The sequence below is a fragment of the Rhododendron vialii genome, chromosome 9a, assembly GCF_030253575.1.
Source record: "Rhododendron vialii isolate Sample 1 chromosome 9a, ASM3025357v1".
In the NCBI taxonomy this organism is placed as follows: Eukaryota; Viridiplantae; Streptophyta; class Magnoliopsida; order Ericales; family Ericaceae; genus Rhododendron; species Rhododendron vialii.
The window spans coordinates 16,633,481-16,777,659 of record NC_080565.1 but is presented as its reverse complement, the minus strand read 5'-3'; the positions used below and the strand labels follow the sequence as shown (position 1 = coordinate 16,777,659).

Sequence of the window (144,179 nt, the reverse complement as noted above, 5' to 3'; positions counted from 1 at the left end):
TTCCTCTAGGTTTACCTCATATTTATAGATTTGCGTATACTTGCTGTCCAAGCATCCCGTTTGCCCTAGAATTCCTTTCTCGTATAGGAAACCCTGGATATCAAGGATTCTCATTTTCCTTATCAATTCATTAGAAATGAGTCCTTTTGTAACGCCCCTGAATTTTGGTCAGTAAAAATTTCGTTAAATATTTGAATTTTATTTGAAATACTTATTTTCTCTCGAGTGGCTATATGATTTCTTATTAATTTCCATCGTAATTAGATTCTAGTCCTTTGAGGCCAATCGAATTAGATTCCAACCGACTACTTGGAGGAACCAAGCAACTGAGTTACCTAGTTACTCGATGAACCTTTTGGACCTTTTAAAACTTTTGAACCTTTTAAAACTTTTGAACCTTTTGCTTTTATCCATTGGTCCATAATGGTTAGAGTAATCTTTGCCCATTGGACAATAGGCCCCCATTAAAATATTTTGGTAAAGTACTAGATATAGTATTTTAATGGTGTATGTTCACATGTGCTAAGTACATTTATTCTTGTTTATTGGGAATTCTCCCACCCCTCCATTATCCATTGGTTAATAACCACAAGGGTAATTTTTGTCCATTGGATAATAAACTTTTTATTATAAAAGTACATGTAGTCTTTTTAAAAAAAATCTTATTTTAATAAAAGGTACTTGTACTCCTTTTATCCATTGGTTATTAACTGCAAGGGGAATTATTATCCATTGGGTAATAACCGCTAGGGAAGTTAGTAACCCTTGGGTAATAAAGTCTTTTGACCAAATAAAGTACCGATGTGACTAGGGAACCTTCCAATAAAGTTGATTTAACTAGTCAACCTTTTCAATCCTAGAAATTACTTATTTATTTCCTTTTATTAATTTGGTTTTATTCTTTGTCCATTGGACAATAAATGTTAGGAGAACTATTATCCATTGGATAATAGAAACCCAATTCTTTATATTAAAAAGGTTTAATGAAAGATTTGAATGAAGTACTATTATGGACTTTTATAAAAATTCTTTGAAGTACTTTTTGATTATTTTACTATAAAAGTTTCCTAGTAGCTATTATCCATTGGACAATAAATGTTAGGGGATTTATTATCCATTGGATAATGGCCTTATTCTTTCAAACTAGTACATGGGCTTATTAATCTAGTCTTTTTCCTAAATTGCCCATGTGATAAAGTACATGTTATTTTTTTTTTGTAAAAGTACTTAGTAGCCCTTAAGACCTAAGTTTTCCTAAGTACCCTTTTATTATTTTGTATTGGAGTTTTGTACCCAATTGGATTAATTTATTGAGGAGTTGATCTTCCTAGAGTACATTAGTACACTAGTTTATTTATTTAAAGGGGCATGTGCCTAATTGGAATTCTTTAATGAGTATTTGATTTTGAAAATCTTGCACTTTGTACCTTTCTTATTCTTTCTTGCATTTGTGTATATATATATATATATATATATATATATATATATATATATATATATATATATGTGTGTGTGTGTGTGTGTGTGTGTGTGTGTGTGTGTGTGTGTGTGTGTACTAGAGAGAGAGAGAGAGAGAGAGAGAGAGAAAGAAGGAGATGGGATTGTACTATCTTGATCTTCCATATCCTTTCAAATCCTTGGGTAATATTCTTCCTAGCCTAGACTTAACTCCCTTTTGTAGTTCTAGGATTGATTAGTACCCAAATCTTGTACCATTGTCTCCTTTCCTTCCAACAAATCTCCCATAGTCCAATCCAAGGACTAAACCTAGCCTTGCAAGCTACCTAATTAGGCCTAAGTCTATTTTGCCTAATGACAACCTATGATGGACCTTTATGACACAAACCTAGCCTTTATTAGCCTTAGACCTTGACTACAAGCTAAACCTAGATTATAATTACCTAGATTCACCTAAAAAGCCTAAGATCTTAGTTGATTACATAGCCTTACACCTAAGATTTGGATTGGACAAGGCATGGCTTGACATGTGAGGTGATTTGATGACTTAATGGAGCAAATCCATGGGAGATATAGAGAGAGAGAGGGCCGGCCATAGAGAGAGGGGAAGAGCCAAGAATTTTGCCTATAAATAGCACCCCATGTTTGCCATTCAACACACACCTTCTCATTGCTCCAACTTCTCTCTAGAAATTCTTGTTCTTTCTTTCGTTCTTACTTTGTTCTTGAGTGTTCTTGAGTTCTTCAAGAAACTCAACCTAAGCCGCCACTAAACCGCCACCCGACCACCCTTCGATCCATAAAGTAGAGTAGTGTTAGTCAAGTAGAAGTTTCGAGAGAAACCTTTCTCTTTCGAAGCTACCGGAGACCACCGTAGGAAGTTACTCCGCCCGACCACCGACGTACTTTCTGTAGCTGACTAACCTTCTGTAAGCCGTTGCTACCGCCTAGAAGAACGGTAAGGAAATCCTTACTTACTTCCCATTTACTTACTTCCTATTTACTTACTCAAATATAAAGTAGGTTATCTTTATTTACGTACTTATCGTTTGTTTAGAAGTATTCATATTTTGATCTTTACGATAGTTATGAGTAGGCATGTATGAATTGCTTGTATTACTTGTGGTGTGATTAAGCATAAGTGATTTCACTCCAAAGACGTCCGTACATGTGGCGTTGTGCTTTGAATAAAGCATAAGTGATACACTCCAAGGGCGTCCGTACATGTGGCGTTATGCTATAAGTAGTAATTGAGCGTGATAAGTAATATAGAAATGGATGATCTTGTCAGGATGATTCTTGCTTACGTTTGTCCTACCGCGGAGTCTTTGTATGTAAACGAGACACGAGAACCGAGAAAGTAGAAACATGACACTTAGGGTGTGGTTAATTAAAGGAAATGTTTTTCGAGGAGAAAATATTTTGAAACTACATAATGATCGGTTTTTGGTTGCATTATGTGAGTTGTGTGTGTGCGTGTATAAAAGAAATATTTGAAAAGAGTGAAAAGTTTTGGAATCCGCAATGTGGCCGGACTTGCCCATTGTGTGAGGTGTGTGTGTGTTCCAATGGGAATCCGAAAAAAGCGGAACCATTGTGAGGTTGTGTGTGTTCCAATGGGAATCCGGGAAAAGCGGAACCATTGTGAGGTTGTGTGTGTTCCAATGGAGATCCGGAATAGCGGAACCATTGTGAGGTTGTGTGCGTTCGCATGGGAACCCGGACTGGCGGAACCATGGTGAGGTATGGCTTGGTTATCCGCGGAGAGGAGCCAATGCAATTGTGTGCCAATGGGAACCCGGCGCGGCGGAACCATTGTGACGATACTCGGGAGACCGGCGCGGCGGAATCGAGGTTGGGTGTGTTTGTAATGCCCCGAATTTTGGATACGTTAAGAAGACAATTTATTGATAAAATCTGTAACGTCCTGAATTTTGGGTACGTTAAAAGGACATTTTATTCATAAAATCAAATGGAGTCTGGCTCGTTATTACAACAAAACTCTCTCAAGAGTTCAATATTTACATAAACGGAGGGGGATTCTAGGGTTCCTAACTACAGCTCCTCAGCTCCTCCATTCTTGCCAGCTCCTCAGCTCCAAAGCCTCCACGGTGATTTGCTTACCCTGATCATCTACAAAGTCTGACACATTATACCAGCGTCGCCACCGATATAATATGTCAGGGTCACCAAAAGGCAACACCGTGAGCTACAAAGTTCAGCAGAGTAATCCCATACCCGCTAACCCATAACTTTAAAACAATAGGAAATAATAACACATCGATTTCCACATGATACATATATACGTAGCTTAACAATGACACATCCACATTCGTTAATCAACTATCGTTGGTGTCCAAGATTTCAGAGTTTTCTCCTACGCGACTCATCGTAGACCGTGTCAACATTTTTACTTACAAAACAATCTTTCAAAAATCATTTGTTTAACTCACACAATAGTGCATTGGCTCCGTACCGCGGATAACCAAGCTACATACCCAACCTCACAATGGTTTCGTTTTTCCCGGATCCCATTGGAACACACACAAAACACACTCCACACAATGGGCTACCACGTCCGGCCACATTGCGGTTTCCAAAACATTTCCTTTCAAACCAAAATTTGTTTTTAACACACCCAACCTCGGTTCCGCCGCGCCGGTCTCCCGAGTATCCTCACAATGGTTCCACCGCGCCGGGTTCCCATTGGCACACAATTGCATTGGCTCCTCTCCGCGGATAACCAAGCCATACCTCACCATGGTTCCGCCGGTCCGGGTTCCCATGGGAATGCACACAACCTCACAATGGTTCCGCTATTTCGGATCTCCATTGGAACACACACAACCTCACAATGGTTTCGCTTTTCCCGGAATCCCATTGGAACACACACAACCTCACAATGGTTCCGCCATTCCGGATCTCCATTGGAACACACACAACCTCGCAATGGTTCCGCTATTCCGGATTCCCATTGGAACACACACAACCTCACAATGGTTTCGCTTTTCCCGGATTCCCATTGGAACACACACAACCTCACAATGGTTCCGCTTTTCCCGGATTCCCATTGGAACGCACACAACCTCACAATGGTTCCGCTATTCCGGATCTCCATTGGAACACACAAAACCTCACAATGGTTCCGCTATTCCGGATCTCCATTGGAACACACACACACCTCACACAATGGGCAAGTCCGGCCACATTGCGGATTCCAAAACTTTTCACTCTTTTCAAATATTTCTTTTATACACGCACACACACAACTCACATAGTGCCACTCAAAAACTGGTCATTATGTAGTTTCAAAATATTTTCTCCTCGAAAAACATTTCCTTTCATTAACCACACCCTAGGTGTCATGTTTTCTACTTTCTCGGTTCTTTGTGTCTCGTTTACATACAAAGACTCCGCGGTCGGACAAACGTAAGCAAGAATCATCCTAACAAGATCATCCAATTCTATATTACTCATCACGCTCAATTACTACTTATAGCATAACGCCACATGTACGGACGCCTTTGGAGTGTATCACTTATGCTTTATTCAAAGCACAACGCCACATGTACGGACGTCTTTGGAGTGAAATCACTTATGCTTTATCACATACCACAAGTAATACAAGCAATTCATATACGCATACTCATAACTATCTTAAAGATCAAAATACGAATACTTCTAATCAAACGATAAGTACGTAAGGATGAACTACATATAATTAGCGGTTCAAAATAACAACGTTATACTTGAGACAGAAAGTAAATAAAGATAACCTACTTTATATCATACGGTTCTATACATAGAGTTAGGGTCAAGGGGTTCTACCTTACGTCTTGGCGGTAGTCGGCTACGGAAAGTACGTCGGTGGTCGGACGGAGTAACTTCCTACGATGGTCTCCGGTAGCTTCGAAAGAGAAAGGTTTCTCTCGAAACTTCTACTTGACTAAACTACTACTACTTTTGGATCAAGAGGGTGGTCGAGTGGCGGTCTAGTGGCGGCTTAGGTTGAGTTTCTTGAAGAACTCAAGAACAACTCAAGATCAAAGAAAGAACTAACAAGAACAAAGAAAGAACAAGATTTTTCTAGAGAGAGAAGTTGCTAGGTGAAGGTGTGAGTTCAATGAGAAGCATGGGGTGCTATTTATAGGCAAAACTCTTGGCTCTCCCCCTCTCTCTATGGCCGGCCCTCTCTCTCTCTATATCTCCCATGGATTTTGCTCCATTAAGTCATCAAATCAACCTTTCAACCAAGTCATAGCTTGTCCAATCTAAATCTTAGGTGTAAGGCTATGTAATCAACTAAGATCTTAGGCTTTTTAGGTAGTCATAACCTAGGTTTAGCTTGTAGTCAAGGTCTAAGGCTAATAAAGGCTAGGATTATGTCATAATAGTCCATCATAGGTTGTCATTAGGCATAAAAAGACTAAGGCCTAATATGGTAGCTTGCAAGGCTAGTTTAGTCCTTGGATTGGACTATAGGAGATTTGTTGGAAGGATAGGAGACAAGGGGTACAAGATTTGGTTTTAAACAATCCTAGAAGTACAATGGGGGAGTTAAGTTTGGTTAGGGGAAAGATTCTACCATGGACTTGAAAGATGTAGAAAGATCAAGAAAGTACAATCCCATCTCCCTCTTTCTTTCCTCCTCCTCTCTCTCTCTCTCTCTCTCTCTCTCTCTCTCTCTCTCTCTCTCTCTCTCTCTCTCTTTCTCCTAGTACTCTACACACTCACACACACACATATATATATAATTGCAAGAAAGAATAAGAAAGGTACAAAGGTACAAGATTCACAAAATCAAATACCCATTAAAGAAATCTAATTGGGTACAAAACCCCAATACAAAATAATAAAGGAGTACTTTGAAAATCTTTAGGCCTTAAAGGCTACTAAGGCTAATAAATACTTTCAAATTAAAATATGGGTACTTCATCACATGGGTTTTTAAGAAAAAGACTAGTTAAAAGAATAACTCTTTTACCCAATGGATAATAAATACCCTAACTTTTATTATCCAATGGACAATAATAACTAGGGAACTTTTATAGTAAAATACTCAAGGAGTACTTTTAAGCATGTGACAAAAGCCCTATATTAAATATAGGTGTGGTACCAAGTACCCCAATTAAATAAAAAGGCTAGGATTCTTCCCATTTAAATAATAATAAAGTACAAGTCAAATCAACTTTATTGGAAGGTTCCCTTGTCACATCGGTACTTTATTTGGTCAAAAGACTTTATTACCCAATGGTTACTAACTTCCCTAACGGTTATTACCCAATGAATAATAGTTTCCCTTGCGGTTAATAACCATTGGACAAAAGAGTACAAGTACCTTTTATTAAAATAAAATTTTGAAAAGACTACATGTACTTTTTATAATAAAAAGTTTATTATCCAATGGACAAAAATTACCCTTGTTATTATCCAACGGATAATGGAGGGGTGGGAGAATCCCCAATAAACAAAGAATAAATGTACTTTGCACAAGTTTTTATAAATCATTAAAATACTATATCTTGTACTTACCAAAATATTTTAATAGGAAGCCTATTGTCCAATGGATAAAGATTACCCTAACCATTATGGACCAATGGGTAAAGGCAAAGGTTCAAGAGTTTCAAAAGGTCCAAAAGGTTCATCTAGTAACTAGGTAAGTTGGTTGCTCGGTTCCTCCAAGCAGTCGGTTGGAATTTAGCTAAATTGGTCACATAGGGTTTCTAGTCGAGACCAAAATCTAACTACAACGAAATTTACAAGAAAACATATACCCACTCAAAAGAAAATAAGTAAATTAAATAAAATTCAAATACTTAACGAAATTTTTACTGACCAAAATTCAGGGTCGTTACAGTGTTAAAAAACAAATTTTGGTTTGAAAGGAAATGTTTTGGAAACCGCAATGTGGCCGGACGTGGTAGCCCATTGTGTGGAGTGTGTTTTGTGTGTGTTCCAATGGGATTCGGGAAAAACGGAACCATTGTGAGGTTGGGGGTGTGTAGCTTGGTTATCCGCGGTACGGAGCCAATGCAAAATTGTGTGAGTTAAACAAATGATTTTTGAAAGATGAATTGGTATGTGAAAATGTTGACACGGTCTACGATGAGTCGCGTAGGAGAAACCTGGAAATCTTGGACACCAACGATAGATGATTAATGAATGTGGATGTGTCAATGATTAACTGCGTATATATGTATCATGTGGAAATCGATGTGTTATTATTTCCTGTTGTTTTAAGTTATGGGTTAGTGGGTAAGGATTTTTCTATTGAGCTTTCGTAGCTCACGGTGTTGCCTTTTGATGACCCTGACATATTATATCGGTGGCGACGCTGGTATAATGTGTCAGGCTTTGTAGTTGAACAAGGTAAGCTGTACACCTTGGAGGCCTTTGGAGCTGAAGAGCTGGCTCAGATGGAGGAGCAGGCGAAGATGTAGTTAGGAACCTTAGTTCCCTTCCCTTGTGTAATAAAAGTACTTCTTTTAAGTTTTGTTGTAATAAAGAGCCAGACTCAGTTTATTTTCAATAAAATTGTCTTTTTAACGTACCCAAAATTCGGGGCATTACACCTTTTAGGATTCTCTTCCATTAAAAGCCGAACATCCCATTCTCGTTGGATATCTTTCTCAGATCCTATATTCTTGGGATCTCATTCCTTTACGGAACATGACTTCTCTGGAATCTTCTTGAGTATTCCCTCTGCTCTCACTCTTTAATTGGAGCTCTTTCTTTGTTCGGCTATCTCGTTGCCGAACAGTCTGTCTGGACCAGCTACTTCACATGTAACTTGGTCCAATGTAATCAGAATATCTCTATCTGCCGAACAGTCAGTTTACACCAATGACTTCTCATGTTATTTGCCCTTTACTTTCATTCAATGCACTGTTCGGCGATCAGCCCTGTCCAAACTTTCACGTGTTTTTATACATCACGTGTTCTTTTACACATCACGTGTTCGACAGCTAGATGTATCTGTTCGGGAACACCTCCCTACAGTAAGCCCAGAGCTGCATGATTATCGAACGAATCAAGTTATCAGTTTATGCAATGATACAGTTAAGCTGGTTATGCGATCAAATGGATACAAGTGTAATTTGGAATTGTGCTTTACTCTGTTGAAATCATACCTCTCAGATCCTCCAATACCCAGCAGTACTTTGCTCTGTTCCCAACGAGTCGCCCAGGAAGCTGTAGGCTGCGCCAAGTGCTGTTCCGCCCCAGTCAAAGTGTGAGGCCGTCCTTAAATCCCTCAGTGCAGGAAAATATGACAGGTGAACCTTGCTACGTCTATTTGGGTACAAGGACGCTCCAAAGAGGTATAATTGGTACACTCGGGCCATTTGCTCTGCTTCTTGTTCAGTTGTCACCTTTTTCTTAAGGTACCTTGTGAATTGCCCGTACTTCGCCATCCCCTCCTCAATCTTGGGCAACTCTCCCAAGAACCACTCTAGTGCCGTCAGATCCTCCTGAATGCCCGAATCAAACGGAATGGGCTCTCCTCCAACTCTTAGACCTGTGATCGCCGCGAAGTTTGTGGGCGTCACTGTCATCTCCCCAGGGGGTAGGTGAAAGGTATTGGTAGTATCTCTCCACCTCTTTACAAGTGCTACTAGGATGGCATGGCCATTTCTGACCGGAGTAAGCGTCTGTATGAACTCGCCAAAGCCCGCCTCATCCACTAATTGCCTCACCCTTACTGGCAGACTCTTGTAGAACTCCAAGGAACTGCATGCGCCTCCGAAGCCGCGAATATCCCTTTGCCTCGCTCTCGCCTGTTTCAAACACGAAAACAAGCAACAAAGGGATGTGTTAGCATGCAAGGCTTTTCATTCTCAAGTTCTAGGTAATCAATGCAGTCTAGCGACAGATGGTTGGTTCAAGTTATTGTGTTGCATGCATGGTGTTCGATATGAGAATTATGGTATCACAACTTGGTTTATTTCAAGGGTTATGGCATATTTCTCAAAGTTCAAATAAATGTAAACAAATTTGAATTTGGAATTACAAAGCGGGTTTTCTAGGAGTGTACCTCTGTCCAGCTGCTCGAAATATGAGTCTCGAGGTCTCTCAATACAAGTTCGGCGTCGTACTCCGTTTGCCGTGGTTTGTATGCCGCAAAGCCTGACGGCACAAACAAGTGTGGCGCAGGAGGCACATATGCCTCAACTGAAAAATAAGGGCATATCGCTCTCCCAGCCTCCTCCAACGCGGTCACCCTAGGCCTTTGTGCCTCCGCTCTAGCCCTTTCCTTGGCCTCCATGCCTCTCAAAGCCTCATGCTCCTCGGTTCTCTCCCTCTCAGCCCTTGCCGCGGCCTCTGAAGCCATTATCTCCCTCTCTCGCTCCTTCTGAGCCTCCAAAACTATAGCCCTGATTGCAGGATTCTCCTCTAGGAGCTGGGTTAGCCTCTCGTCACTTAGAAATTCCGCGACATCCTGTTTCGTGATCAGCCTATGGCTGGACGATGTTGTTGCTGGCCGAAATAGTAGATCCTCCTCTCTATACACAAAAGGGGCCTCTGTGGTCTCTTCTTCCTCAGTCACGGCACCCTTGCCTTTCGCTGGATCCCTCAGCGGAGACCCGCTCGGCCTAATGCCATCACCATTGGCACCACTGCCGCCAGCGTTTCCAGGACCACCACCAGTCACCACCGAGCTGCTCACAGCCATATTCGAGTCCAATGGCCGGACAACGGGCTCCTCTCTCGCTTGAGGACCTCCTCTACCGCGTGATGCTTGTCGCCGCCACCGACCTCTTGCTCACGGCTTTGTTCGCCATCGCCGCCGCTCGTAGCCTCTGCACTTACGCCTATGACGATCTCTGTCGGTTGTTGATCTTTTATTTTGACTTCCATTGGGCCTCCCGCGTTCTCTGGCCGATCAACCACTTCTCCTCCACCACTGTTGCCACCATGGTCCGCCATGGATGTTCGTGTATTTGGGTTTTGGTTCGATTTCATAAGCAAAACTAGGGTTTTGATTGGAGTGTGAGAGAGTAAGAGAGTTTGAGAGGGGTGTTTTGTTTCGAAACTGCCTTTGAGCGGTTTCTAAAGGTCCCCATCGATATATGGGATGAAAACAGGTGTGGGCCGGGTTTGGGTCTTTTCCAGACCCAAGCCCTTACAAGCCTCCCGCGCGCGAGGGAGTGGCTCGTTCATGTGATGAACCAATTGGGCCTCAGGCCCAATACAGCTTCTGGTCGGGCCCAATCATGTTTGTCTCTCTTACAAAGGCCCATGAATCCTTGTTATGGCATCACAACGTTCTTAGGGGTCGTTTTGAATTAATTCTCTCAATTTGGAGCATTTTATTTCCCCAGCAGTGGTTTGCCCGCACATGATCCAATTTCGAATCAAGGACAATCCATGCGTCCAATTTCAAATCAGCGACGATCCATCCGTCCAATTTCAATTCAGCGACGATCCATCCGTCCAATTTCAAGTCAGCGACGATCCATTCGTCCAATTTCAAATCAAGGACGATCCATCCGTCCAATTTCAAATCAAGGATGATCCATCCGTCCAATTTAAAATCAGCGACGATCTATCCGTTCAACTCATTTGCTCCCTAGGAGAGTTCACATCATCGATTGATCCGCTCTCCGATCCATTGGTGCACTGTATTTTTATATACTTGTTTGCATTTTCCATTTAATTGGCTTTTGGGCTGGATTGATGGGTGTCTAGAAATTTTTGACGTTACCTGTACCAGTCAATAGTGCTCCGCGTGCCGTTAAAGAGGGACTACTGTAGACACCCCAATCTGGTTTCCCAATTGATTTACTACGTTTTTCAGTTTCTTGTTTCCCCAATGATGAATCAAATAAAAAACAGTCTTGAGAGTGAAATGGTTTGAGTTTGGAATGAGTGGAACCTATCCTTAACCCTGAAACCCCAAGTCAAAACCCTGACCTCAGGTTTTACCGTCGCGCGTTGAACGGGAACTCACGCGTGATGCTCCATCTGCCAGGTGTTGGTCAAAGTGAAAGCCTTAACTGTTGACCAGCGGATGGGTTGGTGGGACAGTCGCGCGATTATTTAACTCTCTCGCGCGATGGTTAACACCTATCATTTTCACCTTTTTTTAGCTGAATTTTGTGATGATCAGGGGGCTACTGACCTGTGGAACCCCGTTTTTGTCAACTGAACAACGTTTTGCAGGTGCATGGGTTGCACCACCGTCACAACCACTCCTATCACCTTGTTGGCCTCTTTCTCTACCAAGGGAAGCTGGCCAGCCTTGTTGGCTGGTTGCTAAGCCAAGTTCTCCACCAACCTAGCACTCTCCCACCTCCTATAAATACCCTATTGGTCTTCCATTATAAGGGTTACAAAAAAATTCAAGCAAGAAAGGCTATACAATCCCTAATACACTTGGTCTTCCATTATCCTTGCCACTTTCATACACTCATTTCACAAGCTCAAACACCTTGTTCAAGCCATTTCCATATCACTCAAGCAAAGGTATACATTTACTACCTGTTTACTGTTTTGATCCCTGAGGGGGGCTGGCAGGGTCAAGGCTAGTTATCAATACCAGTTCTGGTCCTAAAGTCAACAGGGTTACACGAGCCGTGTAACTAGTACACCTACGCGTGATGGAGCCATTCACGCGTGCAACTGTCCCAGTCAGCACGCGACGGTCCTCGTGGGGATAGGATGCTAGTTATTTTCTGTTTTCTGTAGTATTATAAATCACTGTGAAACATAATTAAAATTAATCCACTGAGTTGCATGCTAAAACTCATAGCTTAGCTTTAGGTTGCCTATTTAATTGCTTTGGAATGCCCTTGGGTTGCCTCTGAATATGTCTCAGAGTCCAGACATACAAGAGCAATTCCTGGAAGTCCAGTCAAGATCCACACGCGATGATCTCACCCCATCGCGCGATGGTCAGCTTATTTTCAGAAATTGCCTTTGTATGGGCAACTTGGTCCACGACCTTTGTTTTAATACCCCCACTGTTTGGGGGTTGCATGTTATTCCTGTTCATCCTGTTTGTAATAATTATTTACTTTCAGTACATATAAACTGCTTGGTTTGACCCTGGGTGTGCACTGGTCCTTCTAGAGCCCAGAAGGGGATAAAACTTAACCTGTTGATAAGATATCAACAATCGCGCGATGGTATGGGTGAGACGCGCGATGGTGGACTTGCATGCACGTAGATCCATGCATGCAAGTTGGTCACTGCTAGTATCAAATTCATACCAACGCACTGTTTTGATATCCAGTCATAGTGTTTGAATTTTATCTTATTTATTTTCTAACATATCATATCATATCGCATCCTGCAAACTGTTACAGCTTTAAATTCCCGATTAACTGTTCCCCCGCCCTAATTGGCTAAAAATTGATTAATAAAAGAAGAATCGCAAATATTTTCACAAAATGCTTAAGTAGAGACCGATCTCCGGATTGGGCGAGAGGGGTGCCTTAAAACCCTTCCCCTCTCATAACCTGGCTCCCGAACCCAGATATGGTTATGACAGACTGGTGCTTTTACTTTTTCAAATCAAAAAGCGTGGCAGGTATTTCGAAATACGGTTCCTTGGGTGTTGGACCTTCAAAACCCGAGTGGCGACTCTGTATTTTTGAGCGCTTGCCATCCGCGCTCGCTCTCCCTCGATTCCGGGCCCTTGCATTTTGGAAATCCAGAAATTTCCGAGGGCATGCTGCCCACACAATATGCAATGGTTGGGCATTCAAACGTAGAGCTTAAGCATTCAAGTGTAGAACTTGAGCATCCAGTACACAGTGGTTGGGCATTCGAAGAGCTTCGAGCATTCAAAGTGTTGGACTTTGAGCATTCAAGCGTAGAGCTTTAGAGCAGATGATATCTTGTTGATTGGTTACGGCGTAGAGCCAGTTGAGATAATGGGCATAGAGCCGCTGAGTTTGTGGGTGTGGAGCCGCTGAGTTGGTGGGCTAGAGCCGCTGAATTTGCTTGATGATATTGAGCACATGGTATTGCTGAGTTGTTGAGATGGTTACAGGCATAGAGCCACTAAGTGACTTGGGCACAAGGCTGTTGAATGAACACAGAGCTACTGAGTGATCATGATGGTGAGTACAGGGTTGTTGAGTGAGCTTAGAGCTGTTGAGTGAGCTTAGAGCTGTTGATGGTGAGCTTAAAGCTGCTAAGTGAGCTTGGAGTTACTGATGGTGAGCATGGAGCTTTTTGCATAGGACGTGACGACTGTCGTACTTTCAGAGTATAGTAATCTGGGAGTAAAGCCTGAACTTGATGCATCAAGGCTCCTTTGTGAGCGAGAGCTCAAGGTTGACAGTTCTCAATGGTCAAGTGACCAGTAATTGTGAGCCTGCTGCTACGGATTGTGAGACTGCTGCTACGGAGAGAGAGCTTCGGAGAATTTCAAAATGGGTTTTACACCGGTGTTTGATCATTCCTTATGCTCGGGGATGTCCACATGCTCGAGATGTTCTCAAGGCTAGATTTCAAATGTTCCCTAGTGAATTCCACATGCTTGGGATACTTCCAAGGCTAGACTGAATGTATGCATTTGGTAGCACTTGCAAGGCTTTGATTGATACTTGATCCTTCTTAAGCTTGGGAATGCTCCCAAGGCTAATTTCCTCATGCTTGGAATGATCGTGAGGCTAGACTGAGTGCTTCTGGCAGACATTTAACAACCCATGCAAGGCTTTTGATTCATTCTGACGCTAGTGCTTGATATCATGCATGCTTGGAAATGCTCCCAAGGCTAGATTTGATTATAAATTCTATTGGTCGCGGGACCAGAATACCATGAATGCTTTGTTGGTGCCTAGATTCAAATCGATTGCCTTTGAAAGGGGAGCTTTTGCAGAAGGATGCAGCAACTAAGAGGTTGATTTATCGGTCGCGGGAACACCAGGAGTCAGAGGATCGATTCCACATGCTTGGGGTGTCCCTAAGGCTAATTTCCACATGCTTGGGATTGCCACCACGGCTAGATTCAGCCACATTCCGCTTGCTAGATTTAGCTACATTCCACATGCTAGGAAGTGTCCCCAAGGCTAGACTCCTCATGCTTGGGATGCCTCTCAAGGCTAATCTAACTATAATCATATGTTGACTTCGTCGACTTGTTGACCCAAAATGCCGTAAGGCTCGTTAAATGCTTTTGGGTGAAACCTGTCGACCATTATTGCTTTCAGAGATTTTTATTGCCTTCAGAGATTTTTATTGCCTTCTTCAACTTAGTGTCAAGGAAAGTTTCATTACCTTGACTAATGGCACTACAAGAAAAGTTAGATTCTATAGCGTTCGAAAAACGCTATTAAATGATATAGACAGCATTTTTTCGAACGTTGTATTAGCCGATGTTGTTAAAAGTCTTGGACCTTAGACAGCGTTTTTAAAAAGCTATAATATGGTAGACTTTAGACAGCATTTTTAAAACGCTATAGAATGGTATACTTTCTACAACATTTTAAGAACGCTATAGATTGTATAACTTCTACAGCATTTTGAGAACGCTATAGATTGTAAAATTTCTATAGTAGTTTTAAAACGCTATAGAATGTAAAGTTTCTATAACATTTTAAGAACGCTATTGTAACGACCCTGAATTTTGGTCAATAAAAAAATTTCGTTAAAAATTTGAATTTTATTTAATTTACTTATTTTCTTTTGAGTGGCTATATGTTTTCTTGTAAATTTCGTTGTAGTTAGATTTTGGTCTCGACTAGAAACCCTACTTGACCAATTTAGTTAAATTTCCAACCGACTGCTTGGAGGAACCGAGCAACCGACTCACCAAGTTACTAGTTGAACCTTTTGAACCTTTTGGATCTTTTGAACCTTTGCCTTTACCCATTGGTCCATAATGGTTAGGGTAATCTTTATCCATTGGACAATAGGCTTCCTATTAAAATATTTTGGTAAGTACAAGATATAGTATTTTAATGGTTTATAAAAAACTTGTGCAAAGTACATTTATTCTTTGTTTATTGGGGATTCTCCCACCCCTCCATTATCCATTGGATAATAACAAGGGTAATTTTTGTCCATTGGATAATAAACTTTTTATTATAAAAAGAACATGTAGTCTTTTCAAAAGTTTATTTTAATAAAAGGTACTTGTACTCTTTTGTCCAATGGTTATTAACCGCAAGGGAAACTATTATCCATTGGGTAATAACCGTTAGGGAAGTTAGTAACCATTGGGTAATAAAGTCTTTTGACCAAATAAAGTACCAATGTGACAAAGGAACCTTCCAATAAAATTGATTTGACTTGTACTTTATTATTATTTTAATGGAGAGAATCCTAGTCTTTTTATTTAATTAGGGTACTTGGTACCACACCTATATTTAATATAGGGCTTTTGTCACATGCTTAAAAGTACTCCTTGATTATTTTACTATAAAAGTTCCCTAGTTATTATTGTCCATTGGATAATAAAAGTTAGGGTATTTATTATCCATTGGGTAAAAGAGTTATTCTTTTAACTAGTCATTTTTCCTTATTGCCCATGTGATGAAGTACCCATATTTTGTTATTAAAAGTACTTATTAGCCTTAGTAGCCTTTAAAGACTAAATTTTCCAAAGTACCCTTAATATTATTTTGTATTGGGGTTTTGTACCCAATTGGATTTCTTTAATGGGTATTTGATTTTGGAAATCTTGTACTTGTACCTTACTTATTCTTGCATTTATATATATATATATATATATATATATATATATATATATATATATATATATATATATATATATATATATATATATATATGTACCTTTGCAAGAGAGAGAGAGAGAGAGAGAGAGAGAGAGAGAGGAGAGAGAAGCCGAGAGAGGGAGAGAGGAGAGAGAGGCCGAGAGAGAGGGAGAGGAGAGAGAGATAGGGGAGAGAGAGAGATCTTGATGTGTACCTTGATTCCCTTAATCTTTCAATTGATCTTTCAAAATCCTTGGTGAATCTTCCTTCCTAGCTAAGAAACTAGCCCTCCACTAACTCTCCATTGTACATCTTTCAATTGATTAGTACCCAAATCTTGTACTCTTGTCTCCTTCTTTCCAAACAAATCTTCCATAAATCCCATCCTTGGTACAAACTAGCCTTGCAAGCTACCTATATAGGCCTAAGTCTTTTTATGCCTAATGACAACCTATGATGGACCATTATGACATAATCCTAGCCATGCAAGCCTACCATTTAGCCATGCAAGCCTAGGTTTAGACTTTGACCTTCCATGAGTGCATGCCATGTGTCAAAATTTGAGGTAGAGAGAGAGGGGGGGGGGGGCCGGCCATGAGAGGGAGGGAGAGCCCAAGAGTTTTGCCTATAAATAGCAAGCCATCCCATGCCATTGAACTCACACCTTCACCTAGCAACTTCTCTCTCTAGAAAATTAGTGTTCTTTCTTTGTTCTTGCTTTTGTTCTTCTTGTTCTTGAGTTGTTCTTGAGTTCTTCAAGAAACTCAACCTAGGCCGCCACTAAACCGCCACTCGACCACCCTCTCGATCCAAAAGTAGTAGTAGTAATAGTCAAGTAGAAGTTTCGAGAGAAACCTTTCTCTTTCGAAGCTACCGGAAACTACCGTAGGAAGTTACTCCGCCCGACTACCGACGTACTTTCCGTAGCCGACTACCGCCAAGAAGTAAGGTAGAACCCCTTGACCCTAACTCCACGTATAGAACCGTATGATATTAAGTAGGTTATCTTTATTTACGTACTTATCGTTTGTTTAGAAGTATTCATATTTTGATCTTTAAGATAGTTATGAGTATGCGTATATGAGTTGCTTGTATTACTTGTGGTATGTGATAAAGCATAAGTGATTTCACTCCAAAGACGTCCGTACATGTGGCGTTGTGCTTTGAATAAAGCATAAGTGATACACTCCAAAGGCGTCCGTATATGTGGCGTTATGCTATAAGTAGTGATTGAGCGTGTTAAAGTAATATAGAATTTGATGATCTTGTTAGAAAGATTCATGTCCTACCGCGGAGTCTTTGAATGTAAAACGAGACACGAGAACCGAGAAAATAGAAACATGACACCTAGGGTGTGGTTAAAAGAAATGTTTTCCGAGGAAGAAAATATTTTGAAACTACATAATGACCGGTTTTGGGTAGCATTATGTGAGTTGTGTGCGTGTGTGAAAGAAACATTTAAAAAGGTTGAAATGTTTTAGAAACCGCAATGTGGCCGGACATGGTAGCCCATTGTGTGGGGTGTGTTTTGTGTATGTTCCAATGGGATCCGGGAAAAACGGAACCATTGTGAGGTTGTGTGCCAATGGGAACCCGGCGCGGCGGAACCATTGTGAGGATACTTGGGAACCCGGCGCGGCGGAACCAAGGTTGGGTGTGTATGCTTGGTTATCCGTGGTACGGAGCCAATGCAAATATTTTTGTGTGCCAATGGGAACCCGGCGCGGCGGAACCATTGTGAGGATACTTGGGAACCCGGCGCGGCGGAACCAAGGTTGGGTGTGTATGCTTGGTTATCCGCGGTACGGAGCCAATGCAAATATTTTTGTGTGCCAATGGGAACCTGGCGCGGCGGAACCATTGTGAGGATACTTGGGAACCCGGCGCGGCGGAACCAAGGTTGGGTGTGTATGCTTGGTTATCCGCGGTACGGAGCCAATGCAAATGATTTTAAAAGATTGTGTAGCTTGGTTATCCGCGGTACGGAGCCAATGCAAATGATTTCGAAAGTGTGTGGCTTGGTTATCCGCAGTACGGAGCCAATGCAAATGTTTTTGTGTTAAACAATGGTTTTTTTTAAAGGTTGTTTTGTAAATGAAAATGTTGACATGGTCTACGATGAGTCGCGTAGGAGAAACTCTGAAATCTTGGACACCAACGATAGTTGATTAACGAATGTGGATGTGTCATTGTTAAGCTGCGTATATATGTATCATGTGGAAATCGATGTATCATTTTTTTCTTGTTGTTTTAAGTTATGGGTTAGCGGGTATGGGATTACTCTGCTGAGCTTTGTAGCTCACGGTGTTGCCTTTTGGTAACCCTGACATATTATATCGGTGGCGACGCTGGTATAATGTGTCAGACTTTGTAGATGATCAGAGTAAGCAGATCACCGTGGAGGCTTTGAAGCTGGCAAGAATAGAGGAGCTGAGGAGCTGTAGTTAGGAACCCTAGAATTCCCCTCCGTTTATGTAAAATATTGAACTCTTGTGAAAAATATTTATTGTAGTAAGAGCCAGACTCCATTTGATTTTATGAATAAAATGTCCTTTTAACGTACCCAAAATTCAGGGGCGTTACAGATTTTATCAATAAATTGTCTTCTTAACGTACCCAAAATTCGGGGCGTTACAACTTGGTATCAGAGCTTTAGGTTCAAAACCTCGGCCATGGGTAGAATGGGTAGAACCACGAGATAGTTTGACCGTTGCACAAACGTAAATTGAGTTTAAGTTTACCGTCCCAAATTGGGTGGAATTCTGTCAAAACAATCTTCGGATTGAAGCAAGGCACGGAAATTGGCAGTACGGCTGAGCTGGGAATTCCCGAACAATTGGATGATTACTTAAATCAAGAGTCGAATGTGGAACTTAGAAACTCAAAAGTTTTCTTAGTATTAGCAAAACCCTGTCCTAAAACTTTCCTAATTGAGGTTGACACTTTTCTTGTAGATGAAACATCTAGTTGATCTTTTAACCGAAGCCTATCAACCCAGAAATACCATAGAAATCTTGACAGCACAAATGTTGGAAGATCCTGCCTTTATTGCCGCGGTACTTAAGGAAAAGAGAGATTTCCAAAGAGTGCAGCAGAATACCCGTATTCCCGTCGAAAAAGACCCTTGGTTCCCTGTGATGTTTCCTATCATGTTTGCCTTCCATGAGTATTTTGGTGTTTTACCCCCAATGGAGAACTTTGAGGTTGGAGTTACGGAGGAAGAAGTCGAAGGTGATAAGGACGCCAATGAGGTGACCGAGAAGGAAAATCTGTTAGGTGAAGAGAATCTCGAGGAGGACGAGGCCCTAGAAGATCAGTAAAGGCCAAAGAGATTGCTTAGGCATGCCCAAAATAAACCTAGTAACCGTTGTAATCCTTCAGGATGTAAGATGTTAAGGATTTAGTAGTAGTTGGACCTTTTGTTGTAACTAGAGACAGTAAGATTAGGCTAGTAAGTCATCTACGTTGTACTCATTTTATTTGGTAATAAGAGACTTATGTTTTCTTTTGTATGTGATCTTTGTTTATGTGTGGACTTGCATCTTATCCCTTATGGCGTGAAAACTACCCCTTACCCCGTTAAGTCTAGAAAGATAACCTTCCTTATTGTTTTAGATGTCGAACATACCGCAAGGAGGACGCCCACCTTTCGCCCCACGTGTTTTGGTGAATTATCGTTCACTACTAGCACCTGAGTATTTTCAACCAACACCCCCACCAGAGGATGACATGGAGCTCTATAAGGTCCCAATCACTTGGGAGATGTCTCCACCAGTTGCGATTCCCGAGAACCTTCTGCCTACCTTTGTCCCCGCACCGCTTGTGCAAAACTTTGAGCAAACCAACGATTATCTCATGTTTGACCCAGAGCTAGAAGCTGCGATACTAAACCTCTCTCAGGACTACCCGGAACCAGTGGAAGAGCCAAACATCCCGACTATGGAAGAACTACTCGCCCAAGAACGTGAGCGTCTTCTTAGGGAAGAGACCGCAGCAAAAAGGAGCTACAAGATGTGGCTGAAGGAAGTCTTCAGAATCGAACTACCCTAGAATATTGCACTAGCAGTATGGAATAAGACTTGTCTAGCTGTAGGACTATGTAGGACCGCCTCAGCTTGTAGTAGGAAATCGTGTTCTAATCTACTTGTTTTATAGTAGAACTCTATGTTTATGTTTGTAATTCTATGCTTATGATTGAATGATGTTCTTATCTATGAAAAACCTGCTTTATTTTTAAAGAGTACCGTTGCATACTATTTGTTAAGCTACTTTTTGCTTTTGAAAGATAGACCATTTGCAAAAGAAAATTTGTTTTAGTAAACAAAAACCCCCTTCGATTTTTCTTCGTAGATTGTTAATACGCGCCGCGGATTAGGATACGATAATGGAGAATCCTTCCACGCGAACCCCGACCTAACCCGAATCGTGCAAGGGTTTGTGACCGCCCTGAATGACAACCGCCAAAACCAAAACCATGACGATGAACCTATGACCCGAACCCGAGCGATGAACGAGTTCTGCAAACGCCAACCTCCGACCTTTCACGGAGACACCAACCCTGTCGTAGACGAGACGTGGCTGAATGAGGTCAAGATGATCCTCAGCACCTTCGGAGTTACCCAGGACGGAGATCGTGTGGCCTTGGCCATGTACTAGTTGAAGGGAGTATAGCTGTCAGTTTAGTGTATAGAGAGTGCGAACTAGAAGTAGCTGACTTGCGACCTTCGAGTGATCAACATGGCGGATTTTCGACGTAATCCTGGGGATGGACCGGCGATCTACACGTCAAGCGCCATCAGAAGAATGGTGACAGCTTATACCCTAGAAGGGACTCGATTCCTTTTAAGGGGGATAGACGGACAGCGAGTTCGGCGACGAAAAGATCGAGGTAGCAGAATCCACAACTTGGTATCAGATGGAAGAACCAACTACTTGGATGGCCGCTAGTTTTTAGTAAGGAGAAGCCGATAGAATGGAAGTGGGATTACCACAAATCGGGTGCGATTACGCCGATATTTTCCCTGAAGAACTTCCTGGCTTGTGGCCTTAAGGAAATAGGCCTCTCTATAGAACTTCAGCCAGGAACGGCACCAATTTCTATGACGCCAAACCAAAAAGGGCCCTGCGGAACTAAGGGAGATCAAGACCAAATTGCAAGAGCTATTGGACTGAGGGCCTATCAAGCCGAGCACATCACCATGGGAAGCACCGGCATTGTTCGAGAAGAAGAAAGAAGGCACGCTTCGACTGTGAGAAGTTAGGAAGGTCTACTTTTCCGTGACTGAATAAGTTCTTTCACTGCCTTCATTCATAATATCCGAGTTCATAGAGTACCGCAAGGATTGCCTGCTGGAATCTGTTTGTTCCCGGAATGAGGATGGAATACTCATGCCTTACGATTATGGACCCATTGTTTCCTACTTTTGGAAATAGGTTTAATATCGAGAAGCATGAGGGTTCAACAAGGATGTATTAGGAATGCTTGTGGAATGCTAGTCCGCATGACGATTTGGTAGAAGTTCTGTGTTTAGCGTTGGTATTTACGGTGGAGACCTTACCAAAGGCGTACGACAAGGCAAGATGTTCAACGGCAGAAGCAACTTCAACCCCATCTCGTTAAGCAAGTGATGAGGCTTAATTCGATTGATGGTGACCTACTTCAAATTTTTAAGGGGGATAGCCGATGATTCCAAGACCGGTCTAGCGACCTAGTCTAATCTGTAGTCGCGCGCCAATTTCGGGGACGAAATTATTTTAAGGGGGATAGATTGTAACGACCCTGAATTTTGGTCAATAAAAAAATTTCGTTAAAAATTTGAATTTTATTTAATTTACTTATTTTCTTTTGAGTGGCTATATGTTTTCTTGTAAATTTCGTTGTAGTTAGATTTTGGTCTCGACTAGAAACCCTACTTGACCAATTTAGTTAAATTTCCAACCGACTGCTTGGAGGAACCGAGCAACCGACTCACCAAGTTACTAGTTGAACCTTTTGGACCTTTTGGACCTTTTGAACCTTTGCCTTTACCCATTGGTCCATAATGGTTAGGGTAATCTTTATCCATTGGACAATAGGCTTCCTATTAAAATATTTTGGTAAGTACAAGATATAGTATTTTAATGGTTTATAAAAAACTTGTGCAAAGTACATTTATTCTTTGTTTATTGGGGATTCTCCCACCCCTCCATTATCCATTGGATAATAACAAGGGTAATTTTTGTCCATTGGATAATAAACTTTTTATTATAAAAAGTACATGTAGTCTTTTCAAAATTTTATTTTAATAAAAGGTACTTGTACTCTTTTGTCCAATGGTTATTAACCGCAAGGGAAACTATTATCCATTGGGTAATAACCGTTAGGGAAGTTAGTAACCATTGGGTAATAAAGTCTTTTGACCAAATAAAGTACCAATGTGACAAAGGAACCTTCCAATAAAGTTGATTTGACTTGTACTTTATTATTATTTTAATGGAGAGAATCCTAGTCTTTTTATTTAATTAGGGTACTTGGTACCACACCTATATTTAATATAGGGCTTTTGTCACATGCTTAAAAGTACTCCTTGATTATTTTACTATAAAGGTTCCCTAGTTATTATTGTCCATTGGATAATAAAAGTTAGGGTATTTATTATCCATTGGGTAAAAGAGTTATTCTTTTAACTAGTCATTTTTCCTTATTGCCCATGTGATGAAGTACCCATATTTTGTTATTAAAAGTACTTATTAGCCTTAGTAGCCTTTAAAGACTAAATTTTCCAAAGTACCCTTAATATTATTTTGTATTGGGGTTTTGTACCCAATTGGATTTCTTTAATGGGTATTTGATTTTGGAAATCTTGTACTTGTACCTTACTTATTCTTGCATTTATATATATATATGTGTACCTTTGCAAGAGAGAGAGAGAGAGAGGAGAGAGAAGCCGAGAGAGGGAGAGAGGAGAGAGAGGCTGAGAGAGGCCGAGAGAGAGGGAGAGGAGAGAGAGAGAGCCGAGAGAGAGAGATAGGGGAGAGAGAGAGATCTTGATGTGTACCTTGATTCCCTTAATCTTTCAATTGATCTTTCAAAATCCTTGGTGAATCTTTCTTCCTAGCTAAGAAACTAGCCCTCCACTAACTCTCCATTGTACATCTTTCAATTGATTAGTACCCAAATCTTGTACTCTTGTCTCCTTCTTTCCAAACAAATCTTCCATAAATCCCATCCTTGGTACAAACTAGCCTTGCAAGCTACCTATATAGGCCTAAGTCTTTTTATGCCTAATGACAACCTATGATGGACCATTATGACATAATCCTAGCCATGCAAGCCTACCATTTAGCCATGCAAGCCTAGGTTTAGACTTTGACCTTCCATGAGTGCATGCCATGTGTCAAAATTTGAGGTAGAGAGAGCGGGGGGGGGGGGGGGGGGGGGGGGGGGGGCCATGAGAGGGAGGGAGAGGCCAAGAGTTTTGCCTATAAATAGCAAGCCATCCCATGCCATTGAACTCACACCTTCACCTAGCAACTTCTCTCTCTAGAAAATTAGTGTTCTTTCTTTGTTCTTGCTTTTGTTCTTCTTGTTCTTGAGTTGTTCTTGAGTTCTTCAAGAAACTCAACCTAGGCCGCCACTAAACCGCCACTCGACCACCATCTCGATCCAAAAGTAGTAGTAGTAATAGTCAAGTAGAAGTTTCGAGAGAAACCTTTCTCTTTCGAAGCTACCGGAAACTACCGTATGAAGTTACTCCGCCCGACCACCGACGTACTTTTCGTAGCCGACTACCGCCAAGAAGTAAGGTAGAACCCCTTGACCCTAACTCCACGTATAGAACCGTATGATATTAAGTAGGTTATCTTTATTTACGTACTTATCGTTTGTTTAGAAGTATTCATATTTTGATCTTTAAGATAGTTATGAGTATGCGTATATGAGTTGCTTGTATTACTTGTGGTATGTGATAAAGCATAAGTGATTTCCCTCCAAAGACGTCCGTACATGTGGCGTTGTGCTTTGAATAAAGCATAAGTGATACACTCCAAAGGCGTCCGTATATGTGGCGTTATGCTATAAGTAGTGATTGAGCGTGTTAAAGTAATATAGAATTTGATGATCTTGTTAGAAAGATTCATGTCCTACCGCGGAGTCTTTGAATGTAAAACGAGACACGAGAACCGAGAAAATAGAAACATGACACCTAGGGTGTGGTTAAAAGAAATGTTTTCTGAGGAAGAAAATATTTTGAAACTACATAATGACCGGTTTTGGGTAGCATTATGTGAGTTGTGTGCGTGTGTGAAAGAAACATTTAAAAAGGTTGAAATGTTTTAGAAACCGCAATGTGGCCGGACATGGTAGCCCATTGTGTGGGGTGTGTTTTGTGTATGTTCCAATGGGATCCGGGAAAAACGGAACCATTGTGAGGTTGTGTGCCAATGGGAACCCGGCGCGGCGGAACCATTGTGAGGATACTTGGGAACTCGGCGCGGCGGAACCAAGGTTGGGTGTGTATGCTTGGTTATCCGCGGTACGGAGCCAATGCAAATATTTTTGTGTGCCAATGGGAACCCGGCGCGGCGGAACCATTGTGAGGATACTTGGGAACCTGGCGCGGCGGAACCAAGGTTGGGTGTGTATGCTTGGTTATCCGCGGTACGGAGCCAATGCAAATATTTTTGTGTGCCAATGGGAACCCGGCGCGGCGGAACCATTGTGAGGATACTTGGGAACCCGGCGCGGCGGAACCAAGGTTGGGTGTGTATGCTTGGTTATCCGCGGTACGGAGCCAATGCAAATGATTTTAAAAGATTGTGTAGCTTGGTTATCCGCGGTACGGAGCCAATGCAAATGATTTCGAAAGTGTGTGGCTTGGTTATCCGCGGTACGGAGCCAATGCAAATGTTTTTGTGTTAAACAAATGGTTTTTTTTAAAGGTTGTTTTGTAAATGAAAATGTTGACACGGTCTACGATGAGTCGCGTAGGAGAAACTCTGAAATCTTGGACACCAACAATAGTTGATTAACGAATGTGGATGTGTCATTGTTAAGCTGCGTATATATGTATCATGTGGAAATCGATGTATCATTTTTTTCCTGTTGTTTTAAGTTATGGGTTAGCGGGTATGGGATTACTCTGCTGAGCTTTGTAGCTCACGGTGTTGCCTTTTGGTAACCCTGACATATTATATCGGTGGCGACGCTGGTATAATGTGTCAGACTTTGTAGATGATCAGGGTAAGCAGATCACCGTGGAGGCTTTGGAGCTGAGGAGCTGGCAAGAATAGAGGAGCTGAGGAGCTGTAGTTAGGAACCCTAGAATTCCCCTCCGTTTATGTAAAATATTGAACTCTTGTGAAAAATATTTATTGTAGTAAGAGCCAGACTCCATTTGATTTTATGAATAAAATGTCCTTTTAACGTACCCAAAATTCAGGGGCGTTACAGATTTTATCAATAAATTGTCTTCTTAACGTACCCAAAATTCGGGGCGTTATAGCTATAAATTGAAAATTTCCCACAACATTTGAGGGGCGCTATAAATTGAAAAGTTTTGTAACGCCTCGAATTTTGGGAACGTTAAATAGACAATTTTTATTGAAAACGTAAATAGAGTCTGGCTCTTTATTACATCATAACTCTCACAAGAGTACTTTTATTCAACAAATGGAGGGGAAACTAGGGTTCCTACCTACTGCTCCGCCTGCTCCTTCATCCTAGCCAACTCCTCGGCTCCGAAAGTCTCCAAGGTGTAGAGTTCTCCCTGTTCATCTATAAAGTCTAACACATTATACTAGCATCGCCACCAGTATAATATGCCAGGGTCACCAAAGGTAACACCGTGAGCTACGAAAGCTCAGCAGAACAATCTCATACTCGCTAACTCATAACTTACACATAATAGGGCATAGAATCAATGAGATCCACAAAGTACATGTGTATTTAACAAAACAATTAACAATGACACATCCACATTCACTGTTCAACTAACGTTGGTGTCTGTGATTTATGAGTTTCTCCTACGCGATATCTCGTAAACCGTGTCTCCATTTTCCACTTTTCATTTCCCAAATCAACATTTCCAAAATCATTTTTACACACCCAACCTCGGTTCTGCCGCTCCGGGTTCTCGAGTATCCGCAGAATGGATTCCGCCACTCCGGGTTCCTATTGGCACACAATTGGTATTGGCACTTCTCCGCGGTAACCAAGCCACACACCCTACCTCGGTTCCGTCGCTTTGGGTTTCCGAGTATCCGCACAATGGTTCCGCCGCTCCAGGTTCCCATTGGCACCTCTCCGCGGTAACCAAGCCACACACCCTACCTCGGTTCCGCCGCTCCAGGTTCCCGGGTATCCGCACAATGGCTCCACCGCTCCGGGTTCCCATTGACACACACACACCACACAATGGGCTACCACGTTCGGCCTCATTTGTGGTTTCAAAATATTTCTTTTTTCAAAACGCATCTCATCATTAACCACACCCTAGGTGCCATGTTTCTACTTTCTCGATTTCTGTGTCTTGTTTTCATGCAACGACTCTGCGGTAGGACTTTTCATATACGTAATCATAAATCATTCATTGTAATCTTGAAACTAAACTAGCAAGATCATCCAACTCTACATTAATCATCATGCTCAATCCACAACTTAAAGCATAACGCCACATGTACAAACGCCTTTGGAGTGAAAATCACTTATGCTTTAGCACACAACAAGACAAGTAATTCTAACAATTATGTATACATGCTCATGACCATCTTAAGATCAAAATACATATACTCCCGATCAAGTTAATATTTCAAAAATCCGTTCTTTCCTCCTTTGTGGGAAGTTCAAAACAACATATGTTTATTGAAGTAAAAGTCATGTGTTCAACATATTCATGCCACCATTAGCAAAATAAATTTACTAGCTATCTTTCATGCATTTCGAACATTATAAGCAATTAAACAAACTTTATATATACTTAGAGAGAGTGGTTAGGGATATTCTACCGTTCTTCTTGGCAGTAGGGCGGCTACAGAAAAAAAAGTAAGTACGTCGGACGGAGTATCTTCCTATGGTGAGCTTCCGGTAGCTTCGAAAGAGAAAGGTTTCTCTCGAAACTAGCCCTTGACTACACTACTAAACTTTTTGGATCGAGAGGGTGGTTTAGGATGAGTTTCTTGAAGAACTTAGGAAGAACTCAAGAACAACTCAAGAACAAGAAGAACAAATGCAAGGATTCTAGAGAGAGAAGTTGAAAGATGGAAGGTGTGAGTTGAATGGTAAGTGAGGGGTGCTATTTATAGCAAAAGTCTTGGCTTCCATTGGCAAGACTAACTTCTATTATCCAAGGGATAAATTTTTCCCTAGCAATTATTGTCCAATGGGTAAAGGGGTAATTATGATAGGTATGGCCTTGAAGTGACAAATCATGAAGGGTTTTTGGTCTTGTCTTGTCCTAGGATGGCTTGCTTGCAAGGAAGAACAAAATAAAGTCTAGAAATGGGACTTAGGTTGAGTGTGAGAAGGGCTAAAAGGGTAGCTTGTAAAAGTGCCCAAAACACAAGCACACACTTCACTCCTCCCTTTCTCTCCCATTCGGCCTCTCTCCCTCTCTCCTCTCTCTCTTTGTCTCTTCCTCTCTCTCTCTCTTGTACCAAGTATGTATGTATGTATATGTATATATATATGTATATATATATATATATATATATATATATATATATATATATGTACATCTAGGAAAATCTTGGAAAGTAAGTTTAGGAGGGGAATTAAGTTCAAGGCTATTCTTCCTAGGCTTGCATGCATGAACTCCTACAAAAATCTAGGAAAACTATTTAAGGAAGCAAAATGATGGGATTTGGTTTTGACTTGGCTAGTCAAATCTATGTGTACTTCTTGGATTTTGGCAAGACTAACTTCTATTACTCAAGGGATAAAATTTTCCCTAACAATTATTATCCAACGGGTAAAGGAATAATAATGATAAGTAAGGCTTGAAAAGACTAGACATGAAGTGTAATAATTATCTCCCTAGGTCTAAAAGGTTCAATTAGGGTTGGAGGGGTTCATAAGGCTCAAAGATGGTCAAAATGTTTATCTACAGTTAGGAGAATGTAACTAGGTGAATTGGTAGTTAGGTTTCTCCAACTAATCGGTTGGAAGCTACTCGTACTTGCCATGTAGGATTTCTAGCAAAGAAATATAATTTTAGGATTTTATTTAACTTGCTAAGAAAATATACAAGTGCTTCTACAAGCATACTTGTCTTTAGAAAAGGACTAAACTGTTTGGGACGAAAAGATATAATTTTATAAATCTCAAATCTAATTATGACGGATTATTAGAAATAAAAACAAAATTTTAAAAGAAATCCAAGTAATTAAAATAAAATTTAAATATTTAACGAAATTTTTATTTATCGAAAATCATGGTCGTTACAAGTTTCCACAACATCCAAGGAATGCTGTAAATTCAAGGTTTACGAGCTTCTATTATTCACCATAAATTTTTGCCCCGCTATCCATTGTAAATTTTTTACAACATTTTCGACCTGCTATTCCAACTGATTTTTCGCAGGTTTCTTGACTTTATACAACCTACAATCCAACCTGAATAGCAATCCACATAACAAGTTCATGCAATGCTTAAAAAAAAGAAGATGGCAGCTCCAATGACTTCCTTGGCAATACAAAACAAACAAAATGTCTCCGAACATCAAAGTGATTACCATTATAAAAGAAATTCAATATACTAAATGTCCTTCCAACATTTCTATCTAGTACAAGCCTTGTCTCCAAATATCAACAATAAGGCCTTCCAAAATATCTATGTATCCCAAAAGTGGAGTACAAGCCTTGTCATCAAATATCAACAAAAAGGCCTTCCAAAACATCTATGTATCCCAAAAGTGGAGTTCAAACCTTGACACCAAAATATTAATAAAAAGGCTTCAACCAAGACAGTCCTTCCAAAATCTATCCACCCCATAAGTATCAACAAAAAGGCTTCAACCAACCAAGCGATAATGACAGCCACCACACTAGCAAGATCATACCTATATCTTCAGCAAAAAATTGCAAAAAGTCACAACAACACTTCTTTATCAACCCATAAACCTACATATGGTAGAAGCAAACATTTTAATTTGATGGAGTCATTACAATTTCTACTAAACATTTCAATTAGAAAGAGCATCTTCTTTCAGATTATTTGAAGGTGAGCTTGGTGTATCATGTTCAATTTTTTCCATATCATCCTAAAAATTGCATAGTAAAAAATCATTGTAAATGACCAATGAGACTGTGAACATATATAACAAGTAAAACACACAAATAACGAATGAGTCTGAATTTAATGCTTAAGCTACCTCTAAAGCATGGATACTCTATTTTGGCCTCCGTACCACATATCGGTATCCGATACGCATACCGTTACTCTCCTTACGTATCGTGTCCGTGTCCCGTATCTGCATCTGTGCTTCTTATCTTGGACTAACAAGAGAGGTGGTGGTGGGTATAACAAAGTCAAGCATGGCTCATGAATGCTAATTAATACTACAGTACGACTACTAGATTGGGCCGGTTATGACTCCTATCTTGATGCTTCCTTCCGAACACACAAACACTCAAATAGTGAGCACAACTTGGGTCTTAACCAAGGTGTGCGGACAGTCGTGATTCCCATCCAGATGGTGCACATGGGATCAAAGAAAACTCAACAGTGTAAAGCTAAAACCTGTTACCTTTAGCATAACAGGTTTTTGAAAAAGCTGTGTGAGCACATGCACTATAATTTATCAAATATGCCGATCGAGTCAAGTGGTTAAAATGTCCTTCCTAATGACCCTGGCCAACCCATGTTTATGCTGGCATTCCCCTTGACAATTTCAAAACCACAAAGTTGTTTACTATATTTGTTTCTGTTGGGTCAAAAAACATTACCCTACTCCTACTGCTAGGTTTCAATCACTTTTTTTTTTGTTGAAAGTCGCAACACTTACCCACCCACCCCCTAATGTTTTCAGGTGACAACTCATCAAGATTTAAGTTACTAACAGGTGAGGAAATAGAAATTCCTCACTTGTCACTTGTCAGCATTAGGCTAGATGGAAAACAAAAGGATTAGTTAGAAAAGATGATAAGCATGCAGTTATTAGATACTACTCCAAAACGTGATTTGTGTGAACCTAAAATGAAACAAAAATGAGTTATTTGTTTAATTTGTTTGGACTCCAAGGAAGATTCTAAGTGTTAGACATTTAAGCCATCCTTGCTGGGGGGAATAAGGTACCCAAAAAAGAAACACAAATATCACACAAAACAGTCTTAAACTGAGCAAAAACCACAACAGAAACGCAGCAGAACAGAGCAGATTTTCTGCACACAAGTGAGCTACAAATTAATGTGCAATTTTTCCAGCAGTAAAACAGAGGAGGAAGTAGACTTATTTGGGCACAAGAAAACTGAATTTTCTTTCATAAATCCAAGCTTTACAAAGCTTACTTCACATCCAAAACATAGCACACACAAGACCACTCAAAACCCTTCTTTTTCTCTCTTTACGTTTTTGTAGACACCCCAATCTGGATCTCCAAGTTGTTTTACTTTGTTTTTCGGTTTCTTGTTTCCCCGATGATGAATCAGATCAAAAACAGTTTAGAGAATGAAATGGTTTGAGCTTGAAATGAGTGGAACCTATCCTGAACCCCAAAACCCTAAGTCAAAACCCTGACCTCAAGATTGACCATCGCGCGTTGAAATGGATCTCACGCGCGATGCTTTATCTGCCAGGTGTTGGTCAAAGCCAAAGCCTTGCCTGTTGACCATCTCGAGGGTTGGTTTAACAGTCACGCGATGGTCAACACCTGTCACTTTCACCTTTTTCCAGTTGGATTTTCTGATGATTAGGGGGCTACTGACCTGTGGAACCCCGTTTTCGTCGACTGAACAGCGTTTTGTAGGTGCATGGGTTGCACTACCCTCACAACCACTCCCATCACCTTGTTGGCCTATTTCTCCACCAAAGAAGGCTGGCCAGCCTTGTTGGCTGGTTGCTAGGCCAAGTCCTCCACCCACCAAGCACTCTCTCACCTCTTATATATACCCCATTGGTCCTCAAAGATCAAGGTTACCAAAAAATCAAGCAAAAAAAGGCTACACAAACCCTAAAGCACTTGATATTCCTTTTACTGTTGCCATCTTCATACACTTATTTCACAAGCTCTATCACCTTTTTCAAGCCATTTTCATATCATTCAAGCAAAGGTATAAATTTTCTGCCTATGTACTATTTTGATCCCTGAAGGGGGCTGGCAGGGTCAAGGCTGGTAATTAATACCAGTCATGGCTCTAAATCATGCACTAGCACTCCTACGCGCAATGGAGCCATTCACGCGCACGACTGTCCCAGTCAGCACGCGACGGTCCTCGTGGGGATAGGATGCTAGTCATTTTTTTATTTTCCGTATTGTTATAAATCACTTTGAAGCATGATAAGAATTAATCACTTGACTTGCATCTTAAAATTCATGGTTTAGCTTAGAATGTTTATTTAGTCACTCTAGAATGCCCTTGGGTTGCTTCTGAAAATGTCTTAGAGCCCAGGCATGCAAAGTAATTCCTGGAAGTCCAGTCATGACCCGCACACGATGATCTGACTCCATCACGCGATGATCTGACTCCATCACGCGATGATCTGACTCCATCACACGATGGTCAGCTTGTTTCCAGGGGTCGCCCTTGCATGGGCAGTTTGGCCTTTGGCCTTTGTTTTAATACCCCCCACTGTTTAGGGGTTGTATCTCAATTCCATTTATTGTGTTTGTAATTATTATTTACTTTCAGTACATATAAATTGCTTGGTTTGACCCTGGGTGTGCACTGGTCCTTCCAGAGCCCAGAGGGAGGCAAAACTTAACCTGTTGGGAAGATATTGACCCTCGCGCGATTAAGTGGGTCTGGACTTGTATGCTGGCAGATTCATGCATTCAAGTTGACCACTGTTTGTGTCAAATTCATATCCAACGCACTGTTTTGATATCCAGTCACAGTGTTGGGTTTTATCTCATTTATTTTCTAGTATATTGTTCATCCATGCTATTTTTCAATCACATCCTACAAAATGTTACAGTTTTGAATCCCGATTAACTGTTCCCCCACCCTAATTGGCTAGAAATTGTTTAAATAAAAGAAGAATAGCAAATATTTTAACAAAATGCCTAACCTGGCTCCCGAACCCAGATATGGTTATGACAGACTAGTTCTTTCATTCTTTCAAATCAAACAGCGTGGCACGTGCTTCGAAATACGGTTCCTTGGGTGTCGGACCTTCAAAACCTGAGTGGCAACTCTGTATTTTTGAGACCTTGCCATCCGTGCTCGCGCTCCCTCGATTCCAGGCCCTTGCATTTTTGGAATCCAAAAATTCCAAAGCGCATGCTGCCCATAGTGGCGACTCTGCTGGGGATAATCAAACCAATATTAATCCATGCTTAAAAGTTTAAATACACTTATGAACAATCCTTTAAAAGTCTGTTAAAACGGTGAGCTTCGCGCTGCCGAAGATCGGATTGGTGATTTAACAGGACCTTGTGTCCGGCCAATCTAATCTGGGACTTTTTCGATTGATCATTTGTGTAGTTTCCTTTTCAAATGGACTAAATAAAGTGAGCCAAATTTGAAAAGGCATTTTGAGATTTTGTGATTCTTCTCTTCTTAAATCAATTTTCGGCATTCTTCATTTGCATCGATGTGGGATAAGCCTCGTTGGATCGTTTTGGCAATCCGGCACGGTTTACCGAAGCCCGGGGACCCCGAATGACCAACAACCTTTGACGATGATAAGTCATTCTACTGTTCGACTGTTGCTCTGTGGCTACGCTGGCAGTGGGAGGTATATATTGGCTTTAGTCCGAGGAACCTGTTACAAGCCAAAACCAGCCTTTGCATATACAAAGCACTAGCACTCTTCAAACTAGGATAGGAACCTACAGGGTAAGATCTATTTGCATCTAACCCCATATACTATCTACGTGTTACTGCTTTCCCTATTGCATGAACTGTACATACATTTCGTCTCGCGTAGGAGCATGTTTAGGGCGCCTTTTAGGTGCTCGATCTTCCAAGTCTGTCTTAAGCCTATTAGGACGTTGCTTTTGCCCAATGAAGAGTCGTGCATCACAATGATGCACGTTTTCAATTTCAAGTCCTTAGAACAAGGGACTTTAGAAAAATCAAAAGCTTTCTACACCTTTGCTTGTATGCCTGATTGGGGTTTCAAACAGAAAATAAGGAACAAACACAGAGAGTGCCATGATGCTTACACCAATTAGGTAACAAGTGCCTCGTCACTTACACCGCCCGGCTAATACCGCAGTGCCGCTCATGCCATTCTGGTCATAGTATCATGACTTTCATACCAAGTGTAGGGAGGTATTCCCGAACAGGTACAGTTAGTTGCCGAACACGTGATGTACGGAAGCACGTACTTCATACGACAGGTGGTACCACCGGGTAGGGCGGTGAACGGTGATATGGGCTAGCGACATGAGAAGTCATTTGTCCATATAGTCTGTTCGGCGATTGTAAGGATAAAAGACATGTGAAGTCATTTGTCCAAATATAATGATAAGGACCAGTTGCACGTGAGGTCACAGGACCAGGCAATCTGTTCGACAATGAGATAGCCGAACAGGTAGTGTACTGTAGGAAAGGCAGCCTTAAATGTTAAAGCGGCAGGAATGCTCTAGAAGGTTCCAGAACGGTGTTATTCCGTAAGAAAATAAGATCCCGAGTATATAGGGTCAGGGAAAGACACCCGATGTGAATGGGGATGTTTGGCTAACCATGGAAAAGAGTCCTGGAAGGGTTAAGCTAACAAGACCGATAATGGCACGAGAATCCAAGAGATCCTGGGTTCCTATACGAGATAGGAATCCTAGGGGAACAGGGATACTTGGGCAGCAAGCATCCGTGAATCTATAAATACGAGGTAAACTTGGAGGTAAAAGGTACACAATTCTTGGCATTCTTACTATTCACGTACTGATAATTAGGGTTTATTGACCAGTACGTGATACTAACCTTGGCATCGGAGGGCCTTTGCCACGAGAGGCAGAGGTGCGCTCACCCTTTGTCTGTCTTGCAGATTAGGGTTCCGGTGAAGAGGCACGAATAAGCCGTTGCACTCCAGGTTGACCCGAAGCATCAATCGTTTTCATCCCCATACACCAAGTTGTTCCAATCTCAAAGTTGAAACTCCAAACAGTGAAATAGTGAAAAGTTTAGGTCCTTTTTGACATCCTTTGGGATCATTAGCTTTAGGTAAGGATACACCTTCGAAAAGAATTATGAGGATTCTGGCAGTGTCCGAACATCTTGTGACAGACTTGTCTTCTAGTTCTAGAGTCTAGGGCGACACTGATGACGTTGGCTGTGCTATCACTTTAGTCTTTTATTTAGATTAAAGTTACTGTAGGACCCCTATTGAGCCTTTTCTTACTTTACTGCAAGCAAAGTTCTAAATCATTGCACCGCAACGAAGAATATCGAAGCAGAAAGGCAAACCCACTTTGGAACGTCTGCATCAGAATCCGGTTCAAAGGCTCGTCAAGTTGCAATCCTAGTCAGTCACAACAGAAGACTCTCCGTGTTCTCTGTTGGCTACTCTTTAGTCAGGCTCGTCATCGGTTATTCAGGAAGTGAAACCCCCAATGTCACCAACTCTTTCATCTTCATCCAATTCCTCTGAAACCTCGGTCATGGCAGATCAACCCCAACCACTCACTGTGGAAGCTATGTTCGCAAACCTCTAGAATAGCATCGCCACCATGCAACAGAGAGCTACACAGACAGATGCCAATGCTACCCGATCGAACGACCTCTTTAACACTCGTCTTCTGCCAGTAACAGAAGCGGGAGGCGAGGTCGATGAGGATGTTCATGTAGAACCTATCTTTGTAGAGGATTTGAATCAAGCAGGGCGACTCATTATTCAGCCCAATCTGAGAGAAGCTCGCCCAATAGCAAAAAATCTGAACCCTGGTGTCATTAGGCCTGCTCAAAACCCTGATTTGACCGCTCTCATGGCCAAGATCACCAAGCTGGAGGAATCCATCTGCAATCTGAAAAGATCAGTGCTGGGGGAATTGACTTGGACCATTTTTGTTAGCATCCCAATGCCAAGCTCCCCGACAAGTTCAAAATGCCTGACCTGGCCAAGTTTGATGGCAGTGGTGATCCTAAGACACATTTCTACAGTTACCATGTTGATATGAAGCTCTTATTAGTTGAGCCCGAAGCCATGTCGCAACTCTTCCCTCAGACTCTCTCCGGCCCTGCCTTCCATTGGTTTTTGTCACTCGACATTGCCAAGAGGGGGACTTGGGAAGATATTGCTGTTGCGTTTATTTTGCAGTACAGTTATAATTCCCTATTGAAATGACGACACGGGGAACTTGAAGCCACCAAGATGGAAGCCAAAGAGTCCTTCGCGGACTTTGTCAAGAGGTGGAGGGCCAAAGCCGCCCTAATGACTGAGCGTCCCAGCGAGAAAGACCAACTCCGCATTATCTCCCGTAACCTTCAGCCAGACTACGCCAAACATTTGGTTCTCGTTCAAGCGTCGGCTAACTTTAAAACCTTCTTTGGCTCTGGCTTGGCCATCGAGAATGTGCTGCAAAGTGGTATTCTATCAAGGGGAGAGTCCTATAACCCTCCAAAATCAAAACCTCGGGCATACTCAGGCAACACCAATGCACTATTTGGGGGTGGGACTTTCTCCAACACAGCAACTAGTGGCACCAATACCTTTTCCTCCAATGCCACCAATCACATTGCCGATGTCAATCAAGTGCAGACTCCACAGAGCAATCGACCTCGCAATCAACCTCACAGCTTCTTCGCGTTTGAGGCACCATTATCCTCTGTTATGGAAAAGTTGATCAAGTCAGGGCATCTAAAGCCCCTTGATCCAACTCCTCTACCTAAAAACTCATCACCTAACTTCAAAGCCAATCTCTACCGCGCTTACCACCAAGGGGCTGGCCATCTTACAGACTCCTACTTTCGCTCCGTCATGCAATTCAGGATCTTATAGATGAAGGGACCCTTCAGGCTCCACCTTCACCATCACAAAAACCAAACATCCTATCTAATTCCATGCCCAACCATAAAGCTGTCCCACACATCAGCTACATATCCCTCAGCTCCACTCAGATCAATCCCAACTCTATTATATTCAACCCTACCAACCATATAATCCCAATGAATCAACCCAAACCGATCGTAACCATGCCGTTGGAGCTAGAAGTAGAACTCATGTTCATTGGTGAGCCTTCTTATCCTAATCCAACTCTTCAACTCCTGCAGACAGGTCTCGATCTCTTCAATGAGATCATCAGTGATCTGCATGATGACCCTATTCAGCCTATACGACTTGGTCCTACCTCGACTCGTCGTGATCCTATCCTGATCATAACAGATCCCAGTTCTTCTTGGAACCTTGAAAGCCTATTCAGGGCTGCACTACCAGCATTGTTTGAGCTAGAGCCTGAGCTCAGCATGTAGGCCGTGGGCTAGTCTATAGCCGACAGCGATGATTATGCCGCTCCTTTGATCCAAGAGTGGTACCAACTTGAACTAGAAGGTTTCCCATTGTATCCCAAGTATCTCCCACTCCATGAGCATGTTCCTATTGATCAGGCCTGGAATGAAGAATGGCAGGTTGGATATGACCAGGCGATGCTCGATCCCATCGTATCTCCTTGTATATGGTATTTGAACAGCCGAAACCTTTGCTTCCCGAAGAGGAATACTATTGGGATCCTGAGCCCGCTTGGCAATTTTTGTTGGATTTTGACACTAATCCTCTTTAAGGCTACGCTTTGCCAGATCATATGACTCACTTTGTAAAGGACGATTTTGTTCAGGAAGAGCCTCGCTTTTTAGGGGAATGCTTTTTCCCCTCTACCATCGACAGGCTTGTCAACTCGGTATCTGATGTCGAGCATGACCCTACTTTCTACATCGTTGATGAGGAGCTTCCGCGCCCTACAGTTCCTTTCCCAAGTAGGGAAGACTGCGGTATCGTGGTCATAGACCTTGTCCCGCCGGTCGATCTTTAGGACGTTGACGATATAGTCAATGTCCAAGTTGGGACAGAAGTCTAGACTGTTAATCGCTCTTTGGCTGATGGCAGACTTTAGGACGTTCCTTTGGTTGCCGATCCAGAACCTATTGCAGAGGTCACGGCAGTCAAGGATTCGAACTTCTGGGACACGCTGCTGGTAAAAGACTTGGCTGAAGATTTGGGTTTAGACATGGAAGTGCCTACATTAGCACCAGCAATAGACAAAGGAAAGCGCAAACTGGGAGAGGTCCCTGCTGACATCTGGGATGTTGATCAAGACCCTCAGGTTGTGCCCTATTTGGGGAATGTTCACAATGTTACGAGGAGTGGACAGATTTTTCAGCCTGCTAATTTGCAAGCTGGGAGTTCGTCCAACCCTTCTAACCAAAGGAACGAGCCCTCTACCTTCCCAAGGTCTGCACCGTTTGAGGTACCTGCTGGCACACCAAACGCGGACATGATTCAAAAACTTGAGCGGATTCCCGCTGCTATATCGATTTGGGGACTGATCTGTTCCTCCCGTGAGCATCGTCAGAAGCTTTGCCACACCCTCTCTCGCCTTGAGCTCCAAGCTGATATCACCCCTGAAGCAATGATATTCCTCATCCTCCCACCTACTTCCAAACACACCGTGATCTTCACCGATAAAGACCTACCAGTTGAAGGGGTCGACCATAATCGCCCCTTGCACATCACTGTCAAATGCCGAGGACTCTGGGTTTCGACTGTTCTCATTGACAATGGTTCAGCGATCAATGTTTGCCCTTTGAGGGTGGCTTACCGTCTGGGATTAACTAAGAAGGACTTTGCACCTTCCAATCTCGCTGTTAAGGCATACGACAGCACTCGTCGTGTAGTTGAGGGTATGCTGATGCTCAAGCTCGATGCTGAGGGCTTTGAAATGGATGTTGAATTCCATGTTGTCGACATCCTGGCTACTTTCAATCTTCTACTTGGCAGGCCATGGCTCCATAGGTCTGATATTATGGCTGTCCCATCTACTCTTCACCAAAAAGTCATGTTGGGACTTCCAACTGGCACATTAACTATCTGCGGAGATTTTGGGATTTGCCCGTTCAGAAAGATGGTACTCCTGTTCTAGAAATCATGCATGGCGAGGAGGATGTTGATCTGGGGGGTTTCTCTTTTGATACATTTGGTTCGGTTTTGGCTATCAACGTGGATGGAGACTTCATCATAAGCTCTATTGCTTTGGATATTATGAGGAGGATGTCCTATCTACCCAGGCTGGGCTTAGGGATTCACTAACAAGGGATCCCGAAATTCCCTACCTTTCTTTCCTGCAAGGGCCGCTTTGGTTTGGGGTACATCGCCTCAACCAATGATGCCAAAAGAAGGAAATGTATGGGAAAACCTCAAACCCTCTACGGTGATCTTGACAGCTAGTTCGTGTGCAAGAAAGGAAACACCATTTACACAGGACAGGCTGAGCCCTTTATCGATTAAGAGATCGGGGAGCTGCTACCAGGTTTTGAGATTTTCACTAACGACACCTGGTCGGACAGCGATGAGGAGCCAGCTAGGATGAGATTCAAGAAGAAGCTCAGCCAGCCGAAGGTCAAGATTGACTGACTGGGATCTTTCAATCAAGGAAGCTTGGAGCAGCTATTTCATGCGTTCTCCCAAGTGGGTTTGGCCGAGGAAGCTCAAGAAGCCGAAGTGCTCATGCTCGGGCCCGATGCCCTCGAGGATCCCACCTCCCTTATCACAGAAGCCAAGGGTGGCCTTAAAAATTGCATTTTCAAACCACGCTTAACTTGCATTGATGACGTGTCTGAGTTTGAGTCTGACACGGAGTCTATTGAGTCTTCTGAGTCTAAGTCTAGCTCTGAATCGGAGTTTGTGCCTCTCGGCCCTCCATGTCATAGCTTTTATTTTGAGTTTTACTCTGCTGTACTTGGTAGCCCTGAGGGGTCTTTTGGAATGAAAGAATGTACTTCTGACTACTTTGATGATTTATACATAAACTGTGTCGACCCTGACGATGAAGGGATAGATTTTGATGGGAATATTTCCAAGGAAGTCTGTACCTTCATCGAAAGGGAAGATGAAAGGCATGCTCAGCCATTAAAAGAAGAAGTAGTTTCTTTAAACTTGAAAGATGAGAGTGATCCCCGAATGGTTCAAGTGGGCTCCACCTTGTCCCCGAGGAACATCAGGATTTCAAAGAACTGCTCACGGAATTTGGTGATATTTTTGCATGGTCTCATCAAGACATGCCCGGCATTGACCCAGAAATAGTGGAGCATCGAATTCCTCTACTACCAGATGCTAAACCTGTGAAACAAAAACTAAGGCGGATTAGGCCGGATTGGGTGCAGAATATCAAGGATAAGGTCACTAAGCAGATTGACGCCTGTTTTCTTATGGTTTCTCAATATCCTACTTGGGTTGCTAATATTGTTCCCGTTCCCAAGAAGAACAGACAAATCCGAGTATGCATCGATTTCAGGGACTTGAACAAAGCAAGTCCTAAAGATGATTTTCCCTTGCCACATATCAATGTGCTTGTTGATAATACGACAGAGCATGCCATGCTCTCATTCATGGATGGTTTCTCAGGTTACAATCAGATTCTCATGGCACCAGAAGACTGTGAGAAAACGACGTTTATCACTGAATGGGGAACTTACTGCCATTTGGTCATGCCGTTTGGTTTGAAGAATGCTGGTCCTATTTATTAGCATGCTGCTACGACCATTTTTCACGACATGATGCACAAAGAGGTTGAAGTCTATGTGGATGACATGATTGCCAAGTCAAAAACTCATGAGGGGCATATCCCTGTTCTTCGAAAGTTCTTCGAGCGACTCCGTAAGTATAGAATGCGTCTCAATCCGCAGAAGTGCACTTTTGGAGTCACAGCGGGTAAAATGCTTGGCTTTTTGATCACTACTCATGGAATTGAAGTTGACCCATCGAAAATAGAGGCTGTACTTGAGATGAAGCCACCAGAGTTTGAAAAGGGAGTGCAGAGCTTTTTGGGGAAGGTTCAGTTCATCAGCAGATTCATCAGCAGATTCATCACCAAGTTAACTTTGACTTGCAAGCCGATGTTTCATCTTCTTAAGAACACCCCATTTGTATGGACAGAAAAGTGTCAAGCGGCTTTCATGTCTATTCAGAATTACTTGCAAAATCCTCCAGTTCTCATGCCGCCAGTTCCCGGGAAACCTTTGATACTTTATTTGACTGTGAATCCTTCGTCTATGGGGTGTTTACTAGCTCAATAAGGACATAAGGGTGTCGAAAAGGCCATTTACTACTTAAGCAAGAAAATGGTCGGATGTGAAGAACGCTACACCGCTATGGAAAAGACATGTTGGGCTCTCGTTTGGGCTTCTAAGAAGTTCAGACACTACATGCTGGCTTATCTAGTGAAGTTGATTTTTCGAATGGGTCCTCTCAAGTATCTATTTGAGAAGCCAGCGCTTACTGGTAAGTTAGCATGGTGGTTACTCTTATTGGCAGAGTTTGACCTCGAGTACGTTACAAGGAAATCTGTCAAAGGGCGAGCAGTTACTGAGTTTTTGGCTAATCACCTTGTCGATGGACCAGAAGATTCAGATTTTGTATTCCCAGATGAGGAAGTGCTAATAGCTGTCGAAGATGTGTGGACACTCTACTTTGATGGAGCGGCCAATCAGAAGGGATATGGGATCGGAGTACTATTGATTACGCCTGATGGCTCTCACATTCCGCTCGCGTTCAAGCGCAATTTCGATGTCACAAATAACCAAGCTGAGTATAAGGCTTGTATTGTTGGTATGGAGGCCGCTCTCACCCTCGGCGTTGAAAAACTCGAGGTCATTGGTGATTCTAATCTTGTTGTATCTCAAGCTAATGGGGACTGGAAAGTTCGTGAAGAGAAATTGAAACTTTATCATCAGGACTTCGAAGATCTTATTCCTCGTTTTAACAAGATTACTTTCACTCACATTCCCCGCTTGAAGAATCAATTTGCCGATGCCTTGGCAACCTTGGCTTCTATGGTGGAACTTCCCTTGGGTGTCAGACTCCGCCCTATTTTGATCAAACAGCGGGACTATCCTGCCTATCAGTTGGTCAACGCCATCGATGATGTAGATGATGGCCTACCCTGGTACCATGACATATGGAACTTTGTTGAGAGTGGCGAGTATCCGACTGAAGCTTCTAAAAAGGATCAACTCGCGTTACGAAGGCTGGCTGCCCAATATATCATTTGTGGAGGGAAGCTATACAAGAGATCCTATTGTGGGATGCACAAACTCTGTGTTAATGGTTCTGAAGCCACAAGGATTATGGAAGAAGTTCATGAAGGAGTCTGTGGTCCTCATATGAGTGGTGTCATTCTTGCTAGGAAGATCCTACGGCAGGGTTACTTCTGGTCCACAATGGAGTCTCAGTGTGTGGATTATGTACGGCATTGTCATAAGTGCCAGATCCATGCCAACCTAATGCATGTACCTCCTTCTAACCGCTTTAGCATGACTTCTCCTTGGCCTTTCTCTGTGTGGGGCATTGATGTCATTAGCATGATCAAACCATTTGCTTCGAACAGTCACAGGTTCATTTTAGTAGCGATAGATTACTTTACCAAGTGGGTGGAAGCTTAGTCCTATAAAACTCTAACTGCAGTTCAGGTTGCTCACTTTATTAGAAAGAACATCATCTATCGATACAGTGTACCTCAAGCGTTTGTGTCAGATAATGGGACGCACTTCAAGGGCAGGGTTTTGAAGCTTTTTAAGGAGTTCAAGATCCAGATCCATCATTCGACGGTCTATCGTCCTCAAACAAATGGAGCTGTCGAGGTGGCAAACAAGAATAGTGAGACGGTTATCAAAAAGTCCGCTAAATCTGCCTGGGACTGGCATGAGCAACTACCTCTAGCACTTTGGGGGTATCGGACGTCAATTCGAACATCGACAGGAGCGAGACCCTATTCTTTAGTTTACGGGATGGAAGCAGTACTCCCCATCGAGCTTGAAGTACCATCATTGAGAATCATGGTAGAATGTGGACTCATGGAATCTGAATGGCTCAGCAGGAGGTTCGTTGAACTCATGCTCTTTGATGAGAGGAGACTTTGTGCCTTGTATCATGTTCAGGGGTATCAGCAAAGGATCACCTGGGCATTCAACAAGAAAGTGAAGACTAGGGACGTAATCGAGGGGGATATGGTTACAAAGGAGATTCGGGCGACTGTATTCGATCCCCGTGGCAAATTCCGTTCGAAGCGTTCGGGGCCTTACATCATCAAGACAATACTTTCTGGGGGAGCAGCTCAACTCATAGACCTCGATGGCAACGAGTTCGCCACTTTGGTTAACTTGGATCAACTCAAGTGTTACTATCCCTGAGAGAAGCTTGTTGGGCCGAAAACCACAAGGGTCGGTGGTTCCAAGCAAAAATTAGAGCAAGCCTACTGGATCGAAAACTTGAGAAGGTGGTTTATGCAAAATAAATAGGCAATAATCAAAAGCTCGCTAGGCTGAAAACCCGAAGTGGCAGCACTAGGCAAAAGTTAGAGCGTAAAAGGAGAGCAAAAATACTTGAGCGAACCTTTGCTTGAACTACGTTTTGACCTGATTCCTTAAAAGAGGATACGTAGGCAGTCTCTTCGTGAGATTTGGTCACATTCCATCAACTTGATCCATGGTTTGCCATTATGGAATTTCCCTCAACGTTCAAAGCGACATGGTGCTCAACATTTGGATCAAAAGGAGAAAGCTTTAAATCTTTCAATTTTATTCAAACTACTACTTTTATTACACAGCTGAGCAAAGTCTTTAAAACAGTTAAGCATAAAAATAGAATAAAATGCTAGAGGCCTTAATGGGCTCACAGTTTACTCTAGATCATTCGAGTCTTGTCAGGAGTCAGCCAACATTTTGCCTCTTTGCAACTTCTCTTCTTAGCCATGCTTTATAGCGATGCTTGAGTTCTGTGATGAAATCTGGTTTCGCTCCACCAAGTTGCCTCAGGCCCCAATTGTGCTCATATCCTGTCAGATTTTTAGGTAGTGAATGCAGGGATATGGAAAGTCTCAACCCTGGCTCTATGTAGCCCTTGATTTATCCCTAGTTTACGGAGAATGCGACCGGGAATGTAGAATGTGAAAGCAATCAGTCCGGCTATCACCATCCTTTCTAAACAAGCAAAATTAATGGCCATGTCCGGTATGTTTAGGGCCTCATGCCTCCAGAAGATTTCATTTGGCAACAGTTCCTTCATAAATGTGTACCACTAGTGTACGGACATCTAGGGGTAGATCATTCCTCGCTGATGCATTCGACTAGGCAGGTGAGGCCAGTTTGCCTCTGGTGCTGTGAGCAGTCCCAATTTGTCTAATAGTCATAGCTATACGAGTGAGTGAAAAGACAAGTAAGGAGCCATATAAAACTTGAGTGAGAAAACAAGTGAGGAGCTCCGATATAGCCTAAGCCATGAGATGAGGTAAAAGGTAAATGTGTGAAAGCTAGAAAAGGTGAGCTGAGTGAGAGTTTGCCTGCAGTAGGAGTGGACTACTGCCAAATATGTCTGTTTGGCCAGTAGAAACCAAATCCAAGCCTATGAGTGTTTCTACTAGAACTAGCGGCACCACATTCCTTCGAGCACCCATTTGAGCGGCAACGCTCACTGGCGAGGGGTTAATCTACCCATTTGGAGATACTAGTAAATTGATGGCCAGCACACTGATTGCCAGGGCAAATCAGCGTTGAGCCTGCAAGGCGGTGTCCTTTGTGTTGCCTTCTAGCCCATACCACTCCATCAAGCGCATGACATTGATCTGCCCCTCAGTTAATAGGCTTTCGGCTGCTCCTTTGGAGATGTCAAGACATGACTGCAGAAGTTTTGCCACGCTCTTTCTGTAAGGTGGCATGACGATCACGCTCGAAGCGAACCCCTGAAGGTATGCTTGGAATTCCTCCACAGTTGGGCACAGCTCGATGTCCCCGAACCTAAAAACATGAACCTCCGGGTTCCAGAATTGAAGGGCCGCCATCAGAATTTCAGGATGGACCCTCACATTTTGGAGAAAACAAAAAGCGGCCAGCCCATGGGACCGAAATGAAAGCCAATCTCCGGCTACGAAGGCCATTAGCCACGGACTGATCAAGATGGGAAGGTTATTTGCCATTGTGAGGGTGGTGAAAGTTTTAACTTTGGAGGGTGTGCCTCACATTTGCAGGGACATGACTTTTTATAGCCAAGCTTTGGAAAATATCCATGCTTTTTAGGCCAAATATCTAGGCAAGGTGGCATTCCCCCCCTCCATTATAAAGGCACACCTGTGAGCTGCCCTAGAGGTGCCTTGGTCGGCTAAGGACAATGACAAGGCTTTTTGTGCCTTAAAGATCTGATGTGGTCAAACAAAGGTGGCTTAGCAGGGACTATCCATTGCGTGATGGTCTCATTCCATCGCGCGACTAACTCACTCCATCGCGCGATGATGCAACCTGCAATTTGACAGTTTGCAGCAGCTACTGTCCAGTTTTGGTCATTTTTCGTTCCGAGGGGTATTTTCCAGTTTTGATGGTTCCAGCAAGTCACTATAGGTATATGTGACTGTGTCCAAGCATCGGATTTGAAATATTGTGTTTAACGAAGATTTTGGACCCTCGGTGACCCATTTCAAGTTCAAATTAGGATTTCGGGTGATCAAAATTTGTTTGAGGCTTTCACCCTGTTCTCTCATATCGTACATGTCATATGGACCTAATGTGACTATACGGAGGTGTCGATTTCAGTCCAGGACATAATCGAGTCGTGTTTTGCATCCCGTGTCCATTTTTATGTCATTTTTGGCACTTTTGGGTCTAAGTTTTGCTCCGGGATGTATTTTTTAGTTCCGTTGATTTGTGCAGGTTATATTATGCATATTAGGTCTTACAAAAGCATCAGTTTCTTCTCAATTGAAGTATTTTGAGTTTTGGCCTATTATTGCCCAAAATTTCATTTTATTTCCCGTATCCTCGTTGTTCTTAGGATATATTTTCCATTTTCTTTCAAACTAGTCACAATCTGTACATGTATATGCGTCTGTGAGTAGTCTCAGTATGTCATCAATGCAAATTTGGTATTAGTGGTGAAGTTTTTATCTGCTCTAATCTATTTGAAGAGTAAAGAAACCATGAAATTGCAAATTTTATAGCTAAACCATGATCTATCAATGTCAAAATGAAGAAAGTTGCTGCATGTACGGCACTTCGGTCAATCAAAGTCATCATGTCTAGTTGGGCACATAAGCCCGCAAATCAAAAAGGCACGCAGGCCTCAAAATGACTATCAAATGTCAGCTGGAGTCTGTTCGCCCGCTATCTGCCTATCTACTTGGGCACGTAGGCCCGAAAGCAAAAGTCAAAAGTGCAGAAAGTAAATGAGGCTTCATAGTAGCCCTCAGTTCTCTCCAAGCCAGTCGTCGTTGTCTCTCTCTCTAGGATCCTACTTGTATCCAGGATCATCTGCGGTGTCATTAGAGCCGCTGTCGTCGAATGACCCCTCTTCTCCCTCTTCTTCCTCTTCTCCCTCTTCCTTATTTTCTTCATTTTCTTCTTCTTCTCTTTCTTCCTCCTATTCATCCTCCTCCTCAAAGACCTCGGGCAGGATTAGTCGCTTATTGCGGACCGGCTCTTCTTGCATGGGCTTCTGGCACATCTTGATTTGGTACTGCTCCACAGTGCGTGCCACTGCCTCTCTGGCTACTTCCTCGCTTGCGATTGTCGGCTATGGACCTCTCGTCTGTCGCTTGGTAGTGATAGAGGAATAGGAGTCCTCGTTGCCAACTTCTTTTGCGGAGGATCTCTGGCACTTTTTCTCCTAGGGGCCGCCTGTCTTTGTGCCTGCATTGTAAATTTTTAAGCATTAGTATACATTGTGCATATTGTATCTCAAATGTCTAAAAAACAGGAATGATCAACTTCAAAATCAATGGCTATCAAAGATTATTATGTATTGAGCAAGGATGCATATATCAAGTATTGAAAGTAGGAGTGTATTGTTTTCTGAAGGATATACCTGAGATCTCTGGACCACTGGCGGTGACGTGGGTGCTGGATAACGCAGGTCCAATGGTAGACCATTTGCAGCTCTTCTCACCATGCTTTCCAGCGCAAGCATGCGTCGAACAGCCTCGTTCACCCACTCAGTTGGCACCTGCACTAGTGATTTGGATTTATCAAAGTAGTTCAACAACAATTCAGTTCTATTGAAATGCAATAAAAGGAAGTTACTGTAACAGCCCTGATTTTTGGTAGGTAAAAATTTCATTAAATATTTGAATTTTATTTGAATTACTTATTTTTACTTTCAGTAATCCGTCGTAATTAGATTCTAGTCCTTCGGGGCCAATCGAATTAGATTCCAACCGACTACTTGGAGGAACCGAGCAACCAAACTCACCTAGTTACTAGATGAACCTTTGAACCTTTTGCCTTTACCCATTGGTCAATAGATGTTAGGGTAATCTTTATCCATTGGACATTAGGCCTCTCATTAAAATATTTTGATAGTACAAAGATATAGTATTTTAATGGTGTATATTCACATGTGCAAAGTACATATATGCATTGTTTATTGGGGATTCTCCCACCCTTTTATTATCCATTGGTTATTAACCACAAGGGGAATTATTACCCATTGGGTAATAGCCTTAATCTTCCAACAAAGTACAAGGCTTTGTTTTAATAATCAAGATTTGGATTCCCATGTACTTTTATGCATTATAATATTGGGGTATATCTAAACCCTAGATTTTTCAAAGTACTTTATTGAATAAAATAGTACTTGTACTTTATTATTATTTTAATAGGGAGAATCCTAGCCTATTATTTAATTGGGGTACTTAGTACCACTTCTATATTTAAATATTGGGCATTTGTACACGTGTATCAATACCCTAGATTTGCAAAAGTACAATATCTATTAGTTTAATCAAACATGTGCCTAATTAGATTTCTTTAATGGGGTATTTGGATTTGAAAATCTAGTACTTTTGTACTTTTATGTTATTATATGTGTATATATATATATATATATAGTGTACTTTAGAGAGAGAGAGAGAGGGGGAGAGAGAGAGAGAGAGAGAGAGAGAAATGCCGAGAGAGAGAGGGAGAGGGAAGCCGAGAGAGAGAGATAGAGGGAGAGAGAGAGAGGAAGATTGATTGTACCTTCCATGATCTTCTTCATCCTTTCAAATCCATGGGTAAATATTCTTCCTAGCCTAAATCTACCTCCCAATTGTCCTTCTATTATTGTTTAAAGACCAAATCTTGTACAAATTATCCTTTCTCTCCATCAAATCTTCCAAAATCTTCCATAATCAAATCTTTGGTACAAAACTTAGCCATGCAAGCCTAGGGTTAGGCCTTGATCTTCCAAGATTGCATGACAAGTGTCAAAATTTGAGGTATGGAGAGAGAAGGGGGGGCCGGCCTTGAGAGAGGAGAGAGAGCCAAAGTTTTGGCTATAAATAGAGCCATTCCCATGCCATTGCAACTCACACCTTCCATTCTTCAACTTCTCTCTCTAGAAGTCCTTTGTTCTTGCTTTGTTCTTCTTGTTCTTGAGTTCTTCTTGTGTTCTTCAAAAAACTCATCCAAAGCCGCCACTAAACCGCCACTCGACCACCCTCCGATCCAAAAAGCTTAAATAGTTTAGTCAAGATTAGGTTTCGAGAGAGACCTTTTCTCTTTCGAAGCTACCGGAGACCACCGTAGGAAGTTACTCCGTCCGACCACCGATTACCGTCCGTAAGCCATTACTACCACCTAGAAGAACGGTAAGGAAATCCTTACTTACTTACTTACTTACTTACTTACTCAAGTATAACGTTGTTGTTTTGAATTTCTAAGAAAGAACGATTTTCGAAAGTTAGAACGTTACCATGTGAATCGAAGTATTCGTATTTTGATATTTCAAAGAGTATGAGTTTGTATACATGAATTGATTGTGTTACTTGTGGTATATTATAGAGTTGGATGATCTTGTTAGAATGTTTCATGCTTACTTTTGTCCTACCGCGAAGTCTTTGCATGTAAACGAGACACGAGAACCGAGAAAGTAAAAACATGGCACCTAGGGTGTGATTAATGAAAGGAAATGTTTTCCGAGGAAGAAAATATTTTGAAACTACATTATGACCAGTTTTGGTGGCATAATGTGAGTTGGGTGTGTGTGTTCCAATGGGAATCCGTAACAGCGGAACCATTGTGAGGATGTGTGCGTTCAAATGGGAATCCGAAATAGCGGAACCATTGTGAGGTTGTGTGTGTTCCAATGGAAATCCGGAATAGCGGAACCATTGTGAGGTTTTGTGCGTTCCCATGGGAACCCGGACCGGCGGAACCATGGTGAGGTATGGCTTGGTTATCCGCGGAGAGGAGCCAATGCAAGATTTTGTGTGCTAATGGGAACCCGGTGCGGCGGAACCATTGTGAGGATACTCGGGAACCCGGAACAGCGGAACCGAGGTTGGGTGTGTTAAACAAATGATTTTGAAAGATGGATTGGTATGTGAAAATGTTGACACGGTCTACGATGAGTCGCGTAGGAGAAACTCAAAAAATCTTGGACACCAACGATAGTTGATTAACGAAGATGGGTGTGTCATTGTTAGCTGTGTATACATGTATCATGTGGAAATCGATGATTGTATAACCTATTGTTTATAAGTTATGGGTTAGTGGGTATGGGATTGTTCTGCTGAGCTTTTGTAGCTCATGGTGTTACCTTTGGTGACCCTGACATATTATATCGGTGGCAACGCTGGTATAATGTGTCAGACCTTGTAGATGTTCAAGACGAATAGTTCACTGTGGAAGCTTTTGGAGCAGAGGAGCTTGTTAGGATGGAAGAGCAGGCAGAGTAGTATTAGGAACCCTAGTTTCCTTCCTTATTGAATAAATGTACCCTTTACTTATGATGTATTTATGATGTAATAATGAGCCAGACTCTCTTTATTATGTAATAAATGCCTCATTAACGTACCCAAAAATCGGGGCGTTACAGTTACAATGTCTTACTGGAACAGTAACTGGTGTAGGCTCAGTTCTGGCAGGGACTAGGTATAGCTCAGCTGGGTTGCCTTGGGAGTCTACCACTGCAATCTTCCACAACAGCTCTGGTGGCCCACCTCTCACGGGTCCACTTAAGCTCCGTCTCTCATGGCCCTCGCCACCACTCTGTCTCTCGACAACAGCTCTCCACTCCTCAGCAGCACCACAAGCTTGATTGCGGACTTCTTTGAAGTCCCGAACTCTGAACGGCTTCGCCAAATGCTCTCTATGGTATGTGGCATAGTTCATGTCAGGACGTAAGTGGCGTGCCAGGTCAGTGTCTGGCTGTGTGAAGCTCTCCAGCTCGGCCAGTGTGTAGTCCCCTGTGTGTGAGGCCCGCGGTGGAAGTGGCCCTGGCACCTGGAACTCGACGTAGCCAAATGATTGGCGTGACACTCGGTCACCAAAGTACCATTGCCAACCAAAGGATGACTCCAGCAATACCCTACTAGCCATGATGGTCCTGCTCCTAGCCAAGTACTCAGGCTCTGGCCCTGCCATTCTCCAAGGATCCCACTCGATCTGCACACGAGAAAGGCAAACAATGCAAGTATTGATTAGCGACAGCATTAAAGCAATACAAAGGCTATGTACTTTGCTCGATGAAGTTTCGTGTTATACCTATGAGGGTTGGAGCTCGTCTAGGTATATTCGAAAGCCGTTCAGATCGCCCCTCCCTTTCTTCTCCCCCATGTTCTTCTTGCTCCAAATGCGAGCACGTGGGAGGATTCTCAAATCTGAACACTTGGTCGCTGGGCAGCACATGTTCAAAACCTTGTAAGCCCAAAGCTGCATGGTTGTCAAACAGATCAAATCATCAGTTTATGCAATGATGCAGTAAAGCAAGTTATGTAGTCAAATGGATACAAGAGTAATCTGAAATTGTGCTTTGCTCTATTGAAATTATACCTCCCAAATTCTCCAATACCTAACAGCACTCTGCTCTGTCCTCGACGAGTCTCCCAAAAAGCCGTAGGCTGTACCAAGTGCCGCACCACCGCAGTCAAAATGTGAGGCTGTTCTCAAGTCCCTCAGTGCAGGCAAGTAAGACATGTGAACCTTGCTACGTCTATTTGGGTACAAGGAGGCGCCAAAAAGGTACAACAAGTATGCTCTGGCCATCTGCTCCGCCTTTTCTTCCGTTGTCACCTTTTTCTTGAGGTACCTTATGAATTGCCCATACCTCGCCATCCCCTCCTCGATCTTCGGTACCTCTCCCAGAAACCATGCCAGTGCCATCAGGTCCTCGTGAATGCCCAAGTCAAATGGGATGGGCTCGCTCCCAATTCTAAAACCAGTGATTGTAGCAAAGTCAGTAGGCGTCAATGTCATCTCCCCAGGTGGAAGATGAAAGGTATTGGTAGTGTCCTTCCACCTCTCGGCAAGCGCCACTAGAATATTATGGTCGTTTTTGACCGGAGTAAGGGTCTGTATGAACTCACCAAAGCCCGCCTCATCCACTAACTGCCTCACTCTTGTCGGCAGGTTCTTGTATAACTCCAAGGAACTGCACGTGCCTCCAAAGCCGCGAATATCTCTCTGCTTCGCTTTCGCCTATTTCAAACACGAAAACAAACAATATAAGGGATGTGTTAGCATGCAAGGCTTTCATTCTCAAGTTCTAGGTAATCATTGCAACCTGGTAACAGATTGTTGGTTCAAGTTATGATGTTACATGCTTGACATTCGATGTGTGAATTATGGTATCACAACTTGGATTACTTCAAGGGTTATCAAATGATTCTCAAAATTCAAGCGTATGCAAGTAAATATGGATTTGAAGCTACAAAGGGGGTTTTCTAGGAATATACCTCTGTCCAGCTGCTCGAAATATGAGTCTCGGGATCTCTCAGGACAAGCTCGGCGTTGTACTTTGTTTGCCGTGGCCTGTATGCCGCAAAGCCTGACGGCACAAACAAGTGTGGTGTGGGTGGCATGTACCCCTCTGCTATAAAAGGAAGGCGTCTCGCCCTCCCGGCCTCCTCCACTGCGGTCACCCTAGGCCCCTGTGCCTCCGCTCCAACTCTCTCCTCGGCCTCCATGCCTTTCAAAGCCTCCTACTCCTCGGCTTTCTCCCTCTCGGCCCTCACCGCAGCCTCTAAAGCCACTATTTCCCTCTATCGCTCCTTCCGAGCCTCCAAAACTGTAGCCCCAATTGCGGGGTTCTCCTCGAGAAGCTGAGCTAGCCTCTCGTCGCTCAAAAACTCCGCGACATCTTATTTCGTGATTGGTTTATGGCTTGATGATGTCGTCGCTGGCCGGAATAGCACATCCTCTTCTCTATACACAAAAGGAACCCCCGTGGTCTCCTCCTGCTCGGCCACCAAGCCTTTGCCTCTCGCCGGATCCCTCGACGGAGACCTGCTCGGCCCCCCGCCATCACCATTGGCACTACTGCTACCAACGTTTCCAGAACCACCTCCAATCACCACCGAGCCGCTCACAGCCATGCTTGGGTCCAATGGTCGAACTACGGGTCCCTCGACCCTCGGCTCCTCCGTCGCGCGAGGTACTCCCTCTGTCGCGCGATGCTTGCCTTCGCTTCCAATCTTTTACTGCTGGCTTTGATCGCCATCGCCGCTGCCTGTGGCCACTGCACCAACACCTACGGCCTCCTCTGTCGCCGTTTGATCTGCTGTTTCGATCTCCATGGGTCCTCCCTCGTCCTGGGACGATCAACTACCTCTCTTCCACCGCCACCATTGCCGTGTTCCACCATGGGTGTTGTTTCGTGCGTGGGTTTGTTGGTTTTGGGAAGAAATCCTATGTTTGGGAGAGATTGAGAGAGTTTGAGAGTAGAGGGAGGTTTTGAATGTTTGAAACCGCTGAGGACTGGTTTCTGTAGCATCCCCGGGAAGAAAAGGGGAAGAAACAGGTTTTGGTCGGGTCAGGGTTTTTCCCAGATCCAAGACCTAGCAAGCCTCCCTCAAGCGAGGGAGTGATTCCATCACACAACGGTCCAATCATGTTTATCTCTCTTATGGAGCCCCATGAGTTCTTATTATGGCATCGCAACAATTTTGAGGGTCATCAGGAATTAATACTTGTTCATCTAGAACATTTTATTTCCCCAGCAGTGGTTCGCCTGCACATGCCCCAAATTTCAGACGATCCATTCGTCCAATTTCCAATCAGCGACGATCCATTCGTCCAATTTCAAACGATCCATCCATCCAATTTCAAATCAGCGACAATCCATTCGTCCAATTTCAGATGATCCATCCGTCCAATTTCAAATTAGCAATGATCCATCCGTCCAATTCCAATTTAAGACGATCCATCCGTCCCAGACGATCTATACGTCCGATCCCAAATTTCAGACGATCCATCCGTCCAATTTCAGATGATTCATCCGTCCAATTTCAAATCAGCGACGATCCATCCATCCAACCCTTTTATTCCCCAGGAGAGTTCACATCCATGATTGATCTATTCTCCAATTCATCGGTGCACGGTATTTTTATACACTCGTTTGCATTTTCCGTTTAATCGGCTTTGGGCAGATTTGATGGGTGTCTAGAAATCTTTGATGTTACCCGTACCAGTCAATGGTGCTCCACGTGCCGTCAAAGAGGGACTACTGTAGACACCCCAATCTGGATCTCCTAATTGTTTCACTTTATTTTTCGGTTTCTTATTTCCCTGATGATGAATCAGATGAAAAATAGTTTAGAGAATGAAATGGTTTGAGCTTGAAATAAGTGGAACCTTTCCTGAACCCCAAAACCCTAAGTCAAAACCCTGACCTCAGGATTGACCATCGCGCGTTGAAATGGATCTCACGCGCGATGCTTTATCTGTCAGGTGTTGGTCAAAGTCAAAGCCTTGACTGTTGACCATCGCAAGGGTTGGTTTAACAGTCGCGCGATGGTCAACACCTGTCACTTTCACCTTTTTCCAGCTGGATTTTGTGATGATCATGGGGCTATTGACCTGTGGAACCCCGTTTTCGTCAACTGAATAGCATTTTGTAGGTGTTGCACTACCCTCACAACCACTACCATCACCTTGTTGGCCCATTTCTCCACCAAGGAAAGCTGGCCAGCCTTATTGGCTGGTTGCTAGGCCAAGTCCTCCACCCACCAAGCACTCTTTCACCTCCTATATATACCCCATTGGTCCTCCAAGATCAAGGTTACCAAAAAATCAAGCAAAAAAAGGCTACACAAACCCTAAAGCACTTGATATTCCCTTTACTCTTGCCATCTTCATACACTTATTTCACAAGCTCTATCACCTTTTTCAAGCCATTTTCATATCACTCAAGCAAAGGTATAAATTTTCTGCCTGTGTACTATTTTGATCCCTGAGGGGGGCTGACAGGGCCAAGGCTGGTAATTAATACCAGTCCTGGCTCTAAAGTTAGTAGGGTTACAAGAAATCGTGCACTAGCACTCCTACGCGCGATGGAGCCACTCACGCGCGCGACTATCCCAGTCAGCGCGCGATGGTCCTCTTGGGGATAGGATGCTAGTCATTTTTCTATTTTTCGTAGTGTTATAAATCACTTTGAAGCATGATAAGAATTAATCCCTTAACTTGCATCTTAAAATTTGTGGTTTAGCTTAGAATGTTTATTTAATCACTCTGGAATGCCCCTGGGTTGCTTTTGAATATGTCTTAGAGCCCAGGCATGCAAAGCAATTCCTGGAAGTCTAGTCATGACTCGCGCACGATGATCTGACTCCATCGCGTGATGGTCAGCTTGTTTCCGGGGGTCTCCCTTGCATGGGCAGTTTGGCCTTTGGCGCTTGTTTTAATACCCCCACTGTTTAGGGGTTGTATCTCAATTCCATTTATTGTGTTTGTAATTATTATTTACTTTCAGTACATATAAACTGCTTGGTTTGACCCTGGGTGTGCACTGGTCCTTTCAGAGCCCAGACGGAGGCAAAACTTAACCTATTGGGAAGATATTGACCCTCGCGTGATGGAGTGGGTCTGAAGCGCGATGGTGGACTTGCATGCTGGCAGATCCATGCATGCTAGTTGGCCATTGTTTATGTCAAATTCATATCCAACGCACTGTTTTGATATCTAGTCACGGTGTTGGGTTTTATCTCATTTATTTTCTAGTATATTGTTCATCCATGCTATTTTTCAATCACATCCTGCAAAATGTTACAGTTTTGAATCCCGATTAACTGTTCCCCCGCCCTAATTGGCTAGAAATTGTTTAAATAAAAAAAGAATCGCAAATATTTTCACAAAATGCCTAAGTAGAGACCGATCTTTGGATTGGGCGAGAGGGGTGCCTTAAAACCCTTCCTCTCTTGTAACCTGGCTCCCGAACCCAGATATGGTTATGACGGACTGGTTCCTTCATTCTTTCAAATCAAACAGTGCGGCAGGTGCTTCGAAATACGGTTCCTTGGGTGTCGGACCTTCAAAACCCGAGTGGCGACTTTGTATTTTGGAGCGCTTGCCATCCGCGCTCGAGCTCCCTCGATTCCGGGCCCTTGCATTTTTGGAATCCGGAAATTCCAAAGGGCATGCTGCGCATAGTTTTTCTATCATCTTACGTTTTTTTCTTCTTTTTTTCTTACAAAGATTAAAGACACACACACAGAGCCACTTGATATACCCAAAATGGGTTTACACTTAATATATTTCTTACAAACCTTTGAATACCATATTGGTAACGTGCTGTCTACATAGATAGAGAAAAATAGCATATTATCGTGTTGAAAGGCATGCATTACTTTGATCAAACACCTTCATACTCAATGTTCCTTTCAAAGCTATTAACTATTTTCTCCTAAAAATGACCTTATTGTCAAGTTTTTGCATTCTTGTCATGTTATGCCTACTAATGTCCTCCCAAACAGTTAATTGACGTTTCCTAGCCAAAAATAGACAACACTAAAACTAGGTATGCATAAATTCTGGTATAGCAATCTACCCTCCAACATGGAGATCATTAACACGGGCAATCAAACATATTTATTGTAGGGAGGTATTCCCAAACAAATAGAATTAGTAAACATGGTACGAGGAACCATGGAATGAATATAATAGAAACGGTGACATGCGAAGTCACTGCCTAGGCAATACTGCTCGGCAAAGAGAGAGAGGCCGAATAGAGGGGGAACTCCTGAGAAGACATTTTAGCCCAAGTAATTGATAAAGGACCAATTAAATGTGAAGTAACTAGACCGTACAGTCTGTTCGGCAATAAGATATCCAAACAGAGATAGAATTCCAATCAAAGTGCTGAAGCAAAGGGAACATTCAGGAAGGGTCCAGAAAAAGTGTATTCCGTTAAAGAATGAGTTCCCGAGAATGCAGGATCTTGGAAAGATACCCAACGGGAGTGGGATGTTTGGCCAATCATGGAAAAGAGTCCTAAAAAGACTAAGGTAATGAACTGATAAGGGAATGAGAATCCAAGATATCGTGGGTTTCCTATACGAGATAGGAATCCTAGGGTAACAAGGATGCTTGGGCAGCAAGCATTCTTGAATCTATAAATATGAGGTAAAACCTAGAGGCAAAAGGTGCGCAAATCATTGCATTCATACGATACTTCCTATTGATATTTAGAGTTTTCTATTAGTACGTGATACTAACTTAGGCATCGGAGGGCCTTTGCCATGAGAGGTAAAGGTGCACTCACCCCTTGTCTGTTTTGCAGATTAGGGCTCGAACGACGAACTTGGGCTCCGGTGAAGAGGCGAGGGAAGTCGTTGCAATCTGGTGCAATTCTAAGCACCAATTGTTTTCTCCCCCCCCCCCCCCCCCCCACAATTGGCGCCGTCTGTTGCAAACAAAAGAGTTACCTTTGAAATACGACCATGGTGGAAATAGATCCAGCAACACCACACGATCCAAAGAATCTGCTAGATGAAGGTAAAGATTAATCTCCACTCGAGGCTCCGAAAAAGCCCGAAGGCAGGCATAGGAGGACCACGAGTAAGGGTCGCCCCCTTACTGTTCATGACAACTCTAAAAATAGAGAGGGAAGAACAACCTTAAGATCCACGAGAAGGAGTAAATCCCATCAAAGGGATGAGTCAGTTGTACAGTCAAAAAGTGTGCACTACAGCGAGGATGTCCCCGATAAAAAGAGGCAGAAAATGGAGGATTATGCTCATTTGATCAAAAAATGAGAGCACGAGATCCGGGAGTTAGAAAGGATTTGAGAACACCCAGAGGACTCTGGACTCTCACGAAGAAGTTCCAGGGGAGATGAGTATACTATGGTGAAATATAGAAAGGCTCCTTCACGAGGAAGAAGAAGCAGAAGTAGAAGTCTCACCCCAAGGCGACATAAAGTTTCTCCATGAAAGGAGAGGAGCAGGGGTAAGAGTCGAACACCAGAACGGCGAAGGGCTTCTTCAAGGAGAAGGAGGAGCAGGGGCCGAAGTTCTACCCCTGAAGAGGAGGGGACTAGTAACCATCATAGGGACAGATATGAGAGACCTGACTCCGATTAGGAAAAGGCTAGACCTAACAGGTCAAAGGGCCAAGAAGATGAACCCATGACTGCACGAGAAGCAGCACAGAAAGCACTCAGAAATATTGCGTCTTTACCCTTTGCAAGGAAGTTATAGGAGGCTAGGTTGCCGAGCAGAGTGAAACACGAAACGTTCATCCTCTATGAAACAGATGCTGATCCCATGGCACACATACAGCACTACCAGCAGGCAATGTTTATGCATAAAGGAGACGATGTAATTATGTGCAAGATGTTCCCATCGAGTTTGGGGAAGGTAGCTTTGTCTTGGTTCCATAAGTTGGGTTCATGCTCCATCCAAACATGGGTGCAGTTGGACGAAGAATTCACTGCAAGGTTCTTAACAAGCAGAAGAGCCCCAAAAACTTTTGAGAGCCTCTCCTTTATGAAACAAGGCAAAGATGAGCCAATCAGGAACTATGCAAAGAAGTACTGGGAAACTGTCAACGAGATTGAAGGTTGCAGCGAGGAGTATGCAATAGCTACGTTCAAGACCGGGTTGCCTGTTCGGGGAGACTTGTGTAAATCCTTGAACATGAGTCCATTAGGAACACTGGCAAAGTTAATGGAACGGATAGAGCAACACGCCAGGAACGAGGATGACATACTTCGGGAAGACGTCAAGATGGTTGCCGAGCAAGTCAAAGGGCCTGCAAAAGAAGCAGATAAGCCAGAGCCCAAAACTTATCGAGAGAGGAAAGATTATGGGCAGACAAAGAAAGAGTCGTACAAGGATAAGCAAGCTCCTGATCCCAAATCTTTCTTTTCTATTACAACGGTTTGGAAGGAGCCCATCTATAGGATTCTTTATCGAATGAAAAATCAGCCTTACTTCGAGTGGCCCCCAAGTCTAGCTGGAGATAAGAATATGAAACGTGCTACGAATCAGCACTGCAGTTACCACAAGGACTGGGGCCATATGACTGAGGATTGTGAGATGTTTAAAAAGCACCTTGATGATCTGGTCTCGCGGGGCTATCTCAAGGAATTTATCCACGAAGATCCCAAGGATAAAGAAAAAGCAATGGAGTTGGATTACGAGTAAAATCCAAGGGGCATAATCCATATGATACATGGGTTGGCCGAGCCTTATACGAGGAATGAGGTAAGATTGCTCCAAAGATGGATCAAACACGAACAACATGTGATGCAGTTGGGGAAGAAAAGAGGACGTGACGAAGAAGCATGCAATGAGAGCATAATTTTCACGAATGAGGATCTGGGAAGAGTCCAGGTACCATACAACGATGCTTTGGTCATAACCCTACGAATTGGGGAATATGACATGGAAAGAATCCTGGTGGATTCAGGGAGTTGCACCGAAGTGCTATATTACGACGCATTTAAGAAATTGGGGCTGAACCCCCTTGGTCAGATTTGGGGAAGGTGCGGTTTGGCCATTGGGCAAGGTAACTCTGCCTTTTCTTGCAGGGACAGTAGTATTACGAACTGACTTCCTAGTAGTGGACATGCCATCTTCCTATAACGAGATTATAGAAAGAACATGGTTACACAAGATGAGGGCAGTCTCTTCCACCTACCATCAGATGGTAAAATTTCCTGGATCCAACGGGATTGAAAAAAATCCAAGGTAATAAAAAAAATAGCACAATAGTGTTTGATTTCCACCATCAAAAGACTCCCAAAGGCCCATCAAGTTCATACGGTAGAAATACCGGATCAACCGACTATCGAAGATGTTGGAAGCAACCCAGTAGAAAGAACGATTGAGGGCTTAAAGAAAATACAGATCAACGAGACTGATCCTGATAGGTATTTTTTGATTGGGAAATCACTGCTAGCAGAGGAAGAGGCTGAATTGGTGAGTTTTCTAAAACAATATGTTGACGTATTTGCCTGGGTACCCGAGGAAATGCCCGGGGTGGATGCAGATGTCATCTGCCATAACTTAAACATGGATCCACAACATAAGCCAGTCATTCAGAGGAAGAGAAGGGTAGCTGTTTAGCACGTGGATGCTGTTATCGAGGAGGTTGACCACTTGTTAGAAGCAAAGGCCATACGAAAAGTTTACAACCCAGAATGGTTGTCCAACACTGTGGTGGTAAAAAAGAATGAAAAATGGCGTGTCTGTGTAGATTTCACAAACTTGAACAAAGCGTGCCCAAAAGATAGCTTCCCTCTTCCCAGAATTGACCAGTTAGTAGATGCCACTGCTAGATACGAGCGGATGAGTTTTCTCGACGCATATCGAGGATATCATCAAATTGCTATGTTTGGACCTGATCAGGAAAAAACCTCTTTCATTACGTCACGAGGGTTGTACTGTCATAGTGTCATGCCCTTTGGATTGAGAAACGCAGGGGCAACATATCAAAGACTGGCAACCATCATGTTTAAATAGCTCCTTGGAAAAACCATGGAGGTTTACATTGATGATATGGTAGTGAAAAGTAAGACTAGCCAAAGACACATAGCGGATTTAAAAGAGGCCTTTGAAATCCTGAGAAAGTACAAACTAAAACTCAACGCCTCAAAATGTGCATTTGGAGTGGGATCTGGAAAGTTCTTGGGCCACCTAGTAACCATAAGAGGAATTGAGGCAAACCCTGATTAAATAACGGCCCTACAGAGTCCTAAGACAATGAAAGAAGTCCAAAGGCTAACTGGGATGGTAGCTGCCCTCAATAGATTCATCAGCTGGTCAAGTGACAAGTTCAGACCCTTCTTCCAATTGTTAAAGAAAAGGGAAGGATTTGAATGGAGAGCAGAGTGTGAGCAGGCTTTCCAGGACTTGAAGAAGTATTTAGCTAAAGCCCCACTCCTGTCAACTTTAGAGCCAGGTGAGTCTTTAGTTTTGTATTTGGCCGTCTCTGAACATGCTGTGAGTGCAGTCCTGTGAAGGGATAAGGGATCCGAGCAAATCCTATTGTGTGAGCAAAACATTGCTAGACGCAGAAACAAGATATCTGTCCCTCGAGAAATTAGTCCCGGCATTTAGGACAGCGACTAGGAAATTGCCACATTATTTCCAGAGCCACAAGGTCGTAGTTTATACTGAATTCCCTTTGAAATCACTGCTACGAAAAGCAGACTTCTTTGGAAGAATCTCAACTTGGTCTGTCGAGTTAAGTCAATATGATATTGATTATCAGCCGTGCACGGCAATCAAAGGCCAAGTGTTGGCTAATTTTGTGGCAGAATTCTCACCTGCAGTAGCGCCTTTGCCTCCTACGAGAAAAGAGTAGGTAACTGAACCACCAACAGAGAAGAACTAGGCCCCAACCAAATAGGATCCCCTAGAATGGAAGCTGTTTATTGACGGATCAGCATGTAATAGTGGATCAGGAATCGGGGTTGTGCTTTTTCCTCCTGAAGGAGTAATGTTGGAACTATCTATTCGGCTAGGATTCAGTGCGTGAAATAACGTGGTAGAATACGAGACACTCTTAGCTGGCTTAAGAAGTGCAAAAACCCTGAAGGTTGAACGAATAAGAGTTTACTGTGACTCACAACTTGTAGTGAATCAGTTGTCCGGAGAGTATGAAGCCCGGAGTGAGAAGATTTGCTCTACTATCTTCGTATTTCATTTGTGATATGTGTGGAGTTTTGTTTACCGTAGATAGCTTATGCTGATGATCCCATTGTTATAATCTTTTCTACTATTTCAGATAATCGAGAAACTATCAGTCACTGCTCCATCTGCTGCAGTAAAGCTTAAGGTATTGAAGGATGTTGCAGAAGAGTACAATGTGGAGTGGGATTCCTCCAAAACTGAAGCAGAATTCAGTAAAAAGCCCGAAGATCTATTGGTACTTGTCCTTTTGCATTTTATATCGCCCTTCTCTTTATGGACGCTTCCTTCTGATTTTGCCCATTGTGTTATTCGATTAATCTTGTAGATTGTAATCGTACCTTGACTAAGGGGTGGGAGATCATTAGTGCCACCTATATTGATATACTCAAGTGAATGTCTATTTACCACTGTCTATTTCCAAAATGAAGAATCTGTGACGCCAAAAACTATGAAGTAGCTAGATTAGGTGGGTTGTGACCTACCGCATAAACTCTCGGTGAACTTGTTTGTAGTACAATGCATTAAGTCTTCATCTCCAGTTGTCATTAACCTACTTTTGGGGGGTTTTGTCCCCATAATGCAGTGGAATTTCATGAGTTACTCAGTTGGACTAGCTAAAGTATTTGCCCTTCGACATTGGAACAAATATCAACAAGGCATAAAAATGAAAAATAAAATCATGGTTTCTTGCCCAGATCAGATATTTACTTCCTCGTTGAGCCAATCGTTAGTTTTTTTGGTGTTTATCTGCAGAATGGACCCAAGCAAGTATACGGAGGCCCGGCACTTCTCAAGCACCGGCCAAACACGGTCGTCCTGAATATTCAACTTCTACCGAAGCAGCACATCCAACTATCTCTGCACAGAGGAAAGAAGACCCAGAGTTTCATCAATCTCCAAGCCCCGGCAACATCACTTCCTTGTTGGGTCAGGATGGGGTAATTAAGTCAACAAACAGGAATGAGAATCCAACACCAGCTAATGATCTAAAAAGGGATGCAAGGCCGCAATCATCTGAAATATTGGAGAAAGCTCGGACCGCTATTGCTTCTGCAGAGCGTGCAACAGCTACTGTCCGTGCAGCTGCGCAATTGGCCAACGTGAAATTCAGCACACCCAAACTTGAAGAACGAAAGAGCTAGAAGGGCGAGATAAAGTGATTTTGCATTAACGACCCATCATAATTTTACTGCAACAGTATCTCCTCTCTCAAGAAAGCAGAAAATGTGAGTTGATGTTGGTAATATACTCTTGACTCTCTTGGTTTATGAAAAGTGTATATCCCGCTGTGAATTATTGTACCTGGGGTTATTATGTCAGTCCGGTGCTGTTCAAACCAAACCAAACTGAGCCTTATGTCCCAATCACTTGGGGTCGGCTATATGAATCATTTTCCTCCATTCCGGTGCCATTCAAAAAAAAAATTTTATGTCAGTCCGGTGCTGCTGTATCTTATTATGTTTTTTACAATATGAGAAGTCCTATACATGGACCACAATGTATACATATGTAAATCTCTCGGGCGATCTTTTCCAAGGTTAACTACTGGTATTACTTCTTTTTATTTGGTTGAACAGATATGTGACTGTAGTACCGTACCATACGGGTTTCATTTTCGGACAAGAAAAATCTTATTTACTGGCTGAATTTAGGTTTTGTCAAATCGACGGACAATCATGTAGAGCACCAGGCAAGCACATACTGCTCTGGGAAAATCCGGCAATATATCGACCTTTAAGTTAAATGGCCTTTAGTAACTCTGTTCTTCTTTTCGTTGTTGCTTATAGTTACTATGGTCTTGTTAAAGGTGACGACTGTCGTTTATTTCGGTGACTTCGAATATTGTAAAAGCAGAACAGTTTGGAGTAATAACACTTGCAACAGTTGACATCCTCCTTGGAGGCCTAAAGGTTTTCCTGCTTTCAAATCCAGGGAAAAAAGTACCAGTTGCAATAACACATTGCTGTTGAACTTGTGACACAGGTATATTACATTAAGCTACGAGTACCATACTAGTTAGCTTTTGAGTGAGGTGTCTTAGTAGCAGGAAATAATATAAATCATGGTCCTGGATTTCCATGGTTTGTTTTGTGTGCGGCACACCTTAAGGCCCTGGGATGGTATTCCCTAGTTGCTACATCTTTACAACCAGAGCTGATAAACGAGTCGAGCCAAGCTCAAGCATATAGTCTTTTAAGTGTTAGAGCTCAGTTTGTTCAAAATAAATACTATCGAAATCTCAGGGTGACATACACTGTTAGTGTGATGACATAAGAACATGTAGAATTTCATTTACCTTGTCCCTATAAGAACCTTTCCACATATATAACACATGTATATGTATCCCATATAATACGAGGATAATCAGGCGCAAGGAGGAGGGGCTGGCGTGGACTGAAAAGCCTGTCCATTGAACAAACAGGCTTAGAGATTTAGCCCGATCTTACCCTACAATCTTAAATATTACTCTCCAAAATTCAAAAACCAAACGAAACTTAGTATACCAACCATGGATATACAAATTCGTATAATATCAAAGTAACCTTAACAATTTCGCGATTATTAAAGATTTACGACACAAGCAGTTTTTTTAAAAGTTTTGTGGCCCCTAGATCCATCACTGCCTATTCAGTGTCAAGTGGCATTCCAACCAATGAAACAGACCAAGGAAAACCCCAGTCCAGAGAGTCCATGACAAAACTTCATCTGATAAGTTAGAACCAAACGTTGTTGTTCTTTTCTGATATACAGCCCACTCTACCTCTGATCACATAGAGCTCTGTGCTCTAGGTTGTATATTGGCAGCATATGTCGAGGTAGCCAAAGATCTATTGGACACTTTTGAGAGGGTGTACATTGAGCAAATAGGTTTCGGGCAGAATTCCCATGCAGATTCCCTCGCTTGGTTGGCAGCAGCTGTGCCAACGGAATTCAAGAGGAAGGTGGCAGTGGATTATCTTGCTGAGCCTAGCATTGGAAGAAGCATAGAATTGGTCTTGGACGTGAACCAAGATCCAAGTTGGATGGATCCAATTATGGAGTTCTTACGAGATGAGATACTCCCCACTGATAAAAAGGAGGCTCATAAGACTAGAGTAAAATCTGCACGATTTTGGCTGTCACCTGAAGGAAAGCTCTATAGAAAGTCCTTCACTGGACCCTACTTGCTTTGTGTGCACCCCGAGATGGTGCAGAAGTTTCTCCACGAGATTCATTTGGGAACATGCGGAAGCCATGCTGGGGGCAAATCCATTGCCCATCGAGCAATCACCCAAGGTTACTGGTGGCCACACATGCAAGAAGATGCTAAGGTTTATGTGAAAATCTGTGAGAAGTGTCAGAAATTCTCACCAATGATTCGAACACCGGCAGAAGATTTGGTGCCATTGACGAGTCCTTGGCCGTTTGCCTAATGGGGCATGGACATCGTGGGTCCATTCCACAAAGCAACAGGAAACAGGAAATTTCTGTTAGTAGCAATGGATTATTTTCACCAAGTGGATTGAAGCAGAACCATTGGCTAAGATCGCTAAACCTATGGTAGAAAGGTTCGTGTGGAAAAGCATGATTACTCGGCTTAGGGTCCTGTTTCGGCTCCGAAGTGGCTCAAGTACTGAGCGGGCTTGCCGCGACTTGTCACGTCCAATGTAAAGGACTGAGTGCCCCTTTTCTGACTTCTCAACCATGAGGGCGAAAGTGCTGCAAACCTAAGGGCTGGATTGTAGAGTTGGTTCGTGGTTTTGCCTCTACGAGCGATGACTTAATAATTTCCTAACCGTGTAGGAAAAGAAGTAACAACATAGAATAACTTTACTATATCGTAATAATAAAGTTGGGGATACAAGAGAGATAGAAATAACTTTGTTATGTCGTAATAACAAAATTGGGGTACAAGAGAGATAGAAATGTGGGAGAAATGAGATAGTTGCTTCGCTGGGAAGGCTTTGGTTTTAAGCGTTGAGCTTGATTGGTGTGTGGACCTTTTTCTATCTTGAGAACTTGTATTTATAGGCCATGGCTTTGCATGCAAGAGGATTTCCAGCTTTCTTCTCGTGATGACAAGTGTCCCATGTAACTTTTCCACTTGTACGTTTCATGGGATAATTGGCGGTTGCTGGAAGTTAATTAAATTACCCACATGTTTTTTCCCCATCATGGGAAGTTACTGGAGATAATGGGGTACTCCATTTCCCCATTTCGTGGGCACCAGAGAATAATGGGTCAGTTAACCACATGACTTTGGAACAATTATTCCATGCATCACGGCCCACAATCTTCTTTGTTCCTAATGGTTGGAGTCAACCCACAACCGTTCATCCACAAATCATGGGCCAGTTCTCACAAAATAAAACATGGGCCAAGCTTCAAGACTAAAATTAATTGGGCCTTACTCCAAATCACAAAATTAATGCGGCCCGTTAATTTTTAGCCCGAGAAAGCAATAGACATCGGCCCAATTTAATCAATACTTAATTAAATGGCCCTCCAGTGCTAGTTCAAGATTTGATGCCAAAAACGGGTGTAAACAATGCCCCCCACCACATTGATTCTTTACTTTTAGGATGAAGGCATGTATAAAAAAAGAAAATTGTTTTTGGCATCCAAACAGTGTATATCTTATTTTGTTTGCCTCGCCTATAGACTTAGTAGGCATTAGGCATTTTCCATGATTCCTTTAGACCTTGGAAAGAGTCTACCAGTTGTCTTTTTGTTGGACAGGCCTCTCTTAGAGATAAATACCTCATTATGTATCCTTCAGGGCTTCTTAGAGTGATTTGATGATGCTCGTGCCTATCTCAGAGGTGAATCTCAATGCTCCCACCTTTTATCAAGCCTATTTTCACTAACAAAGGCCTGTGTTCAGGTCTAATCGTAGAAAAATGATTGAACCATAAAAAATGCCTGGCAAGGACTGAACCTCATATTGGAAGGATTGAACCTCCACTTTGAGTGCTCATAATAGTGATTCAGTCCTACGGGAAAGGTCTGAACTTCGGTTTGAATTGCTTATAATATTGGTTTAGTCCTAGACAAAGAACTCTAAGAGTCTTCGTACCTGTAGATAGGGCTTGTGTCCAGGCCTCGTTGTAGAGAAACCATAAACCCATGAAAGGCCTAAAAAGGACTCGAAGTATGTTGAAAGGATTGAGCTCTTGCATGGAATGCTTATAATAGTGATTCAGGTCTAAACAAAGGGCTCAAAGGGCATTCGTCTCTGTGAAAAAGGCCTTTGTAAAACTCCAATAAGGCCTATTCAATGACTGATAGGCCATGGCCGAATGTTTTAGAATGCTTGTTCGGCCTTTGAAGGACTTTTCACCGGCTATTTAGCCCTTTTTACAACCACGACGTTTTTGCATAAGCCAAGTGAATAACTCTTGACTTGCAAAAAGGCTTCATTAGACCTTCTTCTTGGTGGTTGCTTGAAAGGTCTGAATTCTGGTTGAATGGGCAGCTTGTGCTCTACTCGGTCTCTGGATAGACCTGGAAGCTCCTCATAAGTCCAAGCAAAACAGGACTTGAACTCCCTTAAGAGCTGGATGAACTTTTTCTTGACATCTTCTGGGAGAAGTTGGCTAATATATGCAGGTCTGGGATTCTCTGAATCTCCCAGATTAACTTCTTCTAAGGGATCATGTACGTCGGCCTTTAGATCATCCAACTTGGTTGGGGCTGCTTCAAGGTCCTCCAATCGGATTTCGTCTAGATCTTCAATCAGGTTTTTATCTTCATTGATTACTTTGGCTGCGCAAACCGAATGATCTTCCTCTGATTCTTGAATACCCATCAGCCTCCTTTCAAGCAAGTAGGCTTCAAACTTTGACAGTGTGGCGTGAAGGGCCACACTCTTCTCTTCTTTTGAAGGGTTTACTGACATTGAGAAGGGCATTTGAATGAAGCTGTAATCGGCCTACTTGACTCTGTGATCATTGGACCGATTAACTCTTGAAAAAGTGCATTCACTTCTTCTGCTGACTTGTTATTATGAATAAGGGCTATTTTATGGCGGCCATACTTATCAAGGCCTGCCACTTTCATTGGACCAACCCCTTCATCATATAAATGGGCCTCAGCAGGATTTGTAGAGGCCTGGAAAGGTCTGCAGTCAGCCCATATCACCTCTACGTCGTTTTGATTCCAAAAGATAAGACATTGGTGAAGGGTTGAGGGAACTGCTAAACATGAGTGAATCCAATCTCTCCCCAACAGAATGTTGAAAGAAGAGTGTGAATTAACAACAAAGAAAGGGGTTGTTAAGGTCTTGGATCCTATTGTTAGGTTCATGATCAGAATACCTTGACAAGCTGTTTCCTTTCCAATGAAATCAGTCAAGGTTGAATTGCATGAGACTAGGTCTTGATCAGTCTTCCCAAGCTTCTGCATCATAAACCTAGGAATGAGATTGGTTGTTGATCCGTTGTCAACCAAAAGACGATTGATTGGCATTCCATCAAGACAATCCGTGATGTACAAGGGCTTGATGTGTTTGCTCATTGCGGGACTTGGTCTCTCAAAGATCACGGTTGCTGCCCGATCTTTAGTCTTTCCCTTAGTCTCATCCTTCAACACAATCACTGAAGGCCCACTCAGTCCTACAGAGAAGGACTCATTTAGAATTTTAGTTGTCTGCCCTGTTTCCATAACATCTCCCTCCATGGCTGTTGGAGTGTTGTCTTTGGCTTCCAGATCTGTTGGTAGGATCACAACCACGTTGCATTGCATATTGGAACCCCGTCCAGGCCTAAACTCCTTGGCCTGTGGATTCAGCTTTGGCTTGCCCCCTGAGTCTAGCTTCCTTGGTTCAAGAGCTGTTCTCTGGAGCAAAGTGACTTGCCTCGGTGGAGGCTGAATTCTATCCTCCTTAAGAGTTTCTTCCAAGAGAGGTTGCTTCTTGGGTACAGCAGTTTGCTTTGGAGGTAGTTGGGTAACAGTTTCCTTGTATGTCTTCCTCGAAGGGACTTGTTTCTTAGATAAAGTCCTTGGAGGAGGCTCAACGATAGCCTCTTCCACAGTCCTTTCCAAGGGCTTGTATACTCTTTTAGCCTTAGGTTTCTCGACCATAGGCTCTTCAACTAAGACTTCCATCTTCGTCTTCCACATGGGGTCATCTTCATTCATGGGGTTGTCCAGTAGGTCTGTCTCTTCCTTAGCCCTTCTAGCTGTTTGTCTGAATCGTTGGCGGCGTCTCTTCTGAGATTTGGACAAAGGCGGAGGTTCAGAGGGAAACTTTGGATGTTCAACCCTGTGCCACTCATCTGGAGGAGTGACTGGAGGTCTCACAACCCTTGGCTTGCCCTTGGAAGGAGCAAAACTCCTCAAATTGCCCAACTCTTCTTCAACTTCAACCAACCCTAGCTGAATTCGGTTGAACACAAATTCACGTACAACCCTTCTTCCTTTAGACCCGTGTGACTCCTCAGACCTTGGTTCAGTCCTTCCCACGATAATGCTCTTCAGGGCTAGTTTGCTAGGCCTGCTAGGACTGGCATGATGACCGCACTCTATGCATATCATGGAACAGGTTGGCCTTTCTAGTTTCTTCAACCCTGTAGGTTTGGACCACCATGAATTCTGCTTTTCAAACCTTCTGACCCTTTCAGTCTTGAAATCCCCCTCATCATAATAAGGATCCAAGTACCTGCCTGGGTTGGACTTGTAAGCTGCCCTGGAAGGAGCTCCCAAACTTATCTTCTGCCTAGGAACATTCCTAGGCATGCCTCTCATGTCCACAGAGACCATATTTGTACTCAGCCCCGAGGGAAAAGGATTGCCATCGATCCCCATGAGCTGCTTATCCTTCACGGGAAATTTGAATTCCCCCCGATCAATTTTGTCCTAGATATCATTTCTAAATACTATGCAGTTATTAGTTGTATGACTCCAAGAGTTGTCGTACTTACAATACTTTTTGCCCTTCAGTTATTCCAGAGCTGGAATCTTGTGGCCAAAGGGCAGTTTGAGCAACTTGTCGGCTAGGAGTTGATCAAAAATAGCTTCAGCCCTACCAACGTCAAAAGTATAGGCCCTGGTTGGCCTATTAAAAGTGTTTTGGACTGGTTGCTTTATGGGCTCCATCTTGACAAAGGCCTTGCAAACGTATGGCTTTTTGTTGATGATTTCAGCCACTGCCACGTTTGGATCTGCCTCTGTTTCCACTGCAACAACCTCGTAATTAGGGTCACGGTAATACGTTCCTTTAGATGCCATTTTCCTGTCATACTCCTCTGCCAAGAACTTTTCATAATGAGAAGCCTTAGAGGATAATTCAAACAAGTCTCTGAATTCTGTCCCATAGAACTTCTTCTTCATTTCAAAGCCCAGGCCGTTTAATGCTATATGCAAGTATTCAGCCTCTGGAAGGACTATCTTGTACTTGAATCGAGCCGTCTTGAAACATAAGAGGTGGGACTCCATGGATTCTAAATGGGTTTGATGATAGCATGATAGGTTTGCCAACGTCACTTCTGGTTCTACCCTGTAGAACTGCTGGTGGAACATCTCTTCCAACTGTGCCCAGGTCTGCACCGAGTTAGGTGGCAAGTTGATGTACCAAGTGAAGGCTGTACCAGTAAGAGAATTGGGAAAGAGCCTCAACTTTAGAGCATCAATGGTTCCAGCCTCCCCACATTGAACTTGAAACCTGGCAATGTGCTCCACTGTTGACTGTGCGCTTTCACCATTGAAGGTCTGGAATTCTGAAACTCTATAGCCCTATGGGAAAGGTGTATTGTCCACCTACTCGGTATAAGGCTTCCTCTACATAGGCCTTCCCAAAGGTCTGAAACTAGGCCCTAACTGCTCCTGGAGCAAGTTCAAGACTTGATCTCTTCCCATAACCAGGTCTGGCATAGGAGGCGATTGCTGGCATGCCTCTTGTGCTTGTTGGTTCTGGATTGAACTTGCCCCTCGAGTGTCAAAGCTTTGAGGAGTATAAGCAACTCCTTTGTCCTTTCTAGAGCCCTGGCCTCTTTGTGATGGCCTTTTGTCCGTCTTGTCAAATTTATCAGGTTTGCTCAGGTCTTCCACCAAAACGAACCTTTGATCATTATTTGTTGGAGGCGTCTGGGCTCCTCCAATTACAACTCCTTTCTTTTTTTGCCCCCCGAGTGCAGGGCTGCTAGATGAGGTAGCGTGGTAAAATGTTTGAGGAGGGGGAGGTACCCCCAATAAGCCAGCTTGGTCTTGACCGTTGCCATAAACACCAAACTGTGGAAAGCCCTGCTGCTGAGGAGCGAGCGGTAGCCTCTCTGTAAGCGTAGCAACCATTTTATTGACTACAATGGTCAGAGGTTCCAAGGACGGAGAGAATGATTGTGAAAGTGTCACGTCGCGGGAGATCTCACGTCCTGCCAAAAATATATAATTTTTTACGGTGTCGGTAGCGTCGCTAAGATCTTGAGTGTTGATCTGAGGACCAACTTCCTCGAGTAATGGCACGTCGACTGCCACTCCCTCAGGACTCTATGGTGGATCCGGGATGGGTGGATCCGATTGTTGCTGCTGTTGCTTTTGTGCCATAATAAAACCATTAGACGATTCCCACCGGGCGTGCCAAAAATTGTTTCGGCTCTAAAGTGGCTCAAGGACTGAGCGGTCGTGCCAGGACTTGTCGCGTCCAACGTAAAGGACTGAGTGCCCCCTTTCTGACTTCTCAACCGTGAGGGCGAAAGTGCTGCAAATCTAAGGGCTGGATTGCAGAGTTGGTTAGTGGTTTTGCCTCTACGAGCGAGGACGTAATAATTTCCTAACCGTGTAGGAAAAGAAGTAACAACGTAGAATAACTTTATTATATCGTAATAATAAAGTTGGGGATACAAGAGAGATAGGAATAACTTTGTTATGTCGTAATAACAAAATTAGGGTACAAGAGAGATAGAAATGAGGGAGAAATGAGATAGTTGCTTCGCTACGAAGGCTTTGGTTTTAAGTGTTGAGCTTAATTGGTGTGTGGACCTTTTTCTGTCTTGAGAACTTAGATTTATAGGCCATGGCTTTGCATGCAAGAGGATTTCCAGCTTTCTTCTCGTGATGACAAGTGTTCCATGTAACTTCTCCACTTGTAGATTTCATGGGATAATGGGCGGTTGTTGGAAGTTAACAAAATTACCCACATGTTTTTTCCCCATCATGGGAAGTTACTGGAGATAATGGGGTACTCCATTTCCCCATTTCGTGGGCACCAGAGAATAATGGGTCAGTTAACCACATGGCTTTGGAACAATTATTCCATGCATCGCGGCCCACAATCTTCTTTGTTCCCAACAGTTGGAGTCAATACTCAACCGTTCATCCACAAATCATGGGCCAATTCTCACAAAATAAAACATGGGCCAAGCTTCAAGACTAAAATTAATTGGGCCTTACTCCAAATCACAAAATTAATGTGGCCCATTAATTTTTAGCCCGAGAAAGCAATAGACATTAGCCCAATTTAATCAGTACTTAATTAAATGGCCCTCCAGTGCTAGTCCAAGATTTGATGCCAAAAACGGGTGTAAACAGGTCCCTTATTCATTGATTACGGATAATGGGTCCCAATTTCAGAAAAAGTTCAAAGCATTCTGTGCCCAGTACGGAATAAGGAACTACTACTCAACCCCAGCCTACCCTCAGAGTAATGGGCAGGCAGAAGCTTCCAACAAAACCATTCTTGATGGGATCAAGAAAAGGTTGGATACGGCAAAGGGAAAATGGCCCAATGAGCTGCCCCTGGTCCTGTGGGCGCACCGAACAATGCCTAAGAGGTCTACGGGAGAGACCCCTTATTCACTGGCATATAGTACAGAGGCAGTTATACCCCTAGAAGTTGGCTTACCAACCAATAGAACTGCATTGGTTGAGAGTGGGGGCAATGACAGGGCCCTTGAAATTGAACTTGACCTTGCCGAGGAAAGGAGGGAAAGGGCCCTGGTGCACCTAGCTTCTTATTAGGAACAGCTGATGAAAGGCTACAACAAGAATGTCCACCCACGAGAATTTGGTGTTGGAGACCTTGTGCTTCGAAAAGTGCTCGGCAATACCAAGGTGGCCAACGAGGGCAAGCTAGGAGCCAATTAGGAAGGCCCATATTGAGTAACTGAGATTGTGGGCATTGGAGCTTATCGTTTGGCAGACCTGGACGGGAACCCGGTGCCAAGGCCTTGGAATATCCATAATTTGAGGAAGTTCTTTGTTTAAAAGACTCCAGTTTTGTTTCAATTAATTTTTAGGATGCACTACATGATTGTGTGGGAGTTACGAATAAAGCTCCTCTATTTTTATTATTAGTTACAAGGGTTATGAGTAATGCCCCCTTGAGTTCAAAGATTATGAATAAAATCACTTTTTATGGTATATCAAAATTTTCGAGTCTTTGTTTTTTCTAAATACAAACTAAAGGACTTGTTTTCCTATATTCGTATTGGGGAGCAGGTAACAGACATGAATGCCATGTATGAATACACGTATCCACTCCCTAGATATGTGGAAATTAAACTGCACAAGTACGAAAAACTTGGGTTGCATACTAATATGTGCATAAACACTTGCAGTACATACGACTAAGTACGAGAAACTGAGAATTGTGTAATTACGAGAAACTTAAAATCATCTAAGGATGTGAAACTTATATGTACAGGATTGCTAAAAGTATGAATACACTTAGAAGTAAAACCAAATATGAGATTTTTTGGGAGCATACGAGAACATGCAATATATGTTACACAACTATGACAAACTTGAGTCACACATATATTCAACTAAAGTATAGACCAGTTTGCATCCAAAAAGGGCCAAGCAAAACATGTTGTTATGCCACAGGGGGCCAAATACCTGTGTTACCAAAAAGTATAGAAAGTACTGGTGCCTCGCAGGGCTGGTGCTTATGGTCACGCAGGACCAGCAAAGTTTTCTAAAGTATTAACAGCTATGGTGAAATACATACCTATTAGTCCAAATTTTTGACCTCTGGACGAATTTCATTTGGGACCTATGCATTGACTTTAGTGGTAGCACCACCTCTAGCTGCATTCTCCTCCAGGCTAATAGGTTCATTGGTTGAATCTCGGACAGGTGATTGGATAGAGTGAGCATTAGTAGGCGTATCCTCACCTGCATCAGCAAAATCTTCAATTTACTGTTCGACATCATCCACTGGAGTCTCCTCGTGCTCTTGAGAAGTTGCAGCACGCCTGCTCGGTAAGTCATTCTCCACCCAGAGGACTGAGTCTTCAGCAGCACCAATTTTGGTCAAGTAGGCTTGTAACGCCCCTGAATTTTGGTCAGTAAAAATTTCGTTAAAAATTTGAATTTTATTTAAATTACTTATTTTCTCTTAAGTGGCTATATGATTTCTCGTCTATTTCGACGTAGTTAGATTTTGATCGTTGGTTAACTCTCGACTAGAAACCCTACGTGACCAATTTAGTTAATTTCCAACCGACTACTTGTAGGAACCAAGCAACCAACTTGCCTAGTTGCTAGATGAACCTTTTGGACCTTTTGAAACTTTTGAACCTTTTGCCTTTACCCATTGGTCCATAATAGTTTGGGTAATTTTTATCCATTGGACAGTAGGCTTTCCTTTAAATATTTTGATAAGTACAAGGATATAGTATTTTAATGGGTTTATAAACACTTGTGCAAAGTACATTGATTCTTTGTTTATTAGGGATTCTCCCACCTCTCCATTATCCATTGGATAATAATCACAAGGGATAATAATCACAAGGGTAATTTTCGTCCATTGGATAATAAATTTTTTTAAAAAAAAAAAAAAAAGTACATGTAGTCTTTTCAAAATCTTATTTTAATAAAAGGTACTTTACTCTTTTGTCCATTGGTTATTAACCGCAAGGGAAATTATTATCCATTGGGTGATAACCGCTAGGGAAGTTAGTAACCCTTGGATAATGAAGTCTTTTGACCAAATAAAGTACCGATGTGACAAGGGAACCTTCCAATAAAGTTGATTTGACTAGTCAACCTTTTCAACCCTAGAAAATTACTTATTTATTTCCTTTTGTTAATTTGGTTTTATTCTTTGTCCTTTGGACAGTAAAAGTTAGGGGAACTATTATCCATTGGATAATAGAAACACAATTTTTTTTATATTAAAAGGGTTTTGAGCAAAGTACTTGAATAGACTTTTATAATTGCTTTAAAGTACTTTTTGATTATTTTATTATAAAAAGTTCCCTAGTTATTATTGTCCATTGGACAATAACCGTTAGGGTAATCTTTACCCATTGGGTAATAGCCTTATTCTTTCACCAAGTACATGGGCTTGTTAAACTAGTCATTTTTTTCCTAATTGCCCATGTGATGAAGTACCAAAATTTTATTTTGAAAGTACTTATTAGCCTTAGTAGCCTTTAAAGCCTAAATTTTCCTAAGTACTCTTTTATTTTTTTGTATTAGGGTTTTGTACCCAATTGGATTAATTTATTGGGGAGTGGATCTTCCTAGAGTACATTAGTACACTAGTTTATTTATTTAAAGAGACATGTGCCTAATTGGATTTCTTTAATGGGATTTGGATTTAGAAAATCTTGTACCTTTGTACCTTTCTTATTCTTTCTTGCATTTATATATATATATATATATATATATATATATATGTGTGTGTGTGTGTGTGTGTGTGTGTGTGTGTAGTGTACTAGGAGAGAGAGAGAGAGAGAGAGAGAGAGAGAGAGAGGTGCCGAGAGAGAGGAGGGAGAGAGGAGAGAGAGAGAGAGGAGGAAAGTGAGAGGAAGATTGGTTGATCTTCCATTGTCCTTTCAAATCCATGGGTAAATCTTTCCCCTAACCAAACTTAACTCCCCATTTGTACTTCCATATTTGTTTTATGACCAAATCTTGTACCCTTGTCTCCTTGTTTCCAAGCAAATCTTCCATAAATCCCATCCTTGGTACAAACTAGCCATGCAAGCCTACCTTTTAGCCTAACCTAGCCATGCAAGCCTAGCAATTAGACTTTGACCTTCCATAAGTGCTTGACATGTGTAAAAATTTGAAGTATGGTGAGAGAGGGGGGGGGGGGGGGGGGCCGAGAGGAGAGGGAGAGCCAAGGTTTTGCCTATAAATAGCACCCCATGCTTCTCATTCAACTCACACCTTCACCTAGCAACTTCTCTCTCTAGAAAAATCTTGTTCTTTCTTTGTTCTTGTTAGTTCTTTCTTTGTTCTTGAGTTGTTCTTGAGTTCTTCAAGAAACTCAACCTAAGCCGCCACTAAACCGTCACTCGACCACCCCTTCGATCCATAAAGTAGTAGTAGTTTAGTCAAGAAGAAGTTTCGAGAGAAACCTTTCTCTTTCGAAGCTACCGGAGGCATACCGTAGGAAGTTACTCCGCCCGACCACCGACGTACTTTCCGTAGCCGACTAACCTTCCGTAGCCGACTACCGCCTAGAAGAACTGTAAGGAAATCCTTACTTACTCCCTATTTATTTACTTACTCAAGTATAAAGTAGGTTATCTTTATTTACGTACTTATCATTTGTTTAGAAATATTTGTATTTTGATCTTTAAAGATGACTATGAGTAGGCATGTATGAATTGCTTGTATTACTTGTGGTGTGATTAAGCATAAGTGATTTCACTCCAAAGACGTCCGTACATGTGGCGTTCTGCTTTGAATAAAGCATAAGTGATACACTCCAAAGGCGTCCGTACATGTGGCGTTATGCTATAAGTAGTAATTGAGCGTGATGAGTAATATAGAATTGGATGATCTTGTTAGGATGATTCTTGCTTACGTTTGTCCTACCGCGGAGTCCTTACATGTAAACGAGACACAAGAACCGAGAAAGTAGAAACATGACACCTAGGGTGTGATTTAAAGGAAAAGTTTTTCGAGGAAGGAAATATTTTTGAAACAACATAATGACCAGTTTTGGGTGGCATTATGTGAGTTGTGTGCGTGCGTAAAAGAAACATTTGAAAAGGTAGAAATGTTTTGGAAACCGCGATATGGCCGGACGTGGTAGCCCATCGTGTGGATTGTGAAAACCGCAACGTGGCCGGACTTGGTAGCCCGTTGTGTGTATGAAAACTCGTAATGTGGCCGGACTTGGTAGCCCATTGCGTGGATTGTGAAAACCACAATGTGGCCGGACTTGGTAGCCCATTGTGAAGATTGCCAATGCGGCCGGACGTGGTAGCCTCATTGGTAATAGGGCTTGGTTATCCGCGGAGAGGAGCCAATGCAAGTTTTGTGTGCCAATGGGAACCCGGGACGGCGGAACCATTGTGAGGATACTCGGGAGTCCGGAACGGCGGAACCGAGGTTGGGTGTGTTGCTTGGTTATCCGCGTTACGGAGCTAATGCAAATATTTTTGTGTGCCAATGGGAACCTGGGACGGTGGAACCATTGTGAGGATACTCGGGAGTCCGGAACCGCGGAACCGAGGTTGGATGTGTAGCTTGGTTATCCGCGTTACGGAGCCAATGCAAATATTTTTGTGTGCCAATGGGAACCCGGGACGGCGGAACCATTGTGAGGATACTCGGGAGTCCGAAATGGCGGAACCGAGGTTGGGTGTGTAGCTTGGTTATCCGTGGTACGGAGCCAATGCAAATGATTTTAAAAAGGTTGGGTGTGTAGCTTGGTTATCCGCGGTACGGAGCCAATGCAAATGTTTTTGTGTTAAACAAATGGTTTTTGAAAGGTTGATTTGTAAATGAAATTGTTGACACAGTCTACGATGAGTCGCGTAGGAGAAACCCAGAAATCTTGGACACCAACGATAGATGATTAATGAATGTGGATGTGTCATTGATTAATTGTGTATATACTTATCATGTGGAAATTGATGTTGTATTATAGCTTTGTTTATAAGTTATGGGTTAGCGGGTATGGGATTTTTCTGCTGAGCTTTGTAGCTCACGGTGTTGCCTTTTTGGTGACCCTGACTTATTATATGGGTGGCGACGCCGGTATAATGTGTCAGATTTTGTAGATGATCAGGGTAAGCAGTTCACCATGGAGGCTTTTAAAGCTGAGGAGCTGGCAAGAATGGAGGAGCTCAGGAGCTGTAGTTAGGAACCGTAGAACCGCCTTCATTTTTGTAAATATTGAACTCTTGTAGGAGTTTTGTTGTAATAAAAGCCAGACTCCATTTGATGTTATCAATAATATGTCTTTTTTAACGTACCCAAAATTCGGGGCGTTACAAGGCTTCCCAGCTGGCAACCCAGATTTGGTCTTGTATGGCCGACATCTGTTCGATATAGCTTGCAGTGGCAGCATCAAAGCCTTTTTGGTATCCATCATCATAGGCAGTCTTCTTAGCACTGTCAATCTCAGACAGTGCCTGACCAAGACTGTCCTCAGAAGTTTCTAACTTCGTCTTCAATCCATTCACCTCCAGATTTGCCTTGTCCCTCTCTCTTTCGAGTCTGGAAATTGTCTGCAATAACTTGGTGTTGTCTCTCAAGAGCCTGTTGCGTTTTGGCTCGATCTCTCGGAGTTTTTGGCCCAATGCAACCATCTTTTGGATAAACTGAGGAAATCCAAAGAAGATAGGGAGCGTAAATATAATAACACGAGATGTTAGGATTTGACTAAAGTTATCATGTCACTTTACCTTTATTCCACTGACGAGACCAGTGGAGATAAGCCGATCAGGTGGCGATCCCAATTCCTTCTGCATGTCAACAGGCAGCAACAACGCTTGTGCAAGTGCCAGTGCAGTTTCTGTAGGGGGATGAAAACAATTGATGCTTCGGATCAACTGGATTGCAACGGCTTTCTCGTGCCTCTTCACCAGAACCCTAATTCGTCGTCGGAACCCTAATCTGCAAAATAGATAGGGGGTGAGCGCACCTCTGCCTCTCATGGCAAAGGCCCTCTGATGCCAAAGTTAGTATCACGTATTAGCAGTCAAACCCTAATTATCAGTAGGAAAGCAATATGAAAGCAATGTATTGCATACCTTTCACCTCTAGTTTTACCTCATATTTATAGATTTATGGATGCTTGCTGCCCAAGTATCCACATTGCCATAGGATTCCTAACTCGTATAGGTAATCCAGGATATCAAGGAGTCTCGTTTCCTTTATCAGTTTATGGAAAAGAGTCCTTTTAAGATTCTTTTCCATTACGGGCCGAACATCCCATTCTCATTGGGTATCTTAACCTGATCCTATATTTCCGGGATCTTTATTCATTTACGGGATATGGCTATTCTGGAATCTTCCAGAGTATTCCCTCTGTTCCTAACACTTGATTGGAGTTCTTTCCTTGTTTGGCCATCTCGTTGCCGAACAGTCTGCCTGGAGCAATGACTTCTCATGTTACTGGTCCATATCGCCGAACACCATCTTGCACGGCGACTGTCCTGTCTATGTTCAAACTATGGTCCCACGTACCATTTGTTCGGATATCAATTGCATCACTTTCAACCCATTATCCCTCGTATCACGTACTCGGTTCTTACTTTATCTGTTCGGCTGTATCGTAACCGAACAGTTCTGTTTGGACCAGCTACTTCACATGCAACTTGGTCCAAGGTAATCGGAATGTCACTATCTGCTGATCAGTCAGCACTGACCGGCGATCAGTCATGTTCAATTTGAACACGCGTTCTTATACACCACGTGTTCGGCAACTAAATGTATATGCTCGAGAATACCTCCCTATAATTGCTCCCCAGCTTCATTCATTTACCACTGTTCGGGGGCAATATATGAAGCTTTAGAAATAAAAAATTTATTTAGATCAGACTCTTCTGATCCCGTGCGGTCACTGCTCTAATATTCATTTGATGCTTTGGCGCTTTTTGCCTTCGTGCCATCCCGAGGCATCGATTCCACGTGGCACGTTTCGTATGCCTATCATTAATCTCGAACTGACGTTCTATGAAACGGCGTCAAAACGGTTTTTGCTTTCCGTTACCTTAACCTGCAATGGCGTGAGAGGAGACGTTTCATCTCCGTTTCTTGCTTTTAAACCCCTGAAAGGGCGTTGTTTGGGTTTTTACCCAAGATACAACTCGAACTTTCAGTTTCTTCTCTCTCTAAGCCTTCCGCCATCGCCGCCGTCTGCAAACTCGATTGCATTCCAGGGAATCATCACAGTATTCTTGTAAGATTCTCGTTCTCACTCCATTTCGTCTGCTTAGGTTTCCATCTGAGATCTCATTCTCATATTCGTGGGTTGTTTCTAGGGTTTCAATTCGTACCCATTTCCAGTTTTTCTTCTTTTCTGAATATACTCATGGCGGATGACAACCCTCCTAGACCCAGTAAATTTAGGAAGCTTTGTGATACCCCTGCTGCCATGGCGGCATTTAGAGAAAAATATAACGTCCCTGAGAATGTAGGTTTTGAACTCGCCCCTTTAGGTGCAGACAGGGATGGCGGTTCATGGGATAGAATGTGTATCCCAATTGTAGCCATAGTCGAAGGTGGGGTTCGTTTTCCCCTCCACCCACTACTCCGCCAGATTTTAAGCTGGTACTGTCTTACACCCATGCAAGTTTCAACCAATGTTTTCAGACTGATAATGGGGACTATAGCCCTAAATGGGATTCTAGAGACCCAATTAGGAATCTGGGACATCCAGTGGTGGTATAGTATAGTACTAAACCCCGAGTACAATACTTACTACTTCAAAGTTAGGAGGGCAGAGAAGCGCTTCGTGCTCAATCTGCCAGATTCTGCTCATGACCACGAGATCGACTTCCTCTATGTGACTGGAGCATTCGAGCCTTTAGGGGAAGATGGCCAAGTGTTGGGGCTCCATTGCCCCCACATATGGGGCTATCCACGTATGCTCTTGCTTTTATCTTTTGCAATTTCTTCATTTACTGCTTTCTCATAGCTTTTCGATATGTCTAACTTTGGTTTTTCAATTCGGATTTCGCAGCTGAAAACGCTAACCACCATCCCAAACGTGTACCGAGCAACATCCGAACAGAGGACATCAACAAAGTCTTAAAATATACAGGCGAGCCTGGTACCCGAACAGCTGGTCGGGGTCGTGACGCTGACGTACTTCTGGGATATGACCCCGCGTACAGAGGTGTCATTGACAGGAGGCTTGCTCACCCCAGCACCAGTGCTGCCTCTACATCAACTGCTCCTCAGCCTAGGAGCACAAGAGCTAACGCTGGAGTAACTGTAGCTGGTCAACTGGGTGAAATCCCTATTTCTAAAGGAGTTCCGTTACCTCGAGTTAGAGTTCGAAGATCCTCTCGGAGACAGGTCATTCCTCTTCAATCCGAACAGCCAGTATTGAATCTTGACACCAGCCAATCGTCCTCTTCAGGTTACTCTCAATCTCCTCCTAACTCAAGCACCATGACACGTCAGCCTTTAAACCTCAGCTCCCTCCTCACCGTCTCTTCTCGGGGATGGGGATCTGGTGGGGTAGCTTCCACAGGGAACGCTCCTCTTGTACCCCGTCGTAACAGAGGAGGTTCGACCCACTCCACTTCATCTCGTGAAGTGGATACTACCGTAGAGGCCAGTGATGCTCACAGAGACAAACGGCCTAGATCAGAAGACTCAACTGGTACTGCTTCTCAAGCAGATACTGAAACACATCACCCTGTTTCACCAATTTCCCAAGTACTTCCTCAAACATGGACTCTCCATTCACTAGAGGAGACCGTCCCGTTCACGTCGGGGATAGTGCTAGTTCGTCGGAAACAGCACTTGCTTTGGCTCAAGGGTTGCTACTCCCTGTTGACATACAGAAGGAGTCTTCGTCTCCCCCTGATCGGCTTGTGTCCACTGGTCTCATCAGTGGGATCAAGGTAACAAAAACTTCTCTTTTTGTTTTAAAGCCCCATCTTTGTAATATTTAAGAGAAATGTTACTCACGTTTTGGTATTGCTACAGTTTATCCAAAAAATGGTCGTATTGGGCCAAAAATTCCAGGAAGCTGAAGCCGAGAGGATCAAGCTTTTAAATGACAACACTAGGCTGATCCGAACAGTCACAAGATTAGAGAGGGAAAGAGATAAAGCTAAAGCTGATCTCTCCGAGACAAAAGGCAAGCTTGAGACCACGGAGGAAAGCCTTCATCAAGTTTTGGCCGAGATGGACAGCACCAAAAAGGCATCCTTCGAAGATGGTTATCAGAAAGGTTTTGATGCCACAACGGCTAGCTATGTAGAGCAGATGCCGATCATTCAGGACGAGATCTGGGTTGCTTGCTGGGAGGCGTGCCTTACAAAGATAGGAGTTGCTAAGGATTCTCCCTTATGGGTTGAGAATGATCTACCAAGTCGCCAAGTTACAGCTCCAACGGATGATGTTGATCAACAGATTGACGACTTTGCAGACGTTGATGAAGAAATACATGTAGAATCACAAGATGATGTTGATCAATCATCTGTTCGGGAAGTGACCACTGAGATTGTTGTCCCAGAGGTACAAACTGCTGCTGCTGCTGCTGTTGCTGGGGCTGATGTCCCTCCAGAGATTCAGAACCTAGATTGAAAAAGTAGCAGGTAGTTTTTTGTTTGATTTAAATCACTTGGCTGGTCCTGCATGACCATAGCTTCTTTACCCTGCGTGGTACCAGTACTGTCTCTATTTTGATAACACAGGTATTCAGCCCTTCGTGGCATAACCTTTATGTTTTTGTTCGGCTATCCTCGTGTTTGCATCTGTTCGGATGCAAATAGTTTTAATCTTAAGTATTTCGTACTTTGATCATTTTAATCATATCTTTTGCCTGTTTGCATAAGTATTTCGTACTTTTAGCAAATCCTACAAACATGATTATTTGTACTGAATCTAAATCTTTAAACTTATTTGCGTCGCAGTTTCTCGTACTGTTGACTTGTATTTTTCACGTAAATACATACAAGTGTATTCATACCTAAAAATTGTTGCAACAGATTGTTAAGTTTCACGTACTCAACCAAATTTAAGTTTCACGTACTTGAATTAGTGTGGCTTAACATATATTCGTTATGCTTTAAGCCACACCAATAAATTTTTACAAGTGTCTCGTACTGTAAATTCCATACAAGTGTGTTCATACTCGTATTCATTAAGTTTCACGTACTTAGAACATCACACAAATGTTTCGTACTTGCGTTTAAGTTTCACGTAATTTAAGAATCATACTTGCGTTTAAGTTTCACGTACTTAAACAAGGCATACAAGTGTGCTCATACTTGTGTTTAATAAGTTTCACGTACTTAACTATTCATAAGTGTTTCATACTTGTGTTTAATAAGTTTCACGTACTTAACTGTTCTTAACTGTTTACCGTGCTCCCTAATACGAATGAGGGAAACCAATCTCGTAGGTCGTATTTAAAACAAATACCAACAGTTACACTAGAACACAACAGTTATACTAAAAGGTGATTTTATTCTTAATCTGTAAAACTCAAGAGGGCGTTATTCGTACCCCTTGTAACTAGAATAATCAAAAACTAGAACAAAGGAATTATATTCGTAATTCCCACACAAGTACGTAGTGCAAATCTAAAACAGAACTGAAATGATTCTTTAAACAAAGAATTTTCGTAGATTATGGACATTCCAAGGCCTCGGAAGTGGATGTCCATCCAAATCTGCCAATTTGTAGGCCCCTATACCAACAATCTCGGTAACTCGATAAGGGCCTTCCCAATTGGCCCCCAACTTACCTTCATTGGCCACCTTGGTGTTGCCGAGCACTTTTCGTAGTACGAGGTCCCCAACACCAAACTCTCGAGAGTGAACATGCTTGTTATAGCTCTTCATTAGCTGCTCCTGGTAGGAAGCCAGATGGACCAATGCCCTTTCTCTCCTCTCCTCGGCGAGATCAAGCTCGATTTCAAGGGCCTTGTCACTGCCTCCACTTTCAACCAAAACGGTCCTGTTGGTCGGCAAACCGACTTCCAAAGGTATGACAGCCTCTGTTCCATAAGCTAATGAATAGGGGGTCTCTCCCGTAGACCTCCTAGGCGTTGTTCGGTGTGCCCATAAAACCAATGGTAACTCGTCAGGCCACTTCCCCTTAGCTTTGTCCAGCCGTTTCTTGATCCCGTCAAGGATAGTTTTATTAGACGCCTCTGCTTGCCCATTACTCTAAGGGTAGGCTGGGGTGGAATAATAATTTCGTATTCCATACTGAGCACAAAAAGCCTTGAATTTCTTCTGAAATTGGGATATCCATTATCTGTGATCAATGAGTATGGGACCCCAAAGCGAGTGATGATGCTTTTCCACACGAACCTTTCTATCATAGGCTCAGTGATTTTGGCCAGTGGTTCTGCCTCAATCCACTTAGTAAAATAGTCAGTTGCCACAAGCAGGAATTTTTGATTCCCAGTCGCTTTGTGTAGTGGACCCATGATGTCCATCCCCCATTGAGCAAACGGCCAGGGACTTGTCAAAGGCACGAGATCCTCGGCGGGTGTTCAAATCATTGGTGAGAATTTTTGACACTTTTCACAAATCTTCACATACACCTTTGCATCTTCCTACATGTGTGGCCACCAGTAGCCTTGGGTAATTGCTCGGTGGGCAATGGATCTGCCTCCAGCATGGCTCCCACATGTTCCCTCGTGGATTTCATGAAGAAATTTCTGCACCATCTCAGGATGCACACATAGCAAATATGGGCCTGTAAAGGATTTCCTGTATAACTTATCCTCTGGGGACAGCCAGAACCGAGCAGATTCGATTCTTATCTTGTGGGCCTCCTTTTTGTCAGGAGGGAGTATCTCGTCTCGTAAGAACTCCATGATTGGGTCCATCCAACTTCTTCCTTGGTTCACGTCCAAGACCAAGTCTATGTTCCTCCCAATGCTCGGCTCATTCAGATATTCTACTGCCACCTTCCTTTTGAACTCAGTTGGGACAGCTGCAGCCAACCAAGCTAATGAATCTGCATGAGCATTCTGTCCAGAGCTTATCTATTCAATATACACCCTCTCAAAGGTATCAAGCAGGTCCTTGACTGCCTGCACGTAGGCCACCATCTTTTCATTTCGAGTTTCGTACTCGCCGGACAGCTGGTTCACCACAAGCTGTGAATCACAATACACCCTTACCCGTCTTGCTTTTAGGGTTTTTGCACTCCTCAATCCAGCTAAAAGTGCCTCGTACTCTGCCACATTATTTGACGCACTAAAGCCTAGCCGAACAGATAGCTCTAACATCACTCCATCAGGGGGAAAAAGCACAATCCCAATCCCTGACCCTGTGTTACATGCTGATCCGTCAACATACCGCTTCCATTCCATGGGATCTTGTTCGGCTGGGGGTTGATTCTTTATGGGTGATGTCTCTGTTGCCTGCTCCTTTCTCGTAGGAGGTTGGGGAGCCACCGTGGGAGAAAACTCCGCCACAAAATCAGCCAACACTTGGCCTTTGATTGCTGTGCGTGGCTGATAATCAAGATCGTATTGACTTAACTCCACGGACCACATCTAGATCCTCCCCGAGAAGTCTGCTTTTCGTAGCAGTGATTTCAATGGAAACTCAGTGTAAATCACAACCTTATGGCTTTGGAAGTAATGTGGCAGCTTCCTCGTGGCTATCCTAAGTGCCAGGACAAGCTTTTCTAAAGGCAGATATCTCGTTTCCGCATCTAGCAATGTCTTGCTAACATAATAAACAGGGATTTGTTCCATCCTTAAGTCCCTTAACAGAACTGCACTTACTGCATGCTCGAAAATAGCTAAATACATAATTAAAGACTCACCTTGTTGCGGTGTTGACAAAAGTGGGGGCTCGGCCAGATACTTCTTCAAGTTCTGGAAGGCTTGTTCACACTCTGCTCCCCATTCAAATCCCTCCCTCTTTTTCAGCAATTGAAAAAAGGGTCTACACTTATCACTTGACCTGCTGATGAATCTGTTAAGTGCTGCTGCCATTCCAGTCAGTCTCTGGACTTCCTTTGTGGTTTTGGGACTTTGTAGCCTCTGTAGGGCAGCAATCTGATCGGGATTAGCCTCTATCCCTCTCATGGTTACCAAATGACCCAAGAACTTTCCTGAACCAACTCCAAACGCACATTTCGAGGCGTTGAGTTTCAATTTGTACTTTCTCAAGATTTCGAAAACCTCTTTCAAATCAGCTATATGCCCCTGTTTATCTCGAGTTTTTACCATCATATCATCTACGTAAACTTCCATAATCTTTCCAAGCAATTTCTTGAACATGATGGTTGCAAGTCTTTGGTAAGTTGCCCCAGCATTTTTTAGCCCAAACGGCATAACACTATAGCAGTACAACCCTCGTGGCGTGATAAACGAAGTCTTCTCCTGATCAGGGCCGAACATTGCAATTTGATGATACCCTCTATATGCATCAAGAAAACTCATTCGTTCGTAACCAGCGGTTGCATCAACCAATTGGTCAATCCTGGGCAGAGGAAAGCTATCCTTAGGACATGCTTTGTTGAAGTCTGTGAAGTCTACGCAGACTCGCCACTTCCCATTCTTTTTCTTCACCACAACGGTGTTAGATAACCATTCTGGGTAGTAGACCTCGCGTATCGCTTTAGCCTCCAGTAAACGATCGACTTCTTCTATTACTGCATCCACATGCTGAACGGCTGCCCTTCGTTTTTTCTGAATGACCGGTTTATGCTGGGGATCTATGTTCAAATGATGACAGATCACATCTGCATCCACTCCGGGCATCTCCTCTGGTTCCCATGCAAATACATCGACATATTCCTTCAGAAATCTTATTGACTCGGCCTTTTCCTCTGCTGGTAATGATTCCCCAATTAAAAAATATCTTTCAGGATCAGTTTCGCTGATCTGAATCTTTTCCAAACCTTCAACCACTTTTTCAGCCGGGCTTCTTCCAACATCCTCGATAGTTGGTTGATCCGGTGCTTCCAACGTATGAACATGGTGGACTTTTGGGGCTGTTTTAATGATGGAGATCAAACACTGTTGAGCCACTTTCTGATTGCCTCTGAGCACTTCAACCCCATTCGATCCTGGGAACTTCAACATCTGATGATAAGTTGAGGATACCGCCCTCATCTTGTGCAACCATGTCCTTCCTATAATCGCGTTATAGGAAGAGGGAACATCGACTACTAAGAAATCTGTCCTCAATACCACGGTTCCAGCCCGAACAGGTAGTGTTACCTTTCCAAGGGGCCAGACTGCTCCTGCACCGAAGCCGATCAGGGGTGTTGTAGATTGCTCTAAATCTGTTTGGGCCAATCCCAGCTTCTTGAACGCATCGTAGTACAACACCACTGTACAACTTCCTGAGTCCACAAGGATCCTCTCAATGTCATATTCCCCAACTCGTAGGGTTACGACCAATGCATCGTTGTGGGGTATTTGGACCTCTCCTAGGTCATCATCACTGAATGCCAAGCTCTCATTGCACACATCAGTCTCTCGCCCTCTCTTGTTTCCCAATCGCATCACGTGCTGATCGTGCTTAACTTGCCTTTGTAACAGCCTAACCTCTTTTCTCGTATAAGGTGTGGCCAACCCATGTATCATATGGATTATTCCTTTAGGGTTTTGCTCGTAACCCAGCTCCATAGCCTTCCCTTTCTCCTTAGGATCCTCCTGGATAAATTCCTTGAGATAGCCTCGAGAGACCAAATCATCAAGGTGCCTCTTGTACATCTCACAATCCTCGGTCATGTGGCCCCAATCTTTGTGGTAACTGCAGTGCTGATTCGTAGCACATTTTGCATCCTTGTCTCCGCCTAGACTCGGGGGCCACTTGAAATATGGCTGATTCTTTATTCGATAAAGAATCCTGTATATTGGTTCCTTCCAAACCGTAGTGATAGAAAAGAAAGCTTTTGGGTCAGGAGCTTGCTTATCTTTGTACGGCTCTTTCTTAGCCTGCCCATATTCCCTTTTCTCTCTATAAGTCTTGGGCTCTGGCTTATCCACCTTTTTGGCAGGTGCCTTCGGCTGTTCGGCAACCGTCCTGCCATCCTCACGGAGTATGTCATCCTCCATTCTGGCGTGTTGCTCTATCCGTTCCATCAATTTAGCCAAAGTGGCTACTGGATGTTTATTCAATGATCGGCGTAGCTCCCCCCGAACAGGTAAACCAGTCTTGAAGGTGGCTATTGCGTATTCCTCACTGCAACTTTCAATCTCGTTGAAAGTTTCCCAGTACTTCTTTGCATAATCCCTAATTTGCTCGTTCTCCTCCTGTTTCATGGTGGAAAGACTCTCAAAGGTCTTTGGGGCTTTTCTGCTTGTCAAGAACCGAGCAGTGAATTCCTCGGCCAACTGCCTCCATCCTCGTATGGATCGTGGGGCTAGTTTATGAAACCAGGATAAAGCCACTTTGCCCAGACTGGAGGGAAACATCTTGCACAAGATGGAATCATCCCCTTCATGCATAAACATAGCCTGTTGATAATGCTGTATGTGAGCCACGGGATTCGTATTTGTCTCGTAAAGTACGAACGCATCGTGCTTCACTCTGCTCGGCAACCTAGCCTCTTGCAGCCTCTTTGTAAATGGGGAGGCCGCAATATTACTTAATGCCTTGCATGCTGCTTCTCGTGCAGTCACTGCCCCATCCTCGAACTCCTTTGATTTGTGAGCCGCGGCTTTGGCCCAATCAGCATCAGGTCTCTCGTACCTGTCTCGATGGTGTTTCCTTGTTCCTTCCTCTTCGGGGGTGGAACTTCTGTCTCTGCTCCTCCTTTTTCGTGAAGAAACCCTTCTCTCGGGTGTTCGGGTCTTGCTCCTCTCTTTTCGTGGAGAAGCCCTATGTCGCTTTGGGGTTGGACTTCTGCTTCTGCTCCTTCTCCCTCGTGAAGGAGCTTTTCTGTATTGTACCACAGCATACCCACTGCTTCTAGAATTTCTTCGAGATAGTCCGGAATCCTCTGGATGTTCCCTGATTCTTTCTAATTCTCTGATCTCATGCTCTCATTTTTTAATCAGACGAGCATACACCTCGACTTCTTGCCTCTTTTTATCAAGAAGGTCGTCACTACGGTCCTCACTCCTGGAGTGTGCGACCGATCCCTCCCTTCGATGGGATTTACTCCTTCTCGTGGATCTCGAAGCCGTCTCTCCATCTCCTCTATTTTTGGAGTTGTGATGGACGGTAAGGGGGCGGTCCTTACTCGTGGTCCTCCTGTGCCCACCCTGGGGCTTTCTCGGAGCCCCAGGTGGTGATTTGTCCCTTCCTTCATCTAACACATCTTTTGGGTCATGCGGTGTTGCTGGAGTTACTTCCACCATGGTCGTATTTCAAAAGGGAACTCGTTCGTTTCCCACAAACGGCGCCAATTGTAGGGGGTGAAAACAATTGATGCTTCGGATCAACTGGATTGCAACGGCTTTCTCGTGCCTCTTCACCGGAACCCTAATTCGTCGTCGGAACCCTAATCTGCAAAATAGACAGGGGGTGAGTGCACCTCTGCCTCTCATGGCAAAGGCCCTCTGATGCCAAAGTTAATATCACGTACTAGCAGTCAAACCCTAAATATCAGTAGGAAAGCAATATGAAAGCAATGTATTGCGTACCTTTCACCTCTAGTTTTACCTCATATTTATAGATTTATGGATGCTTGCTGCCCAAGTATCCACATTGCCATAGGATTCCTAACTCGTATAGGAAACCCAGGATATCAAGGAGTCTTGTTTCCTTTATCAGTTTATGGAAAAGAGTCCTTTTAAGATTCTTTTCCATTACGGGCCGAACATCCCATTCTCATTGGGTATCTTAACCTGATCCTATATTCTCGGGATCTTTATTCCTTTATGGGATATGGCTATTTTGGAATCTTCCAGAGTATTCCCTCTGTTCCTAACACTTGATTGGAGTTCTTTCCTTGTTTGGCCATTTCGTTGCCGAACAGTCTGCCTGGACCAATGACTTCTCATGTTACTGGTCCATATCGCCGAACACCATCTTGCACGGCGACTGTCCTGTCTATGTTCAAACTATGGTCCCACGTACCATTTGTTCAGATATCAATTGCATCGCTTTCAACCTATTATCCCTCGAATCACGTACTCGGTTCTTACTTTATCTGTTCGACTGTATCGTAACCGAACAGTTCTGTTTGGACCAGCTACTTCGCATGCAACTTGGTCCAAGGTAATCAGAATGTCACTATCTGCTGATCAGTCAGTACTGACCGGCGATCAGTCATGTTATTTGAACACGTGTTCTTATACACCACGTGTTCGGCAACTAAATGTATATGCTCGGGAATACCTCCCTACAGTTTCTGAGGAACTTGCACTATCACTAACTTTAATGGGCCGATCACCCCTAATGAGTTGGGGGGGGCAAGTTTGAGGTAGAACTTGGGTACTCAGCGAAAGAGGTTCTTGAACCGAAGCTGCGGCTTGTGCGGCAGCATCATCGGAGTCTTCTGTTCTAGGACGTTTGTCCCAATAAGCATCATCGGCTCCGTGGACAGGGTCAGATCCTTGGGGAGATGAAGAAGACCGGGTAGAACCACCTCTATTGCGGTGGGGAGGTGGCGAAGCATGCCCAGTTGATACTGCCCTCCCAGCACCACAACCCCGCCTGGAGACGGTAAGTAGAGAGCTCAAATTCAAAGGTTGGCGAGTCATCGTACCTGAATTTGGTGGGGACGGAGAATATCCAGATGAGGAGGATTGGCTGGTATCATGCTCGAAAGCTGGCTGTTCGGCTTGACGTTAGTATGTCCTTCTAAGGATTAAACGAGGCAGTGGAATGCCCTCGGAGAAGGGTACTTCACCTGGTTGCCCGGCAACAGTAACCCCAGCATTGGATCTCAAACTCCTTGATTGGGGAGCAGTCGAAGTTGAGGCAGCACTAGTACTTGGGTTGGCAAGTCTTCTGTCAATAACACCTCTGTAAGCAGGATCGTATCCCAGCAGTACGTCTGCGTTACGACCCTAACCAGCTGACGAGGTACCAGGCTCACTTGTATATTTCAAAACCTTGTTGATCTCTGCTGTTCGAATGTAGCTTGGTTCTCGTCTAAGACGCTTGTTGGCGTTATCCGCTGCAAGTTGAAGCATAAAATATGGGATAAGTAAAGTACAGAAAAGCAATAGAAGGAAATTACGAATAGAACAAAACAAATTAGGAGCATACGTGGGTAGCCCCAAACATGGGGGCAATGGAGGCCCACCACTTGGCCATCTTCCCCCATTGGCTCGAATGCTTCGGTAACATAGAGGAAATCAATCTCATGATCACGAGCAGAGTTTGGCAGGTTTAGCACGAGACGCTTTTCTGCCCTCCTAACTTTGAAGTAGTAAGTGTTGTATTCAGGATTCAACACAATACTATACCACCACTGAATGTCCCAAATTCCTAGTTGGGTCCCTAAAATCCTATTCAGAGCTACAACCCCCATTACCAGCCTAAAGACATTGGTCAAAACTTGCATGGGGGTAAGACGATACCAGTTCAGAACTTGGCGGAGTAGTGGGTGAAGAGGGAAACGAACTCCGCCCTTGACAATAGCCACAATGGGGATACACATTCTATCCTACGAACCACCATCCCTATCCGTACCTAAAGGGGCGAGTTCGAGCCCCACATTATCAAGAACGCTATATTTAGCCCTAAATGCCGCCATGGCAGTAGGTGTTTCACAAAGTTTCCTAGACTTGCTGGGTTTTGGAAGGTTTCATTATCATCCGTCATGGATACAGAAGAAATGAACAGGACGAAATTTGAAACTAGGTGCGATCGAAACCTAACAAAAGAATAAAATCTGCGAATAAATCTTAGAATAAGATGCGAGAAGAAGCGAGAATGAGAGTTTTACGAAGCTGTTACAGCGGTTGCCTGAGATACAATCAAGTTGCAGATGGCGTAGATGGCAGAAGAAAGTGAAGAAAGCTCTCGCCTGGTTATAGAGAGAGAAAAGGATGAGATTCAAGTCTTGGGTGAAAAGCCCAAAAAATCCCTTTTTGGGTTTAAAAGTGAGGGACAGAGATGAAACGTCCCCTCTCATACCGTTACGGGAAAAGAAACGAAAAGTAATACTGTTTAGACACCATTTGGCTTGAACGTCAGTCAAAATTAAATGCAAGGTATACGAAATACGCCATGTGGAGTTCCTGCCTCGAGACGACATAATGATTTAAGCGCCAAGAGCATTGACGACAAGACTATATAGGATCTGAAGAGTTGAAAGCCTAGCTCAAAGGTCTATTTCTAGTTTTACCAATTGCCCCCGAACATTGGCAAAAGGCAAAACTGGGGAGCAATTGTAAGGAGGTATTCCCGAACAGATAGAATTAGTAAACATGGTACGAGGGACCATGGAATGAATATAATAGAAACGGTGACATGCAAAGTCACTGCCCAGGCAGTACTGTTCGGCAAAGAGAGAGAAGCCGAACAGAGGGGGAACTCCTGAGAAGACATTTTAGCCTAAGTAATTGATAAAGGACCAGTTACATGTGAAGTAACTGGACCATACAGTCTGTTCGGCAATAAGATATCCAAACAGAGAGAGAATTCTAATCAAAGTGCTGAAGTAGAGGGAACATTCTGGAAGGGTCCAGAGAAAGTGTATTCCGTTAAAGAATGAGTTCCCGAGAATGCAAGATCTTGGAAAGATACCCAACGGGAGTGGGATGTTCGGCTAGTCATGAAAAAGAGTCCTAAAAGGACTAAGGTAATGAACTGATAAGGGAACGAGAATCTAAGATATCGTGGGTTTCCTATACGAGATAGGAATCCTAGGGTAACAAGAATGCTTGGGCAGCAAGCATCCTTGAATCTATAAATATGAGGTAAAACCTAGAGGCAAAAGGTACGCAAATCATTGCATTCATACGATACTTCCTATTGATATTTAGGGTTTTCTACAAGTACGTGATACTAACTTAGGCATCGGAAGGCCTTTGCCACGAGAGGCAAAGGTGCACTCACCCCTTGTCTGTTTGCAGATTAGTGCTCAGGCGACGAACTAGGGCTCCGGTGAAGAGGCGAGGGAAGTCGTTGCAATCTGGTGCAATTCTAAGCACCAATTGTTTTCTCCCCCCCTACATTTATCATCCATGAGAACACTTCGATATGGAGGAGAGTAAAAGTTTAATACCCTGGGGAAGAAGAGTCTAGAATAACAAAGTCAGCAGGCCATGCGATGGTACTTCCCACAGCATGTACGATAAAGGTCATATCACTTGGAGCCCTCCACAGAAACTCTTCAGGTTTCTTTGCTGCATCCACCCAAACTTTCATTGCATTAGGGCTGATCAGAACATAATGAGCATTGGAATGTGGATCACTTGAAGCCCAACGCCCCTCCGCTACTACGTCTCCCGTCCCCATCCAATCTAGTAACTTGCACTTGGTAATGTCACTCTGTGGATGACATGTTACCGATGGAGGGGTGTAGTTGGTGTTGCTTCAGTTGTTACCGGATTTTGAACCTAGAAAGTTCAACAATAGGAAACAAATAAAATGTCATTAATCAAACTAGTCTGAAATGACCACCAACGAAGAAAACGATAACTGACTTACTTGGCTTTCCTTTAACTCGTCAATTGTATTTCGCATATCCGACATTTGAGACTTCATCTGAGCATTTTCTTCACGTAATTCAGCAAATTGACCATTCATTTGTGATAATATAGTTCATCTTGTTTGAGTGACTCCTTTTCCAAATGTTCTTACACGGCCATTCCTCTCAGCACCAAGCACTTTAGAAACAGCATCTTCTTTCAGATTAGTTTAATTCTATCCATTCCGTTCAATTTTTCCCATATCTTCATAAAAATGGCATAATAAAAAAATAATGCAAATGACTAATGAGACTGTCAAACATATATAACAAATAAAACACACAAATAAAGAATGAGCCATGGCCTTTACAATCTTTTGTGCAACATTCTTGTTCTTGGGTTTTCCATTCTTTTCTCTATGTCCATCGGCCCAAACAATGGCTCTACTTATGGAGGCAACATTTCTTTTCGCTTTCTAGAGTAAAAACAAATATCTGATCAGAATTCAATTGAGTTTATAATATAAAGTCCAATGATTTTTGATAATGAACAAAAGAGGTATTACCAACTCAGTAGTCAACCGTGCATATCCCTTACGACTCATAGTAAGCTGCAGCTCCAACTGTTTCTCTCTCATAGCTTTAAAGTTCTCGCTTTTCACCTAAAGTCAAGAATAAACCAAAATCAAGTCCTAAATGCAGCAAAGAAAGGGTAGTAGCAACTCCTAAATATAGTAGAGAAAAACCCGTAGCAACATGAAAAGCACACAAGGCTGAATAAGGTTACAGCAGAAACAGCATCAAAACAGCCGCATAACAGGCAGCAAAACAGCAGCAACCCAACAAAGCCGTAGTAGTAACAAATCAGTCCAACAAAGCCATAGCAGCAACAATACTGGACAGCCAAAATAATGCAGAAGCATGGATGGAAAGCACAATGCAGTCCTGTTTTTGGAACATTCCACAAGTAAACAACAGGATACGCCATCGTGGCTCAATAATAGTGCCCATAGCAGAACCATAACAGTAGCAGCTGAAACAGAAAAATAGCCAAACATGGACCTCATAAAAGTAGCCAAATAGCAGCCAACACCCGCAAAATAATCACTATATAGTAATGAAAACAAATGCAGACTTGCATCTAGAGTTGTAAAACATTGCACAATGGCAGCTTGCCTGCTTACTGCCAAGTCATGATCTCTATTTTGCCAAGTCATGATTCGTGCAAGCTATGCTATGACTTATTACACCAAAGCACCTTTTTTTAGTAAAGTTGTATGATTCCACCTTATCACTAAGGTACCCAATGCAACATTTCCTGTGATTCCTCGTATATAATAGGATTAAGCTTATTTATGAAATGCGTAGATACTTAGGCTGCTTAAGTTCTAATCTGACCATGGCCCCACCCATTTAGACATTACTGCTAGAGATTGTAATGGTCTGGTGTAGAGTGAGGACCACACACACGAATCCTTCTGGCCAAGCAAGCTTTAATTGTCCACCTCAAAACTTTAATCTCGGATGGAGCCACTTTATTCATGAAAAAGATCTCATTATTATACTGGGTTACAATGAAGAAGCGATAGTTCAACTAGTCCTTAAACTTTTGAGTCTTTTGGGAGCAAGAGACAGAAGTTGGGGACTTGAAGGATTCAAGGTCGTCCATACGTTACCATCCAAGTATTGGTGTGTTCAATGGGCAACATGTGTACATAAACATTGGTATTTTTCTTCGTTACACAAATAAGAGTAATGAGTTCTCTCTCTCAGGTCTTTTGTGTATTGGTGGACTCAAGGTGGATGCCCCAAACCAATGGCTCTATGAACTGTGAGCATAAACTGCCTAGTTGAAGTCTCTCATATCTTTAATATGATCAGAATAGTCTTCAATGGTGGATTACTTGATGTTTGATATCTAGGCAGTACCTCTTATTTTCTGCATCTTTTGGTAACGACGGCAGATGGTGTTAACACTAATTTCTTTAGTTAACTTTGAGAATATTTGGGTAGATACTGAACCTCCTAAACCAAGTGCCTCAGCTAGGATAGGTGGTGATTGTGGTGTGCTGGCATGAAGAGAAGTGACAATCAAAGAGGGTAGGGAAAGAAGACCTAAGTATGCTTATTTAAGTAGTTCTAAAAAAGCAGATTCCATACTCGATTTGCAAAACCACTCTTTATTAGTAGTTGATCAATGTTCGTTTGTGGAGATTGATATGGAGCATAAGCAAGAAAGCAGCATTTTCAGCTACAACCGTTTTAGTAGTTCATCTAAACAAAGTAGATACAAGATATTTTGTATGCTGAAACTAGCGAGATATGAACAAAACAAGAGTTCATTCCAGTAGCATTTTCAGGAATAAAGTGGTGGAGTGGTATGAATAGGGTGCACATACCTTGAATTCTTTACTAGTCTTTTCCTTCACAAAATCCCTCCAATCATGCAGCGATTTGATGTTATCAAGCTGTAGCTTTAGCCTTTCTTCCTCATTTGAAGCGTTTCTTACTTTTTTTTACTAATATCGACTTTGAGGCTCTCCAATCTTCATTCATTCTCCGAAAAACCATTTGTCTATGCCATTCTTCATGAAGATTGAATCTTACCTAAAATTTTGAATGTAACTTGCATGAAATTCTATAATTTTTACTTCCACAAGAGTAACTTAGGGAAAAAAAAGAGTTGAAGTCATGAAATTCTAACTCTATGCCCTTCTTCATGAAGATTGGATCAGTCAAGATATGAAAAAAGAGAGTTGAAATTCTACTATCATGTAACTAAAAGCATTATAATAGTTGGGCACTATGACATACCTGAATGGATTGCCATAGGATTTCTGGCATTCCCGAAGGAAGCTTTCGCCAATCCAAAAGTGTATATGGTACAATCTCTCGAACTAGAGGTCCCAAGAAAGAAGACAACTTGACTGATCCCTCACCTATTGGTTCACCATTCTCATCAAACTTAACGTCAATCCGACTACTTTCATCTATAGGAATGGTTTTCAGCTTGGTCAGGCCTCTTTTGTGTTTGAGATTTTGTGACGTTCTTGAAGGGATTGCAGGAGTTTCTATAGAGATTTGCATTGGATATGAATGTACTTCTAAATATTACATAAAAAAAGTAAACAAACAAGAAATAAACTCATAATATTGTTTCTCACCCAAACAACCGACAACCGTATGTGGGCTACAAAACATGTTAGTTTGTTCAATAGGTGATGTGGGAAGCTGCTACGCTTGGGTTGCACCCTGGGTGCTGCCACCCTGTTCTTGAGTTCTTTGTGATTTTCTCAGAGGTTGGGCACTAGAACAAGCCTTCTTCTTTCTTGGACCTGTACCATTCACCTGAAAATATGAAAGAAGCAATGCATGAATGAAGGGGAGTGGACAACATTGTAATGACCATGTAAATTATAAAAAGAAAATTTATATGGAAAACATGTAGAAGTACATTAATCTATCAAAGAGTATACTATACATCCTATAGAAACATCACCTCATTTGTTTTAGACCCTTCATCATTGTCACTATTAGAACTCAGCCTTTCTTCACCATCAAATAGTCAACGTCATCATCACCATTGACTGCATGCCCAATGTCAACTTCTTCCTTATCATTAAATTTACCGATGGCACTTTGATTTAAGCCCAACAAAAACTTTAGCACATTCTTGATTCCAGCAGCCTTCAATTGTACTAAGTTTTGTTCCATTTTTTTTCTGCTTTAACCTTTCATAGCCTATCAACATTTTGGACAAGTGCCTCGGCTGGATATACATGTTACTGAATATATAAAAGAAACAAGTTAACAGAAAAAACAAACCAATCTGCACCAGTAACGTAGCAGCAACTAGAAATTAACTTAACGAATATCCAAGTATAATATGAACAACAAATTAAGGCATGATGGCAAGATACAAACCAAAAGAGACAAACCAAAAGATCCTGGGAGGTGCCTTTAGTACAACATACCAAAAGTTACAAACCAAAACAGATCCTAGCAAGATACAAACGAAAAAGAAAAACCAAAAGTTACAAGGCGCAATGACTAGAAACATCCGACAATGTTTGCAAGGGCATAGAATCTTTCCTAAATATCCTGGGATTTGATTAGCCATCTCCACAAAGTTCAATGCTACGTTCATATACTCGTCAGTGCATCTACAAATGTACAAGCTAAGTGTGTTAAATGTTTTAAAATATATAACTAGTTTATCTATAGTTGTCTAAAAAAGTTTTCTATTACCTATGCAAATGCACCCAATCTTTGTCCACCATCTTAACAACACCAAGCTTGTTTCCTGATATCATTCAATCGTACATGTAATACATAGGGTAAGTCCATTCGTTGTGGAACAATAACCGCGAAGAATGCCAACAAAAATCCTAGGAAAAAGCAGTAGACTATACACCATAAGAAAAAGCAGCAAGATACACCATCTTGACATGAAAAACAGTTACCATAACAGAAAATTAGCAGCAAAACAGCAGCAACCATAGAAAAACAATAGTAGCAACAACTAAACAGCAGCAGCAATTACACTACTCTATGATGCTCTATGATATGGCAGACACAACAGCAAAAACATAACAGCAGTAGCAGACACAACAGCAGCAGAAACACAACAACGTATATACAAAATAATGCAGCTTACAGATTCTTCACAGCAGCAAACAGTATGGTTTAGCAGCAGAAAAAAACATGTCTCTTGTTGAAAATACAATCAAGACTAAAGTGGTTTGTAGTAGGAACTAACCCACTCCAAGCCACACCCTTAGGACACGCCCATAAGAAAATGCAGCATACCAAAACAGCAAGATACATCTTCATGAACAAATGAATGCAGAATATCCTCTTTTCCTCATCTTTTCTTAGTTTTTGCAATTCCACAACCATCACTAAAAGTAGTGGAAGCTAGGCATGGAAACTTAGATAGGCAGCAACATTAACAAGTTATTGCCTAATTTCCCACAAGACGGTTTCAAACATATTTATGTTCTAAAATGGGTAAAATATGTACTTGCCCCTTGAACTATCAAAATTTTTTACTTCCCCCTTCAACTACTAATTGAACACCCTTACACCTTCCACTATAAAACTGCTATATGTCTTGCTATCTGGACGAGTTGAAAATGTGACTAAAGCAAAACCATTTTGATGACTATGCCCATAAAGCTATATCATGATTTTTGGTTTGTCAGGAAACACCTATAGAGCAGTCTCAAAAGGGAGAAATTCGGGAAGTGGAAGAAAGAGATAATGGCTTGAAAATGGAGAAAACCCTTTAAGGTTATTGGTTGCCACTTCCTGTCAAGAATGACCTCAAGAGCGAAAGTGGAAACTATATTCTAGCCTAAAATGGTAGTTCATGAGTTAGTGAAATTCATTGGAACCTTAGTGGTGAATTTTAAAAGCAAAATGTTTTTAGCATCGTAATAAGATACGATAGTGTAGGGAGGTATTCCCGAACAGGTCCAAAACGAGCTTGAGCACGGTCAAAGAAAAGGTCAACGCGCTATGGACCAGTGACATGAGAATTCAATGGTCCAGAGAGGTTGTACGATTCTTGGTGCAATAACATGAGACGTTATTGGACCAAATACAAGGAAAATGACATGAGATGCCACTGTTCAAGAAACTTGTTCGGCAAGAGAGAGCCGAACAGGAGGAGAGCTCCTTAGAAAGGAAATGGTCCAAACTGCTTCCTTAGGACCAGTTACATGTGACGAAACTGGTCCAGGCCGTCTGTTCGGCCATGAGATGGCCGAACAAAGAGAGAAGTCCTATTAGAGGGAACATTCTAGAAGGGTCCAGAATCACTGGTATTCCGTTAAGGGATGAGATCCCAAGAATATAGGATCTAAGAAAGATACCCAACGAGTATGGGATGTTCGGCTTGTTATGGAAAGAGTCCTACAAGGATTAAGGAAATAAACTAATAAGGGAACGAGAATCCAAGAGATCCTAGTTTTCCTATACGAGGTAGGAAACCTAGGGCAATATGGATACTCTGGCCGCAAGCATCCATAAATCTATAAATAAGAGGTAAACCTAGAGGTAAAAGGTACGCAATACATTGTATTATTCGATATACTCCTACTGATAATTAGGGTTTCTTTAGCACGAAATACTAACAAAGGCATCGGAGGGCCTTTGCCACGAGAGGCAAAGGTGCACTCACTCCTTGTCTGTTTTGCAAGACAAGGGTTTCGTTGACAAACTAGGATTCCGGTCGAGAGGCACGTGAAGCCGCTGCATTCCAGTGCTATTCAAAGCACTACTTGAATTTGTCCACCTACAATTGGCGCCGTCTGTGGGAAACGAAAGAGTTCCCTTTGAAATACGACCATGGTGGAAGTAGATCCAGCAACACCACACGACCCAAAGGATGTGTTAGTTGGAGGAGGGGATAAATCTCCACCCGGGGCTCCGAGAAAGCCCGAGGGAGGACACAAAAGGACCACGAGTAAGGGCCGCCCCCTTGCCATCCACGGCAACTCCAAAAATAGAGATGGAGAAACGGCATCGAAATCCACGAGAAGGACTAAATCCCATCGAGGGGATGAATCGATTGCACACTCCAGGAGTGTGTACAGTAGCGAAGACGTTCTTGACAAAAAGAGGCAAGAGATCGAGGAGTATGCTCGTTTGATCAAAAAATGAGAATATCAGATCAGAGAACTAGAGAGGATCAGGGAACATCCGGAGGATTCCGGACTATCTCGAAGAAATTCTAGAGGCAGTGAATATGCTTTGGTACAATACAAAAAGGCTCCTTCACGAGGAAGAAGGAGCAGAAGCAGAAGTCCGACCCCAAGGCGACATAAAGCTTCCCCATGAAAAGGAAGGAGCAAGAACCGAATACCCGAGCGAAGGAGGGTTTCTCTGAGAAAGAGGAGAAGCAGAGGTCGAAGCTCTACCCCTGAGGAGGAAGGGAGTAGGAAACATCATAGGGACAGGTACGAGAGACCTGATTCCGACTGGGAAAGAACTAGATCCAAGAAAGGACCAGAGGATGAAACCATGACTACACGGGAAGCAGCACGGAAAGCACTTCAGAATATAGCATCCTCCCCTTTTGCAAAAAAGTTACAGGAGGCTAGGTTGCCGACCAGAGTAAAACACGGAACGTTCATCCTCTACGAGACAGATGCTGATCCCGTGGCACATATACAACATTACCAGCAGGCAATGTTTATGCATGAAAGAGATGATGCAATTATGTGCAAAATGTTCCCATCGAATTTAGGGAAGGTTGCTTTGTCTTGGTTTCACAGATTGGGCTCACGCTCCATCCGAACATGGGTGCAGTTGGCCGAGGAATTCACTGCACGGTTTTTGACGAGCAGGAAAGCTCCGAAAACTTTTGAGAGCATTTCCTTTATGAAGCAAGGCGAGGACGAGCCGATCAGGACATATGCAAAGAAGTACTGGGAAACCTTCAACAAGATTGAAGGTTGTAGCGAAGAATACGCAATAGCCACGTTCAAGACAGGCTTACCTGTTCGGGGGGAACTGCGTAAATCCCTAAACATGAGTCCCGTGCAGACATTGGCAAAACTGATGGAGCGAATTGAGCAGCACGCCAGGAACGAGGATGACATTCTACGGGAGGATGGTAAGCTGGCCGCCGAGCAAGTAAAGGGGCCTATTAAGAAAGCAGACAAGCCAGAGCCCAAAACTTATCGTGAAAGAAAAGATTATGGGCAGGCGAAGAAAGAGCGGTACAAGGATAAACAAGCCCCGAATCCCAAGTCATTCTTTTCAATAAACACGGTTTGGAAAGAGCCCATCTACAGGATTCTTTATCGAATAAAGAATCAACCTTATTTCAAATGGCCCCCAACTCTTGGTGGGAATAAAGATGCAAAACGTGCGACGAATCAGCACTGCAGTTACCATAAGGATTGGGGCCATATGACTGAGGATTGTGAGATGTTTAAACGGCATCTTGATGATTTGGTTTCGCGAGGTTATCTCAAAGAATTTATCCAAGAAAATCCCAAAGATAAAGACAAAGCAATGGAGTTGGATTACGAACAAAATCCAAATGGGGTAATCCATATGATACATGGATTAGCCGAACCTTATACGAGAAATGAGGTGAGATTGCTTCAGAGACAAGTGAAACATGACCAACATGTGATGCAGTTGGGGAAGAATAGAGGGCGCAACGAAGGGGCAGGCAACGAGGGCATAGTTTTTACGGATGAAGATCTGGGAGGAGTCCAGGTACCTCACAATGATGCTTTGGTCATAACCCTACGAGTTGGTGAATATGATATGGAAAGAATCCTGGTGGATTCAGGGAGTTGCACCGAAGTGTTATACTACAATGCATTCAAGAAACTGGGGCTCACTTAAGAAGATTTGGTACAATCAGTAACTCCTTTGGTCGGATTTGGAGCAGGAGCAGTTTGGCCGTTAGGCAAGGTAACTCTGCCTGTTCGGGCTGGGACAGTGGTGCTACGAACCGACTTCCTAGTGGTGGATGTACCGTCTTCCTATAACGTGATTATAAGGAGAACATGGTTGCACAAGATGAGGGCAGTCTCTTCAACTTTCCATCAGATGGTAAAGTTCCCAGGGTCTAATGGGATTGAGCACATCAAAGGTAATCAAAAGGTAGCTCAAAACTGTTTGGTATCCATCATAAAGAGAGTCCATAATGCCCACCATGTTAATACTGTGGAAATTCCGGATCTGCCGACCATTGAGGATATTGGAAAAGACCCAACCGAGAGGGTAGTTGAGGATTTGAAGAAAACACTGATCAACGAGACTGATCCAGATAGGTATTTTCTGATTGGGGAATCACTGCCAGAAGAGGAAGAGACTGAATTGAAAAGTTTCTTAAAAACTTATGTCGACGTGTTTGCCTGGACACCAGAAGAAATGCCTGGGGTAAGTGCAGACGTAATTTGCCACCATTTAAACGTTGATCCTCAGCATAAGCCAATCATTCAGAAAGAACGGAGGGCAGCCGTGCAGCATGTGGATGCAGTTATCGAAGAGGTCGATCGATTGTTGGAGGTCAAAGCAATACGTGAGGTCTACTACCCAGAGTGGTTATCCAACACCGTTGTGGTGAAGAAAAAGAATGGAAAATGGCGTGTTTGTGTAGACTTCATAGATTTAAACAAATCATGCCCAAAGGACAGCTTCCCTCTTCCAAGGATAGACCAACTCGTTGATGCCATTGCAGGATAAGAGCGAATGAGTTTTCTCGATGCATATCGAGGATATCATCAAATTGCCATGTTTGGGCCAGATCAAGAGAAGACTTCTTTTATTACACCACGAGGGTTGTACTGCTACAATGTCATGCCCTTTGGATTGAAGAATGCAGGGGCAACATATCAGAGATTGGCAACCATCATGTTCAGAAAATTGCTCGGCAAAACTATGGAGGTTTACATAGATGACATGGTGGTGAAAAGTAAAGCTGGGCAAGGCCATATTGCAGATTTGAGAGAGGCTTTTGAGATTTTGAGGAAATACAAGTTGAAACTCAACGCCTCGAAGTGTGCATTTAGAGTCAGTTCTGGAAAGTTTTTGGGCCATCTTGTAACTCTAAGGGGGATAGAGGCGAATCCCGACCAAATAAAGGCTTTACAGAATCTGCAGAGTCCTCGGACAACGAAAGAAGTCCAACGGTTGACTGGGATGGCAGCGGCTCTTAATCGATTTATTAGCCGGTCAAGTGACAAGTGCAGAACTTTCTTTCAGCTGTTAACGAAAAGAGAAGGGTTCAAATGGGGAGCAGAATGTGAACAGGCCTTCCAGGATCTGAAGGGATATTTGGCCTCTCCTCCCCTTCTTTCGACTCCAGAGCCAAGTGAGTCCCTAGTTTTGTACTTAGCTGTTTCTGAGCATGCTGTGAGTGCAGTCCTCTTGAGAAACAAGGGATCCGAGCAAATCCTTGTTTATTATGTGAGCAAAACGTTGTTAGATGCGGAAACAAGATATCTGCCCCTCGAGAGGTTAATCCTAGCCCTAAGGACAGCAACCAAAAAATTGCCGCATTATTTCCAGAGCCATGAAGTTGTGGTTTACACAGAGTTCCCATTAAAATCACTACTACGAAAAGTAAACTTCTCGGGAAAGATTTCAACTTGGTCCGTTGAGTTGAGCCAATACGACATTGATTATCAACCGCGCACAGCAATCAAAGGCCAAGTGTTGGCTAATTTTATGGCAGAATTCTCACCCACAGTTGCACCTTTGCCTCCTACGAGAAAGGAGTGTGAAGTAAAGACACCTGTAACGAAGAAACAGGAATCCGCCGAACAAGATCCCCTGGAATGGAAGCTATTCGTTGATGGATCAGCCTGTAACACTGGATCAGGAATCGGGGTTGTACTTTTACCCCCTGAAGGATCAATGTTGGAACTATCTGTTCGGCTAGGGTTCAATGCATCAAATAACGTGGCAGAGTACGAGGCACTCTTAGCTGGTTTGAGAAGTGCAAAAACCCTAAAAGCTGAATGTGTCAGGGTGTATTCTGATTCACAACTCGTAGTCCATCAACTGTCCGGACAATATGAAACCCGGAGCGAGAAGATGGCAGCCTATGTACAAGTGACCAGAGACCTGCTCGATACCTTCGAAAGGGTGTATATTGAGCAGATAAGTTCTGGAAAGAATGCTCATGCAGATTCATTGGCATGGTTAGCCGCAGCTGTACCATCTGAGTTTAAAAGAAAAATAGCCGTGGAGTATCTGACTAAGCCGAGCATTGGGAGAAGCGTGGAGATGGTCTTGGACGTGAACCATGGACCAAGTTGGATGGACCCAATAGTGGAGTTTTTACGCGATGAAACACTCCCTTTGGACAAAAAGGAGGCTCATAAAATCCGGACCAAATCTGCTCGGTTCTGGTTATCCCTAAAGGGAAAATTGTATAGAAAGTCTTTTACAGGACCCTATTTACTTTGTGTGCATCCTGAAATGGTGCAAAAGTTCCTCCACAAAATTCACGAGGGAACTTGTGGAAGCCATGCTGGTGGCCGGTCCATAGCCCACCGAGCAATCACCCAAGGATATTGGTGGCCGTACATGCAAGAAGACGTTAAGGTGTACGTTAAAATTTGTGAGAAGTGTCAGAAATTTTCACCAATGATTCGAACACCAGCCGAGGACCTGGTGCCGCTGACAAGTCCCTGGCCGTTTGCTCAATGGGGAGTGGACATAGTGGGTCCACTACACAAAGCAACTGGGAATCGAAAATTCCTGCTAGTTGCGACAGACTATTTCACTAGGTGGATTGAGGCAGAACCATTGGCCAAGATCACTGAACCTATGATAGAAAGGTTCGTGTGGAAGAGCATTATTACTCGTTTTGGGGTCCCATACTCATTGATTACAGACAATGGATCCCAGTTTCAGAAAAAGTTCAAAACTTTCTGTGCCCAGTATGGGATAAGAAATTACTATTCGACTCCACCCTACCCTCAAAGCAACGAACAAGCTGAAGCTTCTAACAAAACAGTTCTTGATGGGATTAAGAAGCGTTTGGATAAAGCAAAGGGGAAATGGCCTGATGAATTACCATTGGTACTTTGGGCATACCGAACAACGCCTAGGAGGTCTACGGGAGAGACCCCCTATTCATTAGCATATGGAACAGAGGCTGTTATTCCATTGGAAATATGTCTGCCGACCAACAAGACCACTTTGGTTGAAAGTGGAGGAAATGATAGAGCCTTGGAGATTGAATTAGACCTTGCCGAGGAACGACGAGAACGGGCCCTGGTGCACTTGGCCTCATACCAAGAGCAACTCATCAAAAGTTACAACAAGAATGTACACCCACGAGAGTTTGGTGTTGGAGACCTTGTGCTACGAAAGGTGCTCGGCAATGCTAAAGTGGCTAATGGGGGAAAGTTAGGGGCAAATTGGGAAGGCCCATATCGAGTTACAGAAATCGTGGGCATTGGGGCTTATCGATTGGCAGACTTGGACGGGAACCCAGGGCCAAGACCTTGGAATGTCCATAATCTGAGAAAGTTTTTTATATGAATATATTTTTCTTTCTGCACATTGTGATTGTGTGAGAGTTGCAAATAAAACTCTCTTGTGTTCTAGTTTTGTTATTTTAGTTGCAAGGGGTACGAATAACGCCCTCTTGAGTGTTATAGATTTTGAATGAAGTTACTTTTTTAGTATAACTGTTGTGTTCTTGGTATTTGTTTTAAATACGAACTACGATATTAGTTTCCCTCATTCGTATTGGGGAGCAGGGTATAGGGTATACATTTAAGTACGTGACACTTAAACACAAGTATGAAACACTTGTATGATTTTCATTGATTTAAGTACGTGAAACTTAAACACAAGTTTAAGTACGTGAAACTTAAACTTAAACACAAGTATGAAACACTTGTATGATTTTCATTGATTTAAGTACGTGAAACTTAAACACAAGTTTAAGTACGTGAAACTTAAACACAAGTTTAAGTACGTGAAACTTAAACACAGGTACGAAACACTTGTGTGATGTTCTAAGTACGTGAAACTTAACGAATACAAGTATGAAAATACTTGTATGGAATTTAAACGCTTGAGATGCATACGAATACGTGCATAAAGTACGAGAAACTTAGACAAGTACGAATTACTTGAAACATGCACAAGTACGAGAAACTTAAACCACTTGGCTTCATACATGCTTAAAAGTACGAAAGACTTACAAAAGTACAAAATACTTAAACGTTTCAAACACCCATGATAAAACCCAAACATTTGGAACTAGTATCTTGAAGGGAACAATTCAAAACAGATGCCAAACAGAAAAAGAAAACTGAACTCATTCATCTTCAGTGAGGTCTTGGACAGTTGAAGGAGCAGTTGTAGGAGCTGCTGGTACAGTCGAGTCTTCCGTGGCATTATTATCTCCAGGTTGACCACCATTGACTTCCTTTTGGCCAAGGTTGGTCATATCATTACCAGGTTCAACATCATCAACAGGAAGCTCAGATGTGTGCACTTCTTGCTCTTCATCTCCCTCCACTATGATGTCTTCTTCTTGACTAGCAGCACTTGGCAGTTCAATGTTGGTCCAGAGGGAGATGATTCAGGAATCTCAACTTTTGCAAGGCAAGCTGTCTAGGAGGCCACCCAAACTTGGTCTTGAATCCTAGGCATCTGGTTCGTGTAGCTTTCCGTAGCTACTTTGATTCCTTCGTTGTATCCTTTTTCAAAAGTAGCTTTGGCTTCAGTTTGGCTCGCCTTGAGTTCTTTAAGAGTTTGATTTAGGCTGTCCTCAGCCCCCTTCAGTTGTCCCTTTAAGCCATCTGCTACCCCCAGGGCCTGGTTTCTTTCTCTCTTAAGCCTGATAATGGTACGTTGCAATTTGGCATTCTCACTGACAAGCTTGACACGTTGAGGCTCGGACTGGCTAAGCTTTTGAGCCATGGCCACCATTTTTTGCATCACCTGGAACGTTCAAAATAGTTAAACATGGATACCAAACGCTATGGTACGCTATGGTTTACAAAGCGAAATGTTACCATGGCATTGTGAGACATGAATGAGCTTAGAAGGTTGTCAGGCGAGCTTGCCACCTCCTTCTGCATGTCTCCTGGCAGCAGAAAGGCTTGGGACAGGGCAAGGGCAGTGCCTTCTGACTCAACACTGTCCCGAGCAGTGATAGCTCGGTTCCCGTGCGAGAAAGGAGGAGCCCAGATAGGAGCAGGAGATGAAGAGGATGGTGGGGGTCTTTCTTGAGATTCTTCCACCCGTTGACGTTTTTCTCTGTGGAGGGCTTCAATTTCCTCTGGAGAAAATCCTGGGGGAGCATCGGTTTGAGTTTGGGGGCGACGACCACGACCTTGACCACCTTGGCCCCGAGCAACGTTACGACCCCTACCAGGAATGGTGAGGAGGCTACCTAAGTCAATTGGCCGGTTCATCTCCGGAGGTGAGGGGGTGAAATCACTGGAAAAAGAGCTAGATGTGGAAATGGAGGCCTCCTCAGGAAGAGGGATCGGTTCGTCAGAGATTGAAGGTGTCCGAGAACGCCTTTCTTCTTGTTCGGGGACTCGTCTTGAAGGACCAGCAATAACGGGATTGTCAGCTGCACGGGTTCGCCGATCAATAAACCCACCGTACTGTAGGGAGGTATTCCCGAACAGGCACAAGAAGCGCCCGAGCACTATATCAAGAAAAGGTCAACGCGGTTGACCGGGGACATGAGAAGTCATTGGTCCAGAGAGGTTGTACGACTCTCAGTTCAGTAAGGCATTAGAAGTTATTGGACCAATTAGAAGGAAAGTGACACGTGAAGCCACTATTCAAGTACCTTGTTCGGCTACAAGAAAGCCGAACAGGAGGAGAACTCCTAAAGAAAGGAATGGTCCAAATAATTGATAAAGGACCAGTTACATGTGAAGTAACTGGTCCAGGCCCTCTGTTCGGCTATGAAACGGCCGAACAAGGAAAGAAGTCCTATCAGGTATTGAAATAGAGGGAACATTCTGGAAGATTCCAGAATGGTCGTGTCCCTAAAGGAATAAAGATCCCAAGAAAATAGGATCTTAGAAAGATACCCAACGAGTATGGGATGTTCGGCCAGTAATGGAAAAGAATCCTAAAAGGACTCTTTTCTAATAAACTGATAAAGGAAACGAGAATCCTTGATGTACTGGGTTTCCTATACGAGTTGGGAATCCTATGGAAACAGGGATGCTTGGGCAAAAAGCATACGAAAATCTATAAATAAGAGGTAAACCTAGAGGTAAAAGGTACGCATTACATTGCTTTCATATTGCTTTCCTACTGATAATTAGGGTTTGATTGCTAGTACGTGATACTAACAAAGGCATCGGAGGGCCTTTGCCATGAGAGGCAAATGTGCGCTCACCCCCTGTCTATTTGGCAGATTAAGGTTTCGACGACGAATTAGGGTTCCGGTGAAGTTGCACGAACAAGCCGTTGCAATCCAGTTGATCCGAAGCATCAATTGTTTTCATCCCCCAACAATTGGCGCCGTCTATGGGAAACGAAAGAGTTCCCTTTGAAGTACGACCATGGTGGAAGTAGATCCAGCAACACCCCATGACCCAAAGGATGTGTTAGATAGAGGAGGAGATAAATCTCCACCCGGGGCTCCGAGAAAGCCCGAGGGAGGACACAAGAGGACCACGAGTAAGGGCCGCCCCCTTGCCGTCCACGGCAACTCCAAAAATAGAGATGGAAAGACGGCATCGAAATCCACGAGAAGGACTAAATCCCATCGAGGGGATGAATCGATTGCACACTCCAGGAGTGTGTACCGTAGCAAAGACGTTCTTGATAAAAAAGAGACAAGAGATCGAGGAGTATGTTCGTTTGATCAAAAAATGAGAATATGAGATCAGAGAACTAGAGAGGATCAGGGAACATCCGGAGGATTCCGAACTATCTCGAAGAAATTCTAGAGGCAGTGAATATGCTTTGGTACAATACAAAAAGGCTCCTTCACGAGGAAGAAGGAGTAGAAGCAGAAGTCCGACCCCAAGGCGACATAAAGCTTCTCTACGAAAAGAAAGGAGCAAGACCCGAACACCCGAGCGAAGGAGGGTTTTTCCGAGAAAGAGGAGAAACAGAGGTCGAAGCTCTACCCCTGAGGAGGAAGGGAGTAGGAAACATCATAGGGACAGATACGAGAGACCTGATTCCGACTGGGAAAGAACTAGATCCAAGAAAGGACCAGAGGATGAAACCATGACTGCATGGGAAGCAGCACGGAAAGCACTTCAGAATATAGCATCCTCCCCTTTTGCAAAAAAGTTACAGGAGGCTAGGTTGCCGACTAGAGTAAAACACGGAACGTTCATCCTCTACGAGATAGATGCTGATCCCGTGACACATATACAGCATTACCAGCATGCAATGTTTATGCATGAAGGAGATGATGCAATTATGTGCAAGATGTTCCCGTCAAGCTTAGGGAAGGTAGCCTTGTCTTGGTTTCATAGATTGAGTTCACGTTCGATCCGAACATGGGTGCAGTTGGCCGAGGAATTCACTGCACGGTTTCTGACGAGCAGGAAGCTCCAAAAACTTTTGAGAGCCTTTCCTTTATGAAGCAAGGCGAAGACGAGCCGATCAGGACATACGCGAAAAAATACTGGGAAACCTTTAACAAGATTGAAGGTTGCAGCGAGGAATATGCCATTGCCACTTTCAAGACAGGCTTGCCTATTCGGGGGGAGCTACGTAAGTCCCTAAACATGAGTCCAGTGCAGACACTGGCAAAGCTAATGGAGCGAATTGAGCAGCACGCCAGAAACGAAGATGATATTCTTCGGGAAGATGGCAAGCTGGCCGCCGAGCAAGTAAAGGGGCCCACAAAGAAAGTAGAAAAGCCAGAGCCCAAAACCTATCATGAAAGGAAGGATTATGGGCAAGCAAAGAAAGAGCCATACAAGGACAAACAAGCTCCGGATCCCAAGTCATTCTTTTCAATAAACACGGTTTGGAGAGAGCCCATCTACAGGATTCTTTATCGAATAAAGAATCAACCTTATTTCAAATGGCCCCCAACTCTTGGTGGGAATAAAGATGCAAAACGTGCTACGAATCAGCACTGCAATTACCATAAGGATTGGGGCCATATGTCTGAGGATTGTGAGATGTTTAAACGGCATCTTGATGATTTGGTCTCGCAAGGTTACCTCAAGGAATTTATTCAAGAAGATTCAAAGGATAAAGACAAGGCCATGGAGTTGGATTACGAACAGAATCCAAAAGGGGTCATCCATATGATACATGGATTAGCCGAACCTTATACGAGAAATGAGGTGAGATTGCTTCAAAGACAAGTGAAACATGACCAACACGTGATGCAGTTGGGGAGGAAAAGAGGGCGCAATGAAGGGACAACCAACGAGGGCATAGTTTTTACGGATGAAGATCTGGGAGGGGTCCAGGTACCGCACAATGATGCTTTGGTCATAACCCTACGAGTTGGGGAATATGACATAGAAAGAATCCTTGTGGACTCTAGGAGTTGCACCGAAGTGCTATACTACGATGCATTCAAGAAGTTGGGGCTCACTCAAGAAGATTTGGTACAATCAGTAACACCTTTGGTTGGATTTGGAGCAGGGGCAGTTTAGCCGTTGGGAAAGGTAACTTTGCCTGTTCGGGCTGGTACAGTGGTGCTACGGACTGACTTCCTGGTGGTGGATGTACCGTCTTCCTATAACGTGATTATAGGAAGAACGTGGTTACACAAGATGAGGGCAGTCTCTTCCACTTTCCATCAAATGGTAAAATTCCCAGGATCCAATGGGATTGAGCAGATCAAAGGTAACCAAAAGGTAGCCCAACAATGTCTGGTATCCATCATAAAAAGAATCCACAATGCCCACCATGTTAATACTGTGGAAATTCCGGATCAGCCAACCATTGAAGACATCGGAAAAGATCCAACCGAGAGGGTAGTTGAGGATTTGAAGAAACCACTGATCAACGAGACTGATCCAGATAGGTATTTTCTGATCGGGGAATCATTGCCAGTAGAGGAAAAGAATGAATTGATAAGTTTCTTGAAGACTTATGTCGATGTATTTGCCTGGACACCAGAAGAGATGCCTGGGTAGATGCAGACGTCATCTGCCATCATTTAAACATTGATCCACAGCATAAACCGGTCATTCAAAAGAAAAGAAGGGCAGCCATACAGCACGTTGACGCTGTAATTGAAGAAATAGACCATTTATTGGAAGCCAAGGCAATAAGGGAAGTCTATTATCCAGAATGGCTATCGAATACTGTTGTCGTTAAGAAAAAGAATGGAAAATGGCGTGCATGTGTGGACTTCACAGATTTAAACAAGGCGTGCCCAAAAGATAGTTTTCCTCTTCCAAGGATTGATCAGTTGGTTGATGCAACAGCGGGATATGGGCGGATGAGTTTTCTCGATGCATATCGAGGATATCATCAAATTGCCATGTTTGGGCCGGATCAAGAGAATACCTCTTTTATTACACCACGTGGGTTATACTGTTACAATGTCATGCCCTTTGGATTGAAGAATGCAGGGGCAACATATCAGAGATTGGCAACCATCATGTTCAGAAAATTGCTCGGCAAAACTGTGGAGGTCTACATAGATGACATGGTGGTGAAAAGTAAAACTGGGCAGGGACATATAGCAGATTTGAGGAGGCTTTTGAAATTTTGAGAAAATACAAGTTGAAACTCAACGCCTCGAAGTGTGCGTTCGGAGTCGGTTCTGGAAAGTTTTTCGGCCATCTTGTAACCTTGAGGGGGATAGAGGCAAATCCCGACCAAATAAAGGCCTTACAGAATCTGCAGAGTCCTCAGACAACGAAAGAAGTCCAGCAATTGAATGGGAGGGCAGCAGCTCTCAATCGATTTATTAGCCGGTCAAGTGACAAGTGCAGACCTTTCTTTCAGTTGTTAAAGAAAAGGGAAGGATTCAAATGGGGAGCAGAATGTGAACAGGCCTTCAAGGATCTGAAGGGATATTTGGCCTCTCCTCATCTTCTTTCGACTCCAGAACTAGGTGAGTCCCTAGTTTTGTACTTGGCTGTTTCTGAGCATGCCGTGAGTGCAGTTCTTTTGAGAAATAAGGGATCCGAGCAAATCCCTATCTATTATGTGAGCAAAACGCTGTTAAATGCGGAAACAAGATATTTGCCCCTCGAGAAATTAGTCTTAGCACTAAGGACAGCAACCAGAAAATTGCCACATTATTTCCAGAGCCATAAAGTTGTGGTTTACACTGAGTTCCCATTAAAATCACTGCTCCGAAAAGCAGAGAAGAATCTCAACTTGGTCCGATGAGTTGAGCCAATATGACATCGATTATCAGCCGCGCACAGCGGTCAAAGGCCAGGTGTTGGCAGATTTTGTGGCAGAATTCTCACCTGCGGTTGCACCTTTGCCTCCTACGAGAAAGGAGTGTGAAGCAAAGTCTCCTGTAACGAAGAAACAGGCATTAGCCGAACAAGATCCCCTAGAATGGAAGCTGTTCATTGATGGGTCAGCATGCAACACTGGATCAGGGATAAGGGTAGTGCTATTTCCCCCTGAAGGATCAATGTTGGAACTATCTGTTCGGCTTGGGTTCAATGCATCAAATAATGTGGCGGAGTACGAGGCACTTTGTAACGCCCCCAATTTTGGGTACGTTAAGAAGACAATTTATTGATAAAAATCTATAACGCCCTGAATTTTGGGTACGTTAAAAGAACATTTTATTGATACAATCAAATGGAGTCTGGCTCTTATTACAACAACTACTCTCACAAGAGTTCAATATTTTACACAAATGGAGGGGGATTCTAGGGTTCCTAACTACAGCTTCTCTATTCTTGCCAGCTCCTCAGCTCCAAAGCCTCCACGGTGATCTGCTAACCCTGATTATCTACAAAATCTGACACATTATACCAGCGTCGCCACCGATATAATATGTCAGGGTCACCAAAAAGGCAACACCGTGAGCTACAAAGCTCAGCAGAGTAATCCCATACCCGCTAACCCGTAACTTATAACAAAACTATAATACAACATCAATTTCCACATGATACATATATACGCAGCTTAACAATGACACATCCACATTCGTTAATCAACTATCGTTGGTGTCCAAGAGTTTCGTGTTTCTCCTACGCGACTCATCGTAGACCGTGTCAACATTTTCATTTACAAAACAATCTTTCAAAAACCATTTGTTTAACACAAAAACATTTGCATTGGCTCCGTACCGCGGATAACCAAGCTACACACCCAACCTTTTTAAAATCATTAGCATTGGCTCTGTACCGCGGATAACCAAGCCACACACTTTCAAAATCATTTGCATTGGCTCCGTACCGCGGATAACCAAGCTACACACCCAACCTTGGTTCCGCCGCGCCGGGTTCCCAAGTATCCTCACAATGGTTCCGCCGCGCCGGGTTCCCATTGGCACACAAAAATATTTGCATTGGCTCCGTACCACGGATAACCAAGCATACCTCACCATGGTTCCGCCGCTCCGGGTTCCCATGGGAATGCACACATTTCAAAACCCTCGGTTCCGCCGCTCCGGGTTCCCGAGTAATCCCACAATGGTTCCGCCGCTCCGGGTTCCCAATTGGGGTTTTCGAAATCTAAAAACATCGGTTCCGCCGCTCCGGGTTCCCGAGTATCCCCACAATGATTCCGCCGCTCCGGGTTCTCATTGGGTTTTTCAACACACACAAAACCTCGGTTCCGCCGCTCCGGGTTCCCGAGTATCCACAATGATTCCGCCGCTCCGGGTTCTCATTGAGTTTTTCAACACACACCACACAATGGGCTACCACGTCCGGCCACATTGCGGTTTTCACAATCCACGCAATGGGCTACCAAGTCCGGCCACATTACGAGTTTTCATACACACAACGGGCTACCAAGTCCGGCCACGTTGCGGTTTTCACAATCCACACGATGGGCTACCACGTCCGGCCACATCGTGGTTTCCAAAACATTTCAACCTTTTCAAATGTTTCTTTTACACACGCACACAATTCACATAATGCCACCCAAAACCGGTCATTATGTTGTTTTAAAAATATTTCCTTCCTCGGAAAACATTTCTTTTAATTAACCACACCCTAGGTGTCATGTTTCTACTTTCTTGGTTCTCGCGTCTCATTTACATTCAAAGACTCCGCGGTAGGACACGTATCTTTCTAACAAGATCATCCAATTCTATATTACTTTAACACGCTCAATCACTACTTATAGCATAACGCCACATATACGGACGCCTTTGGAGTGTATCACTTATGCTTTATTCAAAGCACAACGCCACATGTACGGACGTCTTTGGAGTGAAATCACTTATGCTTTATCACATACCACAAGTAATACAAGCAACTCATATACGCATGTTCATAACTATCTTAAAGATCAAAATACGATTACTTCTAATCAAACGATAAGTACGTAAGGATGAACTACATATAATTAGGAGTAGTAGATAGGGATAATCTACCGTTCTTCTTGGCGGTAGTCGGCTACGGAAAGTACGTCGGTGGTCGGGCGGAGTAACTTCCTACGGTAGGCCTCCGGTAGCTTCGAAAGAGAAAGGTTTCTCTCGAAACTTCTACTTGACTATTACTACTACTACTTTTGGATCGAGAGGGTGGTCGAGTGGCGGCTTAGTGGCGGCTTAGGATGAGTTTCTTCAAGAACTCAAGAACACTCAAGAACAAAGGAAGAACAAAAGAAAGAACAAGAATTTCTAGAGAGAAGGAAGAGCAATGAGAAGGTGTGAGTTCAAAGGCAAACATGGGGTGCTATTTATAGGCAAAATTCTTGGCTCCCTCTCCTCTCCATGGCCGGCCCCCCTCTCTCTCTTTCTTCCTCGATTTTTGACACATGGCAAGCAATCTTTGAAGATCAAAGTCTAACCCTAGGCTTGCATGGCTAAGATTGTCCTTGGATGGGATTATGGGAGATTTGGTTGGAAGATTTGGAGACAAAGGTACAAGATTTTGTGCTAAACAAATATAGAAGTACAATGGAGGTTAATGGAGGGCTAGTTTAATAGATTCATGTACTTGGTTGAAAGTATAAGGCTATTACCCAATGGATAATAAAATCCCTAACGGTTAATAACCAAAGGATAATAAGGTAAGAGTACTTTAAATATTAAACTAAGTCTTTGAAAAAGACTACATGTCCTTTTTATTATTACACATGCTTATATATAAATGTACTTACCAAATAAAATAAAGGAAAGGCTTTTGTCTAATGGGTAAAGATTACCCTAACAATCATTGTCCAATGGACAATAGTTACTAGGGTACTTTTATTTAGAAAAAATAATCAAAAGTACTTTTCAAAATAATTATAAATGTCATTTCTTTTAAAAGATCAAAGTACTTGTCAAATCTTTCAAAAACCCTTTTAATATAAAGAATTGGGTTTCTATTATCCAATGGATAATAGTTCCCCTAACATTTATTGTCCAATGGACAAAGAATAAAACCAAATTAATAAAAAGAAATAAATAAGAAATTTCTAGGGTTTGAAAAGTTTGACTAGTCACATCAACTTTATTGGAAGATTCCCTAGTCACATCGGTACTTTATTTGGTCAAAAGACTTTATTACCCAATGGTTACTAACTTCCCTAGCGGTTATTACCCAATGGATAATAGTTTCCCTTGCGGTTAATAACCTTTGGACAAAAGAGTATAAGTACCTTTTATAAAAATAAAATTTTGAAAAGACTACATGTACTTTTTATAATAAAAAGTTTATTATCCAATGGACAAAAATTACCCTTGTGGTTATTATCCAATGGATAATGGAGGGGTGAGAGAATCCCCAATAAACAATGCATATAAGTACTAGCACATGTTTTTATAAACCATTAAAATATTATATCTTTGTACTTATCAAAATATTTTAAAGGAAAGCCTATTGTCCAATGGATAAAAATTACCCTAACCATTATGGACCAAAGGGTAAAGGCAAAGGTTCAAAAGTTTCAAAAGGTCCAAAAGGTTCATCTAGTAACTAGGTAAGTCGGTTGCTCGGTTCCTCCAAGCAGTCGGTTGGAAACTAACCGAATTGGTCACGTAGGGTTTCTAGTCGAGATCAAAATCTAACTACAACGAAATTTACAAGAAAACATATAGCCACCCAAAAGAAAATAAGTAAATTAAATAAAATTCAAATTTTTAACGAAATTTTTATAGACCAAAATTCAGGGTCGTTACACACTTTTAGCTGGATTGAGAAGTGCAAAAACCCTAAAAGCCGAACATGTTAGGGTATATTGTGATTCACAACTGGTAGTCCATCAGCTGTCCGGGCAATATGAAGCCCGGAGCGAGAAGATGGCGGCCTATGTACAGGCAGCCAGAGATCTGCTCGATACTTTCGAAAGGGTGTATATTGAGCAAATAAGTTTTGGAAAGAATGCTCATGCAGATTCATTAGTGTGGTTAGCTGCAGCTGTACCAACTGAGTTTAAAAGAAAGATAGCCGTGGAGTATCTAACTGAGCCGAGCATTGGGAGAAGCGTGGAAATGGTCTTGGACGTGAACCAAGGACCAAGTTGGATGGACCCAATTGTTGAGTTTTTATGAGATGAAAAACTCCCATCAGACAAAAAGGAGGCTCACAAAATTAGGACCAAATCTGTTCGGTTCTGGTTATCACCTGAGGGAAAATTGTACAGGAAGTCTTTTACAGGACCCTAGTTGCTTTACGTGCATCCTGAAATGGTACAGAAGTTCCTCCATGAAATTCACGAAGGAACATGTGGAAGCCATGCTGGGGGCAGGTCCATAGCCCACTGAGCAATCACCCAAGGATATTACTGGCCGTGCATGCAAGAGGATGCTAAGGTATACGTAAAGATTTGTGAAAAATGTTAGAAGTTTTCACCAATGATTCGAACACCGGCCGAGGATTTGGTGCCTTTGACAAGTCCCTGGCCGTTTGCTCAATGGGGAATGGACATTGTGGGTCCATTACACAAAGTAACTGGGAATCGAAAATTTCTGCTAGTTGCAACAGATTATTTCACTAAGTGGATTGAGGCAGAACCATTAGCCAAAATCACTGAACCTATGATAGAAAGGTTCGTGTGGAAGAGCATCATCACTCGCTTTGGGGTACCATATTCGTTGATTACAGACAATGGGTCACAATTTCAGAAGAAGTTCAAAACTTTCTGTGCCCAGTATGGGATAAGAAATTACTACTCGACTCCAGCCTACCCTCAAAGCAACGGACAAGCAGAGGCTTCTAACAAAACAATTCTTGATGGGATTAAGAAGCGTTTGGATAAAGCAAAGGGGAAATGGCCTGATGAATTGCCATTGGTTTTATGGGCATACCGAACAACGCCTAGGAGGTCTACGGGAGAGACCCCCTATTCATTAGCATATGGAACAGAAGCTGTTATTCCATTGGAAGTGGGTTTGCCGACCAACAGGACCACTTTGGTTGAAAGCGGAGGAAAAGATAGAGCCTTGGAGATTGAATTGGATCTTGCCGAGGAACGACGAGAACAGGCCCTAGTGCACTTGGCCTCATACCAAGAGCAGCTAATCAAAGGCTACAACAAACATGTCCATCCACGGGAATTTGGTGTTGGGGACCTTGTGCTACGAAAGGTGCTCGGCAACACTAAAGTAGCAAATGAGGGAAAGTTAGGGGCCAATTGGGAAGGCCCATATTGAGTTACAGAAATCGCGGGAATTGGGGCTTATCGATTGGCAGACTTGGACGGGAACCCAGTTCCAAGACCTTGGAATGTCCATAATCTGAGAAAGTTTTTTATTTAAATACATTTTTCTTATGCACATCGTGATTGTGTGAGAGTTACGAATAAAACTCTCTTGTGTTCCAGTTTTGATATTTTAGCTGCAAGGGGTACGAATAACGCCCTCTTGAGTTTTCCAGATTATGAATGAAATTACTTTTTTAAGTATCACTGTTGTGTTCTTGGTATTTGTTTTAAATACGAACTACGAGATTCGTTTCCCTTATTCGTATTGGGGAGCAGGGTATACATTTAAAGTACGTGAAACTTAAAACACAACGTGTAACGACCCTGAATTTTGGTCGATAAAAATTTCGTTAAATATTTGAATTTTATTTTAATTACTTATTTTCTCTTAAGTGTTATATGATTTCTTGTTAATATTCGTCGTAGTTAGATTTTGGTCGTTGGTTAAACTCTTGACTAGAAAAACCTACGTGACCAATTTAGTTAATTTCCAACCGACTACTTGGAGGAACCAAGCAACCGACTTACCTAGTTACTAGATGAACCTTTTGGACCTTTTGAAACTTTTGAACCTTTTGCTTTTACCCATTGGTCCATAATGGTTAGGGTAATTTTTGTCCATTGGATAATAAACTTTTTATTATAAAAGTACATGTAGTCTTTTCAAAATCTTATTTTTAAAATAAAAAGTACTTGTACTCTTTTGTCCAATGGTTATTAACCGCAAGGGGAATTATTATCCATTGGGTAATAACCGCTAGGGAAGTTAGTAACCCTTGGGTAATAAAATCTGTTGACCAAATAAAGTACCGATGTGACTAGGGAACCTTCCAATAAAGTTGATTTGACTAGTCAACCTTTTCAACCCTAGAAATTACTTATTTATTTCCTTTTATTAATTTGGTTTTATTCTTTGTCCATTGGACAATAAAAGTTAGGGGAACTATTATCCATTAAATAATAAAAACCCAATTCTTTATATTAAAAGGGTTTTGAACAAAAGTACATGAATAGACTTTTATAATTGCTTTAAAGTACTTTTTGATTATTTTATTATAAAAAGTTTCCTAGTTACTATTGTCCATTGGATAATAAAAGTTAGGATATTTATTATCCATTGGGTAATAGCCTTATTCTTTCACCAAGTACATGGGCTTATTAAACTAGTCATTTTTCCTTATTGCCCATGTGATGAAGTACCCATATTTTATTATGTAGCCTTTAAAGCCTAATATTCTCCTAAGTACTTTGATATTATTTTGTATTGGGGTTTTGTACCCAATTGGATTTAATTGTTGGGGAGTTGATCTTCCTAGAGTACATTAGTACACTAGCTTATTTTATTTAAAGAGACATGTGCCTTATTGGATTTCTTTAATAGGATTTTGATTTGGAAAATCTTGTACTTTGTACTTTGTATTTATTCTTTCTTGTTTATATGCATATAGATATATATGTAGTACTAGGAGAGAGAGAGAGAGAGAGGGAGAGAGAGAGAGAGAGAGACCCGAGAAAGAGAGAGGGAGAGAGACCCGAGAGAGAGAGAGAGAGAGAGAGAGAGAGAGAGAGAGAGAGAGATGGGATTGTACTTTGCTTGACCTTCCATGATCTTCTTCATCTTTCAAGTCCATGGGAGAATCTTTCCCCTAACCAAACTTAACTCCCCATTTTACTTCTAGGATTGTTTAGTTCCCAAATCTTGTACCATTGTCTCCTATCCTTGCAACAAATCTCCCATAGTCCAATCCAAGGACTAACCTAGCCTTGCAAGCTACCTATATAGGCCTAAGTCTTTTTATGCCTAATGACAACCTATGATGGACCATTATGACATAATCCTAGCCTTTATTAGCCTTAGACCTTGACTACAAGCTAAACCTAGATTATAATTACCTAGATTCACCTAAAAAGCCTAAGATCTTAGTTGATTACATAGCCTTACACCTAAGATTTGGATTGGACAAGCTATGACTTGGTTGAAAGGTGATTTGATGACTTAATGGAGCAAATCCATGGAGGATTTAGAGAGAGAGAGGGCCGGCCATTAGAGAGGGAGAGGGAGCCAAGGTTTTGCCTATAAATAGAACCCCATGTTTGCCATTCAACTCACACCTTCACCTAGCAACTTCTCTCTCTAGAAAAATCTTGTTCTTTCTTTGTTCTTGTTAGTTCTTTCTTTGTTCTTGAGTTGTTCTTGAGTTCTTCAAGAAACTCAACCTAGGCCGCCACTAAACCGCCACTCGACCACCCTCTCGATCCAAAAGTAGTAGTAGTAATAGTCAAGTAGAAGTTTCGAGAGAAACCTTTCTCTTTCGAAGCTACCGGAGACCACCGTAGGAAGTTACTCCGCCCGACCACCGACGTACTCTCCGTAGCCGACTACCACCAAGAAGTAAGGTAGAATACCTCTACTCACTTCCCTAAGTATAAAGTAGGTTATCTTTATTTACGTACTTATCGTTTGATTAGAAATATTCGTATTTTGATCTTTAAGATAGTTATGAGTATGCGTATATGAGTTGCTTGTATTACTTGTGGTATGTGATAAAGCATAAGTGATTTCACTCCAAAGACGTTCGTACATGTGGCGTTGCGCTTTGAATAAAGCATAAGTGATACACTCCAAAGGCGTCCGTACATGTGGCGTTATGCGATAAGTAGTAATTGAGTGTGATGAGTAATATAGAATTGGATGATCTTGTTAGGATGATTCTTGCTTACGTTTGTCCTACCGCGGAGTCTTTGTATGTAAACGAGACACGAGAACCGAGGAAGTAGAAACATGACACCTAGGGTGTGGTTAATTAAAAGGAATGTTTTCCGAGGAAGGAAATATTTTGAAACAACATAATGACCGGTTTTGGGTGGCATTATGTGAGTTGTGTGCGTGCGTAAAAGAAACATTTGAAAAGGTTGAAATGTTTTGGAAACCGCGATGTGGCCGGACTTGGTAGCCCATTGCGTGGATTGTGAAAACCACAATGTGGCCGGATGTGGTAGCCCATTGTGTGGTGTGTGTTTTGTGTGTGTTCCAATGGGATCCGGGAAAAACGGAACCATTGTGAGGTGGTGTGCCAATGGGAACCCGGCGCGGCGGAACCATTGTGAGGATACTCGGGAACCCGGCGCGGCGGAACCGAGGTAGGGTGTGTGTAGCTTGGTTATCCGCGGTACGGAGCCAATGCAAATATTTTTGTGTGCCAATGGGAACCCGGCGCGGCGGAACCATTGTGAGGATACTTGGGAACCCGGCGCGGCGGAACCAAGGTTGGGTGTGTATGCTTGGTTATCCGCGGTACGGAGCCAATGCAAATATTTTTGTGTGCCAATGGGAACCCGGCGCGGCGGAACCATTGTGAGGATACTTGGGAACCCGGCGCGGCGGAACCAAGGTTGGGTGTGTAGCTTGGTTATCCGCGGTACGGAGCCAATGCAAATATTTTTGTGTGCCAATGGGAACCCGGCGCGGCGGAACCATTGTGAGGATACTTGGGAACCCGGTGCGGCGGAACCAAGGTTGGGTGTGTAGCTTGGTTATCCGCGGTACGGAGCCAATGCAAATGATTTTTAAAAAAAAGGTTGGGTGTGTAGTTTGGTTATCCGCGGTACGGAGCCAATGCAAATGATTTTTGGAAGGTTGTTTTGTAAATGAAATTGTTGACACAGTCTACGATGAGTCGCGAGGAGAAACCCGAAAATCTTGGACACCAACGATAGATGATTAATGAATGTGGATGTGCCATTGATTAGCTGTGTATATACTTATCATGTGGAAATTGATGTTATATTATAGCTTTGTTTATAAGTTATGGGTTAGCGGGTATGGGATTACTCTGCTGAGCTTTGTAGCTCACGGTGTTGCCTTTTTGGTGACCCTGACATATTATATCGGTGGTGACACTGGTATAATGTGTCAGATTTTGTAGATAATCAGGATAAGCAGTTCACCGTGGAGGCTTTTGGAGCTGAGGAGCTGGCAAGAATAGAGGAGCCGAGGAGCTGTAGTTAGGAACCCTAGAATCCCCCTCCGTTTATGTAAATATTGAACTCTTGAGAGAGTTTTGTTGTAATAACGAGCCAGACTCCATTTGATTTTATGAATAAAATGTCCTTTTAACGTACCCAAAATTTGGGGCGTTACACAATGTATGAAACACTTGTGTGATTTTGAACCTTTTAAGTACGTGAAACTTAAACGCAAGTACGAAACACTTGTGTAATGTTTTAAGTACGTGAAACTTAACACATACGAGTATGAAAACACTTGTATGGAATTTAAGTACGAGAGACTTAAAACCTTAAGATGCATACGAGAATATGCAAAAACTTGAAAGCATACGAATATATGCATAAGTACGTGATTAAGTACGAGAAACTTACTTACATCAAGTACGAAATACTTAACGATTTCACAGGCAGTATTCCAAAACACCAAACACCCATGTTAAAAACACAACATATGAAGATTGTCCCATGACAAAAAACAAATCCAAAACAGAATGAAGATAGAACTCATTCATCTTCAGTAAGATCTTGGACATTTGTAGGAGCAGTTGTAGGAGCTGCTGGTGCAGTCAACTCTTCTGTGGTATTCTCATCTCCAAGTGGACCACCACTGACTTCCTTTTGGCCAGGGTTGGTCATATCATTCTGTGGCTCAACTTCAGTAACAGGTGGCCCAGATGTCTGCACATCTTGTTCTTCATCTCCCTCCTCAGTAATGTCCTCATGTTCACCAGCAGCTGCGCTTGGTAGTTCAATGTTGGTCCAGAGCGGAGATGACTCAGGAATCTCAGCCTTAGCAAGGCAAGCTGTCCAGGATGCCACCCAAATTTGGTCTTGAATCCCAGGCATCTGGTTCGTGTAGCTGTCTGTAGCTACTTTGATTCCCTCATTGTATCCCTTTTCAAATGCAGCTTTGGCTTCAGTCTGGCTTGTCTCAAGTTCTTTCAAAGTTTGTGCGAGACTGTCCTCAGCCCCCTTCAGTTGTCCCTTCAAGCCATCTGCTACCCCCAGGGCCTGGTTTCTTTCTCTCTCAAGCCTGATGATGGTACGTTGAAGCTTGGTGTTCTCACTGACAAGTTTGGCACGTTGGGGCTCGGATTGGCTGAGTTTTTGAGCCATGGCCACCATTTTTTGCATCACCTGGAACGTTCAAAAACAGCTGTGATAAACATAAATATCAAATGCTATATACGCTATGGTTACAAAAAGAAACTTTACCTTGGCGTTATGGGACATGAAAGAGCTGAGGAGGTTGTCAGGAGACATTGCAACTTCTTTTTGCATATCCCCAGGCAATAGAAAGGCCTGGGACAATGCAAGTGTAGTCCCTTCAGTCTAAACAGAGTCCCGAGCAGTGATAGCTCGGTTCCCATGAGAGAAAGAGGGAGCCCATGCTGGAGCAGGAGATGAGGAGGATGGTGGGGGTCTTTCTTGGGATTCTTCCACCCATTGATGTTTATCTTTGTGAAGGGCTTCAATTTCTTCTGGAGAAAATCCAGGAGGAGCATCAGTCTGAGTCTGAATACGACGGCCACGACCCTGACCTTGTCCCCGAACAGTACCACGACCTCGACCAGGAATAGTGAGTAGGCTTCCTAAATCGATTGGCCGGTTCATCTCTGGAGGTGAGGGGGTATAGCCACTGGAAGAAGAACTTGATGTGGGACTGGAAGCTTCCTCAGCAAGAGGGATCAGTTCATCAGAAATAGGAGGTGTCCGAGAATGCCTCTCTTCTTGTTCGGGGACTAGTCTTGAAGGACGAGCAACAACTGGATTATCGGCTGCTCGGGTTCGCCGATCAATAAACCCACCGTACGAAGCTTTGTAGCTGAGAAGTACTTGAGCTGCTCTTGCTCGGCTTGCAAGGTATGTCCCTTCACCGTTGAATGCAAGTGCTCGTCTGATATCAGCTACGTGAACTTGTGGGGTTATGATGTTATAACCATGATTAAAGTTTGATGCTGAAACATGACAAAGCATAAACAATAAGGAGCATGAAAAAGCTTTTTATTTGAGAAAGGTAAACATATGAATTAGGAGGAAAGAACTAACGTGGGCTCCCGAAAACGTGAGGAGCATGAAAACCAATCACTTGGCCATCCTCATCCCTGGGTTCGAAGTTGCCCGTAACGATCAGAAAGTCGTCGTCATCCCCACGAGCAGAGTCAGGGAGTTCGAGAACAAGCTTCTTTCTAGAATCCCTACTTTTTAAATAATAAGTAAGGGCGTCCCCAGTTCTGGAAATACTGTATAGGTGGTGAATATCGTACAAACCTAGAGAGGTCCCTAACATTTGATTTAGGGCATTTATACCCATAACTACTCGGAAGAAATTAGCAGAAACCTGCATTGGGGAAAGCCTATAGTATGCTAGGACTTGGCGAAGCAGAGGAGCCAAGGGAAACCTAACCCCGCCCTCAACGATAGCTACCACTGGAATGTGAAGAGTGTCGAAATCGAAACTTTCACGAATGGCATCCTCAGGAGCCAGAACAGTGGCTACGTTGTCAGGAATCTCATAACGAGATCTGAAACTAGCCATGGTTTGAGGAGTATTACAGTGTCTCCGAAATCTTCCCATTACCAGAAAGGTTTTTGGGGTTCTTTGAAGTATAAAGAAAAAGGGGCCGATGAAACCCTAACAAGTGATTGTAAACAATCCACCAAGAGAAATGGAGCAGTAAGGAGGAGAATGGGGACTTACGAAAATAGTCGATTGAATCCCTAAGAGCACAAATGAGGAGGTCTTGAAATGATGAACAGAGCTTCAATGGCGGGTAAAACTTGAATCGTCTTTTTCTGCAGAGGGAGTCTAAGAGAGAGATTGGGGTATTTGAAACTGGGACGAAAACCCAAAAATACCCTAAGAGTGGGGTGGCGTATGTGAAACGTCACCCCAGACGGCGTTTGAGTGTTCCATTCCCCAAAACACGTCTATCCGCATTTAATGTGAGCAATATAATAATCGACACGTGTAAAGATTAGGACTAAAGCCTGTAACGGCCTAACGAAAAAGATGTTTTTTTGTCATGGTAGAATGATGACAAGTTGCACCAAAATATAAGGTGCAGGAGCAGAATGAATTTGCTCGGTAAAGGAGCTTTACACGTCATCTGAGTAAAGGATAACGAGTAAAGCTGGGGAGCAATTGTAGGGAGGTATTCCCGAACAGGCACAAGAAGTGCCCGAGCACTATATCAAGAAAAGGTCAACGCGATTGACCGGGGACATGAGAAGTCATTGGTCCAGAGAGGTTGTACGACTCTCAGTTCAGTAAGGCATGAGAAGTTATTGGACCAATTAGAAGGAAAGTGACACGTGAAGCCACTATTCAAGTACCTTGTTCGGCTACAAGAAAGCCGAACAGGAGGAGAACTCCTAAAGAAAGGAATGGTCCAAATAATTGATAAAGGACCAGTTACATGTGAAGTAACTGGTCCAGGCCCTCTGTTCAGCTATGAAACGGCCGAACAAGGAAAGAAGTCCTATCAGGTATTGAAATAGGGGGAACATTCTGGAAGATTCCAGAATGGTCGTGTCCCATAAAGGAATAAAGATCCCAAGAAATAGGATCTTAGAAAGATACCCAACGAGTATGGGATGTTCGGCCAGTAATCGAAAAGAATCCTAAAAGGACTCTTTTCTAATAAACTGATAAAGGAAACGAGAATCCTTGATTTACTAGGTTTCCTATACGAGTTGGGAATCCTATGGAAACAGGGATGCTTGGGCAACAAGCATACGAAAATCTATAAATAAGAGGTAAACCTAGAGGTAAAAGATACGCATTACATTGCTTTCATATTGCTTTCCTACTGATAATTAGGGTTTGATTGCTAGTACATGATACTAACAAAGGCATCGGAGGGCCTTTGCCATGAGAGGCAAAGGTGCGCTCACCCCCTGTCTATTTTGCAGATTAAGGTTCTGACGACGAATTAGGGTTCCGGTGAAGTTGCACGAACAAGCCGTTGCAATCCAGTTGATCCGAAGCATCAATTGTTTTCATCCCCCTACATGTACGAGGCTTTGTAGCTGAGAAGTACCTGAGCTGCTCTTGCTCGGCCTGCAAGGTATGTCCCTTCACCGTTAAATGCAAGTGCTCGTCTGATATCTGCTACATGAACTTGAGGGGTTATGATATTATAGCCTCGATTGATGTTTGATGCTGAAACATAAACAAAGTACAATTAATCAGAAGCATGAAAAAGCTTTTCCTATGAAAAAAGGAAGAACATACGAATTAGGAGGAAAGCACTAACGTGGGCTCCCGAATACGTGAGGGGCATGAAAACCAATCACTTGGCCGTCCTTATCTCTGGGTTCGAAGTTGCCCGTAACGATCAGAAAGTCATCGTCATCCCCTCGAGCAAAGTCAGGGAGTTCAAGGACTAGCTTCTTTCTAGAATCCCTACTTTTTAAATAATATGTAAGGGCATCCCCGGTTCTGGAGATACTATATAAATGGTGAATATCGTATAAACCTAAAGAAGTCCATAACATCTGATTTAGGGCATTTATACCCATAACTACTCGAAAGAAATTGGCTGAAACCTGCATTGGGGAAAGCCTATAGTATGCTAGGACCTGACGAAGTAGGGGAGCTAGGGGAAACCTAACTCCACCTTCAACAAAGGCTACTACTGGAATGTGAAGGGTGTCGAAATCAAAACATTCACGAATGGCATCCTCAGGAGCCAAAACGGTAGCCACGTTGTCAGGAATCTCATAGCGAGATCTGAAACTCAGCAGGGTTTGAGGAGTATTACAATGCCTCCGGAATCTTCCCATAACCAGAAAAGTTCTTTGAAATAGAGAGGAAGGGGGAGGATGAAACCCTAAAGAGATTGTAAACAATCCACCAGAGAAATGGAGCAGTAAGAAGAAGAATGATGACTTACGAATTGATTTGATGAAATCCCTAAAAGCAGAAAGGAGGAGGCCTTGAGGTGGTGAACAGAGCTTCAATGGCGGCTGAGAGCTTGAACCTTCTTTTTTGCAGAGGGAGTCTAAGAGAGAGAATGGGGTTTTGAAAAATGGGACGAAAACCCAAAAATACCCTAAAAGAGGGGATGGCGTATGTGAAACGTCACCCCAGACGCCGTTTGACCGTTCCGTTCCCCAAAACACGTCTGTCTGCATTTAATGTAAAGCAATACAATGATTGACACGTGTAAAGATTAGGGCTAAAAGCCTGTGACGGCCAAACGAAAAGATGTTTTCGCCTTGGTAAAATGATGAAACATTGCACCAATATATGAAATAGGGTGCAGGGACAAAATGAATTTGCTCGGTAAAAGAGCTTTACTCGTCATCTGAGTAAAATATAAACGAGTAAGGCTGGGGAGCAATTGTAGGGAGGTATTCCCGAACAGGTCCAAAACGAGCCCGAGCACGGTCAAAGAAAAGGTCAACGCGCTATGGACCAGTGACATGAGAAGTCAATGGTCCAGAGAGGTTGTACGATTCTCGGTGCAATAACACGAGACGTTATTGGACCAAATACAAGGAAAATGACATGAGATGCCACTGTTCAAGAAACTTGTTCGGCAAGAGAGAGCCGAACAGGAGGAGAGCTCCTTAGAAAGGAAATGGTCCAAATTGCTTCCTTAGGACCAGTTACATGTGAAGTAACTGGTCCAGGCCGTCTGTTCGGCCATGAGATGGCCGAACAAAGAGAGAAGTCCTATTAGAGGGAACATTCTAGAAGGGTCCAGAATCACTGGTATTCCGTTAAGGGATGAGATCCCAAGAATATAGGATCTAAGAAAGATACCCAACGAGTATGGGATGTTCGGCTTGTTATGGAAAGAGTCCTACAAGGATTAAGGAAATAAACTAATAAGGGAACGAGAATCCAAGAGATCCTAGTTTTCCTATACGAGGTAGGAAACCTAGGGCAATATGGATACTTGGGCAGCAAGCATCCATAAATCTATAAATAAGAGGTAAACCTAGAGGTAAAAGGTACGCAATACATTGTATTATTCGATATACTCCTACTGATAATTAGGGTTTCTTTAGTACGAAATACTAACAAAGGCATCGGAGGGCCTTTGCCACGAGAGGCAAAGGTGCACTCACTCCTTGTCTGTTTTGCAGGACAAGGGTTTCGTTGACAAACTAGGATTCCGGCCAAGAGGCACGTGAAGCCGCTGCATTCCAGTGCTGTTCAGAGCACTACTTGAATTTGTCCACCTACAGATAGTAAAGTTCTTCTAGTCCTAGTATTAAACTGAAAAGTGCTAGTTCTTTTTCCAAAATTTATGACAATAACTTAATATTTAATGCCATACGGATGGAACATCTATATAGTTCTCCTATATTCACTCAAATAATTTAGGGACACTAGAAATCAGACATTAAAACACAAATAGTGGACCACTTCAAAGATTTTCTTTATAGTTGTTTCACAAAAGGTAGAGTAGGAGCCCACATAATGAACCAAAGCATGCCTATATAGATTAAAAGATTATTACTTTTGCTTGGAATCTCAAAAGCATGCCTATATAGATTAACAAATAATCACTTTTGCTTGTTATTGGAATAAATAAATTAGGGGCCCTTTTTTGAGCTATTCATTACTCTAATCGAACATGCAACCATATCACAAAAAAGACAAAACAAAGCAAAGCCTAAATTCCTAAACACAACAAAGCCGATTGAAAAAAACAAAAAAGTCCACACTCCCAAACAAACTTAAACTACAGTATAAAACTTAGTCATGTGGGTAAGTGTAAAATATAAATAATCAAGTCAAACAAGACAAAAAAAAAAAAAAAGAGGAAATCCTAACTTGAATCACAGTCCAAGAAAAGATTAAAATACAATATAAAGTTCCTTGTACTGAGGCATAGCATGTGAAGCCATAGCTAACATGACATTAATCGGATGAATGAAACATGTAAAAACCCCAATGATCTTCTTGTGTTTTCTAGGCAAAAGTGTACTGAATGTTAAGCCCTCGTCTGTATTTGGGCAACAATCAAGGAAAATCGAACTGAACCTGTTTCGGGCTTCTCTGTTGGATGACTCTTTGCCTTAGTTGGCGCAACAGATTTGCTCTTTCTGTATACGAATTAGGGATGGAGCATGAAAAGAAAGAAAAAGAGGGAAATCACACAAGAAAAACAATTGATGGAAGAACAACTCACTATTGAAACCCAGAAGATCCGAACCACGTTGGTATCTGATACGGAGTGATTAGAGAGGAAGACCACGCTGAACAGAACTCATGTGATCAACCCATCTGAACAGAATAGAACTCACTTTGAACAGAACTCACACTTACATTTGATACGTGTTCTTCAAGCGACTGGAGGGGTGGTTGTGTACGAGGACGCGATGGACGCGGACCCTTTCCACTTGTCGCCCAAGGGGGAGGCAATTTTCGAGATGAGGGCGTCAACCAACGACCTGTAGCAGGAGAGCTTCGCCGAGAGCTACCGTGGGCTGGTGGAGGGGGAGGGTGAGCTTCGGAGTGTGGGCGTTTTGTGGGATCTAGAAGAGAATGAAATATTTTGAGGTCGGCGCCTTAAATTTAGAGAGGGAAATCGTGGAGGGAAAGGGGACAAGAGATGTGCGCGGAAAATGGGTAGACCGCTGTGGTTGAATAAATGAAAACGCTATAGTTTTCTTTCCCCTTTTGTCTGTGTTTCATGACTACTCTACAATAGCATTTTAAAAAAAAAACGCTTTCAATTTATGCTATAAAAAGTGGTATTTGTTGTAGTGTGGGGTGACCCATACTTCCAACGCCTCTACTGACGGGATGCCTTATAAAGTGTGCACTAGGCCATTATCAGCTTTTATGTAGGTGCTTTCTCTTGCGGTCGACTCAGAACTACTGAGCGTGAGGCTGCCTGAGCGTAGAGTACTATTGAGCGCGAGGTTGCCTAAGTGTAGAGTTTGCTTAGAGTTTCATGAAGTCGACAAGGCATGTGCATGGTGCTACTAAAGAGCATGTGTGAGGCTTCTGAGTTATGAAGGCAGAGTTGCTGATATGGAAATGAAAGCGCGGAGCAAGGAGCTATAGAGATGCAAAGCCACTTTAATGCTGCTGATACGGTGCCAATTGTAGAGTTTGCTCAGGGCTAGTTACGAGGCTATCTTCCAGCTTCTTTTGACTTGGCTTCGTCGGTCCTAAGCACAAGGCTTGATGTGGTTGGTCCGAATAACTTCAAGGACTGAAATCCAACCCAGTATTTCGATGTGGAGAATCCTGCAATCCACATTTGAATAGTTTAGAAAACAATAATGGATAGGAAAACAACATGCAACAGACTTGGAGTTAACCACGGGCCGAAGTTCTTTTATGCTGACTGCTAGGGGCAGGACAACCACACTTAAGGAACCCTAGTCCAAGAGCTTGAACGATTTCGGGTGACATAGATTGCAATGAGACATATATGCACATTGAACTGAATATTTTTAGGAAGGAATAGAAGCCCCTTGTTTAGGCCATGAATGCTTGACCCTAGCTCAACCGTGCATGACAACAACGATCTAATTGCTCCTAACATAGAAACATGTGATGTAAATCGCAATGAATGTGAGTGCAATGTTTCTATTTCTGTTCGACAGAGATCTTGGCATGCTCTTGACAATGCTGTGTGATAGCCTTCCACAAAAGAGTTGAGGTGTTTTTTCCAGAATGTGACACCCCTTAGGCAAAACTTTCTTCTTCCTCTTCAAGTGTGTTGGCAGGGAGATAGACTTTACAGTGCATCCTTTTGTTGCCCCTGCAAAATTGTTAGTGAATCCAGCAACGAAGGTGGGTTAGCTGCTGTAGGGAGCTTTCCCGACCTTGGGTCTACAGCTCGCTTCACTCCTTGCATTGATGAACCAGCTTTGCTCGAAAATAAGTACACTTTACAATTGGAGTTAGCTCGTGCAACCAAGACAACTAGGGTTAAGAGGTCAATGCAAATGATAGGGTGCATGTAAATCCACAAAGCATTCTAGACATCTCAACTTTCGCATACTCAAGCTAGTGCTTCTCCTACACCATAAGATGACAACAAACTCTATACTAGCCAAACGGCCATGATAAGACCCAAGAGATTTGAAAGATTGCAACATTTCAGCAACGTTGCTAACACACACTGTACTGGCCAAGGGACCTTCTAGCTACACTCCTCATGAAATGGGAAACCCATGTTATCTCCGTGAAAATTTGCAAATACGTTTTTGTGCTTGTATTGCTGCATGAAAAAATGGTTAGGATAAAATCAATTTTGAAAGTTTCTCCCTGAGGATTTAAAAACCACAACATTTTACCTACATGATTCACATTCAAACCACTCAGTCGTCGAGAGACGCAAAACTGTTCCACAAACCCATGACTCTAGCGAGTTTACTGCTTCAGGGTGAATTGACTACTTTTGAGTTGGATTGATAAGTGACCACTGCATGCCTCTTGGGAGATTGTGTGCTTCTAAAAGAGGGATGCAGTTGTGCCCCTTTGCCTCATACCACTTTTCCTTGTTCATACCTTCCACATTGGTTATGCCCCTAATATCTAGGACCTTATTGCTAAGTCACATTCTTCAATCCAAGAGGACTTTATTATGGACCATATTGTAGGCTAGGGTGTTGGCTTAAGAAAGAAAGAGATATAACAGCTCAAACCTACTTTCTACTCATGCGAGTTCAAAAGCTAGCAGTCATCTAATCACTCCATTTTGTATGAAAGAGATGTTTCTTCAAAATGCCCCTTGTTTTTGGATCGGAAGGGATGTCTTCTTCAAAATGTTTCCCTGTTTTTAGAAGGGATGATGTTTTTTTTTTCTTCCTCTTTTCTTTTCAAAATACCCCTCATATGACGGGGGGCTCACTTTCCATCTCTCATTGCATTTTTATCTACCCCAGTGTGGGGGATAGCTGCCTAGCGGGCTTTTTTCAAAGAAATTTTCCAAAGGCTCAACATGGCTAGCAAGGGAATAGTGTTTTAGATAGAGAAATGAATGCCTTTCTTCATTTTGAATCACATGACAGAGCAACTAGAATCCTAACCAAGATATTAAGAGGCTTTGATGTTTAACCAAGTGGTTCTTCAAAATTGAGGAGAAGTCGTGAGACTCAAAGTGGGTGCATGGAGACATGGCAAAATTTTTATTTCTTTTCATTTTTATGCTCTAACTTTTGCCCAGACCACCCTTGCGGATTTCCAATCTAGCGAGCTTTTTTTTTTTTTCTTGCTATCTTCAACAGCATGTTCCTCTTATGAGCGGCTCCATGAGAGCACATAAATGTTTTCAACTCCCCTTTAACTCAACATAAATGACAAGGGTCATAACTCATTTGGTGATTTTGACAACTCAAGTGGTCATGATGTGTTTCAAGCGATATCATGAGATTACTTTGAAACCCTTGAGGATTGTTTTCAACACTTAATGTTATCATGATTATTTCATGGCAGCAAGTATGCACGAGAGAAAACATTTCCAAAAATGTGGCCGACCTTAAGATGCCTACGTATCTCTAAAGAGAATCAGGCCATTCGTAGTTCATGTCTAAGGAGATTCACATTTCATACTGAGTGCAAAAAGTTGGTCGAAAACCACGATGAACAAATGACTTCAATTTTAAGAGACAATAAATTCAAGACTCAAATTCCTAAACAAAATAAACTCAAGACTCAGATTGTAAAAAGAAGCTAAAAAAATCATTGACTCAACAGTCAGACTAAGACGTGACAGACTTGGCTGTTGCCGTTCAAACATTCAACTTGGCCAGATCAGAACACCCCTTGATCAATGAGTTGTTGGATATCACGTTGCAATTGGATCAATGATCAGTTTCATGCCCAGAAAATCTAATGGTAGGCACAGTGCTTTGTAGGATCATAGTTTGGGTCAAAAGGTGGGCGGGGCGACTGAGTTTCTAAAGGTTTGAGGAGTCCTTGTTCGATCAGAGTAGCTAGGGCTTGAGATGGGGATGAGTTAAGATTTCGGCAGTGGCAGAGTGCATGACGTTTAGGATTTCTGGAAGTGGGGTTCTGGTGAGCAGGGGTGTGTTGGGATGGATTTAGTGGAAACATGGCACTGCTGGCATTGGTGACAACGTATGGTTGGGATGGCTTCTTTTTGGTTCGGTGATTTCTTCCTCGACTTGTTCCATATGTTGAGGCTACAGGTTCATCATTGTTCTTCCTTGTCTTTCCTTGGCAAAATGAATTTCCTCTTGAACTGCTTTCTCCGTCCATCTAGCAGGGGGAGATGGAGGTGGAGCTTGTGGAGAACTTCTTTGCAAACTGTGAACAATGGTGGTCAGGGCAGCCACTGATTTAGCCAATACATTAACTTTAGCAGCCAGAGCTTCAATCTTCTTGTCAGCCATCGCTGTCACGCCTTAGACCAAATCCAAAATTTAGGAAAAGCAAGAACTTAGTTACGCTCAGGTTTAGATGTCCAAAATCAAGTGACCGTGCAGTGCACCTACGCCTATTGCCCCCTAAAATGCAAGTTGCCCCTAGTATGATGTGGTGGCTCAACCAAATGATACCCAATATCAACACGTGATTATGCAATGTGTTATGAGAAGAAATGAGGGTGATGGACTCCTCTTTTGGTTTAATCCTCTGCATGGTTAGAGAAAGACAAGCAAAATGGTATACATAGCACCTCAGCTACTTACACAGATTATGGATGAGTCATGTATAGCAATTCGTGTGTATACATGAGTTTATCGGATAGCATAGACAGCCAGCAATTTCTGATATGGATGATTCTTAAGACTCGTTGCTTACAAATACTGCATGTCACTTAATATCCTACTTTCAAGCCAATCCAATCCACACTATAAGATAGACCGAAAAAGCTGAGTAGATGACTACAACGGAGAGTAGACTCAGAGTCCACCATTGTGCTAGCGGCTATTTGAATGTTCCACCTTACATAATTTTTGGTTTTAAGGAAAACTTCTTGTTTGAGGGTTTGATCATCACTAGCCATTTTCACTAAGAAAAGTTTCAAAAGTTTTTCTCTCTTTCAATACTTGGTTATTCACTCCAAACAATGCTAACGTGATTTTCTACTAGCTTCAGGTTTTTCTTTCAGCAAGTGTTTATCAAAACTCATTTTTACCAAAGCACATTGAGGTTGATCTTTCAGAAACTCATTCAGCAAGTTTTTTCCTTTTTCTCAAAACATGATTGAGGTAATTGGGATCCACATGATTACCTTTCAGCACATTGACAAACTCCTAAATCTTACCGGCTCGTTGTAGTAAGCATGCTCAAAATTTTGAATTTTAAATGATGGGTTGGTACGTCAATTTGGAAATAGGAATCAAAGCCCTAAACTTGTCATGTTGAATCATCCATTTGAATATTGCCACTTCTATCGATAATATCCTCAATCTTGCATGCCATCACCCATAACCTACTCTTCTACTTCGCACTCCTCCTTTCTCTCGGCCTTTCAAAGCATAGATTGCTAGAGTGACCTCAATTTGATTTTCGGCAGGCAGCTTATGCTATTGCCATTGTTTGACGTTGCTTTAGCAATCTATGCTTCGTGGTGCTTCAAGTGAAGTAGGAGTAGGAAGTAAGCAGTGGTGCTTTCAACTTACCAAAAACATACCTTGCTGGCAATGATATGCCTCAATGCTCAACTATAAAGACTTAGAGTTATGGCTCTTAGTTCAAGCCCCAATCCTTCTGCATAGATAGCGATGTTACAACAACATAAACAAGGTGTGAGGAAGAACTTCTATAAAAGATGCAAGTAGATTCCTAACTTGCGGGATCCTGTCTTATTTTGATAGGTTCTATGGCTTTCTAACACATGTAAGGTTAGGGTAGTCTCAAGGGTGCTCCATTGTCAAAGGGTGCCAGTCCTCTCGCCAGCCCATCATAGGCGGGAATTGGGTGATCCCCTTTTTGATATACCACTAGGTACAAGTGACTGTGGAGTTTGCTGGAACCCCTAACATAGCCCGTGACATGCCATGATATTAGGTGAACTCAATGAGGTTGCTTGCTCGATGCATATGATAAAAGAATTAGATAAAGCAAATATTAATTGTATGTTGAACTTTCTGATTATGGCTCTCAAATCCCCAGCAAAGTCACCAAAAACTATAGACACCTCCCAAACGGGGCATTGCCATACAGATTGATCACGTTCGTTTGCTTTCCACTTCATAAACCAAGATCGTGGATGTTCCCATGGCTAGGAACATCTCCACACGATAGCGGTTATCATCAAAATAGAGTCGCCACCTAGTTTATAAAAACTAGAAAAAACAGATAGAGAATCCGGGTACGGGAGCCAAGAGTACAATAAGGGGAAGGTGTTAGGCACCCCTCTTTGCCCAGTCGTAAGACTGGCCCATAATCGTTCGACATATGATTAATACATGCTTTATCTAATTCTAAACAAGTAAACTAGTTTTAGCCTTTAAACAATTAATATGGGGAGCCAGGGCAGTAAATAAAACATGCATCAAAATAAATAAGAAACAACCGACTGTCCTAGTAAATGGATTCCACGGCCGGTGAATGGATCTCACAGTAGTGGAATCCCACTGGTTCAATGTGTCGGCCGTGGGAACGATGTCCCTGCCGTTGTTCTTCCTCACACCAGACTAAATGATTAACAGAAAATCAAAACGCTGCGATTAATGTACAGAGCATAAAAGAATCAAACCAATAGGCCCCAGGCCTCACCACCTTGATCCTTCAGTGCTTGATTGCTTCGGATTGAGGGTGATTGACTGATGTTCTTCTCGGAACCCTAGGATTAGGGTTTGTACTTCGGGGTTTGATCGCTCGGGATGCGGCTGCTCATAAAGGTTTAGGGCTTTTATGGAGAGGATATGAGAGATGATTTCTGCAAAGCTTGAAGGTATGAGATGGGGGAATTAAATGTTAATTTTGGTGACTCACTCCGGCCAATCAAATGGCATGAATCAATAAGGTAGTTTAGGGTAACAAGATCTCTGATTGAGTATGCTTTCGTAGCCCTAAAGAATCGGAAAAAGGCTGCTAGAGTTTTGGTGCGTCGATCAAACGACTGACAAAACATTCCAAAGTTCTAGAAAAAGACGATCTGACGGCCGAGGAATAGATTTGGCGGCCGAGGAATGGATTTGGTGGCCGAGGAATGGATCTAGTGGCCAAAGAATGGATCTGGTGGCTGAGGAATGTATCTGGTGGCCGAGGAATCGATCTTACAGCTGATAGATGTATTTTTCTAGGATGCTGTATTTCTGTCTGAAAGGCTATTTGGCTCTGAATTGGGTCCTCTAAGTGGCTAAAAGTACTCACCAAAAGTCCTAAGGTTCACGAGAAGTCAATCAGCAATCACTGTATCCATTCATCATCGGGATGGTCCCTAAGGTGGGACTTCAAATAATCGTTAGGCCAAATTGGGGTGTCTACACCCCTCAAACCAAAATCGGCCTTTTCATGTACAAATCACTAGAACTCTCCAAACCAAGACAAGTACTTGCAGGGTAAGATTTACTTGCATCTAACCCCCATATACTATCTACGTGTTACTATTTTCCCTATGGCATGCACTGTACATACATACCATTTTGCGTAGGAACATGATAGGTCTGCTTTTAGGTTGTCTCTTATCGAGTCTGTCTTATGCTTATAAGGATGCTGCCTTGGCCCGATGAAGTGTCATGCATCTCGATGGACGTTATCAATTTTCAAAGTCCTTGGGTCAGTGAGACTTTGGGAAATCAAGACTTTCTAAGTCTTTCTTTAACTCCCGATCGAGGTTTCAAACAGAAGACCAAGAACAACAGAGAGAATGTTGTGATGCTTGCACCACCAGGTTAAGTGCTAATCATTTACACCACTCAGGTTCCAGCACAGTGCTGCTTACGCCACCTTGGTTAAGGTATCACGTCATCTGCACCGAGTTGTTTCGACTCCAAAATAGAAACTTCAAGAGCGGAATAGACAAAGGCTTAGACTATTTTGACATCTCTTAGTATTAGTCAATTCAAACAAGGATACACGCTCGAAAAGAATTCTGAGGATTTTGGCAGCATCCAAATGTCATGAGACAGACTCGTCTTTAGTTTTAGAGTCTAGGAGGACACTGACGATGATGATGTGCGCATTTTCATTCTTTCAATTCTTTCATTAAACTGCTGCGAGTACTCCACTGAGCTTTCATTTACTTTATTGTCTAGCTGTGAACCATTGCACTGTCAAAGAGAGTACCGAAAGCAAGAGCCAAACCTGCTTGGGAGTGACCACTGGGTCCGTACAGAAGAAGACTTGCTAGGCTTGCTCCTCAGTCAGTCACAACGGAAGCTCTGGCTAGTTCCCTATTAAGGGCAGATTCACTGCCAACTACACCGCACAAGACTCCTTCGTCCTCTCCTTCTTCAACGTCATCACCAAAATCCATCCAAGCATTCACCATGGCCGACGCTCCTGATGATCAAGCTACTATTCTCACTAACCTCCAGTACAACATGGCAATCATGTAGCAAAGGGCCGATCAGTTTGAGACCTCTATGGCCAACCTGCGCGCTTTAATAAATGAGCGCCTCCCAGCAAAAGTAGTAGGGGAGGCGAAAGCCAACCCTAAGCCTGAAATTGAACTTCCTTGAGTTGAGGCGGCTGTTCCCAACCAAAAAATGGTTGGAGGAAGTTCAGACTCTAAACCTTCTTTAGAAACTGTAGCGTTCGTAAAACCTACAAACACAGATGTTAATGGTAGAATTCATAAACAGAATAATTATACCAACTTAATCCTTAATACTATTGGAGACCAATTAGTTCAAATTGAAGAACAGGTTAACCAAATAAATGGTCAGGTTATGGATCTTAAACCCAAGAATAAGGAGAAGAATGAAATTTCTCCTTCCAATATTCGGCCACCTGTGTCCATTACTGGATTTAATTTAAAAGATCCAAATGAAAATGTTGAATTAGTCAAAGAATTGCAAAAAAGACTTCAAGGTCTTTCCTTGAACACTATATCCAAGGATATCGAGACTGAGGATATGGATAATCAAGAAATTTTAGATTTGGAAAATTCTTTTATCCAATCTCAGACTAATACAATCAATAAAATTCAATATCCTGATAATAAGTTCCCTTATTCAGGAGCTGATAGATATTACTATCCTAGACCAACTCCTCAAGATATGTTATATGAGGAATCTGGTTTTCAGAAACAAATATCTTATAGTGGCAGAACAATCTATGAATGGAACATAGATGGAATGACTGAATATCAAATTTTTGGAGTAGTCCATCAAATGATGATGTATAGTACTATTTGTGCTAATAATCACAATGAGGATAAAAAAAAGTTGCTGGCTGGATAACAGTTGGTTTTACTGGCATGATCAAAGGTTGGTGGGACAATGTCTTATCTGCAAACCAACGATTAGAAATCTTAAATGCAGAAAAGATTAATGAAAAAGGTGAACAGGTTCAAGATGCTGTTTACACTTTGGTTCAATCAATAATTTTACACTTTGTTGGTCACTGGGATAACCAACGGGAAAGAAGTAGGGAATTACTACAAAATTTAAAATGTCCAACGTTAACTCATTTTCGTTGGTACAAAGATGTGTTTCTGGCAAAGGTAATGCAAAGAACTGATACTAATAGTGAGCATTGGAAATCAAAATTTGTTGATGGGTTACCTTATTTCTTTGCAGAAAAAATTAGAAAAAAATTGAGAGATCAAAATAATGGTCTAACTATTAATTATGATAATTATACTTATGGATAAATAATTTCCATTATAATCCAGGAAGGATTAACTTTGTGTAATGATATCAAATTGCACAATCAATTAAGAAAACAAAATCTGACTGGTAAACAGGAGTTGGGTCAGTTTTGTGACCAATTTGGGTATGATATGACTAAATACCCAAAGTCTTCTAAAGAGACGAGTAGTAATAAAACTACTAAACAATATTCTAAAAGAAAACCCCGAAAGAATAAAAGGCCATTTGAACAATCTGGTTCAAAAGGGTCTACTTCCGAAACCAAAACCAAAAATCCTAATAAATCAAAAAAGAAAACCACTGCAAAATGCTTCAAGTGTGGGAAAATAGGACACTATGCTAATAAGTGTAAGACTAAGAAAAAGTTGAATGAGCTCCAAATTGATGAAGGGTTAAAACAACAACTCTTTAAATTAATGATTAATTCTAGTGATTTTGAATCACAAGAAGAGTCAGGTGATCAGGTCAATGAAATATCTGATCAGGACCAAGAAGAAGATACTTCTTCTAGTTCACAAGAAGAAGAAGTTTCTAATGACTGTAAATGTAATAATCTCGAATGTTCAACTTTCGATAATTATTGGAAAGCTATTGTGGAAATGAATGGATTAAGTATAAATGCTCTTACTAATAAACAACAAAGTTTATTAGATATAATAGATCAAATTAATGATACTCAGCTAAAAATGAAAATCATAGAAACTTGCATCTCTTCTACTACTGAAGAAGAGGAGGAACAACCCCATATACCCAATAAGACTTATAGTCTCAAGAATGTTTTAGACAGATTAGAACAGATGGACAGTAACAAACCTGTTACTATTCCTGATCTTTAGGGAGAAATAAATATTTTAAAAACAGAAATAAAATTGTTAAAATATTCCAAAATAAAGCTACTCAGGAGCTTTGTGACATGAATAAAAAATTAAGTTCTCTAGAAAAAGGAGAAAAGAGTCATATGGATGATTCTAATTATCTGAATATTATCAATAACGTGGTCTACCAAAAATGGCATGTCAGAATCAATCTGGTAATACAAAAAGAATATACTATTAACAATATTATTGCATTAGTTGATAGTGGTGCAGATATGAATTGTATCCAAGAAGGTATTGTTCCAACTCAATATTTTGAGAAAACTTCTCAGAGTCTCACTAATGCAAGCGGTTCTAAAATGATCATCAAATACAAGCTTAATAATGTATACATTTGCAATAAAGGTGTTTGTCTGGAAACAACTTTTCTTTTTATAAGAAATCTCCAGCAAGAGTTAATATTGGGAACTCCTTTCTTGGCAATGTTAATGCCAATGCAAACCAGTACTGCTGGAATCACTGCTCATATAGAGGGTCAGGAAATTTTCTTTGAATTTGTCTCTCCTCCTGTCTACAAGGAAATAAATGATATCATGAGAAAAATTTCCAATAAGGATAAACAAATAAATTTTCTTCAAAAGGAAATTAGAATCATGAGTATTGAAGGAATGTTACAAAAACCTATAATGAGAGAGAAAATTTCTCAAATAGAAGAAGATTTTCATAAGGAAATCTGTAGTGATATCCCTAATGCTTTCTGGGATAGGAAAAAATATATTGTTTCACTCCCGTATGAGAATGATTTTGATGAAAGGAAAATTCCAACAAAGGCTAGACCTTCTCAAATGAAACAAGAATATTTAAAAATGTGTCAAAATGAAATTGACAATTTATTTAAAAAACAATTGATTAGAAAAAGTTACTCTCCTTGGAGTTGAACAGCTTTCTATGTTAATAAGAATGCTGAAAAGGAAAGAGGTGTTCCTAGATTGGTTATCAATTACAAACCCCTCAATGAGGTTCTAATGTGGATAAGATATCCCATCCCTAATAAAAAAGATTTATTAGACAGACTGAATAAAGCAGTCATCTTTTCTAAATTTGATTTAAAATCAGGATATTGGCAGATTCATATAAAAGAATCTGATTGATATAAACAGCATTTACAGTACCATTTGGTCATTATGCATGGAATGTAATGCCTTTTGGTCTGAAGAATGCACCTTCAGAATTTCAAAATATCATGAATGATATTTTTTATCCTTATGCAGAATTTGCAATTTGCTATATTGATGATGTTTTAATTTTTTCACAAAACATCGACCAACACATAAAACATCTTATAATTTTTAAAGATGTTATTAAAAGAATTGGTTTGGTGGTCTTTGCACCAAAGATGAAATTATTCCAAACTAAGGTTCGGTTTTTAGGACACAATATTCATCGAGTAGTGCTAGCTGCACCGACCAAAGTGTAGGGAAACCGTACCGACGGCCACCGGACGGCCGTCTCCGGCCACCGGACGGCCGATCCGAGCCGTCCAAAAATTCGCGAATATACATATATACACGAAAAAAGGGTGCTCGGATCAAGCACCTTACACACCTCGGATGCCGTTGATTCCCGCGTTGGGCCCCTCGGTTTTTTTTTTTAAAATTTTTGGACGGCTCGGATCGGCCGTCCGGTGGCCGGAGACGGCCGCGCGCGGCGGTCGGTACGGTTTTCCTACACTTTGGTCGGTACACATAGGATTTCTGATATTCATCAGGGGAAAATTATCCCAATTGATAGAAGTATAGAGTTCGCTTCTAAGTTTCCAGATGAAATAAGGGATAGAACTCAGTTGCAAAGGTTTCTTGGTAGTCTCAACTATATAGGAGACTATTATAAGGAGCTAGCCCAGGATTCGGCTATCTTATATGAAAGGCTTAGGAAGAATCCTCCTCCTTGGACACAAAGTCACACAAAAGCTGTCCAAAAGATTAAATTAAGAGCTAAACAACTTCCATGTTTAGCTATTGCTAATCCAGAATGGAAGAAAATTGTAGACACAGATGCTTCTAATATTGGTTATGGTGGCATCCTAAAGCACTATAATCCAAATTCTGGAAAAGAAGAATTGGTGAGATTTACTTCTGGACTTTTCAAGAATGCACAAGCTAATTATAGCACAATAAAGAAGGAAATACTTTCTATTATTAAATGCATAAATAAATTCCAAGATGATTTATTAAATCAACAATTTTTATTAAGAGTTGATTGTAGTGTTGCAACGCAGGTTTTAAAGCAGGATATTAAAAACCTTGCTTCAAAGCAAATTTTTGCTCGTTGGCAGTTTGAATTATCTGCCTTTGATTTCGATATCGAATACATAAAAGGAGAAAATAATTCTCTTCCTGATTTTCTTACCCGTGAGTTCTTGCAGGGTTGATGGTCAATCCGTTCTACCCCAATATTATGGATTTGGAGACTTTTCTACGAATTGCATGTCCCTCAATGCCAGAGGAACGAATAAAATACTTAGTCACAAAAGATAAGAAATTTCGGAATGCTAAGAGAAAATGTTCTCAGGCAAATTGGGAACAAAATTTCCTGGGAATTACCCAAACAAGATATTATTTACAAAGATGGGCCAATGCGAGACAAGCTTTATTTCAATACTATGATGAATATGGATGTTCTAGTATTGAGGATCGAGAGGAACTTCAATATTTTAAAACAAAGCTTCTTGAAATCCAAGAAAAGCTAAAAATTTTAGCTGGTGCTTAATTTTGCAGATGAATAGACCCCCAGACCGAGGAAGAGGTCGTGGTAATACTTCTCGAGGTCGTGACAAATCGAGGGTCACTCAGGCCGATATTGAAGCCTACTTGAAGGCTCACAATCTTCAATTTCCATCCTTACAGGATGCAGCTACAGCATCGTCATCATCACTCTCAATGAAGGAGGTGGTGCAAACTGAGGAGGTTTTCAAATCATTGGAAACCACAGAAACAATAATGAAACTGGAATCTCAGGATGAACAATTTAAAAATGATCCGTGGGAAATTAAGTCCCGCTATTTGTATACAATGGGGTATCCACTTCCAGAAGGAAATATAGATATGTTTATGAGGCAATGCTCTCAGAATCTGGATCAGTGGAATTTCGCCACACTTACGATAGTAAGATTAGGCAAAAAAGTCCGATCAGCTATAGCAAGGCCATAATTAAGATGGTCATCCCAATACATAAGTGGGGAATACATCCACAACAATCTAAGACTTTGACAATCAAATTGGAAAATGGAGTTCCGATTCATTATAACTATTGGGACTACATTGAAGCCTGGTCAAATGCTTTTTATTACCAGAATCAATGAAGGAAACACTCATGGTTTCTTAAAATATGTCCAAATCTTGTTGGGCAGAATGAATTGCCAAATTGGTTTAATATGTGGTGGTCTAAATTTGGCCCCAAATCAGATTATTTGATACCTGAAGTTCAAAAGGAGTTGGAATTCTTTAAAAACCATCATCCTCAATTACAACCAATACTACAAAAGGAAAATCATTCCTTTTTATCATGATAACTTTTGGAATCCCATGGATTTGAAAATGGGATCTACAATTTGGAAGTAATAATTTTGGACTTCCAGTTCTTCAAAGAACTTTCAATACAGGTGGTGGAAAGGGATTGATCTTGAAAAAACCCTTTCGGAAATCAAAATTGCTACCCAGGAATTAAGATTACAATTAAAGAAGAAGGAAAAATATTCAGTAAAGAATCCTTTCTTGGAAATCTCGGCACAAATTCGGGCGAAACATCCAAATTTAACAGACGATGAAGTGGTAATTAAGACCATGGATTTCATGAAGGAGCAATTTCTCCAGACTATTACTCCAGTAGCGGATGATGAATCAATGACATCAGCCAAAAGCAATGAAGATGATGGTAATCCATTCACTTGCTTAGCAGGGGAATCTCAAGACCCCTATGAAGACGAAGGAACTACTCCAACTTTGGGAGACTTTTGGGACATGACTGAAATGATGGCAGAACAGCTGTCTTCACGAAAAGCCAAAGAGAAAGATAAATAATTTGGTTGCCAACCAAACTTTTGGTGGTTGGGTAAAATTAAAGTTAAAGTTTACTCAATTATGGAGTAAATTTGAAAGTTTGCTCAATAATGAGTTTTGGCTGTCAACTTTCAGCTTTCGGTGGAGATATTTGTGACGATGGGGCCTAGTGTGTACCCGGTAGGCATCTTCATCTCATGTAAATTTAGCTTTAATTTGTATTTCATCTACTGTTTGGACCTTTATAAAAAGGTCTCTCTTGTAATCCGAAAATCAGGTTTTGGATTGCCCTCTCTCTCTCTCTAAAATCCAAGCACTCTGATTTTCTCCTTTCCTCTTTTGTACATTGGCCTTGGCCTTAATAATAATAAGGTTAGTTTTCCTTTTGATCCTTTGTACTATTGTTTTCAGTAGATAATTTGGTCTTTCTCTAACTCCCGATTGTGGTTTCAAACAGAAAACCAAGAACAACAGAGAGAATGTCGTGATGCTTACACCACCAGGTTAAGTGCTAATCACTTACACCGCTCAGGCTCCGGCACAGTGCTGCTTATGCCACCTTGGTTAAGGTATCATGTCATCTGCACCGAGTTGTTTCAACTCCAAAAATGAAACTTCAAGAGCGGAATAGACAAAGGCTTAGACTATTTTGACATCTCTTAGTATTAGTCAATTCAAACAAGGATACACGCTCGAAAAGAATTCTGAGGATTTTGGCAGCATCCAAATGTCATGAGACAAACTCGTCTTTAGTTTTAGAGTCTAGGAGGACACTAACGATGATGATGTGCGCATTTTCATTCTTTCAATTCTTTCATTAAACTGCTGCGGGTACTCCACTGAGCTTTCATTTACTTTATTGTCTAGCTGTGAACCATTGCACTGTCAAAGAGAGTACCGAAAGCAAGAGCCAAACCTGCTTGGGAGTGACCACCGGGTCCGTACAGAAGAAGACTTGCTAGGCTTGCTCCTCAGTCAGTCACAACGGAAGCTCTGGCTATTTCGCTATTAAGGGCAGATTCACTGCCAACTACACCGCACAAGACTCCTTCGTCCTCTCCTTCTTAAACATCATCACCAAAATCCATCCAAGCATTCACCAAGGCCGACGCTCCTGATGATCAAGCTACTATTCTCATTAACCTCCAGCACAACATGGCAATCATGTAGCAAAGGGCCGATCAGTTTGAGACCTCTATGGCCAACCTGTGCACTTTAATAAATGAGTGCCTCCCAGCAAAAGCAGTAGGGGAAGCGAAAGCCAACCCTAAGCCTGAAATTGAACTTCCTCGAGTTGAGGCGGCTGTTCCCAACCCAAAAATGGCTGCTTTAATTACCAAGATAGCTAAGCTTGAAGAAGCAGTTTCCAAGTCCAAAAAGATTGGTGTTGGTGGTCTAGATATGGACCGACTTTGCCGCTTTCCAAATGCCAAACTGCCAAAAAGGTTTAAGATGCCAGACTTCACTAAGTTCGGTGAACCGGTGACCCGAAAACTCATCTATTAGGTTATCATGGCGCTATGAAGCTACTGGCGGTCGAAGAAGATGCAATGGCTCAAATGTTCCCATAGACACTCTCTGGCCTGGCTTTCCAATGGTTTCTGTCTTTCAAAGTCTCCAAAAGAAGAACCTGGGAGGACATTGGAGCAGCCTTTGTCACTCAATATAACTACAATTCTCAGCTCAAGATGACTACCAGAGAGTTGGAGTCCACCAAAATGAATGCAAAGGAGTCCTTTGCAAACTTTATTAAATAGTGAAAGAGCAAGGCTGCCTCAATGACTGATCGCTCGACTATGCTAAGAACCTTGTGTTAGTTCAAGCAGCCAATTTCAAGACTTTCTTTGAGTCTGGCTTGGCCATTGAAGAAGCTCTGCAAACTGGGGTTCTACCAAGGAGTGATTCCTTCTCTATCTCAACTCAAAAGGCTAAGTCTCATGCTTACACAGGAAGCAGCACCGCTTTGTTTGGTAGCAACAACTACGCCAATGCGGCCTCCAGTGGAACAATGCCACTAGTCAGAATTCCAACCACGCTGCGGATGTAAACCAAGTCCAAGCTCCACAGAAAAGCTGAAACTGAAACCAACAACTCTAGAACTTTGCTATCTTCAAGGCACCTCTTTCCTCAGTGATGGAAAAGTTAGTCAAATTTGGCCATCTCAGGCCATTGACTCCAACTCCTCTTCCTCAAAATCCACCTCCGAGCCATAACCCCAACGCTTTTTGTGCCTACTACCAAATGCCTGGCCATCTCACCGATTCTTGTTATCGCCTTCGTCATGCGATTCAAGACTTGATAGACGATGGCAGTATTAAAACCCCACCTCCCTAAAAACCAAATGTCATCTCCAACTCCAGGCCCAAACACAACTCTAACCTACAAATCAGTCAGATATCCCTAAGCTCCACTCAAAATGACCCAAGCTCCACTCAAGACAACCCAAGCTCTACCATATTCAATCCTACCCACCATATCATCCCAGAAAGCCACCCTAAACCGATCGTAACCATCCCGTTTGAGCTGAGCATCAACATGATGGCAGCAGGTTGGACCATGGAAGACAAGGTCAAAGAATGGAAAGAGCTCTCCAAGGATTGGATTGAGCAGTACAACAAGGGTTTCCCTGCAGACCCTCACGTCAATCAAGTGTGGTTAATGTAGGGGGATGAAAACAATTGATGCTTCGGATCACCT

General features: G+C 42.5%; 1 protein-coding gene and 1 long non-coding RNA gene across 8 annotated transcripts; one reads left to right on the top strand and one right to left on the bottom strand.

The window, feature by feature from the left end:
* Window positions 1–28,810: 28,810 nt before the first annotated feature.
* Window positions 28,811–95,633, bottom strand: LOC131301533 (uncharacterized). 7 transcript variants are annotated; one of them, XR_009191320.1, is made up of 8 exons: window positions 95,151–95,633; window positions 94,816–94,999; window positions 94,466–94,722; window positions 94,051–94,258; window positions 92,218–92,684; window positions 91,672–92,127; window positions 91,247–91,580; window positions 28,811–29,219 (listed from the first exon to the last, which is right to left on the bottom strand). XR_009191320.1 is itself a non-coding variant. In XM_058327888.1 (5 exons), the coding sequence occupies exons 1-5, from the start codon at window positions 94,850–94,852 to the stop codon at window positions 29,097–29,099; spliced, it is 618 nt and encodes a 205-aa protein (XP_058183871.1). In that variant the 5' UTR covers window positions 94,853–95,136; the 3' UTR covers window positions 28,811–29,096. The 7 variants fall into 7 exon arrangements, 1 of the variants encoding a protein (XP_058183871.1); XR_009191322.1 differs by lacking the exon at window positions 95,151–95,633 and having other exon boundaries at window positions 92,218–92,313; window positions 92,439–92,684; window positions 94,816–95,136; XR_009191319.1 differs by lacking the exon at window positions 95,151–95,633 and having other exon boundaries at window positions 94,816–95,136.
* On the top strand, window positions 60,308–61,828 carry LOC131301534 (uncharacterized). The gene is made up of 2 exons (XR_009191324.1): window positions 60,308–60,521; window positions 61,040–61,828. It is a non-coding gene; the product is annotated as an uncharacterized LOC131301534 (long non-coding RNA).
* Window positions 95,634–144,179: the final 48,546 nt, after the last annotated feature.

Coding starts and splice junctions, on each gene's coding strand:
- LOC131301533 (XM_058327888.1), bottom strand. CDS start 94,852: ATGTTTTGTAGCCCACATACGGTTGTCGGTTGTTTGG. Junction 94,723..94,815: donor TACGGTTGTCGGTTGTTTGG/GTGAGAAACAAT, acceptor AAATCTCTATAG/AAACTCCTGCAATCCCTTCA. Junction 92,314..94,465: donor TCCTATGGCAATCCATTCAG/GTATGTCATAGT, acceptor TCTTGACTTTAG/GTGAAAAGCGAGAACTTTAA.